General features: G+C 40.9%; 1 protein-coding gene and 1 long non-coding RNA gene across 7 annotated transcripts; one reads left to right on the top strand and one right to left on the bottom strand.

The window, feature by feature from the left end:
• Positions 1-36,369: 36,369 nt before the first annotated feature.
• On the bottom strand, positions 36,370-102,431 carry LOC134481584 (uncharacterized). Its single transcript, XR_015636117.1, has 5 exons — positions 102,331-102,431; positions 81,214-81,291; positions 75,939-76,010; positions 41,030-41,152; positions 36,370-39,209 (listed from the first exon to the last, which is right to left on the bottom strand). It is a non-coding gene; the product is annotated as an uncharacterized LOC134481584 (long non-coding RNA).
• Positions 102,432-102,525: 94 nt separating this feature from the next.
• Positions 102,526-119,166, top strand: Gorab (golgin, RAB6-interacting). Of its 6 annotated transcripts, none has more exons than XM_087580948.1 (6): positions 104,930-105,054; positions 105,905-106,010; positions 107,837-108,198; positions 110,669-110,770; positions 112,806-112,946; positions 117,438-119,166. In XM_087580948.1, exons 4-6 carry the CDS (start codon positions 110,715-110,717, stop codon positions 117,880-117,882), a joined length of 642 nt encoding a protein of 213 aa, XP_087437074.1. In that variant the 5' UTR covers positions 104,930-105,054; positions 105,905-106,010; positions 107,837-108,198; positions 110,669-110,714; the 3' UTR covers positions 117,883-119,166.
• Positions 119,167-144,179: the final 25,013 nt, after the last annotated feature.

The raw sequence follows: 144,179 nt of genomic DNA, 5'->3' as shown, positions 1-144,179 counted from the left end.
ACACTTGCATTTCTCCCATTTTCCGTCACCCAGTTTGCCAAAAGAGACATACTCTCCACAGAAGTCATGCCCTGGCAACCCAGAAGATTGTCACCTTGAGGCTTTGAAGTCCTGTCCACCTTTTCAGCAGCACTGGACACTGGACACTTTATCCTCAATTCTACGCAGGAGCCTAGCTCTGCGCTGGCAGGAATGGCCTTTCACCTAGAAAGTGCCTTTTCAGAGTTAATGGCAGTAAAATGCCTCTTTGGTTTCAGTAAGGAATGCTTGAAGGTGAGGGTGAGGATAGCATTTTTTTCCCCTTTTACCACATGGATTTTGTGTTTTATGGCCTTCAAAAATGAAGCAATCTTTATCTTAAAAGCAAATATTTCTCCTGCTTTTAAAAAATGCTAGCATTTGAAAACCAATATATATTGGCAAACAACGTGGGAAATGGACACACAGAACATTTAATAATGATTGAATTCATAAAGCATTTTTCCTTTGTTTTTATGTGACAGCTGGATGAATTTCAACTTCCTGCTCACCACACGGGTCCTGCACTTCCAATGGTGGGATTCGTGTTTCCTTTCTTCTCCTCTCTCCCTCCTTGCCTCCTCCTGCTTTGAGAACACACAAATGCTTTCGATTACACAATAGCTGCAAACTTTCTATCTCCCACTTCCATGGTTACACATCACAAACAGAGGGGCGGCCGCTATACTCCATTCACACCGTGGTGGATGTGGATCTTTGGGAGGGCTTTCATATGGGCGTAGAGGGGAAAGACTGTAGAAAGGGGAAGTGGATTGTGCACGACGAGAGTGTTGTCTTCATCAAGCAACTTAGATAGTGAGAAGACCTCTACTCTAGATGAGGCAAAAGTGAGGCCGAGGTCCAGTACCCACACAGCTCCCGCAGGATTCACTGAGTCCTGTCAGAAATTAATGCACAGGAGGCAAAACCACCAACATACTAAGCAAGTATAGACAGCATGCACATTAGCACTCCATGCGGCGTGCACACTCTCTCTTCTCCTCCTCTGATGAAGAATTTTCTTTTAAAGCTAAATTTCTGTGGGCTGGAGAGATGACTCACCGGTTAAGAGCACTGACTGCTCTTCCAGAGGTCCTGAGTTAAATTCCCAGCAACCACATGGTGGCTCACAACCATCTGTAATGGGATCTGATGCCCTCTTCTGGCACACAAGTGTATATGCAGACAGGGCACTTACCTACATAAAATAAATAAATCTTAAAAACAAACAAAAAACATAAATTCTAATTTTGCTTCCATGCTCCGGTAAATTGCCTAGAAGCAGAAATAAGACAAAACATTGACAAATAGTCATTGAACACCTACAATGTGCCAAGAACTGTTCTTTAATTATGAGTCATCTCGTGAATGAAACTGACAAATGTCCCTGTTGGAGGGGGAAAGAGGGATTGCTTTGCCCTCGTAGGCTTTTAGAAGGTCATAGGTGTTATGGGACAGACAGGGAAGGAAGAAGCAGCGGACAGCACTGGATAGTGTGGGGAGTTGTGATATTAAATAGGGTGCCCGAAAGAGGCAATGTCAAAAAGGGCATTTTTGAGTTTAAGGAGAAAGGGAGGGCAGTGATGTTCCCCAAAGAAAAAGAAACAAAACAAAGCTATACTGAATAATGATCTAATTCGGCCTGCTCCTGGGCAATTTTTAAAATTTCATTCATCTCTGCTCCCAGACCCCATGGGAGAGAGACCTCACCGCCTTGTCAGGTGGGCACTCCTGAGGCTGCAGACAGAAGAGACCACCAACACTGCCCACCCTGCCCACATCCCTGGCCCAAGAGGAAACTGTATAAGGCCTCTGGGTTCCCGTGGAGGAGGGCCCAAGAGCAGCAGGACCGCTGCGTCTGAGACACCGCCAGAACCTGAAGGGATCTACCGGATAAAAAGTTCTCTGCACCCAAATCCCATGGGAGGGAGAGCTAAACCTTCAGAGAGGCAGACACACCTGGGAAACCAGAAGAGACTGCACTCTGCACACATCTCGGATGCCAGAGGAAAACACCAAACGCCATCTGGAACCCTGGTGCACAGAAGCTCCCAGAAAAGGCAGCGCAGATCTTCCTGGTTGCTGCCGCCCCAGAGAGCTCGGGGGCAGCACCCCGCGAGCGAACCTGAGCCTCGGGACCACAGATAAGACCAACTTTTCTGCTGCAAGTGACCTGCCTGGTGAACTCAAGACACAGGCCCACAGGAACAGCTGAAGACCTGTAGAGAGGAAAAACTACTCGCCCGAAAGCAGAACACTCTGTCCCCATAACTGACTGAAAGAAAACAGGAAAACAGGTCTACAGCACTCCTGAAACACAGGCTTATAGGACAGTCTAGCCACTGTCAGGAATAGCAGAACAAAGTAACACTAGAGATAATCTGATGGCGAGAGGCAAGCACAGGAACCCAAGCAACAGAAACCAAGACTACATGGAACCATCGGAGCCCAATTCTCCCATCAAAACAAACATGGAATATCCAAACACACCAGAAAAGCAAGATCTAGTTTCAAAATCATATTTGATCATGATGCTGGAGGACTTCAAGAAAGACGTGAAGAACTCCCTTAGAGAACAAGTAGAAGCCTACAGAGAGGAATCACAAAAATGCCTGAAAGAATTCCAGGAAAACAAAATTAAACAAGTAGAAGCCCATACAGAGGAGTCACAAAAATCCATGAAAGAATTCCAGGAAAACACAATCAAACAGTTGAAGGAATTAAAAATGGAAATAGAAGCAATCAAGAAAGAACACATGGAAACAACCCTGGATATAGAAAACCAAAAGAAGAGACAAGGAGCTGTAGATACAAGCTTCACCAACAGAATACAGGAGATGGAAGAGAGAATCTCAGGACCAGAAAATTCCATAGAAATCATTGACTCAACTGTCAAAGATAATGTAAAGCGGAAAAAGCTACTGGTCCAAAACATACAGGAAATCCAGGACTCAATGAGAAGATCAAACCTAAGGATAATAGGTATAGAAGAGAGTGAAGACTCCCAGCTCAAAGGACCAGTAAATATCTTCAACAAAATCATAGAAGAAAACTTCCCTAACCTAAAAAAAGAGATACCCATAGGCATACAAGAAGCCTACAGAACTCCAAATAGATTGGACCAGAAAAGAAACACCTCCAGTCACATAATAGTCAAAACACCAAACGCACAAAATAAAGAAAGAATATTAAAAGCAGTAAGGGAAAAAGGTCAAGTAACATATAAAGGCAGACCTATCAGAATCACACCAGACTTTTCGCCAGAAACTATGAAGGCCAGAAGATCCTGGACTGATGTCATACAGACCCTAAGAGAACACAAATGCCAGCCCAGGTTACTGGATCCTGCAAAACTCTCAATTAACATAGATGGAGAAACCAAGATATTCCATGACAAAACCAAATTTACACAATATCTTTCTACAAATCCAGCACTACAAAGGATAATAAATGGTAAAGCCCAACATAAGGAGGCAAGCTATACCCTAGAAGAAGCAAGAAACTAATCGTCTTGGCAACAAAACAAAGAGAAGAAAAGCACACAAACATAACCTCACATCCAAATATGAATATGACAGGAAGCAATAATCACTATTCCTTAATATCTCTCAACATCAATGGCCTCAACTCCCCAATAAAAAGACATAGATTAACAAACTGGATACGCAACGAGGACCCTGCATTCTGCTGCCTACAGGAAACACACCTCAGAGACAAAGACAGACACTACCTCAGAGTGAAAGGCTGGAAAACAACTTTCCAAGCAAACGGTCGGAAGAAGCAAGCTGGAGTAGCCATTCTAATATCAGAGAAAATCAATTTTCAACTAAAAGTCATCAAAAAAGATAAGGAAGGACACTTTATATTCATCAAAGGAAAAAATCCACAAAGATGAACTCTCAATCCTAAATATCTATGCCCCAAATACAAGGGCACCTACATACGTAAAAGAAACCTTACTAAAGCTCAAAACACACATTGCACCTCACACAATAATAGTAGGAGATTTCAACACCCCACTCTCATCAATGGACAGATCATGGAAACAGAAATTAAACAGAGATGTAGACAGACTAAGAGAAGTCATGGGGTTGGGGATTTAGCTCAGTGGTAGAGCGCTTGCCTAGGAAGTGCAAGGCCCTGGGTTTGGTTCCCAGCTCCGCAAAAAAAAAAAAAAAAAAAAAAAAAAAAACAAAAAAAACAAAAAAGAGAAGTCATGAGCCAAATGGACTTAACAGATATTGACAGAACATTCTATCCTAAAGCAAAAGGATATACCTTCTTCTCAGATCCTCATGGTACTTTCTCCAAAATTGACCATATAATTGGTCAAAAAACGGGCCTCAACAGGTACAGAAAGATAGGAATAATCCCATGCGGGCTATCAGACCACCACGACCTAAAACTGGTCTTCAATAACAATAAGGGAAGAATGCCCACATATACGTGGAAATTGAACAATGCTCTACTCAATGATAACCTGGTCAAGGAAGAAATAAAGAAAGAAATTAAAGACTTTTTAGAATTTAATGAAAATGAAGGGACAACATACCCAAACTTATGGGACACAATGAAAGCTGTGCTAAGAGGAAAACTCATAGCGCTGAGTGCCTGCAGAAAGAAACAGGAAAGAGCATATGTCAGCAGCTTGACAGCACACCTAAAAGCTCTAGAACAAAAAGAAGCAAATACACCCAGGAGGAGTAGAAGGCAGGAAATAATCAAACTCAGAGCTGAAATCAACCAAGTAGAAACAAAAAGGACCATAGAAAGAATCAACAGAACCAAAAGTTGGTTCTTTGAGAAAATCAACAAGATAGATAAACCCTTAGCCAGACTAACGAGAGGACACAGAGAGTGTGTCCAAATTAACAAAATCAGAAATGAAAAGGGAGACATAACTACAGATTCAGAGGAAATTCAAAAAATCATCAGATCTTACTATAAAAGCCTATATTCAACAAAACTTGAAAATCTACAGGAAATGGACAATTTCCTAGACAGATACCAGGTACAGAAGTTAAATCAGGAACAGATAAACCAGTTAAACAACCCCATAACTCCTAAGGAAATAGAAGCAGTCGTTAAAGGTCTCCCAACCAAAAAGAGCCCAGGTCCAGACGGGTTTAGTGCAGAATTCTATCAGACCTTCATAGAAGACCTCATACCAATATTATCCAAACTATTCCACAAAATTGAAACAGATGGAGCACTACCGAATTCCTTCTATGAAGCCACAATTACTCTTATACCTAAACCACACAAAGACCCAACAAAGAAAGAGAACTTCAGACCAATTTCCCTTATGAATATCGACGCAAAAATACTCAATAAAATTCTGGCAAACCGAATCCAAGAGCACATCAAAACAATCATCCACCATGATCAAGTAGGCTTCATCCCAGGCATGCAGGGATGGTTTAATATACAGAAAACCATCAACGTGATCCATTATATAAACAAACTGAAAGAACAAAACCACATGATCATTTCATTAGATGCTGAGAAAGCATTTGACAAAATTCAACACCCCTTCATGATAAAAGTCCTGGAAAGAATAGGAATTCAAGGCCCATACCTAAACATAGTAAAAGCCATATACAGCAAACCAGTTGCTAACATTAAACTAAATGGAGAGAAACTTGAAGCAATCCCACTAAAATCAGGGACTAGATAAGGCTTCCCACTCTCTCACTACTTATTCAATATAGTTCTTGAAGTTCTAGTCAGAGCAATCAGACAACAAAAGGAGGTCAAGAGGATACAGATCGGAAAAGAAGTCAAAATATCACTATTTGCAGATGATATGATAGTATATTTATGTGATCCCAAAAGTTCCACCAGAGAACTAGTAAAGCTGATAAACAACTTCAGCAAAGTGGCTGGGTATAAAATTAACTCAAATAAATCAGCAGCCTTCCTCTACACAAAAGAGAAACAAGCCGAGAAAGAAATTAGGGAAACGACACCCTTCATAATAGACCCAAATAATATAAAGTATCTCGGTGTGACTTTAACCAAGCAAGGAAAAGATGTGTACAGTAAGAACTTCAAGACACTGGACAAAGAAATTGAAGAAGACCTCAGAAGATGGGAAGATCTCCCATGCTCATGGATTGGCAGGAATAATATAGTAAAAATGGCCATTTTACCAAAAGCGATCTACAGATTCAATGCAATCCCCATCAAAATACCAATCCAGTTCTTCAAAGAGTTAGACAGAACAATTTGCAAATTCATCTGGAATAACAAAAAACCCAGGATCGCTAAAACTATCCTCAACAATAAAGGACTTCAGGGGGAATCACTATCCCTGAACTCAAGCAGTATTACAGAGCAATAGTGATAAAAACTGCATGGTATTGGTACAGAGACAGACAGATAGACCAATGGAATAGAACTGAAGACCCAGAAATGAACCCACACACCTATGGTCACTTGATTTTTGACAAAGAAGCCAAAACCATCCAATGGAAAAAAGATAGCATTTTCAGCAAATGGTGCTGGTTCAACTGGAGGTCAACATGTAGAAGAACGCAGATCGATCCAAGCTGATCACCCTGTACAAAGCTTAAGTCCAAGTGGATCAAGGACCTCCACATCAAACCAGACACACTCAAACTAATAGAAGAAAAACTAGGGAAGCATCTGGAACACATGGGCACTGGAAAAAATTTCCTGAACAAAACACCAATGGCTTATGCTCTAAGATTAAGAATCGACAAATGGGATCTCATAAAACTGCAAAGCTTCTGTAAGGCAAAGGACACTGTGGTTAGGACAAAACGGCAACCAAAAGATTGGGAAAAGATCTTTACCAATCCTACAACAGATAGAGGCCTTATATCCAAAATATACAAAGAACTGAAGAAGTTAGACCGCAGGGAGACAAATAACCCTATTAAAAAATGGGGTTCAGAGCTAAACAAACAATTCACAGCTGAGGAATGCCGAATGGCTGAGAAACACCTAAAGAAATGTTCAACATCTTTAGTCATAAGGGAAATGCAAATCAAAACAACCCTGAGATTTCACCTCACACCAGTGAGAATGGCTTAGATCAAAAACTCGGGTGACAGCAGATGCTGGAGAGGATGTGGAGAAAGAGGAACACTCCTCCATTGTTGGTGGGGTTGCAGACTGATACAACCATTCTGGAAATCAGTCTGGAGGTTCCTCAGAAAATTGGACATTGAACTGCCTGAGGATCCAGCTATACCACTCTTGGGCATATACCCAAAAGATGCCTCAACATATAAAAAAGACACATGCTCCACTATGTTCATAGCAGCCTTATTTATAATAGTCAGAAGCTGGAAAGAACCCAGATGCCCTTCAACAGAGGAATGGATACAGAAAATGTGGTACATCTACACAATGGAATATTACTCAGCTCTCAAAGACAATGACTTTATGAAATTCGTAGGCAAATGGTTGGAACTGGAAAATATCATCCTGAGTGAGCTAACCCAATCACAGAAAGACACACATGGTATGCACTCATTGATAAGTGGCTATTAGCCCAAATGCTTGAATTACCCTAGATGCCTAGAACAAATGAAACTCAAGACGGATGATCAAAATGGGAATGCTTCACTCCTTCTTTAAAAGGGGAACAAGAATACCCTTGGCAGGGAATAGAGAGGCAAAGATTAAAACAGAGACTGAAGGAACACCTTCAGAGCCTGCCCCACATGTGGCCAATACATATACAGCCACCCATTTAGACAAGATGGATGAAGCAAAGAAGTGCAGGCCGACAGGAGCCGGATGTAGATCTCTCCTGAGAGCCACAGCCAGAATACAGCAAATACAGAGGTGAATGCCAGCAGCAAACCACTGAACTGAGAATAGGACCCCCGTTGAAGGAATCAGAGAAAGAACTGGAAGAGCTTGAAGGGGCTTGAGACCCCATATGTACAACAATACCAAGCAACCAGAGCTTCCAGGGACTAAGCCACTACCTAAAGACTATACATGGACTGACCTTGGACTCTGACCTCATAGGTAGCAATGAATATCCTAGTAAGAGCACCAGTGGAAGGGGAAGCCCTGGGTCCTGCTAAGACTGAACCACCAGTGAACTAGACTGTTGCGGGGAGGGCGGCAATGGGGAGAGGTTAGGGAGGGGAACACCCATAAGGAAGGGGAGGGGGGAGGGGGATGTTTGCCCGGAAACAACCGGGAAAGGGAATAACACTCGAAATGTATATTAGAAATACTCAAGTTAATAAAAAAAAAAGTAAAAAAAAAAGAATAGAGAATAAACCAAAAATAAAAAAAATTTCATCCAGCATATGCTTCTAAACGATTATTATTTATACCTTCCCAGTACATTGAACACAATTACTTTATTAAGTTTCTACTGTAGAACATGAAGTTTTGACTCCTGGGACCCACAGGATGGAAAAGTAAAACTGATACCCACAAGTTCTCCTTTGACCTCCACGCATGGGCCAAGACATGCATGTGCACACACAAATTAATTAGTTATTTAATTAAAATGGTTAGAAAAGAAAAAAAAAAGACATGTTGATGTTATCACCTGTCTATTGCCATTCAACCAAGGTTATCTTGATAACCCTACCCCACCCCACCCCCAGCCTGAAAAGCTTAATAAGACATTCCCCATGGACATTAGAGAGCAAGAATTGCATTCTAGCTGTTCCAAGGCAACTTTGGGCAGTGTAAGTTCTATAAAACTCATGTGGGCTGTCTCCTGGATAAAACTAATATAAATGATATAATATATAATTTGACCATTTAATAATTCAGAAATATCAACATTGGTTCACAAAACATGGTTTTGAATGTGAGGAGCTATAAGCAGCACTGGAAATATTAAAATAATTAAGACTGTGCTTTGGCGAATGCATGGTTTGATGGTGAAGACACACATGAAGACGTCCATCTGTGACAGCAAGTGGGAAGTAAGATCTCTGTTCTGTTGGAGGATCAATGTGAAGGACTCCATAATAGTCTGTGAATGTGTAATGTGTAAATGGCGAATGTGTAAAAAGAAGAGTACACTCCCCAGGGTGAGGGACAGTGTAGAAAAAAACATGTGATGTTCAGGCAGACAACTTCTGTCAAACCAGAAACCCTTCAAATAAGAGTGGTAGCCAAGACATGATGGTAAGAAAGGATCATGGGGGGGGGGTCCTCAGAAGACTAATTCAAACCCTCTGACTTCTTAGGGATCCACAAGAGACGCTAAGTGAGAAGTGAGGTGCGTGGTCCACAGAAGAGTAAGAGTTCTTTGATTGAAAATAACCAAACTGAACTCAACTAAAAAGTAATTTAAAGGGGAAAAGTTTTGGAAATGTATATAGTTAAGGAAAAATACTCCAAGCCCATCCTTAAAGACACAGACACAGAAACAGACACAGACACAGACACAGACACAGTCACAGACACAGACACAGACACAGACACAGACACAGACACACAGACACAGACACAGACACAGAGACACAGACACAGACACAGACACAGACACAGACACAGAGACACAGACACAGACACAGACACAGAGACACAGACACAGACAAAGACACAGACAGACAGACAGACAGACACATAGACACACACAAATAGACACACAAATATTTAAAAATCTTAAAATTTATCTCTGAAAGACCACAGGAACAGTGGCAGGGGAGAAGAAAGCATGGAAGAAAGGAAAGAAGGAAGGGAGGAAGAAAGGAAGGAAGGAAAGAAAGAAAGAAAGAAGAAGAGAGGCAGAGAGGGAGGGAGAAAAAGAGAAAGAGAACTGTTAATTAAGAGTAAATGTAGAAATCTTCTATTGCCTAAATACAAAGAATTATGGGAAGATGTGATAGAAAAGAACTATGGAGATTAGTTGGGGGAATTGCTACATTGAACATATGTTTTATTTGCCAATACTGTACACTACTTATTTTATACATAACATGGTTGTGGTGGGACAAAATGTTTACTTATCATAAATCATAGGGATTAGGTCTATTTCCAAACATGGCTGTGAAGCAGGCAAAGCATGAATCTATTTTAGGGTTGAAAGAAATCCCTTGTAAAAATAAAGCTATATGGAATGTGTCAGTCTGCTTATGCTATGTCTATTTTGTTTACCAGAAGAGATGCAATCTCAGTCAAAGCTTCCATTTATTGACTGAGTAAACTGAAAAATAAAAATAAGCCTCCGGTTCATATAATTATGTTTATAAAGACATATTTCTGCATACACATGACATGTTGATATACAAGCCTATGCCTCTATATGTGCATGTCCATATGTGACAAACATTATTTTCAGGATCCATTGTTTCCTTTAGATATATTCTTTATTTTGGACCCACAGTGTTAACCATTTAGGCCTTGGGAGGTAGCACCAATATTGATGGCATTAAGCTGAATAAACCACATGCTCTTAGCCTTCCATATCTCCAGCCCCTCCCTAATCACTTCTACAAGAGTTTCCATTCTGAGGGCTTTGTGACCCTTTCACCCTCTTGTCCCGGTCAATGTCCCTTCTCCCTACAATCCCTTTCCACATTCACAGTTTTGTTTTGTTTTGTTTTGTGACCCACTGAGCTTAACCAAGGCTGTCTCTGTAGTCATGGATTTGAACCCCTCTATAAGAGCCTGGTGGCCTCACTCATGAAAATTGGGACTGAAGACAATGACCGCCCCTCCTCCAGAATCCAGCAGTAACCAACAGTCCAACAGGGAGAGTCCCCAGGCTATGACTGTCTTGTCCTAGTGAGAGGACCACTGCAGCTGAGAGATCATGGTCTCGGGGGCTCAGTGACTGTGATGTGCTTGGAAAGGAGCGTTCATGCTCTTTCTTCCTATCTTCCGTCTCCTATATTCTTCCCCCCATTCTGTAATGCTTTCTGAGCCTTACTGAAGGTGGTATAAATGTCCTTTTTAGGGCTGGGCTCCTAACGATCTCTTGTTCTCGTTGAGAAGCCACATTCGCCTTTTCTGGAAAAGGCATCTCTGATTAAGGCTGAGATTATCAATTGTCTATAGGCATAATTACTAATATTTACAAGGCAATTTGGGATCATGTCAATTTAGCTAAACAACAGTATAAGTTCTATCCTTGGACTGATGACCTCCACACCAGAGGTCTTATCTATGTTTACAGTATGTTTACAGATTCTGTCCTGTTCTTTTGGGAAGGGTTGGGATTGATTCTGTGAGGCACCTAGGAAGAGAACAAAGATATAGTTATGAATATAAATAAATATAGGTAGATAGATAGATAGATAGACAGAAAGACAGACAAACAGGCACATCCATGCACGCATACACACACACACACACACACACACACACACACACACACACAGCCAGAATACCTCTGAGTATATCTGCCATTTCTCCAAATACCATGTCTGGTAGCATAAATCTAAACTCTCATAATACCTATGTTCTAGTCCCTGGGGTTAGGGAATATTATCTTCTATGTCAAAACAAAGGTTGCATATCAACCTTTGTGGGTGTGATAGCTTAAATAATTTGGAGTGGTAATTTATTCTGAATTACTCAAATGTAATCAAGAAGTTGTTATGGGATGGGAAGCAGAAGAGCCTGAATGGGAGATGGTATCTCAAACGGATGAAAATATTTGAAGCTATTATGCTTCCGATGTTGAGGATGTAGACAGTAGCTCTAAGATCAAGGACAGACACTGACAACCTCTAAGAGGAGGGAACAAAGAACCAGTGTCACATTGACTTTAGTCCAATCAAAATAAACTTTAAAAAATCCTGAACTATAAAGGAGAGAGAGAGAGAGAGAGAGAGAGAGAGAGAGAGAGAGAGAGAGAGAGAGAAGAATCAGAGCATGTTTGTGGTCCTTGTTACAATGACAACAGGAAACTTATATGTTGCATTTGCAAAGTAGCATTTTTAGGGGAATTAATAAAAATCCAACTAAAATAAAAATAAGCATGTGACTTTGTTGCCAACGTGTTATTAGTACCAGCTGTTGTAACAATGAAGTGATTTGGCTGAGAACAGTGTCAAGGGACAAGCACTGAAGAAGTGGAATGAACGTGATCATTCATATTTCAGACCACGGGAAACAAGAGGTAGTAAATGATAAAATTGTCAGGAAAGGTCTACTGGAAGATGCTTTGTTTTGTCCTGCTGCTCTCTAATTGGATTCAGTAATTCGTTTTCACAGTGTATTGGGGAACGGCAAGGGTTTCTCTTTATTCGTCTTTCATTGCCTCCTTCCATTATCACATTGTTTCCATGGGGAGGGCAGGTATTTTAAAAATGGGGTCTGTGAAGTTGATAGAGTAGTGTATGTGTGTATTGCCAGCAATCAGGACCAAAGACAAGGGTATGCATTCAAGTTTAAATAAAGTTTAAGTAAAGTAACTCTGGGCTACATAGTGAGATTTGGTTTTGTTTTTAAACAAAGAGTTGGTGTGGATGAGACAAGTAACTTAATGGCAAAGTATTTGCTAGAATGAATAAGATCACAGGCTTATTCCCTGGTGCCAAATGGATTGATGATTAATTGACTGATCGATTGATTCAGCAAACCTAAGTACACATACGAGGTATATAGAAAGTAAGGACGATGTGCTCAATTTTTATTCTTTATGCTTAACAATGATAGAAGTTTTGCCTTTAAAAAATATTACTTGGGAAGAAGCCAGCCTGTCAATCAACTGTCTTACCTATCATACAAATATCCAAAAGGATGTGCCAAGACAGAAAGCAACAAGAAACTTACCAAAACTTGATGGTGTCGGCTTCACTGGGGGAAAGGAATATTTCCAACAGTCACAGAAGCTAACCCATAGGCTGCATATAGGGTAAAGAGCCTATCGACTGAAGGCCTTATTCCTAGGTTGGTAGGCTTGAAAGGGGACATGATGTAGAGCAGTTGGAGGAAAGTATAGATCTAGAAAAAAAGTTGTACCAAGTAGCTCTAAATTTCTCTTCACATAGGCAAAAGATCAAGGAGGCAGAAATAAGGTTCTGAAGTAAAGGAGACACGATATATCTATTATCTGGCCTCACTTACATGGCTTTATCAATGCATCATGAAAGATAGCTGCTAGGAGTTTTGGATCTGGACACATAGGTACTGTACATGGGTGTGTGCACGGGACTGCTGATACCAGCAGAGGCCAGAAGTGTACAGTTTCTGGAGCTGAAGTTATAGGCAGTTGTGGCCTCCCTGCTGTGAGTGCTGGGAACCAAACCTGCTTTGGCAGTGCGACCTCTTAGGCCGTTAGGCCATCCCTCTAGTTGCACATTTCTTACTTTTGCCAGATCATAATGGAGAAGAGATAAATGAAATCATATATATATATATATATATATGTGTGTGTGTGTGTGTGTGTGTGTGTGTGTGTGTATCAGCAGAGTCTGTGTTACACAGAAATAATTCTGAAAGTCCAATTAGATTCACAAAACAGAGAACCAAGGAATGGGCAGCTGGAGAGAGAGAGAAATAAATGGGGGAGTTCCAAAGGGTCTCCTGTAAATAGTCAGAAGACACTGTGATCAGCACAGGCATGGAAGAGACTGTCAAAGCTTGGGAAAGAGCCACCTGGGGTGTTTAGCAGTAATAGTACCCGGAATGTTCGTAAGGCCAGATGGGCTCTACATCTTGCTATTTCCTCTACTGGAAAATGTCACACTTCCCAGTGAATCGGGAAGAATCACCAGCAGCGTCTTGCCCCAGTAGTGTGGACATGTGAAATAATTATACCAGGTCAAATAATATTCTTCTTCAATAAAACACTCTTAGAAGTGATCTTCAAAAAGATCAAACTGTTTTTTGGGTTACTTAACTGCATCCCAGAAGAAAGCTCTTGAATATTTATAGGAATATAAAAATAACCAGTGCCCCAAAACGTCAAATTCACAGTGTCTGGCACCCAATCAAAAATTAAAGTGCATGCAGCAAGCAGGAAAACACACTCCATAATAAGGAAAGGCGATCTATTGAAATCAACACAGAGCTGACACAGATGTTTGAATTAGCAGACAAGGATATAAAAACAGTTATTGTAACTGTACTCCATGTGTTCAAAAAGTTATGTAGAAACATAAAAGAGAATTTTTAAGACCAAACCAGATTTCTAGGGATGAAAAAGAAGTGCCTGAGACAAAAAAAGGAAAAAAATTTGAATGATGACAGCAGATAGGTCATAGCAAAGGAATTATGATAGCAGACAGGTCCTTGCAGAGGAAGAAGAAGGATAGATAAGTGGATTTGAAAACAGACAAATACAAACTGTTCAAGACAAAGCATACAGGGATGAAATAACTAAGAGAATAAATGAAACAGCATCAGTGACTGTGGATCTCCTTCAATCAAATAAATACAGATGTATCTAAAAATGAAAGGCCACAAAAAATCGGCATTTGAATAAATGATGGCTATTTGAAAAATCGTTAATTGTGTCAACCCATAGATCTAATATAATCGCAATTAACTCCAAAGAGGAGAAACGTATATGTTTCTACCAAAAAAAAAATCTTGGCGAAGATTTTTAACTATTAGTTCTATATCTTTGTATCTAATGAATTCTAGAGCTATTTGCATTGTTTATGTTTGAGTAACTTTGAGTAACTTGTGTGATTTAAGAAGTTAGTTTATTTCTTGTAAGTTGTTGACTGACAAATTCTAAAAACATTTAAAACAGAAAAAGTATCAATTCTACTATCTTTTAGAAAATTAAGGGATAGAAAATGCTTTTCAACTTATATTTGATTTTAGAATATAGTATAAGAAAATGAATCTACATACATGTAGATAAGTGATTTTCTAAAGAGACTAAGCAGCTCTGTAGAGAGGTTATGATGTTGAAACACTCATGCTGTCACCCTTGGGAATGCAAACATGAAGGGTGGCTCTGGTCCACAAGTCGTACCATATGCTTACATTCAAAAAGAATCATAGCCCTAAAAGAAATTCTAAAACCACTGAACTTCTTTCCAGAAAAAAAATGGACAGATATTTGTGACCTTGGTTGAGGCAAAGATTTATTAGAATATTAAAGCCATGATTTATAAAGCAGAACTCAAACAGACAATAAATTTTATTTCATTAGAATGAAATATTTCTGCTCTTTGAAACGTGCCTCTAAGATCATGAAAAGACTGTCCACAGCCTGGGAAAAGTTCTTGCAAGCCACAGATCTCATGTGTAACTTATATTATGAAGAATTTTTAAACTCAGTCTAGGAAAACAAATTATACAATAAAAGGTGAAAAGAGGTTTGAGTAAGAGTTCATTCAAGACACCCATTTGCTAAATATGCAACTAAAAGATGCTGAGACCAACTAGTCATTACAGAAGTGCAAGGAAAAAGCACCTTCAGTGTGTCTACCATCAAGATTCTTTGCGTTAGTCTGACTGGATAAGAGCTGGTAAGGATGCAGGGCAAGGGCTGCTGCTGAGTGGAAATCACACTGGGGCAAGATTTTTAGGAGGTGATTAGCTGGTTCTAAAAAATTAAATATCCATGTGGGGCACTGACTGGGTAATCCATTCCTCTATCAAAATGAAAGTATTGATCCATAAAGAGCTGTATACAAGTATTCTCAATGGCTTTTTCAGAATAGTGAAAACCAGAAAACAACCTGAAGGCCACCAACTAATAAAACCCAACAGGAGGTAAAGAGACAGTGTGTTTTAGCTGTTCTAGGGGATCATATTCAGAATACAAATATGATGATAATTATATATCTTAAAATAGTAAGCATATACTTTTCTCATTGAACGAGGAAAGACAAATATCTATTTACCTAAAGGACAAGAAAAGACAAATAAGAGGCTTGTAATTCTATCAATATGAAAAATTTTAAAGCACAAACTACTCTTTACTAATGGGAAAAGATTAATAACTGCAAAGAAAGGGATATGACCAGAGACCAGATGTCCAGAAACCAGAAAGGTGAAAGAGGATGTTTGTGGGTGACAGGCATACTCAGCCCATTCATTATGTCGATGGATACATACATAAATACATATATACATACATACATACATACACACATACACACATACACACATACATGCACACAACTTGTATATGTACATGCACACATGCATGCATACACACATGCATACATGCCACATATCCACACACACATAGACACATATAACATACACACACACATAGACACACATAACATACACATGTATACCATTATACATACATACAAACACATGCACACACATCACATACATTCACACACACACTCACACATGTACACTACCTACATGTCATAACTTGTTAGTTTGCATACTAAGATATAAGTGACCTAGTGTGTGTCAATTACACCTCAGTAAAGTTATTTAAGAATAATTTACATCTTTCAGTTTTGCTTAACTTTTCCATACCTAAAATTGATGTTTGATTAAATTCATTTCATCTCTAATTTCTCTCATGAGATTACATTTTTGTTTAAAATTCGAAAGTCAATGATTCTGGCTCTGAGGGACAGTAGTGGCGCTAGTTAGCTAGTGTGTGTAACACTCAGCTTTTATTCTCATAAACTTTCCATCTTATGTTAAGCCAAGAGCTATGCAGCAATCAGCAGAAATTATGGTGTGTATATCTTTTCCTTGCAGCATAAAAGTTATCATATCAATCAACTGTGTAAGGAGCCAAGTATTTTCATTCACTCATCATATAAGCAAGGGATAATTATTGACTATCAAGTATACACTAGTACTGTATTAATGAGTAGACATCATGCTCAGTAATTATATCTTGTAAACCCTTTGTGTGTGTGTATGTGCGCGTGTGCATGTGTGTGTGTGTGTGTATTAATTACAAATTATTCATGTAAGAATTGGAGTTGCCCAGTTTTACATTGCCAGTAACACATGAAATCTTCCATATAGTGTTTTACCTCATGTATATGATAAAATTTAAAATAGTTCCTCATGCTACAGTTCTCTATGATTCTTTAGTTTAGGCATAAAAAGCACTTTTTGAGTTGTGTGTTGTTTACATACAGACACACACATACACACAGACACATACACAAACACACACACATACACACACACAGAGTGGGGGGAGAGAGAGAGGTATTTCTTCAAGGATGTTACAACTTTTGTTCAGTCAACTCATTCTATTTGTTAGGACTACTTTGATTCATTTTATTTTTTATTGTATATTTTCTTTACTTACATTTCAAATGTTATCACCTTTCCCAATTTCCTCATTGGAATCCCCCTATCTCCTCCCTGCTCCTCCGGCCTCTATGAAAGTATTCCCCCACCAGCTCCCCCACTCCCTCCCATCTCCCCACCCTGGCATTCCCCTAATTGGGAGCATTGAGCATTCGCAGGGCCAAGGGCCTTTCCTCTCATTGATGCCCAATAAGGCCATCCTCTGCTACATATGCAGCTGGAGCCATGGGTCCCTCCAAGTGTATTCTTTGGTTGGTGGTTTTGTCTCTGGGAGTTCTGGGGGGGGTCTGCTCGGTTGATACTGTTCTTCCTATGGGGTTGAAAACTCCTTCAGTTCCTTCAGTCCTCTAACTCTTCAACTGAGGGCCCCGTTTTCAGTCCAATGGTTAGTTGAGAGCATCTGACTATGTATTTCTCAGGCTCTAGCAGAGCCTCTCAGGAGACAGCTATATCAGGCTCTGGTCAGCATTCACTTCTTGGCATCCACAATATTGTCTGGGTTTAGTGACAATATATGGGATGGATCCCTGTGTGGGCCATCTCTGGATGACCATTCCCTCAGTCTCTGCTCCACACGTTGTCTCTGTGCGTCCTTCTGTGAATATTTTTGTTCTCTAATCTAAGAAGGACTGAAGCATCCACTCTTTGGTCTTCCAACTTCTTGAGGTACCTGTGGTCTGTGGATTGTATCTTGGGTATTCCGAGCTTTTGGGCTATAATATCCACTTATCAGTGAATGCCTACCATGTGTGGTTTTTGTGATTGTGTTACCTTCCTCAGGATGATATTTTCCAGTTCCATCCATTTGCCTAAGAATTTCATGAAATCATTGGTTTTAATGGCTTAGTAGTACTCCATTGTGTAAACGTAACACATTTTCTGTATCCATTTTTCTGTTGAAGGACATCTGGGTTCTTTCCAACTTCTGGCTATTATAAATAACACTGCTATGAACATAGTGGAGCATGTGTCCTTGTTATATTTTGAAGCATCTTTTGGGTATATTCCCAGAAGTTGTATAGATGGGTCCTCAGGTAGTACTATGTCTAATTTTCTGAGGAGCATCCAGACTAATTTCCAGAGTGGTTGTACCAGCTTGCAATCCTACCAACAATGGAGGAGTGTTCCTCTTTCTCCACATCCTTGCTAGTATCTGTTACCACCTGAGTTTTTTATCTTAGCCATTCTGATTGGTGTAAGGTGGAAACTTGTGTTGTTTTTATTTGCATTTCCCTGATGACTAAGGACGTTGAACACTTCTTTAGGTGTTTCTTGGCCATTCAATATTCTTCAGTTGAGAATTCTTTGTTTAGCTCTGTCCCACATTTTTAAATAGAGTTACTTGATGCTCTGGAGTCTAACTTCTTGAGTTCTTTGTATATATTGGATATTAGTCCTCTATCAGATGTAGGATTGCTAAAGATCATTTCCCAATCTATTGGTTGCTGTTTTGTCCTATGGACAATGTCCCTTGTCCTACAGAAGCTTTGACATTTTATGAGGTTCCATTGGTTGATTCTTGATCTTAGAGCATATGCCATTGGTGTTCTGTTCGGGAAAAAAGTTTTCCCTCTGCCTATGTGTTCGAGGCTCTTCCTCACTTTCTCTCCCATTAGTTTCAGTTTATTAGGATTTATGTGGAGGTCCTTGATCCACTTGGACTTGAGCATTGTACAAGGTGATAAGAATGGGTTGATTTGGGGTTGGGGATTTAGCTCAGTGGTAGAGCGCTTGCCTAGGAAGCGCAAGGCCCTGGGTTCGGTCCCCAGCTCCGAAAAAAAGGAAAAAAAAAGGAAAAAAAATACACAAGAATGGGTTGATTTGCATTCTTCTACATGCTCACTGTCAGTTGAACCAGTACCATTTGTTGAAAATGCTGTCTTTTTTTCCCCCACTGAATAGTTTTAGCTCCTTTGTCAAAGATCAAGTGACCGTAGGTGTGTGGGTTCGTTTCTGGGTCTTCAAATCTATTTCATTGATCCTCCTGCCTGTCTCTGTACCAATATCGTACAGTTTTTTTTTTTATCACAATTGCTCTGTAATATAGCTTGAGGTTGGGGATTTTTACTCCCCCAGCAGTTCTTTCATTGTTGAGAATAGTTTTTGTCATCCTGTGTTCTGGAAAAGCAAGAAAGTAATCTTCTTGCAACAAACCCAAAAGAAGATAACCATAGAAACATAATTCTACCTCTAACAACATAAATAATAAGAAACAGTCACTAGTCCTTAATAGCTCTTCACATCAATGGACTCAATCCCCCAATAAAAAGACATAGACCAACAGACTGGATATGTAAACAGGACCCAGCATTTTGCTGCATGCAGGAAATACATCTCAGTGACAAAGACAAACACTACCTCAGAGTAAAAAGCTAGAAAACAATTTTCCAAGCAAATGGTTCCAAGAAACAATCTGGAGTAGCCATTCTAATATCGAATAAAAGTGACTGTCAACCAAAAGTTATGAGAAAGGATAAGGAAGGGCACTTCATACTCATCAAAGGAAAAATCCACCAAGAGGAACTCTCAATTCTGGATATGTATGCTCCAAATGCAAGGGCACCTACATTCATAAAAGAAACCTTACTAAAGCATACATTGCATCATATACAATAATAGTCAGAAACTTCAACACCCCACTCTCAGCAATGGACAGATCATAGAAACAGAAACTAAACAGAGACACAGAGAAACTAACAGAAGTTATGAACCAAATGGATTTGACAGATATTCTATAGATATTGGACATTTCATCCTAAACCAAAAAACCTTCTTCTCAGCATCCTATCAGATCACCATGGACTATTGCTGCTCTTTAATAACAAAAGCAGCAGAAAGACCACATACACACGGAAGCCGAACAATGCTCTCTACTCAATCATAACCTGGTCAAGGAAGAAATAAAGACTTTTTAGAATTTAATGAAAATGAAGACACAATATACCCACACTTATGGGACACAATGAAAGCAGTGCTAAGAGGAAAACTCATAGCTCTGAGTTCCTCCAAAAAGAAACTGGGGAGAGCATACATTAGCAGCATGACAGCACACGTGAAAGCTCTAGAACAAAAAGAAGCAAATACACTCAAGAGGAGTAGAAGACGGGAAATAATCAAACTCGGGGCTGAAATCAGCCAAGTAGAAAAAAAAGAACTATACAAAGAATCAACAAAACCAGAAACTGGTTCTTTAAAAAAATCAATAAGATAGATAAACCCTTAGCCAGACTAACCAGGGGGCACAGAGCGTGTATCCAAATTAATAAAAGCAGAAATGAAAAGGAAGAAATAACAACAGAAACTAAGGAAATTCAAAAAATCATCAGATCCTACTACATAAACCTATACTCAGCAAAACTGGAAAATCTGGTGGAAATGGACAATTTTCTAGACAGATACCAGGTACCAAAGTTAAATCAGCATCAGATAAAACATCTAAACAGTCCCATAACCCCTAAAGAAGTAGAAGCAGTTATTAAAAGTCTCCCAACCAAATGGTTTTAGTGCAGGACCAGATGGTTTTAGTGCAGAATTCTATCAGACCTTCATAGAAGACCTCATACCAATTCTGTCCAAACTATTCCACAAAATAGAAACAGACAGAGCACTACCCAATTGGTTCTATGAAGCCACAATTACTCCTATACCTAAACCACACAAAGACCCAACAAAGAAAGAGAACTTCAGACCCATCTCCTTTATGAACATTGATGCAAAAATACTCCATAAAATTCTTGAAAATTGAATCCAAAAACATATCAAAATGATCATCCATCATGATCAAGTAGGTTTCACCCCATGGATGCTGGGGATGGTTCAATATATGAAAATCCATCAACGTTATCCACTATATAAACAACCTCAAAGGAAAAAAGAAACATGATCATTTCATTAGATGCTGAGAAAGCATTTGACAAAATTCAACACCCCTTCATGATAAAAGTCTTGGAAAGATCAGGAATTCATGCCCATACCTAAACATAATAAAAGCAATATACAGCAACTAGTAGCCAACATCAAACTTCATGGGGAAATCCCACTAAAATCAGGGACTAGACAAGGCTGCCCACTCTCTCCCTACCTATTCAATATAGTACTTGAAGTCCTAGACAGAGCAATTAGACAACAAAAAGCGGTCATAGAGATACAAATTTGAAAGGAAGAGGTAAAAACATCACTATTTGCAGATGATATGATAGTATACTTCAGTAACCCCAAAAATTCCACCAGTGAACTCTAAACCTGATAAACAACTTCAGCAAAATGGCTGGATATAGAATTAACTCAAAAAGATCAGTAGACTTCCTCAAAGGATAAAAAGGCTGAGAAGGAAATTAAGGAAATGACATCCTTCACAATAGTCACAAACACCATTCACAATAGTTACAAACAATGTAAAATACCTTGGTGTGACTCTAACCAAGCAAGTGAAAGATTTGTATGATGAGAACTTCAAGTCTCTGAAGAAAGAAATCAAAGAAGATCTCAGAAGATGAAAAGATCTCCCATGCTCATGGATTGGTGGGATTAATATAGTGAAAATGGCCATTTCGCCAAAAGCAAATTCAAGGCAATCCTCATCAAAATTCCAACTCAATTCTTCATAGAGCTAGAAAGAGCAACTTGCAAATTCCTTCACTTGATACTCTATAGTTTCAAGGTCCATTCAAGCTTCCAAACCCTGCCCCCCTCTGACATGAAGTTCCTGGGATATAGAGTAAGTTGTTGAGCAAAGCCTTACCAACTTGAAGATGTATTTCAAAGGGTTTGGGATACATGAATTAAAATTTGTTTTTCTTCCTGTTATGTAATTGGTTGAAAGTTTGAATTTCCATAAGACTCCTTTCATTAGCAAATGGGTAATTGCCAAAGGCAGATGAATGGCATGTTGTATAGTGTATGAGAGTGTTTCTAAAATAACATTGTAATGATATGAGGTGTAGGTATTTTTTTCAAAGTAAAGTGGGACTGGATGGAAAGAGGCCATGCACCTTGCAGTAAGGTGAGACATCAGTTATGCCCCATGGGCTGTTCAAAGAGCCATAGCAACTGTGAAGAAGGAGGAGCTGGAATGGAGCCACATCACATATGCCTTGATTTCATTCATGGAGCAAACTGAGCACAGAGCACATGGTCTCTTGCTTTGATGAAGGATCAGAGGGAAGCCCATGGATGCTAGAAATAGGAACGTGCAAAATGCTTTTAGGGGACCATGTGTCAAGATCTCCAGATGATGGCTAACTCTTCTCTCCCTCAGATCAAAAGCCATCAAGAAAGTTTCACTGGGGTAGATGGTTTGTAAGGAGACAAATGGGATCCAAGAACAGTGGGATATGAGAGATGTCATAGGCTTTACAATCTGCACATGTCTATGTGTGTTCTTTCCACCATTGCTACTCTCAGAAAGCCTGCCCCTTCTCTTTCTGCACAATCCAAGCCCAGCAGCACTTCATGACCTTGCTCAGTTCCAAATGGCTCTAATTTCCACAGTCCAATGGAAAAATCATCAGTCTTGGTTATGATAACTTATTGATAGAGTGTAACTTCTACTCTTCATTTAACTAATAGTGGATGTTGTGTATGATAATGTTTTATAGATAATTTTATTCCTCTAAGTAGCTTGAGTTGTGAAACTACGCTGAAACCGATTACATTTCTCCTGCCTAGCATAGTACTTAGGATATAGCACATGACATGATCATCTTCCTTATATCACTGAGCATATTGAATTTTGAGATGTACACTTCCAAGAAATGGAGTTCCCAGATTATTTAGAAAATATAATATTCATAGCCAGTACTTAATGTCCAATTGCTAAGGGTCCACACAAAGAGAGGCTACTAAATGAGATTAGAGTAAATCTCCCCATCTTAGATGTGATTTTTTTTCTTATCCTTCCTATTTTTCTTGAGCACACCATTTATTCACCTACTTTCCTTCCTTTGCTAGGGACAGAGATCAATTAGAACTAGATTGTGCAAAGTGGGAGGTCTTCAATTCTAATTCTTCATTCACAAATGCTTGAACAGTATTGTTCAAGTTGAAATGAGAGATTCAAAACTGAGAGCCACGGAGCCTTCATTCCAAGATTCAATCCCACAAGATTTCTTCTGTGTGCTTACCTGACTTCATTCTGCAAGCACATTCCCTCCATGTGTCTGCTACCAGACACAGGTTCATAACGTCCTGTCTTGGAACATAAGTGAATATGGTGGCTTTGAGAATGAATTATGAGCATTTCTTAGGTCGTGGACCAATCTTTGTCCAGTCACTGTAACCAATGAGATGGGATACTCTGATAATACAGATTTAATCTTGCAGCTAGAGGAAAATGGTTTTGATATGGGGGAAGAATAAAATGAATGGTTCATATTCCAAGGAAAACAATAACCCTCATAATTGACTAACTGTTTTATGACAGGGAACAGGGCTCGACCTGGAGACATGCAGAATAAAGTGGAATGGGGGCTTCAAATGTTCAAAGAAAAGTATGTTCACTCACATAAGCCTGCCGGGAATATTGTTCTCCTCACTTGCTTGATGCCATCTTCATTTTGAAGGCCAAAAAAGTTTCCTAAGGCTTTCTGAGGCAAGTGACTCTCCTGGTGATCCTGGAACTCCTGGAATTCAAGTCTACTAGGGAAGATGTGTTAATTTTGTTGACAATAGTTGTCATGATGGTTACAAAAAGAATAAAAGTAATAAAAAGAATGCTTGGCCATGCTAATTTTTAAGCAATATTCTAAAGACACATTTTAGAAAATTCGACTTGTGTTCCGAGAGCTGCTCTTCTCGGTAGTCATGCCTCAGATACAGTCTAGAGCCCTGTTACCCATACTTGCCTTTATTTCTTGCATAGAATCTCTAGCACAGACCCAGTCGATCCACATCACCATGCCTGACCTCATAATTTCCCAGCCTTGAAGTGTGTGTTCAGATTGAAAAGATAAAAAGGAACTTGTCTGTTGAGGGTGATTCTACCTGATGATGTCTCTGTGAATGGGTTACTTTGGCTTCAAACTTTTTTTGAAATCAGTTTGCAGAAGCTCCCCTTCCCTCTCAGAGCTAGCCAGAGACTTCTCAGATGCCCCAACTTGGTTAGTTTCTGAGCAAGATTAATATCTATCCATGCCCATATTTTTGCTTCTATGTCTGTGAGCCTTAGACAGATAAGACTATAAGACCATCGCCCCATTTATAAAACAGTGATCCATCTTTAGGCCTCTCCCACGTTCTAAAGAGCAGCCTACGGTGGCAAGCATGTAAATGGTCCCATTTTTCTTTATTATTCAAGGTTAATGAAAGGAATGTCTCATTTTAAAAAAGCGTTCATGATCAGTAGTTTTCAGGAATCAGAAATAAGAAGTAGATGCTAGTGAGTGTCCCACCACATCAACCAAACTATTTCTGAGCATCCTCCCCTCCCTTTAATGATGGCTATATGGCTTATTAGGTAATTTAATATTCTCAAAGCAAACATGTTTGTGTACTGGAAAGTCACGTTAAAGGCAAGAAATCACCAGAACTTGTGCTTCTTTGTGGTCGATAGTCTTTACACCACCATCTCAGCCAAGCACAACAGTTCATACACATGCAGAGGGAATTCTGGCTTCCTTTCAACATGTATGTCTATGCTCAGTATGCTCTTTAATGGCTCGTGTCTTTTATTCGGTCCTTTGAGTACTTGCCAGTGTATGTTGCTGTAGTTTGGTTATTTTTGCATTTCTATTTAATGTGCTACACACTAGTGTCCTATACATGTGGAACACATTTTGTTTACTTATTCGGATTTGATGGATGTTTTAAATATTTTCAATCATAACTAATTCCACTGTAAACAATTTTATAAGCACACTTTGCCCACTGAAATGATATATTTGTGGTTTCTGTTGGTGTACACTGAGTTGCTAGGTTATGGGAAACATATAGGTTCATCTTTAATGCATCACATCAAGCAATTTTCTGAATTGACTGTTCCTATTCATTCCTGTTAACATTGAGTAGAATTCTATTCCTTTCACAGCCCTTTAGCTTGTTCTTGTGAATGGGTAGTAAGATCATCTGAAAGTTTTCTTTCTATTCCTTGGAAGAAGTATCTGGGTAACATTGAGCAACTTCCGATATCTTTCTTAGCCATTTGCATCTTCTTTTTTCGATATCTTTCCTCAAATCTTCTGTGTATTTTAGTTGAGTTGCCTATCTTTGTGTTCTTATTTTGTAGGTGCTTTCTATGTATTCTAAATATGAACCTCTAGAGAGAATATGTCCTGCAAAGCTCTTCGCTTACTTTGTAGATTCTCCTTTCATTCTCTAATTGGCATCTCTTGATAGACAGAATTCCTCATTTCAACCATGGTTCGGATGATTAAATTTATAATACATTCTCAATATGACATACATTTTAAAATTTATTTTTATTTTAAGTGTGTGTGTGTGTGTGCGCGCGTGTGTGTGTGCGCGCGCGCGTGGGCATGCACGCGCATGCTGTACATGTGAATGCAGGTAACCGTGGAAGGCAGAAACGTTGGCTCCTCTAGATCCAGAGAGGCACTTGTTAGCTACCTGACATGGGTTCTGGGACTCAAAATCAGGTTCCCCGAAAGGACAGAAAACACGCTTAACTAATGAGCCATCTGTCCACCCTGTAGGTTAAAACTGTACCTGAGTTTTAAATCCAAAGGCTTCCTGCGCTTCATCAAAATGATAACATTTTTATCATGCTAAGCAATAAACGCCTCATTTTCCCATACAACAAGGTATAACTTTGCCCATCTTAAAAAATTCCCATTCCTACTAACCACATATCATTTTGTTCTTGCTTCCTTCACTCAACGTCATATTGAGATTCATCCATGACAGGGCATGGGACTGTAGTTTTGAAAGACCCCCAGACTTGGGGAGACTCTCGCTCCAGTCACGGATTGGGGTACCCCCAGGAAACACGAGAGAAGCCGGTCTTGATGTAATCAACAAGAGGCGGTTTTATTTACGAGATCTCGGGCTGACACGTATCCCACACAGGAGATTGAGTCAAGCCCCGAGCCTCTCTAGGCAGGAGCTTATAGAGGGAAAACCAGGGGTTTCGTGTGAATACACATAATTGGCTAATACAAAGGGTGCACAGTTACTTTTGGCACGGAGTTACATCAACAAAGCATACGTGTAATCTAGCATCTCAGCAATGAGGGCAGGGCAACTCATCTCACTGCAGCAGGGGGATGACCCATCCTCAGGGAGTGAAGGAAGGGGATGGGGTGGCTCCAGATGGCCAGTGTCCTTGGGAGTTGATAGTCGGGCCAGTGAGCCCTATCTCAAATTCTCTCAGGCATGTCTGGACTTTGTTCATGACTAACTTTTAGAAATTTTAACCCTTCAGTTTCATTACCTGACATTGCCATTTAACTCTGCATTACATGGAAAGCAGTTCATCTGTTCATTCTGTCATAATGAACATTATTCTTTTGTAAGGCTTAGGAGCTCTCATCAGAAGAGATGCATCTGAAGGGCTAAGAAGTACTTCAGAAACTGAAATGTCCTATGAGAGTTTTTCATGACAGGATTAGGCATAGCATCATTATAGCCTACAGTCAACCCTAGAAGAACACTGTTGACATAGAGGAGGAGACTTGCCATTGCAGGGCACTTGGAAAGGTATTACATAGTATAAAGCACCATTAAAACCTGAATAGACCTTTTTCAAAGGATGACCTTCACGTCTACATGACGCCCCCGGAGTGATAGTTAACGTTTTCTTTGCTGTTCATTGTTGAACCAATAAAGTCTGTGAACCGTGTTTAAAAAAAAAAACTGAATAGATACTAGGGTCAATAATAGTGTATTTCTTCCTATAAGCACTACTTCCTATACCGAGATTCCTATAAATAACCAAAGATCAACCCCTGATCCGCATCTGTAAAACTCTCCCCTGCTACCTGAGCAAAGGACTGTCCAACGTCTAACTGGACTAGATGTTAGCTGGATGTTAACACTGGCTATTGGGAATGTTCTGGAGATATCTTGAGGAAACTACACAATGATTACTCCTGCTTAGCCTGTCTCCTGAAAAAGCAGCCTAAGCCAGGGTTGTTTTAAGAAACTTTGTATCAGATGTTTTGTTATCAAAAACTCCAATGAAACCTGGACAACCTTGCAACCATTTCCACCTATCAACAAAAGGTTCGCAGGCATCCCCTGGCAGAGGGAGGGTGTGGCTGTTGCAAAAGAGAAAAGGCTGCGATTGGTACAAAAACAACCTTTTATTTGTATGAAAGGTCTACTGTTGCTGGTGGAAGAACAGCCCTTTATTTGTATGAAGAGTCTACTGTGATTGGTGCAAACACTCCTTCTCTGGTGGTATAAACAGGCTGTTTGGCTCACTTGGGGAGTTGGCTAAAAGACACCCTCCTTGCTAACCCCTTTGGTGTCATGGCATTGGGCTTAATAAAAGGCTTTGCTCTGTAATCTTTTCCAGAATACTTTGCATCACACAATCCGAACTGAGAAAACAGAAAACAAACAGAACAGCATCTACTGCTTCGCAGCTGAAGAGGCAGCTAATAAGTTTGAGAGATTTGAGGTAGTGACCAAGGCTGAACAGGAAGGATAGAAGGAGAAAAGACAGATATCTAAGACTAATGAATTGTAGAAGGCAGTAGAGATCACCCAGTATGACCTAAGATTGATTCCCAAGACCTGGTAGGAAGAACAGACTGGACTCTTGTAAGTTATCCTTTTTCCATAGCATGGGAATTGTACCTCTAGCCTGTCATGAGCCAAGGAAAGCCACAATCTTGGCTCTGACGGAAGCTGTAACACAGCTTCAAACGCCTACACAAGGCGTGGCACTGCTACCTGAGGCCCACACTAGAGCTGTAACCTTAAAGCACACTTAGTGCTGCTGCTCCTGCCTCTGCCATTGTAGCTTACTGATGCCAAGTGCCACGGGGTACAAAAGTCGCCAAAGACTGGAACTTGAACTTCTCCTTGCCTTGCCATATATTATCCTCAGAGCGATAAAGGCTCCTTATGGAGCTGAATGGTAACAGTGTGATGCCAGGTGAGGTAAGTCCAGGAAATTCCTAACTGATGGGTAAAGACTTTCAGCTGGTACACTCCCAGTGACTAGGGATCGTGATGCATCTACTGCAAAAATCTTCTGATATGGTATGTTTTCCAAGAATGTTAGTTTTTTAAGATTTTATTTTTAATTATATGTATGCATGTGTCTCTGTGTCAGGGCATGGACAAGTAAGTGGAATTGCCCACAGAGGCCAGAGGAGGGTTATGAGTCATCTGGAGCAGCAGGTACAGATGATTGTGAGCTACTCAATGTGGGTACTCAAAAACAAACTCATATCTTTTTTTAAAGCAATATACGTTCTTACCCCTGAGCAAGTGCTCAGCTCTCCCCACCATTTTCAACAAGAATATTTCACTTTAAAGCTGAAGTGTCCCAGTCGCACATGTGCAAGAAACTCTTGTAAGTCACTGCATTGTATAACAATAATACCTTGTAAGACTGAAAAAGAAAGAATAAATGAATTTGAAAGTTTCACCAAGAGGAAACAGTAGATGTTTGAAGAGAGAGGTGTTAAGTCTGATTAAAATGTAATACGGTGATCATGTGCATCATAATATCATGTACCCTATCACCATGTTCAATTTCTCTGTTTTTATACATCAGTTTCTATGTCGGTTTTTTGTACCAACACCAGGTTGTTTTTGTCACTTTGGCTCTGTTGTACAGTTTGAGGTAGGGTAAAGTGATACCTCTGGCTGTGTTCTTTTTGCTTGGGATTGCTTTGGATATTCATGGTCACGTGTTGCCATGTGAATTTTGAGATTACTTTCTCTACTTCTGTGAGAATGTCATTGGTATTTGATGGAGAGTCCATTGAATATGTAGCTTACTTTGAATATGTAGATTACTTGAATATATAGATTACTTTGGGTAGTATGGTCATTCTCACAATATTGACTCTGCCTAGACCATGAACATGGAAAACCTTTCCATATTCTAATGCCTCCTTCAATTTCTTTTTTGATAACTTAAAGTTTTCCTAGTAGAAGTTTTCCATCCTCCTTTACTAGACATTTAAAATTTATCCTGAATAGGCTATTTTTCCTAATAATTTTCCCAGCAAGTTCAGTACTGTTTTATGTAAAAGGTACTAATTTTTGTATGTTGATGTTATAGCCTACAACACCTGAAGATGTTTTAACCAATCTCAGGGTTTTCTGTTGGTATCCTTTGGGACTTTTAAAACATAAAACCATGTTGTAATCTGTAAATAGGAACACTGTAATGTTTTCTTTCACCAATTTTATCCCCTTTATATCATTCTCTTGTCTTGTTGTACTACTTAAGACTTTAACTACTGTGTTGAATAAGAGTGGGCACATTTTCTCCTTCTGGATTTTAGAGAAAAAGCCTCTAAGTTGTTCTCACTGAGTGTTGCTGCCCACAGAGGACAGAGGAGGTTTGTCGTATATTGCTTTTATTGTGTTGAACTGTGTGTGATGTCTATTCTTTATAGACATGTCTATTCTTTATAGGCCTTTTTGTCATGAAGATGTGTGTGTGTGTGTGTGTGTGTGTGTGAGAGAGAGAGAGAGAGAGAGAGAGAGAGAGAGAGAGAGAGATTGAAAATAAATTTAATTTAAATGAAAGCAAAGCCCACACCAATACAGTTGTCATTTCTCCTTTCATTTTTCCATAGTTACTATTATGTGTGATGACTTTTAAAAAAGAGCAGCTCTGGAGAGATGGACGGAGGAGCAAAGTGGTTGCTGCGTTTAAGCATCGAAGAGATCCCATCTCAAACAAGGTGGAAGGCAAGGGCCAGGACCTGCAGATGTTCTCTGACTTCCATCGTGTGCTCTAGCACACATACTCATCATACACACAAAGATTAAAATATAAATAAATAAAATTATGATAAAATGTGTTCATAATCCATTACATCATAAATATTTCCACCATCTGTCATAGTGCTGGTGACATTCATTTCAATAACGTAATACTCACTAAAAGAAACGCCATTATGATTTACAATTATATAAAAAATACATTATGTAAAAATACAATAACTATGAGGCATACGTTTTTTTCTCCAGCTGAGTAGTGTCTTACTCTAAATTTCTAAAAATTTAATGTTGGTGACCAAATTAGTCTCCATTCTCCTAATTTTCTACCAACCATGCATGAGCGCTCTAGTTCTGGCTACTTCTGCAATTTCTTCTGTGTGCTGAGGATGGAACCCACAATCTTGTATTTATAAGCATTCAGTCAACCACTAAGCCGCATCCACAACCCAGGAGACTTTTATCCGTATTAATATGGGAAGTTTATCTGCAGTGTGTTGGGGTTTGGTTCTAATGTTTTGAATGAATCCGGCTCCCACAATCAGGAGTCTGCATGTCCAAAGGCTGAAGGTCCTTGTTTTTTTGATCGATCAATAAAGAGTCAAAAACAGCCTATGACAGGGCAGAAGCAGGGTCTTTAGATTTGCAAAGGCTAGGAACAGAGTGGGGGTGGGGAGAGGGGAAGGAGAAGGAGAGAGAGAGGAGAGGGAGAGGGGAAGGAGAAGAAGAGAGAGGAGAGGGAGAGGAGAGGGAGAGCGGAGGGGAGGGTTGGGTTGGGGAGGGGAAAGCGCAGAGATCACCTAAAGACCTTCCGACATGTGAGAATCAGGGAAGGTAGCCACACAGGTCACTTCTCCAATTGTGTTTGGGTAAGTAGAGATGAAATATAGATTTAAAAGATGTTAACTCAGGAGTACCAGGGGAAAGTGTTGCTAGCAGCCAGAAGGATTATTAGAAATGCCCAGCCATTAAGCTAGACACGGCATATTAATTGGCGTGCGTGCATGTGTCTTTCATTCGCTAGACCAGATAACTCTTGGGTGGATGTGCGCATGCAACCCCTAAGGATAGAGCGGGTTAACTACCGCTACAGTGGTGTAATTAGTTGAAGAAAATAAAGAGGGGAAGCAGTCACCTCAGCTGCTACCTAGTTGCAAATGCTTGGATTAATTTCAGACTGTGAATGAGCTAAGCTCTCCTATGAGATTGTCAGCTACAGGAATTGACAGGACAGTCAGGAATGTATAGTTCTTGGTCTAACTCTTTGATCATTATCAAAACTGTATCTTAAAGAAGAGTCTCATCCGTTACAGTTCTCCCTTGAAGAAGCATCTAGGGTTATTTCAGTTGTTCTTACATGGAAGAGCTCCCTTCCCCTGCTATGTACCTCAGAACTTTCTATCCCTCAGCTCCCAAAGCTGGGATTGCATAAGTCTGTGACACCATACCCAACCCAGAACCAAGGTTCTTACTATAACCCAGATGACAATAAGTATAAATAAGGTGACCAGCATTCAGAATCTCAAGAACTCAACCTTGGAGAATTTGTTAGTGTCGTTTAAAGGTGTTTGTACTGTAAGGACACAGCTCCTTAAACCTCACGATTTTCCTAAGGTTCTCTTATAAGAGCTCCAGATAGGCATACACAGTAGGGTAGTGAGTAGGGTCCTGGCAGCGTCCTTCCAAGGCAGTCTGCAGTTGTCTTGGCTGCATGTGTTGAGTTCTATGGGCAAAAATGTCCCTGAAAGTGTCCAGCCTTGGAGCATGAAATCTAGAATACCCGATCAAGGACAGAAAGTTCTTTCTTATCCTAAGTTGGGTTCTGTTGTTAAGCTCCACTGGAGCAGTGCTTATGGCCAGAGGCAATTTCTGCTTTCCTCATTGGCCAGTCTCTTTATGGAAAACATGGTCTCGCTTTTGAATTTGACTCAGAGCCACTGATAAAATATCACTTTTCCTCTCCTATTTCCCACACCCGAAGACCACATGGACAGTTATCTATTATTTTCACTTCTGATTTCTTTCAGATGGAGAAAGAATATAAGTATATGGTGACTCAACTCACATGTAGAATTTTACAGTTATGTGACTGGTGTTTCAGTTCTATTTTTTTTTGTTATAACACTTTGAGAATTTAATAACAATATTTTAGCCAGTCATAATTGTCAAGGATATGCAAAGTCGTAGAGAAAGTGGTGGTTTCTGTAGATCTTTAACCCACTTCACAGGATGGTAGGTTTCAATTTGGACCTCCAGCACTCTTGAAGTCTCGGTCCCTGAGTAGTCATGGAGGCTATGGAATCTACACCAGATGAAGGCTGTTGGGAAGTCTTTTAAATGACTGAGGTGTGACTTGGAAGGAGGTTGTTTTGGTTTTTTTGTATTTTTCACTCTCAGGCCTTAGGTGGGAGATTTTGCTTCAGCATGTGATCCTGTGCTGCTATGTGACTGCAGGCCCAAACAATCATGTGTCCAACCTACATGAAATTCCCACAGTTGATTATCTCCAGTGTTTGTTTTAATGACAGACTGTTAACACATATTATTTACCTGAATCGTGTAAAGAAACAGATATTTAATGACTATAAGCAAGTGTTTAAGGAGCAAAAACACTTGTTAAAAGTGCAATTCAGTCTGTGAGATACAAGGTATGCAGGCACACTGGACACCGCCTTGTTAACTGTTGGCTTTGGTAAGGTGTTGGGTACCAGTGGAGTTGGCAGAAAACTTGGAGAATTTGTTGGTGTCGTTTAAAGGTGTTTGTTCTGTATTTAGAAGCAATAGCATGAGGAGGGGAGGGGAAGGGTTGGGGGATGTTGGCCTGGAAATGGGGAAAGGGAATAACATTTGAAATGTAAATAAGAAATACCCAATTTAATAAAGATGGGGAAAAAAGGAAGCAATAGCATGACATTTTTTCAAGAGAAATTTTATTTAAGGAAAAAATGCTCACAAATGTTCTATATTCAACACTCAGACAACATTGCCTAAACTCACCGAAAATGAATATGTGATTATGACATACGGTACATCTCTCCGAAACTACTGTAATTCTTTCCTTAAACTATCTTTTGTGTGGTATTAGCATAATCCAGCTTTACTTAGTTGCCAAATACCAGGCATTACTATTATGACTATTATTTATTTATTATCAATATCCTTAAAGTATGTTCCATAAATAACGCAGTTTCATAAATGACAATATAGTTGTGTATTTTACATTCATTCATTTACTCATTATTGTTAATAAATCTGGGTTTTTTGGACAATTTCTTAAATGCATATAAACGATTTATTCTGGTTACTCTCTCCCCAAATAATTTTCTCCATCCCACCTCTCCCGTCTGCTTTCTTTCTAAGCTCTTTCCCATATTGTTGACTTTGTGTTTGGTTTTGTGTCGCACAGGGTTTAGCTAGGACCACCTGTGTGAGCATAGGTTTGGAACTAACTATGCTTTTAAACCTGGCGGGCTTTATTTGTTGCTACACAACTGGATACTATGTATCCACCCTTAGAATCTGTGAGTTGCCAATAGTTCAGTGGTAAGTGTTAGGGCCCCATGACGCCCCCTCCCCATCCATAGCTGACCATTGGGTGGGCCCAATTTGCACAAGCTCAGTACCACTAGGTGAGGCTGCTGTGAGCATATGATTGGCATGGCTTTGTCATACTTAAAAGATTGAGTTTCTCAGACCTTCCCAGTTTTCCAGCCATTGTATTAATTTAGCCCCATCTTCTGCAAAATTCCTTTAGTTTTTAGGAGGTGGTGTCGACGTCATGTTTTGGAATTAGAAGTCAACCATCCTTCACTTTCAGAATCTTCTATAGCCATGGATCTCTGAAATTCACCCCTCTTCATTGCAAACTGTGGCATATTTGATAGAGTCTGAGAGCAGTCTTTGTAGTGTGAGTATGGATATTTAGAAGACAGTTTGATGATGTCAATTCGGCTAGGCAGTAAGAGTTCTGCACTTCCCCAGGGGCTTAAGACTTCCTCAGCCATGGGCTCTTAATTGGGTTTACAATGCTAGATTTGTATTTCCTCTTGTGAAACAGGAGTGGCTGGTTACCCTCATAATGGTCTTGGCGCTATTGTTCCAATATTATCATGCCTGGAAGGTTGGTGTTTTCAGTCATAGAACACAACTGGGCAAGACCTATGCTGCCTATACGCCCACAGTAGCTTTCTAGCATTGTGAAAGCAAGCCATCAAGGGGAAGCTTCGGACTCTGTTCCAGTTTGGTTCTCTGTATATTGCATCCTAGTTGTGTGATGTCTTTGGCAATAGAGTCTCATTAACTACCTCTGTGAACAACCGAGAGGAATGGCAAGACACAATGTAGTGGGGGGGGGGGGTCTCTGGGGCCTCACTAACCCGAATCTCCTATGGAGGTATCATACAGCTGCTACTGGGGGATTCTATTTAGTTACCCATCACCTCTAAGACACACATTTTCTAGCCTTATGGTATATCTTCCTTTGCATTCTCTTTTATGTTCTTGAGTTGGGAGACCAAATAGCTTTCTGTGTAGGTTTTTTTTATAACCCTGTTGTCCTAACAAAATCTCCTCACTTCTGTCCCCTATCACCCCATTCCTGCACCCTCAGTTTGAACTTTTTCACCTTCAGTATTTTCCACATTCCACACCCATTTTATTTACGGTCTTTGTCCCTGGACGTGTACTCTTAATACAACTCCGATCATTTTAGAGAGCATAGTCTGTTTTATTTAATGTAGTTATTGATATATTTCAATTTATGTTTAATTATTGTCCTGCTTGCTTGTTAGTCTTCCTGTTGGTTTCTTTTCCTCCCTACTTTTGCTCTTGAGTTACTCTTAGTGATTTACATTCCAATTCGCCAATTCTATTTTCAGTTATGTCTAATTGGCTGTTAAACTACATCTAATTCTTAAAATTCAGTTATTAAAGTGTAGTTTCATAATTATACTCAGTTTTAAATTCTATTTCTCACTACAAATTCTTGACCTTAGTCTACATTTTCTTTATAACATAAATTATACCAAATTCATCAATCCATGTCTAATAATCCTATGTAATGTGGCTTTCATGCATCTGCCCCCTTGGGGTGTTCTCTCTCTTCTCTAAGTCAGTTTTTCCTGGAATGCCTGACAATATTTTATTAGATGTTAAATATTAATATGTTGGAATATTGAAAGATGACTTGAAATTTTTGTTGATGCTAACTTCTTTTGCAGAATATTTATTTTGCTTGTAGTGAATTATTAGAACATGGAGATTTATTTTAAAAAATAAATTTATTTTAAAAAATAAAATAACTATGAACTAAATTGATCTGATAATTTGTTTAAATTTGTATAAAGGTTAATTCTGCTTATTATAGACCTAAGAGGTCTCAAACATAAGCTAGGTATTTTTCCAACTTCTTCAGACATACAAAGACTCCAATAGCAAATTTTGACTACCCCCCAACACTATTTCTCAATTTTTGGGCTTACTTGGCTGAAAATATCTTAATTGGATACATAACATTAAAGTCCAGGTTCATCTTATTGAGGATTTTGAACTCTCAATTTCTGGTTTGCCTTATACTTCTAAACTGGGATAAAAATGATTTTTATAAATTTAGCTGGCATTTCAGGTTGTGTTTACTGAGTAGACTTCTAAAAGCATAATTTCTTGAATAAAACTGTATACATTTTAAAGCTTTGCAAACACTCTCCCCTGTTGTATCTCTAGAAATACTTTCTTATTTATAGTTTAATAACAAGGCTTAGTTTTAAGTGAATACCTATAACTTTTAATATAAGAAGAAACAGAAAAATATTTTTATTCTTGTAAAGATTTTTACCCACCCAGTCATAAAATTTTATTAGTGGAATTTTTACTTTATCCTTCACACACAGCAAAAGGCTTCTCTTGGGCTTGATTCAAGATATATTAGATTACATCCACAAAAATCTATTCGTTCCTAGGAAACATATTTCAATTTGTATATAAACCATGAGTTCCTGTGAAATTCATAGTATAATCTTAAACGTGGTTGCTTCAATGATCACTGACACAGAGTTGTGGTAGGGAAGCCTGATGGGGGGGAAGAGTAACACAGAAGTACAGAATTTTGCAAATGACTTGGCATTTCAAATGCATGTAAGTGGCATGTCAGGGGCTGTCCATTTTCTATCCCACCGTGAGCAAAGAATCCTTTGAATATTTTTTTTCATAATAGTCCATATATGACTTGGTTCTAGCCTATAAAGGTAGAATAAAACTCAGGCTTTTCATTTTGGAATGACAGGAGAAAAAATTATGTCTCACCACCTCTAAGAACAACAGCCATAAGAAAATAAAAACGGTTTAATGATGATTACACCAAGGAGAATGATTTCAAATTAGCAGACACCTTTTCTGAACTGCTGAAAGGAGAAAGAGAAAGAAATAATAAAGCTACAAAAACCCAGTTTATTTTATCAAAATTAAAACTACTTCCTCCTCTCCACTTCAGAGTAACCTTGCGTTGGAACAGTTTGAGGATTATATTGCTCTAATCCCTCTGCAGTCAATTCCACAGCGGGAGGTGCTTACTGCAGACCAAATTATAGGGCTAAGAATGTTCACAATTCAGTGAACCGATTGGCCGACTACCCCTCAGGGCTTTCGAGTCAAATATTTACTCATCTAAATGGGAGCAAAGAAAAGAAAATGGTTCATAAAGAGAGTCCCAAAGCATGTATTATTAAAATAACAGATGGAAATGTTGTATTTTTTTTTAAATGTTCTTTCAGTGGATTCTTTTGAAGTGTGTTTTGGTAGGAAAAGCTAAGCCAAACGTGGAGGAGAGAGAGGGAGGGAGGGGGGAAGGCTTTATTTTCAAATGTTGATGTCAGCACAGTATAAAGATAGCACTCCTTAAAAATGGCAAATCACTAAATGCCCCGTAGCATAAAGTGTTTGCGAGGTCTCTACTTCGTGTAAAAGTCCCAGAGGAGAATAAAGCTGAAACAGGCTTTGTCCTCACCACTCAGTTGTTATGTGGTGCAGTGCCTCACAAATCCTGGCCTTTTCAAAGGATACACACATGCAAGGCCTCCCGGTTGAATCCTTTCATGATTCCCCAAACGACTAAAACTTGAGTCAAGACAAATTATCTCAAAAAAAAGCCACTGGCTTCATTGTTTTAGTACATGTATTGTTACTTTTCTGTCACTCCGATAAACACCACAGTTAGAGGTAACTGATAAAAGGAAGCGTATATTTGAGAGGATGGTTCCGGAGGGAGATCCTGTGCTGGGGTGGATAGCATGGCCGCAGGAATGTCAGATCAGGGAGCTTAGAGCTCACTTCTCATTGACACAAAGGAAACAGAGCAAAGGAGAAGGGGGAGCCCGGACATAAACTTTCAAAGCCCACCCCTCAAAGGATTTGCCTCCTACAGCAAGGTTTCATCTAAAAATTCCATAACCACCCCAGACAGCATCACCAACTGGGGTTGAAGTGTGCAAACACCTGAGCCAGTGGCGGGCACTTCTCACTCCAACCACCACATTCAGTTTTATGTCACTAAAATATTATTCTGGCTCAAAGGTTCAAGCAATGGTTACTTTGTCTCCATTTGTTCTGGGAGACAGAATGTCATAGAGGGGAGCATCCTTGACAGGCAAAAGGGAGGGAGAAAGAGAACAAGAGGAGGCAAAAGAGAGGGTCTGCTAACAGGATATAATCCCCCAAGGGCACACATGGAAAGCTCCAGTCCCCTCAACTGGATACCACCCACCACTCATGGTTTCTATTAGCCCAGCAAACTGTTACCCTACAAAAGAAGTAATCTATTGATGAAATCAGACCCCTCCTGATCTACTAATTTCCCTAAAGCTCATTATCTAGCAAATAACATTTTGGCACAAGATCTTTGTGGGATATTTTTGATCCAAACCATAATATTTATGCTGGCCTGGGTTTAGTAGGAAGTGGATAAGATTATGGGTTTCATGCCACATGGGCAATACTGATGGGCCATCAAGCCAGAGTTTTTAAGGGGAAAAAAGGAGAGAAAGAGAGAAAGAGAGGGAGAGAGAGAGAGAGAATACAAGGAATAAAGACAAATGAAAAAACATAACCTGTTTTATATTCCTGTCCCCATGACAGAATAAACAGTTTAGAATTCTTTCTGTTGTCTTTCCAGGGGCAAAAAACATCCAGTTCTAGGCAATCAATTTGAAGTTATCCATGGTCAGTCCAAATTCTCCAATGCTTAGCTCTCAGGACTTGGTGGGGTGCCCTGCTGTTCTCGATGAAGCTCTAGACTTGTCATGTGATAATGTGATTTATTGCATGGCGACTGGCAGCTACTCGGGCCAAAGAAAGAGTGTTCACAAGAGCAAACTATTTTGCCCTTGTAGCCAGACATGGTCTTTATTTGTGACAGAGAGGCGAATATAAATTCTGCTTTAGTCTGTTATGAAAAGGAGACTACCTAGGAAAGGATAATTAGAATGCAAGATATTCATGACGCTTTGGATACTGAAATGTAGACTACTGATAGCCATGCATGGCGGCTGCTCTACTCAGCAGCAAGAATTATGAGAATTTTCTGTTGGCCTCTAAACACTGAAAACCAGCATCAGCCACTGGACAAAGCGAAATATATCCAGAAGTCTATGAGTTCTAAAATGTCAGGATGAACAAGCAGAGGACAAGTTCTATGGACACAAGGAAGATAGAACAAACAAACAAACAAACAAACCAACACCAGCAACCCACTGTACTAACCAGTTGGGCTCTCTCAAGTAGGGCAAGAAAATGTCACAGCATCTGCTCAGAGAACGGAGTCAGAGAGCCACAGAATCTCCAGGTTTCAGCCATCAGCAGAAAGGTTTATAGAAGAACCATTTTTCTGTGCCTCCTTTGATCACAGGGCCCCGACTTTGAAAGGTTCTACCCGTCTTGTGGTTTTCTGGTGGTGAGCCAGTATATTCTAGGTGAAACACTTCACTTCTTTCAGGACAGCCTTTCCACTGTAGTTCCCAGCTCCATGACTCCCCTCTTCATGTTTAAATTAGATTCGAAGGACATTGTTGACTTCAGCATGAATCTTGCATGGGAGGGTTTGCAAACAGGAGGCTCGGCTCTTCACTTCTTGCATGGGTAATCCTATGGAAGTCCTTGAGAAGTCACAGTCGCTGAGGAGGCAGAAGGGAGAGTCACAGTAAATGTTCATTGTGGTGATTTGAATAAGAGTGTTTCCCATATGGTCCTGTGTCTGAATGCTTTATCCCCAGTGGATGGAGTTGTTTGGGGAAAATTGGGAAGTGAGACCTTGTGGGAGGAGGTATGTCACTGGGAATGGGCTTTGAGGTTTAAAACCCATGTTAATGTTATCTATCTATCTATCTATCTATCTATCTATCTATCTATCTATCCATCCATCCATTTATAATCAATCTATCTCTATATATCTATTTATCTCCTGCTTATGACTTATCTCAACTACTGCTCCAGCATCATGCTTGACTGCCTGCTACTAACACTGGCATGATGGTTCTGTACTGAACCTTTGAAGTTGTAGGCCTCAGTAAACTGTTTCTTCTGTAACTTGTCTTGCTCATGGTGTCTCTTCACCTAAATACTAGGAAAGTACCTTAGACTACCAGGGAAGTACAGCGATAGGAATCAGTGGCAGGGTGTATACCTAGTAGATTCAATGCCCTATGTTGAATCCCTATTCTCTCCAAGGCAGGTCTGATGAGTAGCGACTGACTAGCTTAACCTAGCTAACTTTCTCAAGATATTGAAGGCACTGTCAGTCCTTTGTGATAGACTTTTCTCTACTCTGAGATTCTAGAACTGGTCTTGGGCCCCATGCTCTCTAACCACAAGGTCTTCCAATACGTTTTGATCTCACTATTTCTCTGAACGTGACCTCTCTGCAATCATCGGATCACTTTCACACGGGTAATTTTATAAAAATTTATATTTACAGAGTAACTATTATAAAATGAAATGTTCTTGCTTTTGATGTGGTTTACATTAACTAATGTGGCTAGAGACACCGATAGGCTTGCTCACTCACAAACACACAAAGTGAGTGGTAAATATATTTAGCCATTACAAACTCTGTCAAAGGAATTATTGATAGAACAAGATTTCTGCTGGGCAACGTGTAGAGTGGTTAAGTATGAGAGGGTTGAAAGAAGACTAAAATGCTTCCTACCCAAAATAGTGTCTTGTACTTTAGAAACCGAATTATATTAAGACACTAGTCTATGATTGATCAGAATAATTATAAGCTGAAACAGATATCAGGTTCATCAGGTCCACATTTATAAACTGGTGTGAGAACTCTACCATAAGTCTTAGAATAGCTAAGGGTCATCATAATATTATGTTATTAACTAATTAATAATACATTCACAGAATCTGTGTTTAAAAGAGTGCAAAAATAAAATCGTGGTTGGCCACAACACTTTTGGCATCAGGTATATGGAATTAGATCCCAGATGTACTACTGACTGGCTGTGTGGCCTCGAGGAAGTTATTTTCCTCCTTTGGATCTTAATTTCCTCATCTATAAAATGAAAGCTTATGGGCTCTTAGGAATGGTAAAGCACGGAAGAGGGGAGGAGGAATTGGGAAGGTTCTGGGGCTGATGAAGAAGAGAGAATCAAAGAGGAGATGCAGGTAACTCCCGCTATACAAGGAGAATACACTGAGGTCAGTATGAACAGCAACAACAAAAAGTAACACATAATAGTCACATGGGAACTAACATTAAAACATCAACCTGACCTTTGTATACTAAATCCAATTCTTGTGCCAGAGGGGGGAAAATGCTACCAAACCAGAGAACTATATTAAGATTATCAAACATGATTACAATACATATATCACACAAGCCCCACACACTTAATGAATTTTATACATTTTTTCACTTTTATGTGTGTAGCTATGGAATGAATGACTGTGTGGAGGAAATGTAATATATAAAATTTTGGTTCCTCACTAAGGGAGGAGACCAATAAAGGTACATGCGAAGAACATTGTGCCTTCAGGACGCTGGCTGATCCTGTATGCAGGTCTTCAAATTCTTTTGTCATAACAGCCAAGGGACGAAGGTAAGATTTGCCTGCAAAACAAGAGGTAGATGTTGTGTTATGTGACCGAGATTCCTTATAGTTGAAATGGATACCAACAGAGCTAAGAAACAACTGGTTGGAGTATTCTAGTATCAGTAACTCATATTCCAGTAAACACAAGCTATTCCAGCAATTATCACTGGTGGGGTATGGACCTAGTATATCCAATGCCCTATATTCAACAACCACAATCTCCAAGGCTCTGCAGATGAGTAGTGACCACCTAATCTAACTTTGTCAAGATAGAGCTGGTACAAAAATATAACGGCTATTTTCTCAAGTTGGATGACACAAAGCTAAGGATGTAGCTTGGTAATAGAGCACTTTCCCACCATTACACACACACTAAAAAAATAATAAATTTTAAAAATTAAATGAGATGGCAGCAAACACTTAAAGTTTACTTGAGCATTTCGGAAACATTGCTATAATATAACGGAGACTTGCTGGGCAGGTGAGGAGACAACTTAATAAACAGAACAGAGCTCATGCTCTGAGATAAAGAATTGATAAATGGGACCTCATGAAACTGGAAAGCCTCTGTAAGGCAAATGACATAGTCAATAAGACAAATCGGCAACCTACAGTTTGGGGAAAAAAATCTTCACTAACCCCACATCAGATAGAGGGCTAATATCCCAAATATATAAAGAACTCAAGATGCTAACCACCAAAAAAAATAAACAACCCAATCAAAAATGGGCATAGAATTAAACTGAGAATCACAACAGAGGAATCTCGAATGGCTGAGAAGCGCCTAAAGAAATGTTCGAAGTCCTTAGTGATCAGAGAAATGCAAATCAAAATGATCCTGGGATTCCGCCTTCCACCAATTAGAATGGCTAAGATCGAAACCTCAGGGGACAATGCATGTTGGGGAGGATGTGGAGAAAGAGGACCAGTCCTCCATTGCTGGTAGGATTGCAAACTGGTACAACCATTCTGGAAGTAAATGTGGAGGTTCCTCAGAAATTTGGGAATAAACCTACCCAAAGACCTAGCAACACCACTCTTGGGAATAAACCCAAAAGATGCCCCACCATGCCAAAGGGGCACATGTTCCACCATGTTCATAGTGGCCTTATTTGTGATAGCCAGAAGCTGGAAACAACCCACAACAGAAGAATGGATACAGAAACTGTGTTTGTTTATATGATGGAATATTACCCAGTTAAGAATGAGGACATCCTGAGTTTTGCAGGCAAATGGAAGGAACTAGAAAGTATCATCCTAAGTGTATAACTCAGACCCAAAAGACATTCATGATATGTATTCACTGATAAATGGATATTAGCCAAAAAAAATAATAAAGTACAGAATATCCAGTTCACAGAACTCAAAAGGTCAACAAGCTGAAGGGCCCAAGTAAGGATGTCTCAGTCCCACTTGGGAGGGAGAAGAAAGCAACCACAAGTGGGGAGGGAGGGAGGGACAGTGGAGGGAAAGGGGATGGGGTGGGGGGAGAGGAGAACATGATCTGGTATTGGGTGGGGGAAAGGACTGAAGCCTTTAGGGCCAGCAGAAAGAGGAAGGAGGAAGGAGGTTGGGAGGACCCTCTAGAATGTACCGGAGACCTGGGAAGTGAGAGACTCTCAGGACTCAAAGGGTGGGGGGGACCCTAGATGAAATGCCCTACTGTAGGGAGAGGGAGCTTGTTGAGCCGACCTCCAGCAGAAAGACGGCATCAAGGGAGGGATGGAGTTGCTATCCCACAGTCAAAACTCTGACCCATATTTCTTCCTGTCTGAAAAAAAATGCAGGGATGGAAATGGAGAAGAGCCTGAGGAAAAGAAGGTCCAGTGACAGGCCCAAAGTGGGATCCAGCTCAAGAGGAGGCCCCAAGACCTGACACCATTACTGAGGCTATGGGGCGCTCACAAAATGGGACCTATCATGACTGCCCTCCAAAGCTAAACAAGCAGTGAAAGAGTCAGATGTAAATATATGCACTTAACCATGAACAGAAGCTGCTGGCCCCTCTGGTTGAATTAGGGAAAAGCTGGAGGAAGCTGAGGAGGAGGGCAACCCTGTAGGAGGACCAGCAGTCTCAATTAACCTGAGCCCCTGATATCTCTCAGACACTGGATCACCAACCAGACAGCATTCAACAGTGGAGATGAGGTCCTCAACACACATACAGCAGAGGACTCCCGGGTCTGGGTTCAGTCAGAGAAGATGCACCTAACCCTGAAGAGACTGGAGGCCCCAGGAAGTTTAGAGGACTGGTGGGGTGGGTGGGGTGGGGACATCTTCGTGGAGACAGGGGTGGGAGGGGGGAGAAGAAGGAGGTTAGGGGTGTGGAACAGTCAGAGGGTGGACTGGGAGGGGAATAAAATCTGGAGTGTAAAAATAAATAAATAAATCGATAAATAATTTTTTAAAAACACAGAAAAAAGAATAAGGACGAGTGTAAAGAGGTGGGGAGACAGGTGGAGAGGAGGGAAGGAAGAAAGGGAAGGTGACAGAGACACAGTGAAGGCAGCTCAAACCTGGTTGTCCTGGTGTGTTAGTTTTTGTCCCACTTGATACAAGCGAGGTCGTTTAGGAAGAGGGGCCCTCAGCTGAGAAACTGCTTCCCTGAGATTGGCATTAGGCAAGTCTGTTGAGAATGTTTTTAAAGGTAATAACTAATGTGGGTGCCCAGCTCACTGTGGGTGGCACTGTCCCTGTGCATGTGGTCCGGGTTATGTAAGAAAGCAGGCTGAGTTATCTTTCAAACAAGTAAACAGCATTTGTTCATGGCCTCTGGTTCCAGGTTCCTGCATTGAGTTCCTGCCCTGGCTTTTTGCCCTGACTTTCCCTGATGATAGATTATAACTGTAAGCTAAAATAAATTCTTTTCTTCCCAAGTTGCTTTTGGTCATAGTACTTAATCACAGCAATAAACACCTGAGACAGGCAGTTACATCCTGATTTTACATTTTAAAAACACCAAGAGTAGCTCCTGGGTTAGAACTCACGGCTGTGTGTCTGGTGCTTGGCTCAGTGGAAGCAATACAGCACACTGGCTATGAGCTCAGCTTGGGGTTTGCCTTCTTCTTGTTCTGTGACCTCAAACAAATCACTTATCCTGACTAATCCTCAGCTATTTTTACTCTTCTATATAAGAGAATTAGCATATAGAAATATATACTGCACAGGCCTTTTTTAAAAGATTGGATCTAATAATAAATCCCAGAATGTCACTCACTCTTGGCAACCACCATTTTTATCAAGTTGCTTAAATGCCCCAGTTCATCACTTTAAATGTGTATTACCTTGAGGCGGGACAGGAAAGTGGGAAACTGGGGGCATAGAAGAAAGAAAATGTAGCCCTTAATTCAGGAACCCACTTGAAACCTCTTGCCAGCAAATAAACAAGAATTCTAGCACAATTACCAACTTCTTAAAGCCATTCTCCCTTCAGGGGTCAATCCAGGATTTTCTAGGAATCTCACCAGAAACCGCAGTTATAGGGAATGACCTGTCCTAAACCCATTGTGTTACCTTAGTGGTTTCTGAACCTTGTAAGATTATGCCTTGGTCCAAGGCATCTCCAGAAACACCCTATAATCTCAGATTATATTTCAGATTACAATATCAAAAGAAGAAGACAAAGCTATCTTTTGAGATGTGGCCACAGAACCATCCATATGGTGTGTGTGTGTGTGTATGTGTGTGTGTGTGTGTGTGTGTGTGTGTGTATCTTGACAATATGATTTTGAGAGAAAACAAGGGAGTGAGGGAGGAGGCTTGTGAGGGATCAGAGAGCAAAAGGGGGAGGGGTAAATGATGAAATCAGAGTATAATTTCAAAAATAAAATATTATAAAAAAATCTTGTAAGAAGAGATACCACAGAAAGGGGATTGCTCTTTTAAAATGGTGTATGTGCCTAATGCCAAGGCAATTAATTATAATTCTCCTTTGAGGAGACCAGACCTACACTTGGGTACCTCAATTTCTGCAATCCTCCCATAAGAACCACACTCCTATTCTTGCTTATGTCTTTCTGCACCTTTTCTAGAGAAGTTCCCATTCACGGTTAGGGTATATCCTAATTTCTCCTTAAGTGCCTCTTTTAAATCTTGTAACCTTCATCCTACATCAAAACAAACCTATTAAACCCCCAATCTGCTTCAAAAACTGTCTCATCATGACTTTGTTTTTCTACGACAAAGCCACAAATACAAGTTTGGCCTAGCTGAGATAGGTGTGGGTGTGTCTGGTAACTCGCTGCCAGCAATGTGATGTGTCCTCGGAGAAGCACTTGTGGAGGGATAGCTGGAATCTCTGCCTCCCATGCTAGCTAAGATCTCTGTGCTTTCATAAAGCCTCACACAAACTGCATATGACTATTTGTCCTTTCCATTCACGTCGGTTACACACAACAGACTTTTACCTTTTGCTGATGGAACAAGTGAAACAAAGGAAAATAAAATAGTTATCCTGGGATTCTAAGATGAACCCTAATCAGCATAATTTCCCCAAAGCCTAGTCTTCGGTTTGGCCAAACAAACTACGGTTGCCATGGGTTTATCGGTGAGTCAACACTGAAGATACTTAGAACTGTTTTCAAACAACCCTGGTATACATTTCATTTTTGTTTTGCACAGAAGAATGAACTGACAGGGAACTGGAAAGAGAGGGAAAGATGGTGAAATAAAGTAGAAGTTTTGCGTTTAAAAATGGAGCTGAGGGGTTGGGGATTTAGCTCAATGGTAGAGCGCTTGCCTAGCAAGCACAAGGCCCTGGGTTCGGTCCCCAGCTCCGGAAAAAAAAATGGAGCTGATTTGATTCACGGACTTAATGTTAAGGTTTTCTGTAAACAGAGAAGAAAGTAATAGACCCATTGTGTATTACAATTGTGCATTGTAATCTGTGTACAATTTGGTTTCAAAGAACCTAAACGCATCTTTAATGAAAATAAGAAAATCTGAGTGTAGAACAGAAAGGAAGCTGAGTGAGGAGCAGGGAAGCCAGCCATGGTGACAGGTGTCTACAATCCCAGCATTCGGGAGGCTGAGGCAGGGCACCCCCGGGATACCCTGATTAACATAATGAGACCCTATCTCATACCAACAGACAAAACCCCTAGAGATAAAAGTAATAAAAAAAGAGATGAAGAAAGTTCAAAAGAACTCCATTGACTTGCTTCACAAATAAGACCTGAGCTCAATGCCCAGAACCCAAGTTAAAACGCATGGTCTTGGTGGTAAATGCTTGTAATCCCAGTGCTGGGGTGGAAGGAAAACGTGGCTCCAATGGAATTGGCCAGCCAATCTCACCTGTGTGCCATCACGATGGGGAGCAGCACTGTCCCCAAAAAGAACAAGGCAGGCAGCACCTGAGGAAGAATGGCTCAAAGCTGTCCTCTGGGCCCTACCTATACATGTGTGTAGAATAATTATGAGAAAATAACAGTAGAGCGTTTAAAGTTCAAAATAATATTCGGCTTCGCTGGCAATGGGTAAAGTGTCACCTTAGTGGTGGTGTTTTTTTTATCAGTCAGGGGCAGAGCAGTTGGCAGTCTTTAGTTCACCCTAGTTTAAAGCCTCGCTTGGTGGTCAAAGCTGGTTTGTGCCTAGAACATATAAAAATCAAATTCAGGCAGTGCAACAAGGGCGGAGGAAGGCAGAGACCTGTAGCCTGCCCTACCACCCACAGACATGCCCTCCAGCACAGGGCACAGGGGTGTCATGGAGACCCACTTGCTGCCATGCTGAGCATCAGGACCGAGGATGTCACCCAAGGGCCTGCAGGCTGCGTGGCCAACCTGGAGTGGGAGCCACTATAATATGCTAGAATGGGATGGACAGATGGAAAGAAGGAGAAGTGGAGCAACTTGAGCTTTATGAAGAGAGATGGAACTGGAGCCTAGAAGGTAGAAGAAGCAGCTTGTTGTGCATGGCCAGCTCTGCCACCTGGGGCCATAGTGAATTCTCAGCCCAAGCTGCGGGAGGCCATGTCTGGGTCTGTGCCTATGCAGTACCAGGGGTTGGTGTCCATGTTTCTGGCTCATATTACCACCAAAGAACACACAGGGCAGCTACCACATAGATGGCCAGGGGCTGTGGAGGCAGGAGCTAGCCCCCAAGAGCTAATGATGCCTCCAGCTAATGGCCTAGTTGGAGCAGGGTAGACGCGAGTGGATGGAGAGACGAGCAGGACCGGGGTGCACAATGTGATATTCATAAAAAAATCAGTAAAGTGTTAAAAAATAATATATGTATATATTATCAAAACTTAAGAAACTTATTTCAGGCTAACGTTACTGGTAATGCAATTACTTCAGAAAAATCTCAAAATACAGCCTTAAATCCCATTTTCTCCACTCTCAAACGTGACAGATGGGGACAGACCAGCTTCCCATGGCCTTAGAAAAATGAATACTTAAATTTGTTTGGAACTTTTCAAAATCCATGTGCCCTCAAGCCTTTTGGAGTATACTTATAGAATAAATCAGTAGATTATATGTTTTGGTGTGGTACATGATAGAACATTGGCTATCCTCATGATTCATGGTAGGCTGATAAATGTTAGTCAGACAATGATCACTCAAAGATGCCTATTTCCTAACCCCCAAAGTCTGAGGAAATAAGACGTTATAGGATCTTTACAGGTGTGACAAAATGAAAGATGCCGAAGTCTGGATATTGTCCTGGTTTATCAGGTTGGTCCCTCTGTCATCCAGAAGTCCTTTTAAGGAGAGATACATAGGTTAAAAGGGAACTTAAAGATGCTGTGCCACTAAGTTTGGCGGAGTAAAGCACTGTGCACAAGAAAAGGAATGTAGGTGATCTCCAAGTGCTGGGGAAAGCTGAGAAAGTGTTGCCTCCCTAGAACCTCTATGCCCAGCCCTACCAAAACCTCAGTATTAGGTCAGTGAGAGCCTTGCTGAACTTCTGGCCTGCAGAAATGTGAGATAATAAATTTGTGTTTCCAAAGCACTGCATCAATGGTAGTAGCCTATTGCATAAAAGTAGGGAAATTAATGATAATCCTAGACATATTTTCTGAGCAATTCATGTTTCCTGTAGAAAATTAGACATTATTAAAGGAAGTCTTTTAGTAATATCAGAATAAAACTGATTGCTCTGACCATGACAGATGGATCTCTGACTTTACTTCCAGTTGTTAAACAAAATGAAACACTAGAAACTTGAAAGGGAGAAATAAAACAAAAATAAGAACAAAGCAAAATGAAATAATAACAACAAAACTTCTTTTCAGAAACAGGACTACTCTAAGAATAAAAGAAAGTGAGGTGAGGTCTATAAACCACCACTCCCCTCTCCTCTTTGAGACAATAGCTCACCATGAAGCCATTCTATCCTCAAATCCATGATTCTGGTCCTCACGCCTGAGCGCGCACTACTGTCTTTATGCCACCCCCAAGTTTTGAGAGCACACTTGAAATTCCAATTGCTTAGCGTGTGAAAATATTTTGAACGCCTAGACGATGCACTAGAGACCCAAGAAGTATAGCACCTCACCCACAAGACTGGATTAGATGGGGGAGCCCCAAAGTCAGCCCTCCACTGTGTTTAGAAATGAGCTCAAATTAATCTAATTTTTAACCAACCTATTTGGTACCCTCCAAAAAAAATCAATACTTTTAAAATGTGGAAAATAATAAATAGACCCAATAACAACCTTTTCAATGCTGAGCAGCTAAAAACATATGAAGTTTTGTAAAAAGCCAGGACATCCAACCTATGAGGAACAGAAGGAACAGAAGCATGTAGAAATGTTCACACACTCATCCAAATTGGACTGTGAGTTAAAAAATAAAAAAGAAAGAAACCCTATGCCTAAGGCTAGAACGTATAGATTGTAAAGAATCAAATTGAAGTCACGCTGATCACATTGATGTCTGGGATTTCACTGGACAGGAATAACAGCAGATTAGATTTAATAGAAGAAAAGAATCAGAAACTTAAAAGATCACAAGGGAAGAAAGAAAAACTAATAAAAGTCTTGTTAATGTGTTCAAGAATGAATGATAGAAAACAGGCCTTGAGGAAAGACTAAAATGTCTACTGGCTGTGTTCAAGTTGTTAGTTAGCGTTATATTTAAATTGTTGTGTGGTTTTGATGAAAACCCAACACTTATCTATTCTCCTACAAGCCTTAATATGTAATTCCTTGGAGGGACTGTAAAACATGCTGAGTTCTACAGTAAGCTTGACAAAAGAAAGTCAGAGTCACGCACACTAACGCACTAGGCACTACATTCTAAGAAGAGGGCTTTCTGATTCTTCAGTTCTCAGAGATGACACTGTTGAAAAGCATTGTTCATGACTATGGGTATGTTCCTTATGCACATTATAAGCATATTTAATATTCTTCCCAGAGCCACAACAAAGAACAGAAGATTGTACATTGCACCCTAACACTAGAGCAGAACAAAGACATTGGAGGTTAATAACATGGATATGACGTCTTATCATTCATAAACTATTCACATGTTAATTACACAAATCCTTGCAAGGTACGTTGAAAACAGGGGTCAGATTTCTAAAGATTTATGTTTCTATTTTAAAGCTGCATGCAAAAAAGAAAAATCACCGTATTTCTTTATCCTGACTAGATAAAGTTGGAAGTACCACAGCAAGTGTTTCTCCAAGGCTTCCTCAATGTAACTCTCTTTACAGATTCCATATCATGGTAGTGGTAAAAGCTGCTGGTAATTGCTTGCAAAGGTCATCTTTAATTATTAAGTTGACATAAAATCTAATCAGCTGGGAAGGGGGTATCCTACGTTTTTTGGTAGATCAGGTTGACCTATAGGCATGCCCTTGGGGAGATGGTCTTGATTTGGGAAGACCCAGCCCACTGTGGGCAGCACCATTCCCTGAGTTTGGATCTCAGGCTATGAGAGAGTAGTCAGAGAAATTGAGTGAGGTACCTAGCATGCATACATTCATTCTCTTTCTGATGAGTACTGCGGATGTAGCTAATGGCTTCTAGTTCCAGTCACCCTGATTTCCCCACAGTCGTATATGGTAACCTGGAACTGTAAACCAAATAATCTCTTTTACCACTCAACTTGTTTTGACAGGGTGCTCTATTATAGCAGACACAAAGGAAATGGGTAATGCGTACACTGCTTTAAAAAAACTGACTAATGAAAAGTTAATGTATTTCTTTGGTTCTAAGATGATTAATCTGCATAAGAACTATTAATTTAGTACAAGCCTTTATTTGTAAAATGAAATGAAACATAAAAGTAAGATGAAAATATGATGCCTACATTATATTTTTAAATGCTGCAAGAAAACCCATCAGTGAAGCTTTGACTACTCATGAGTGCTTTATAAAAACATTAGCAAGGTAAAACATATTAACAATAATTTGTAAACTGGCATTACTCTTTGAAAAGATGCACTTAGAAGCTCTGTTTTGAAGCAACTTTGAATATGGTTTTCCAGAAATTGCAAATACTTCTGAGTAAAACTGGAACTCCATTTATTTGTCATTGTCCCACTTCTGCAGGATAACTACACCAAATTTGTCTCCTTCAATGTCAGCTGTATTTGGTAGCTACCGAAGTTTTTATTTTAATAATAATCTTGATACAAAGAAGTTCGGTGTTTTACATTGAATATAAGACGATGCACTGCGGGCCGCTCTTTAGAAATGCAGACAACTATCACCAGTCAACCTTTCCTACCTCGTCTTTCCATAGAAAGTTAAATGATGAAGACATGCTCAAGTGGAGGAGTCTTGAGCCCAGTGGCTAGGTGTTGGCGGGAAGACGGAAGTTCTGAGGCAAGACTAGAGTGTCAGGGTCTCCCTGAGGTAGCCTAAGCATCTTCCCGTCTTAACTCCCAAATGCTGCCATTGCAGCCTGAGCCCAGCTCAAAAGCTACCCCAAGGTTGAGGAAATACTGTGTGAAATTAAAGAGTGTGTTTACTTGTGTTTCCTGGTTTGAGATAAAAATAAAGTTGATTCAGTCTCCCAATTCTAAAGAATACTATTCTCTCCTCCCTGGCTTCGAGAAGTGGGGAGCATGTCAGGTGATCTTTGCTGGACTGTTTTAGCTGTGAGGTTCCAGGTCATTAAGACACTGAAAGATCCTGCTCAGGCATGCTGGCCCCCACGATGCTCGGAGAATTCGTATCGTTGCTAAGCCTGCTTTAGGAGACGGAACCCGAAAGCTGTTGGTTTTAGGAGTTGGTGAGACGGTCTTTCGACGACAAGCTTCAATATCTAAAGTAGACACGGCTTCCAATGAGCAGGACGGCAGCTCCACTTCTAATAAGTTAATCCAATGGTTTTTGTCATGAGCAAAACAAGAAATCATGTTTTTAATCACGCTAAAAGGTCTCTGCATCTTGTTAACATCTGGAGTTCAATCACTTCTGTGCTAAAAACCGGGGAATGCTTCAGCAGGGCATAAATCTTGCCCCTCGTCGTACATGTGATCCAGATGCCGGGGGAGAATTAACGTTCGTTTGTAACACATCTGGTGTCGGCAGCTTTGAGCAAACTCTAATAGAAAGGGTACGGAACTAACATGGCATTACCCCTTCCCTCAGGCCAGAGGTTCTAGACCGAAGGTAAAAGCCTGCAGGTGTCCCCTGAGGCTTCGCAATAAACTGCATTAATCAGCCCTGGCACTGTGTTAAGTGTGGGGTGTTTTAAATTTTCCACCCCAACTTCACAACCCAGTAAGTCTACATTCCAACCGTCGGGAGCTTGACAACTCTTTAGCTCGGCCACCATCTTGAAACGCAGAACAACAATAGAGCCAGAGTTTGTACTATGCCACACGATGTGGGAAAAGGCAAGGAACAATGCTTAACTGTGAGTGTAAGGAATGGTTTGGCGTCATCAGTGGGAGACTACAGGGGAGGTAAAGATTTGATCTTAAATCCCAGCAGTGGTGTGTGCATATAGACTTGAGGGTATTTTCTCACAAAGGTCTCACAAAAGAGAACCAAATCAGATAGGTTTTTGTTTTTGTAATAAAAGATCAAGTCCAGATTTCTTAGAATAACATTGTTTCATTTTCCAACCTCACTTATCCTTACTATAGTTAAGTTCTAAGCTATAGCAAATATTATGGTTTTTAAAACTGGATTCAAAAATTTGTGTGATTCAAAAACTCTTTAAAGTTTTTGCCTGGAGGGCTGGAGAGATGGCTCAGCGTTTAAGAGCACTGACTGCTCTTCCAGAGGTCCTGAGTTCAAATCCTAGCAACCACATGGTAGCTCACAACTATTTGTTATAGGATTGGATGCTCTCCTCTGGTGTGAAAGAAGACAGGGACTGTGTACTCATATAAATAAAATAAATAAATCTTTTTTTTAAAAAAAGTTTTTAAAAGAATTTTTGCCTGTGCCACTCTATCTGCTAGAAATTCTTCCTTCAACCTTCCATCTTCCCCCTAACTCCCAGACACTTGGCTCAAGACTCCTCCATAGACTTGCACAGGTCTTCGTCGTTGCACTTATCTCCTTAGCTGACTGATCCTACTCTGTGAGAATCTCGGAGAGAAAGGATACTGATTAGAAAGCATGATGGCCCATACCTCTGATCCTAGTACCAGGCTGAGGCAGTAAGAGTACCAGTATGTGGCCAGAACCTCACATATGAAGCCCAGGTCATCCTGGCCATGGAGTAAGACTTCCCCAAAGAAAGAAAAATCAGTAGGAAATGAAAAGAAAACATAGTGACTGTTGAAGACATCTAATAGTCTTAAGAACTAGTTTGGGCTGGTGAGGTAAAGCTATTTGCTGCCAAACTTAATGGATTGAATTAGATACCCAGAATCCCACATGATTCAAGGAAAAGTCTCACTCCTGCTGTTGGTTCTCTGACCTCCAAATACATGCAACATAGCATCTCTGCCCTCTGTATACCATGTGCATGTATGTGCATGCATGCACACATACACACATGTATGTACATACATATGAAGAAAGATGTAATTAAGGACACATTTGACATTGTTACAGGTAGCCTCCAGCTAAATTACATTTCAATAAGAAAATTAACTGTGCTCATCAAATGATAAGGCACATATTTGTTACCTGTAGATAGATAGTTTGTGATGAGATTTTAAAGAATAAACCTCTGACTATAAATGCATCTGAATGGTGGTGTTATGTCTATCTGGGAACAAGACCCAGGTCACAGAAGTATGAAGCACCAGCAGAGGATCCTGGCCACCAGAGGAAAGCCAAGCTTGCAAGCTGTGCCACTCACAAGGCGTTAGCTCACATCGTCACAGAGGAACATGGTGGGTGAGTTCTTCTAGCCTGTGCGCATTCTTTGTGTCATTAGTGTGGTGTGTGTGGCAGAATGTTAGGAGAGAAGTAAGCCTAGGATGTGGCTCTGCTAATCATGTGTTGAGTTGGTTCTGTGTGACTAGAACTAGAGTCTCAGAAAAGGCCACCTTCCAATTTAGACTTGAAGACTGGTATGCCACGAGATAAACCATACAGAATAGAAGTGCCGCGTGAGAACTGACAAATGCGCAGAATGTCGTCTGAAGAAAGGAATTGCTTAAGTGATGTCTCGAAGAGACACAGTTCAAATAGTAGGGAGACCCTACAACTTCAGTTTGGATTTGGATACCGCTCACGCACATTCTCCTCTCTCTCTCTCTCTCTCTCTCTCTCTCTCTCTCTCTCTCTCTCTCTCTCTCTCTGTCTCTCTCTCTCTCTCTCTCTTTCTCTCTCTCTCTCTCTCTCTCTCTGATTCATGCATACCTACATACATGTGCTCTTTCTTCTGTCTATGATCTAATGGTCAAAATGGAAATCAAAGAAGAGGCAAAAAAGAATAATAGATGTATCAATCTAAAATAAATAAACACAACATGAATTAGCGGTCTGGTAGGAAAGAGTTCTAAGTAACTTAGTGACCTCTTATGAGAAACAGCTGACACCGAGAAAGACCCATTCAATTCAGGTTTAATGAATGATGACTAATAGAAAATCAGTAAAATGTTAAAAAGAATATATACATATATTCATATATATATATATATATATATATATATATATATCACACTCAGGACCCATGAGTCTTCATAAGAAAGATCAGCTTAGAGGAAGTGCAATGACACAGGGTGTGCTTTGATCACCAACACACACACACACACACACACACACACACACACACACACACCCCACTACTACTATACCATTTTGTTTTTGAAAAAAAAAAAAGGAAAACCTTTATTGTACAGTCAACCAGCAACAGAAGGCCAGGCACTATGAGCTCAAACCTGCTTTCTTCGTAGGTTGGTAATGGATGGTTTACCTAAAAGCAGATAAAGACATTGCTTATTGATTGTACAGCATAACTTCTCACAGATCATGGAATTCTCTAGAGCAGTAGCTATATTTTGCAATGGAAATTCTGAACTTGTATTTCCTCTGCTTTCTTTCTTTCTTTCTTTCTTTCTTTCTTTCTTCCTTCCTTCCTTCCTTTCTTTCTTTCTTTCTTTCTTTCTTTTTTTTTCTTTTTTTTCCTTTTTTTCGGAGCTGGGGACCGAACCCAGGGCCTTGTGCTCGCTAGGCAAGCGCTCTACCACTGAGCTAAATCCCCAACCCCTCTTTCTTTCTTTCCTTCTTTCTTTTGCTTTTCTTTTTTCCAAGGTAAGGTCTCACTACGTAGCTTACCATGGCCATGATCTTGTTCCTGCCTCTGCTTCCTCAATGCTTAGATTGTAAGCATGCATTGAACCTTCATATAAGTCTTCAAATGCATTTTTGAAAACCAGTTTCAAACTATAAAAAAAATTAGTGACAAGTCTGGAAGCTCTCCCTGGAACACGAGTTGCAGGCTATTTCATTTAAAGACTTTATGTCTAGGTGAATCAAGCCAATTGTAGCATTAACCCAAGCAAGTTAACATGCGTCTTCCAACTTTTAGGCAATGATATTAAAAGTGAGGCAAAATCTTAAGCTGGTAAATCAAAAGAGGATATGAACACCCGGTTGATGCAAAAATGGCAGATATAAAATAATAATAAAGACAGAAAGAGGGGAGACAAAATCAAGGTGAGTCACTTAAACACAGAGGTGAACTTACATGTAAAAGGAAGAGGCACTTGGCTAGCAAGATTTATATAGCGCATCTTTGAAAGAGTTGTTATAGCTGTTGATAAGAAACAAACAATGAATATAAAAGCACACCATGTGGTAAGAATAGCTTAGTTGGTTCAGAGCCCTGGATTCCATTGGAGAACCACCTGAACTTAAGTACTGTGACACACACCAGTCATTATTGCACTTGGGAGGTAAAGAGAAGAGAATCAGAAGTTCAGTGCCAGCCCATGTTGCATAGTGAATTGAAGCCAGCCTTGAGACCCTGTTTCAAAAGAAAAAATAAAGACACAGAATTCTAAAACAGGAGGATGAGGTAATAGCTCACTGAGTTAAGACCAGTTCTTGAACAAACATCAATACATGAGCTAAATTCTCAGAATCAACATTAAAGAAGAAAGGAAATGCAGACATAAGTACCTAGAGATTGGTTGCTGTAAACCAGTCTAGGAATAGGTTCTCATTATGAGACCCTGTCTCAGAGTAATGAGGTAGGAGGGGCTAGAGCAGGATACTTCTGCACGTGTGCACATCTGCATAGATAAACCTCTCTTTCCCTCTCTGTATGCCACTCTACACACACACACACACATGCACACAGAGAGAGAGAGAGAGAGAGAGAGAGAGAGAGAGAGAGAGAAATGGAATTTATATAGCTAGTGTGGTATGAGATGAGAAACAATCCAATCTATATTTGAGAATTTTATACATTTATACAATTTATTTATTTGTTTTGAATGCTTGTTCATAGGCATTTAGAATGATTTTGAGATGCTATGGACCCTTTAGAAGGTAGAGTTTATCTGGCAGACACATGTTACTGGAAACAGGTCCTTGAAATTTGAAGTCTATACCTGGTACCTGGTTCTCCATTTCCTAGTCCTTTTTTGATCATATAAACAAATTTTGCTGTGTGTTCAAAATAAGCCACTATGTTGTGCATACCCTTCTGAACCCTCATACCCTCATGAAATGATAAAGTACATATGATCAAATGTATAAGCAATAAAAGCAAAAACGGGTGAAATAAATTATTATACTATTGTCCCGCGCTACGTCTCGCCAGCAGGAACGACGCGGCACACACAGGATCCTACTACAGAAAAGCTTTAATGCGTCTTGAGAGGGAGAGTATAAGCTTACAATGCGGAGACGGAGAGTGAGGAATAACCGTCCCTTATATAGGAAACTATCCTCGCCTAGGACGTGTCACTCTCTGACTGGTCGCTGCCAATTATGCCAGATGACGTACCAAAACGTACGTGTCCCTTTGAGTAGGGACGTTACCAGGCGCCTGCGTATTGCCCTTTTTACTAGGTGCGTTCTGCCGGATGCCGGTGCCATCTTGTAATGGAGTTTGTGAGGACAGCTCCTCACATATGTGAGGACAGCTCCTCGGACAGCTCCTCACATCTCTGTGAGGACAGCTCCTCGAACAGCTCCTCACATACTATATCCCGCACATATGAACAAAGTATGTATGTGTCACTTTAAAATATTTCAGTATTTTAATCACAAATACACATTCTTTTAAGCCAGTAATTTCACTCAGAAATATAGTCTATGGACATATTCAATATATATGTGGTTATGTTCATATATATATGATTATAGATAAATATATGATTATTCAATGTGATTTCCTACAAATTTGCTTATAAAGAGAAAGTATGGTGATCACCTAAATATTGATTCATACAGTAGTATTTATATAACTTGTTACATAGACATGGTGTAGTTTATTATGAACAGGAAATAAAGAAAAAAAATATTTTATATAGAGATAGGAGATGATCTCCATGGCAATCAACATTGATCACCAGTTTGACAAGATCTAGAATCTCACTGAAGCAAATTCCCTAGCCATAACTATTAGGGGTTTCCTAAATTTAGATAAACCGCGGTAGAAAGTCCTACCCTTTAGCACACCATTCTGTGGTTTGTAGTCTTAAATTGTATGAAAAGAAGGGAGATAGCTGAACCCAGGCATCCACTGCTCTCTGTCTCCCGATCGTGGAAACAGTGCCATGAAGCCCCTGCCACCTCCACTTCCCAATCCATCATGCAGTGTAGTTCTGAACAGTGAACCAAAACAGAGTCTTTTCCCCTTCAATTGCTTTGAAAGTGTATTTTTTCACAGCAACAGGACAGACATTTTGTTAGGCTGTGGCTGTGGTCAACCTGACCATTGCCTGGTTTGAACACCTTTGCAACTGGTTTGGGAGAAGGATGTGATAAGATGGGGGCTAGAAACATGCTTGGATGCTATAAACAGAGAACAATGGGCTGTTCTGGAACACCAGAAAAACAGAACTGTGGGCAATGAAGGCCCAGCTCATGAAGTTTCAGAGTGGAACAGGACTCTTAGCGGGAACTGACCTACAGACCAAAATGTGTGTGTGTGTGTATGTATGTATATATATATATATATATATATATATATATATATATATATATATATATATATATACTAGCAAAGAATCTGCCCATGTGTTGAGAACTTGGATGGAATGTAATTTAGAGGTCTACAGAGAAATAAAGCAGGACAAAAAAATGTAGACAGGAAGATGTGAAGATTGCTGGGGTGAAGGTTTCTGAGCAAGTTTGAAGCGTCAGACAAGGAGAATGCAGACGGTAGAGCAGCTATGATTGTTAGGGAGGCTGCACTGTCAAAGAGAAACCTGGCAGTTGGCACCAAGCAACAGGGAAGGTGTCTGAGGGCAAGAACGCATCCACTGGAGGCTCCATCTTGTGAAAATGCAAATTCCTTTGTACGGGGAAAGCTTAAACTAAGAGATTGAAGGAGCTCCAAGACTGAGGCCACTCCCTGCTTAAAGCCCCCTTATATAGGCAAGGGTTTCCAAAGTTAGGATAGGGAGAAAGCTTCAGCTGTGGTCTAAAGGGGCTAGGGTTTGTCCGAAGCTGACAGAACTTGGCAGTGTCATCCATGTGAACATGCTTTTGCAGATGTGAATGACAGATGATTGGGGTTGGGGAGCGGTGGAGGATTGTTCTAGAGAACTCTTAAGGCCAGGAAATGTGTAGCAAACTCAGAGTCCCTGCAAAGGGCTGTGAAAGGCCACTGTACAAGGCTGTTAAAATGAAGCTTAGGTTTCAATGGAGACCTCAGAATGTTAGAAAATGCCAGAACCAGGAAATGTCTGCCAAGGGGAGCTGTAGGCAGGGAGTGGAGTTAGCTGAATAGAGTACTTGCTGCAAGTGACAGAATTGAAGCGGTTGTGTTACCTAAGCTCTTTGGAACTAAGACTGGTTTGTAACAGGCCCCAGATGCCTGACGTGGATTTGGTGTTTTCTGTGAGGCTTTGTTTTTTTCCTTAGTCTGATCTCTTTTTGCTACAACCTTATTCTTTCCCTTTGGATTGAGAATGCCTATTTGGTGTCATTGTGTGTTGGAAACACATAGCATTTAGTTATAATGTAGGGGAAAATAGTTAAGACAGCACTGAGACTATTAAACTACAAGGTCTTTTGAAGATGGACTAGATGCATTTTGCATTGTAAGACAGCGATACTGCTGTGGCACAAGAGGAAGAGAACAGTTGTGACTAGTTAATGTCAACGTTAATGTGGCAAGTTTACAGGAGGCAGACTTGTGATAGTTAATTTGGATTGTCAGTTTGATAGTATATAATCATTTTGGAACAAATATTTGCACAAGTGGGAAGACTTACTCTAAGTATATGAAACGTCATTGCATGGCCTAGCATCTCAGAGTTCATAATAAAGAGAAAGCAAGCGTCACATGTGAAGACAATACAACAGACCCTTAAGGCTGCTAGTGTCTTCCCTGCCATGATGAACTGCACTGCAGTCTATTCCACTTGGCGGTCACCACACATGAATCAGGAAGGGCAGTTCAACCCAGAAGAAACCACAAGGCTCACCAACTGGCAAGAAGTCACAGGAACCTCACGAGAAGTTCTATAGCAAGTTTCTCTCTATGGATTCACCACAAGGGGAACTCAGCAGCACAATGTAAGGTAAACCAGTACATGGGTGTCATTAGTAAAGAATGACCAGGCAGAGCAAAGCAAACCACTGCTTGAGCTCCCACTGTCTGCGGGGTAATATCTATATTCCTTCTGAATACCATGTGTCCTTTCATGTGTGTGTGTGTGTGTAATGCCTATTAACCCAGTACTTTTATAGGACTCCTGAGTGTGAGAATGGAATGAGTGGGTCTCTGATTCTTGTGCCTGCTCCTGGGACTCTTTCTCTTATTGGGTTCCTGTGTCCGACTTTCATACAATAGTTTTGCTTCATCTGATTATTTTTTAATTTTGTCATGTTTGGTTACTATATCTTAGAGACATAATTTTTTTAAATGTGAAACAGAAAAAGAGAGGAGCTGGAAAGGAAGGGAGGTAGGGAAGGAGCTGGGAGCAGTACAGGGCAGGACAACTATAATTAGGATGTATTATATGAGAAAAGATCTATTTTGAATAAAAGAATAAAAGGAAAACTATTAAATTTATTGGGTATAACTTACAAGTATATGAGGAAAAATAGTCAATAGATTGACCGATGAAGTTTCAGTGGCATGAGACTAGAGTGTCCCGCACATGCTTTGTTTGTTCAAATGACCCTACGATCATCCCTTTGACTATATTCTTTCCTGCACAGAATGTTGCTCATCCTGAGTTTTTGCATCTCAAAGTTCAATCCATCTTTAAACCATCCCGGGAATCATTGCTTTTTTTCTGTGTTCCTTCTAATAAAGGACAGCAAAATAGATTAAGCTCATACAGCCCTATCAGAAAATGAAGGACTCCAAATACATGTCCATTGGTCACTTTAAGATCTTATGCCATTTAATCCAAGTCTACAATGTGAGCCTATGCCAGTAACGAATGTCAAAACAGGTCCGAGAACATTAGAGAACACCCCCCACCCCATACCAAGCATTGTACAATAGGAGTTAGAGATGCAAACTTGGATCTCAGATTCTAAAGATTTCTCTGCCAGCTAAACACTGTCATACTTGATGGAACATCTGCCACTTTTCATTAGAGCTCAAACTTCTGAAATCACCTAGTTTGACACTTGTGATTTACAAAGGAGGAAAAGAAAACAGGAAAGGTTAACGGCTTTGTAAACTAGTTTGTTAATGCCAGTGGGGTTGGAGAGAGGTCTGTAAAAACATATGTATGTAATTAGGGCAAAGGATGTAAGGTCAGCCAGCTATTTCACACCTTTAAAATAGATCTTGGAATTAACAAGATAATTGATAGTCTTTGAAATGAGAACGCCGGCTCATACCTCAGAGACTCAATCATAGAAAGCCAAACCATCTGAGAATGAATGACCATTTATGAAAAGAGTGACTGCCCAGGACATTTATATGCATACGCTATTGTCATTAATGCTTTGCCGAGCATCTTCCTGTCCTAAAGACAAAATGAGTTTTTGGCATTTCGATACAAAGGCCATGTGCCTGACAATAAAACCAGGAGGCTTCCAGAGCTCACTTACTTGTCTCCTCACTCTAGTATCTGGCTCCCATCCCACAGCCTCTACCACACTGGCTCAGGAAGTAGGCAATTTCCTGCCCTGGCGGAGCCGGATATTAAGGCTTCTTTGTTCCTTATCTCTGAGAAATAACACCTCTCTGTAACACTGCGAAGGTGGACTGGCTTGTGCACAGAGTCACCTAAATGACTCTCTGCTATTCTTTAGCCTCAGTGTTCTCTGAGGCCAAGCAATTCACCCACAGCCTAATTATAATAAGCTATGGGGTAATACATAGCCCACTGGTTTATTATTGTTTATAGAGTGCCATATAATAGAATGAAGGAGTTTCTTTTTTCTCCCAGCGAAATAAAATGCTAGAAGAACTTCTTTGCCTTCTCACCAATTTGACCAAAACACACATATTTGTATTTGTAGAATTCATCCTTTTTCACAGAGCCTTGTAAATGCACTCATTTATATCAGTGCAGATTAAACTGAGTTATGTAGGCTGTGTAACATGGGCAATGTGTTCCCTTTGGGGCCAATACATGGAGAGATAACAACTGCTGACAAGTCCGTGGTGCATCCCAGCGTACAGAGAGACACGTGACTTATCGATCTGTACAATAGGCCTTGTTCTCTGCTTGACTGACGGTTGGTAATCACATCTGCACATCCGCAACTTGTCCAGCAGCAGGTTTCTTCCATTTGGTTGGAATTTTCTTAATGCAATATTTCTATTCAACACTTCAAAGCCTTTTCAAAACAGTTCACTTTTCATTCAATGCATGCCCTACATTCCAACTTCTTCTGTTTGGAACGCTGATACCAAGGCAAGCTAAAAACAGCAGTTATGATGACCACGAATAGAAAATAAAGTTTGGAAGTAAGCAAGAAAAACTGTAGGGAACATAGTCTGCCCTTTTTCACTAGCAAGGTTAAAGAAACCAAAATATTCCAGACCTAAAAGTTCTTGGAGATCATTTCATCTTGACAGATCATTTTAAATATGTGGTAACTATGCTTAGGGTGATGACCAGGGATGAAGAATTAACGAACAAGTTAATGAAATAATAATTACCTAGAGATAGGGTCCAAACTGTATGGGTGGATAGAAGTCTATGAACTCACCCAGAAGCAATAGAACAGAGTTTAATGAGTGGGCTTTAAAAAGAAAAATATTGAAAAGCAAAACACACACAAACATACACACACACACACACACACACACACACACACACACACAAACATACACATAAAACCAAAATAGTGAAACAATAAAATATAAATAACCTAGAAATCTGCAAGTTGTGAACCAACTTTGTGGTCCCTTAAAGTTTAGACACTGAATGGCAAAGATAAGGAAGATACTAGAGGTGAGCCTACTTTAACGCTTGCCAGAGAACCTACATTGCAGTAAGCTCAGAGAAGGAAGCTATTTGTCATGTCTGGAGTTTAGAAACATCGGATAAATGTTCACCAAAGAAATACCTTCTGACCTAAACGTTAAAGATGATTGTCAGGTAGAATTAAACAGATCCATCAGAAAATCTCTCAAAAGTCAAGGACTCGGCGTAGATACAATATTCTCTTGTTGGGGCAGAAATAGGTCCCGTCCGGCATGAAAGACACTCTGTACAATATATAATATTTTCAGTAGTTTTTGTAAGCCTCCTCCCCGTACCCAGACATTCCATCCGTATGCATCTGCACATGAGAATGGACATACACAAACACACATGAATGTGCATGCACACACACACACACACACACACACACACACACACACACACACACACACACCACATATGTCCCATTACTATGTGTGGGCAGATGTCCTCAGTGCCTTGTTTACAACACTCAACTAATTTTGAGTATTAGGAAATAAGCACCCAGTTTATGTAGCCATAGGAACAGAGAGAACTTTAAGTGCTAGACGTGGCTAATTTAACTGACTGAAAAGCTGCAGACACTTGTCTAGCACCCACGTTTTAGGATGGGGTGTAAATGCAGACAGAGCAACAGTAGAACATTTTCCTGGACTTTTCGAGTTTGTAATAGAAATTGGCTGGTATCCTTTGCAGTTTTGCCTTTAATGTGAATGGAAACACATACTTTCCTGTACATTTACTGCATGTGAGGAAAAAAAAAAGACTGTCTGGCTTTGAGGCAGGCACAGACCACCCCACTCTCTCACTAAGAGGAAATTCAAGAGAGAATTTAAAATGAAAACTCTGGCTTGTTCATCACACAGGAAATCATCCAATCCTACCAGACTAGCTGCAAACTAAGCGATTTGAGGTGTTCAGTAAGTGGCTGGTGTTTGATTATCGCTCAGTTGTTAGCATTGTGAGAGTAATGACTCTTCCACGAAAACACTGTTGGTCCTGAAAAATGTTCCTGATCACTCAATAAACTTGGGAGTCTTTTGGGAAACCATTAAAATGTAAGGGTTCTTTGATCCAGCACACACCCACACAGCAGCCAAATAGTAGTGACTGAGTGTCCGGGACAGAATGGATATGACATTCATTTTTTATAGCTCTTCAATGATACTGAAACTGAGGGTGGTGTGTGTCAGGGATTCTGGCATAATTCTACAGCCAGGATATGAAAAGTAGTGAGAAATGATGGGGGGAAGTGATGTGAGCAGTGTGTGGAAAGACATTTAATTTGAGAGTGGACCCCATTTCCTTAGACTTGAACTTGATATGCCTGTAATTCCCCACACTTCATGGCCTGCTCAACTGGGTGACCTTAATGAGACCGTGGAAGATGCCACGGAAGACGCTTTAAGTTCTTACAATGATTCCTGAGGGTGCCATTTCTATTAGAGCTGAAGAGACTCCAGAGAATTTCCCAACACCAAAAGCTTCATGTGATCAAAGGAGCTGACTCTACATTTGAAAGGGGGATCTGACAGGTGGGAACCACAGAACTGAAGTGCTAAGGACTGATGATACAGCAAAAGCACTGATCTACAAGAAACTTATACAGAGACTTCTAAAAGACAGAGTTCTAGCGGGATTTAAAGGAAGATTTAGGGGCAGCGGTGGGAGGGGTGTGTATTAGCATAGGAAGATAGAGTCAAGGAAACAAGGCCCTATTCCTCCATGAATGATCTTTCTTTCATTTTGGCATGCTTCCTCTCAGGAGAATCTTGAAGCTTTAGAATTAGGAGGGCTACTCCAGATCAACTATCTCGACCCCATCACTGTATGTTTGGAGAAACTGAGACACCAAAAGTAGTGCTTGATTCAAGGCTAAGCCAGTAACTTGTTAATCAGAATTAGAGATCGCTCCTTTGACTTTTCTAGCTGATGATGGAAGACTGAATCTCATCCTGGATCCTACAGTAAACAGCTATTGTGTACTAGAGTTTATAAACTCACCAAGACCAGTTTTTCTCATCTGGTCTGCTTCAGAGTTCTTCCGGTAAAAACGAAGGTTTGGTGTGTGTGTTCACAGGAAAAGGCAAACAGTACTAACCATAAATAAAGTGTCCCTACCAGATGTTGTCTCTTTGGAGTTTGGAGACAGCTAAGGACTCTGTGTCTTTCTCAGGTTCTAGCATAGACAAGACATAAATACCAATAAAATAAAATGAAAAAGTCTTTGTTTTCATAAACTCAGAATAACCCAATTGTGTACAGCAGAGAAACCACCCAGTGCAGTTACTTCCAAGAAGTCTGTGCTATGTTCTCAAAACAATAAATGAACTCTTTGGGGAAAACAATACCCAACTGCAGTACAATCTAAAGCCTGTGTCCAGCAAGAATTTAGTGACCTAAGGCTGATGGGAATAAATATTTCCTCCACTATAAAAACCAACAAACAATGTCTAAACATTATATAATTCTTCCTTATTTTCCTATTTTACTTAGTAAAATCTATTGGAACTATTCTGTATCAACAAAACAGATTTTAAAAATGTACAGGACCACCCAGCCAGTCTAGTGAACCATTCAATATAATGTCCATTTATTTAAAAATAAAAAAAGCACTCTCGGCAATCATGAACTAACTCATTAATTAAGTTCCTCAGTGAAATTGTTATCCAGTTTAAGCTGAGAAGGCTGATGTTCTAAATATAGACATGTAACTGGGCACTGTGTCAATTGCTTTCTATCTTTAAGTGGAAGAACATATACCAGAAACCTAGTTTTATAAACTGTCAGTTTGAAGATGTATTCTTGCTATGTCTCTTTTAATATCTTTGTGGCTAGCCAGGATACCAAATGATAGGAATGTTTGTGCCTTTTTTAAAAAAAAAAATTGTGGGTATTTGTCATCAAGCTTATAAAAAATGACACATTCTCTCAGCTCAGAAATAGCAAGAATTGAATTACGAGGCTTTGGAGGGCGTGGAGTTCAACCATCCTGGTACCAGTGCGGTGAAGAAATTGCCAGTCTGATGCTGGTGCTAAGCCTGCAGCACAGTGATATTAATTTTTAACATTCCGAGACCAAATTCTTCCAGGTAAAATGGCACCATTGCTAAGAAAATAAGATACCTGAGGGAAATGAGGTCGTTCCTCAATTTGTTTCCCCTTAGTAACAATTCCGAGTCCATGTGTTTTAAAGTACAGATGCCTTCTGTCTCTCATCGGGACAATTTCATGGGCTTAAATCGAAGGCAACGAGCACCTTCCTATTGTAAAAACAGGAAAATGTTCTCAGAGACACAGGGAGTCATGAGAGCAATGCTTTGACTTATTCGCACATTTTTTTTGCCTTTTCTGGAGCGTTGGGGATAGAACCCAGGACCTCACACATACTAGACAAGTATTCTATACCAAAGGCATGTCCTTGATTCGCTGCACACAAATAATTTAATGTATGAAGCTGTGGTTATGGGTTGCTCTTTCCTAACTCAGAACGAGAGTAACATTTTAATATCTGCTTGAGAAGTTTTATTCCTTTAATACTCACAAGAGAAATTTCTTACAAGAATAAAATATTTCTACTGGATCGAACACACATTTACACGGCGTGGTCCAGACAGACTGCAGCAGAGAACCCCTTACCAATCAGCTTCCTATCCGGAGAGAAAGAGCAAATGAAAAGTACAGATGCATGGCTTTATATCTCCAAGATTCCGTGAGGTTCTCTTCTAGGCACATGGTTGGGGATATGGCTCCATTAGCAGAATACTTGTCAAGCCAAGCCCTGGATTCCATCCCCAGCACCACATAAAACCAAGAACAGTGATGTATGCCTTTAATATTAGCACTTGGGAGGTAGAGTTAGGATGATCAGAAGTACAAGATTATCCTCTGATACATAATGATTTTGAGAGCAGTCTGGCATATATAAGACTTAAAGAAACAAGTCTACACAAAGCGGATCAAGAGAAGAAAATGGTCCCAGAAGTAACAGGTCAGTGTGAAACCCATGGAAAACTGTGAAATAAGAGATCAATTACTTCATCTAAAGGCACTATGGACTCACACGGCAAACTGTAGGTTCGGGAGTCTGATAAATCGGGATTTGAAAAATTGATTGGTTTTACTACTAACTTGTAGAATGACTTGGACAAGTTGCTCTTTGTTCCCGGAACTTTATTTCTTCATATGTAACATGTGGATATCATTGACTATCTCAGAGAAATGCTGTAAGGATTAAGGAGCACGTGACTGGGAATGCATAAGCCAGGCCATGCCACACAGCAGGAGCTGGGATGATGACTACTCTCGGGGTCAGAGACTAGACTGCAAGCTTTAAAAATGGCTCCTAGAACTGAATAAGCATCTCCCCTAGTATAAAGCATTTAGTACAAAGCAAACAGCACCACATCAGAAGTCCATAAACCCACTCAAAAGCATCTGTTTTTCTTTTTCTCTTCTAATTATAAACTAAATTAAAGAATGAAATAAAAGGTTTAGTTGCAATTAGGAGTGATTTTATGAAGTCTGAAATTCAATGTGCAAGACTCTGGATTTGAGTCCTCGCACCAAAAATAGCCACAATAAGAAGAAAACCCGATAGTGAAGACAGGCATCTCCTAAAAAGAACTGAAGTCCACTAGACTTCAGAACGGCAGTACATAATGAACAGTAACACCCGGAATAGGTTCAAGATTCCTCCTACCGAGACAGGTATCGTGGCTCCTACCTGTGATGGCCACTCCTTGAAGGATAAAACAAGGGATCCTGAGTTCTTGGGCTTCCCAGCCCTGTATAGTGAGATCCTGTCTCTAAAACACGGAGACAAATAACCCCTTCATGTATACGTGACTGGGCTGGACAGGTGAAGAGTGACGTAGAAGCTGTTGTTGTCCTCATGCAGTCACTGCCCAGTGTATCACTAAACAGCTGCCCAACGGTTTGGAAACTAGATTATAAATTTGAAGCGTTCATGAACCTCATCTGTCGTTCTATTCCCAAAGAGAATATAAAAATATATTTTGTATTCTAACGTTTTAGTTTATGTTAGGCTTCTGAGAAACTATTCTGTTTCCACTTTTCAGGTTATAGGGCAATAGAACCTCGGAATAGAATATTCATTGTTTGCCCGGAAACTGGGAAAGTGAATAACACTCGAAATGTATATAAGAAATACTCAAGTTAATAAAAAAAAGATAATAGAAAAAAAAGAATATTCATTGTTTGAATAAAACATGTCCAAAATTACATTCTTATATTTAGAAAAAGTAGACAAGAAAAAAAATTCCCTAAATGCAATAGAAAAATTATTTTGATATAATCATAGCCGGTAAGGGAATCTAGAAAGAAAGGAGGCGGCACAGAAAAATAATGATAATCTCTCCCTTGCCTCCTTTACCTCAGGTCGTCCCTTTATCCAGGGATGGCATACAATATTTTCCAAAGAAATATATGGTTTTTCTTTATCAATAAAATGCAAAGGTTACTAAAAAGTTGAGAAATACTAAGGAAACTCACCAGTCTGCAAATCATTTACACAGCACCAGGGACAACACAGTCTCCCTGTTGCTGAAGATGGATTGAAACCTTTAATCTCCCTCGGGTCAATAGAGACTCAGATCTGGTTTGAAGTGCTGGGGTTCTACTTGTACCAGAGGTTTCTCTGGAGTGACTGTGTCAGACCCTTTCGGTTATCCCTTCTCTTAGACAAAATTACTTTGCGTAAATGAACAAGATCCCTGAATACAGATTTGCTTCTCTACAGAACTATTGATATTGTGTTCACTTCAAAAGGAAAAATTGAGACTGTGTGTGGTGTCTCCTATAATTCTACCAGTTGGGAGGCTGTGAAGCAGGAGGAGTGCAAGGGTAACCTGGGCTATAATAAATCCCTGTATCAAAACAAGCCAACAAACAAACAAATGCAGACAAAAATAAAATAAGGAAAAATGTTGAGGAGATAAGGGTTTTGGGGGTGTTGTTTTTGTCGATTTGTTTGTTTGTCTCTTTGCTTGAGACAAGGTCTTACTCTGTAGCACAGGCTAACCCAGAACTTACTATGACGAGACTATGTTGAGTGCTGGATTACAAGTACGAGTCACCATGCCTTCTGCTGTCTTTCTCTTCGTCATTTTACACAAGCTTATGGAGACTTTTGACACCATCTTCTTTCAACCTTTCACATATGTGGGTCTTGTACTGATCCAACTTTGCCAGAAGAATAAAGTAATTTCTACTTAAACTAAGAATGCTATGAAGTCGTATGCTGTCCACTGGGTTTTTATTTCTTTACATCCCTTGGCTATCTGTTCAATGTTTTTATACTTGTTTCTTCAAGTAGCTCCTCATTATAATGTATTTGTTGCTTTTTTAAAAATCACACAAAAGAGAAAAAGGACTTTTCTTTAGGCAATATAGATCAATTCAAAATGATCTGCATAGCTCTAAAAAACTATATAAATGGTAAGTCTTGAAGTCTTAGCTGCTACCAGATTTCTGATCAGTTCAACAGAGTTTATCCTTAATAACAAGTCACAGTTATGGACCCCAAATAATAAAAGTATCCATGGATGCTCAAATCATTATCACTACAACCACTGCTGTTCATAAGAAGAACACACAAAGGCTGTGGGTGATTGCTGAAAATATTGGATGTGACTAACTGTAGAACTCGGTTGATGATATCATTCAAATAAAAATAATGTCATGACCAAATGGGTGGTAGATGTCATATGCCAGATAACAGTGGAAGCTGTATGCAGCATTATATAACAGAAGTGCTTTATGGCTTACTAAACATGTTAAATCCCCATGAGTAAAGGATGCATGGACAATATTGGGGTGGGGAGTAGCTTGGTCTCAAAGCACTTATCCAGCACGTACAAAACCCCAGGATCCAGCCTTAGTACTGGAAAAATGGAAATAAAGCCTATGTTTACTGCCATGAATAGAGGTTCTCCACATATGTATCCAAACTGAGGCACAGAGAAGAGCAGCTATTCTTCAGATATGACACTAGACAACACAGCTGGTGTCCTCCAATGACAGTTCAAAAGACGCTAGAAAGCCATTGGAGGGAAACGAAACGTTTGCATCATGTACGGAATCTGGAGCCACCCTCTCCTCGTGTATTTAGGTGGCTGAATCCAAACTGCATTAAACAACTGAGGAATAAGTGATGACAGAGAGAGGTGACATTAAGTCCAGAGATACCTTCTACAGAACTGCTTGCATGCCCTTAGGTTATTGGAACACACTTGCAGTATCTGTGAGACTGGCCCTTGAGAACTTTCAGTCATTTCAGTCTCCTAACAATTGAAATAGGCTTCCCTGTGTTTCAAACATCCACCTATCACGGGCTTCAGATGAAGGAAGAAATTATTACTAGACCCTTTACTGGCTGCTTTTCTGGGCCAACTTGACACAAGCTAGAGTCATCAGAGAGGAAGGAACCTCAGTTGAGGAAATGCCTCCATGAGATCCAGTTGTAAGGTATTTGCTCAATTCGTGATCAGTGGGAGAGGGAACAGCCTATTGTGGGGGGTCCTATCCCTGGGCTGATGGTTCTGGGTTCTATAAGAGAGCAGGCTGAGAAAGCCAGGAGAAGTGAGCAAGTAAGCAGCACTCCATGGCTGCTGCCTCCAGATTCCAGCTCTGCTTGAGTTCCTGTCCTGACTTCCTCCAGTGATGAACTCTGATCTGGAAGTGTAAGCAGAATAAACACCACCACCGCTCCCCCAGTTTGCTTTCTGGTCCTGGTGTTTTCATTGTGTGTAGCAATAGAAACCCTAACTAAGACAGGCCTGAGCAGCCAATGCTACTCCTGGATAGCACAGTGTTTTGAAAAGACTGGGTAACCAGGAAAGTGTGGTAGCACCAGCAAGTGGCAAGGTTTCAGCCTGCACTTAACTAATTGCTTAAGAATAAGGACTTCAGAGAGAGACTCAGATTTAACGGTAATTTTTACAATTTTTGAAACCTAAAGAATCTTTTCTTTAAAACATTTTAAACTCCGGGACCCAAAACTTTTGAAATGTGAAAAACAAAACGAAATAAAACAAAACATTGGTTTGTGCATGACCAGTAAAGGTAACTGAATTGGAGAGCATTTTCAGGACTTGGACGTAGGTCTCAGTGTCTCCTGAGACATTTGGATGTCTGTCCTGGTGTCTACTGATGATGTAACTAGGACATGTATTATTTTCCCTTGTCCTTTACTTCTTTTTTTTATGAATTTGTTTTACTTTTAAATACCTACTACACCTGAAACACTGATAGTCATATAAGTCAGGGATGATATCTGTTTACTCTAAGAGATGCATACTCTAGGAATTTGCCTATGCTAACTGATTGCATACAAGTATTTTAACCTCAAAAGGAAATAAAGCTATTGACCTGTAATGCAATTTCTCATGCACAAAGGCAAGATCTGGTACAACGACTTTTTCTTTTTCTGAAAAGGAGGATAGTGACTTTCATGAGACTAAGGGATTGACAAACACCAATGTTTTAGAGTCTTGGATTTAATGCTAGATGAACAAGTGTCTGTTAATTCAAAATACTTAATGGGAACAATGCCTGATGAAATCCAAAGAAAGCACAGAGATTTTAGGGGTTTTTTTTAATACCTAGCTCTTAGGATAGCTGACCATATATTTAGCATTCAGGCATAACTGTCTTATTGTTTAAGGGAAGGAGACACAGAGAAAAGTCTTAGAATGAGTAAGAAGAGGCATCTTAAGTATTTTTAAAATTAAGGGCGCTCATAACTAAACGTAATTGCTACTGTAAAGTTAAGTAAACTGACACTCTAAATAAATGTGGAACTAACTGTAGCTTTTAAATTGCTTTCACCGAAACTAACCCTGTAAACCTAGTTGATCTAGCTTAGAATATCATCACAAGTGCACACATGCACATTATAGGCACAAGAGCATATGAAATCAAACCCCTGGGTGCACTCATCCTTTTCTGACCAGCTCTAGAAGAGGAGAACATGAGATCTATTTTTAAAAAAGGTTAAAATCTGTGTGGATGAGTTATTATAGAAGACTATTTTTAAAGCCAGATCAATAAAGGCAATTTGATGAAGTAAACTTTGCCTGTCAGTTCTCAAGCAGGACAGATATTTGTCCCATTTGAAGTACTGAATATATCATTTAAACCTCCTTGGAACTGCGCAGTAAGGATGACTTTACTCAAACTCATACCCCTAGAGCCCACAACACAGATGACACTGGATGAATTTGTTTGTTGAATGAGTGAAATGAGTCTGAAGTTTTCACACATGTTTAGGAGTTTAGCAGTTGACGTGAGTCTCACTGCTATCGTTACCCACCTTATTCCAGATTCAGCTATTAATGCCTGGGCCCTGATCGATTCCCAGAGAAGATAAGCATTAGACACAGGAGACTAGTTTCTCTGGAGCCTGGTCAGAACAGGCCCTAGCTGACTATGATAAAAACACTCACCAAAAGCAACTTGGAGGAGGAGGCTTTATTGGACTTACATGCCCCGATCACAGTCCGCCACTGAGGGAACTTAGGGTAAGAACTTAGGCAGGAGCAGAGGCAGGAACCATGGAGGAACGCTTGCTGCCCTGGCTTGCTCAGTTACCTTTCTTGTCCAGCCCAGCAACAGCAGCCCAGGGACAGCACTGTCCATAGTGGGCTGGATCCTCCCATATCCTTCAGCAATCAAGAAAATGCCCACAGGTGTACTCATGGGGTAATCTGACAGAGGCGATTCCTCAACCGAAAAAATTCCTTCTTCCCAGGCCTGCTAGGCTTGTGTCAAACTGACCAAAACTAATCGTGACAGAGGTGAGCAGTGAAACGGACACCAAGGTGAAGAAGAGAGGAAAGGCATTATGAATGGAAAAGGCTTGCCCGTATCCACATTTGTTATCTGTACAGGCATACGTCTGCTCTCCCCTAGATGTCCGAACAGAGAATTCTCTTATATATACACACAAGCTGGGTAAAGTGAGGTGGATAAGGCAGCATCCAATGCAAAGTCTGTTCACGAATGACAGATTTTCAATAACCTGGCCCTAACCCGCAGTTAATAAAGGCAGTTCTGGGGGCTGAGGATTTAGCTCAGTGGTAGAGCGCTTGCCTAGGAAGCGCAAGGCCCTGGGTTCGGTCCCCAGCTCCGAAAAAAAGAACCAAAAAAAAAAAAATAATAAATAAATAAAGGCAGTTCTGTGTTTGAAAAGTACCTGGTCCGGATCTGCGTCTCATTTTGTCGTGCTGAATGAATGAGGTCAGCGGCGGAGGAAGCAATGACCAACCTGTCTCCATTAAAACAGAATCCTCCCTCCACTCTTATGCGTATTGGCTTCAAAAAAAGAAGCTCCAAGAGAAGGAACCACATTATGATGCTGCGGCGACCTTGTCTGTTTAGCCAGGGAAACCACTGGCTGGTCCTGTCATCACACAGTTCACTTTCTAGAGTTCGCAACCAAGGCAAAATGAGGGCAAAACCTCCTCTCTCTGTTTTTTTTTTTTCCTTCTCTCTCCTCTTCCCTACTAAACATAGGATAGGTACTAAGGCCTTCCCTCTCACAGAGAGCATTCCCTCAGCATTCTCACAAGCCCCCTTTGTTTCCTGCCCTCTGCCCCATCTATATGCAGCAGCCGCAGCCGCCCAGATGTTCCCTATCAAAGCCTGAGCCGTGCCAGCAAACTTTGGCAAGCGTAAGAGTGCTCTGCGTACTGGCCCTCCAGAAATACCTTTCCCCCCTCTGATTTCTGCAAATATTTTTAAATGTTAATGGGTTCCACTCACCCACAACCTAGGGGGAGGTTACAGAACAGGGCTCTGTGTGTCCAGCAAATTAGCAGCCGGGGATACTGCTTGGCGCCTGGGTTCTGTCCCACCCTGAGGCATTGGCTGGGGTTCGCCAACCTTCAGTGTTTAAGGTCAGTTTGCCAGCACATTGCCTTCTAGTGACAGAGGTTAGGTAGGTGGTTGACAGGAAAGTTCCAGTGAGCCACAAAGAAATACGTAGCCTTATCTTACTCTGAAGAGAGTTTGAGGCATCGCTGAAAACACTGAAATGTTTCTCGCCCCTTGTACTTCCTTCGTACCCTGTCTTTCTTTTCATACCTTTTTCTGTCTCAGTAAATAGATACAGAATAATTTGACCCCTGCTCTGATAATTTAGCAAGTTCCTTTGAAGCCTTGGTAGATACTTTAATAAAAATGAAGTGTGGGTTTTATTTGTTGAGTTTGGGAAGACGACGTATATTTGAAGGGGAAAGGAAAAGGGTGCTGGTTCATGTTTGCCCAGGAGAGACATACTAATCGCCTCCCTTGCATAGTGTCACCTGTTTTCACTTCTGGCTTGAGACCAGATAAATAATAATTTAAAGTCACTTGCTATGGGTCAAATACTTGTATCCTCCAGAATTCATACATTAAAAACCAAATCCTTAGAGTGACAGAGTTTGGAAAGGGTATTTGGGGAAATAGTTTTCGAGCTCTGAACTGGTATAGGATTTCCCTCTCTTCCTCCTCCTCCTCCCCCTCCTCCCCCTCTTCTCACCCCCTTTCTTCTCTTTATTTTCAGCCATCCATAAATCAGAAAGAGGACCCTCACCAAATATCCAAACTGGCCTTGATCTTCATCCTCCACAGTGGTGAGAAACAAATGTTTATTCCTTAAGCAGTGGAGGATACAAACGACCACACTTCGACACACACACCCCCCAAGTCCCCCAATGTACACTTCCATTCTCTGCTTCCACTTGAGGAAACATTTGATTACTGGATGTTCTGATGAGAAAGAAGAGACAGGAAGATCCGGGTGAAATTTGCCTGTGGAGCCAATACAGGACTTCATAGCTCAGGTAACCTGAGTCTCAAAACCAGCCATCCATACACCAGGTCTCTGAGGAGGGAAACCTCATCTTACCATCCACATCATGAGATTTTACTATTCTGTAGTTTCCCACTCCTACAACTTCCCTATTAAATATTTTGATTAATCATTACATTTCCCTAAGAGCCAATCAATTCTTCAATGGCAAGTACCAACAATTATCTTTCAGATCCTTTCACTTCCTAGTCTCAAAGTTTATCCCTGCCATTAAAAGCAAGCAAGCAAACAACAACCAAAAGAGCTGGTTGTAGACTGTTGTATTTGAGTCCTGTACACTTTTTTTTTAAATGTTTGTTTATTTATTATATATTCAGTCCTCCGGTCCTCTGCCTGTGTGTATGCCTGCACCCCAGGAGAGTGCACCAGATTTCATTACAAATGGTTATAAGCCACCACCATCTGGTTGCGGGGAATTGAACTCAGAACCTCTGGAAGAGCAGCCCTGAGCCTCTGAGCCATCTCTCCAGCCCACCTCCTGCACACTCTTAATCAAGTGCCCACAGTGAAAGGGCAGGCAAAAACTGAAGGTGCAATCTGGAATAAATCCTGCCTGACCTTTCCTTCTCCACTCCCAAATGTAAGCAAACCTTTGCAAGGTTGTACTATTTACTGACACTAGTACTTGTAAACTCAGCTCTAACCAGCAAGTTGGGAGGAAATCCAGAGTCAGCTCTTGACACTTTTGCTGAGATACCCTGAGATAAAGACTGGATTCTAACTTTATGCTTAGGCATGGAGACTGGGTTTTCTCAATTCTCTTCTTTCTCAAACAAGATTATCTATACTTAGCACGTCAAAACTTCTGCTATAATTATAACATTGAAATTAAGAAGGATTTCTACTATGGGTTACTTTTAAGATAGCTGTAAATAAGTTTAAGAGGAAAGTTGATAATTTGAAAGCACAATCAAGCCTCATGGCATAAATCTTTTAACAAATGGCAAATTAGCTTTGTAAAAAAAAAACAAATATTTATGTCATTGTTAAACCATTTGGACTTTTTGAATGTTGCAAAGCCTAATACACAGAATTAAACTTTGCCAGTCTCTGTGGTTTGACTCACTCTGAGTATAAACTACTAAAGCTCCAGTACAGGAACTTTCTGGATATCAGAACAGTAAAACGAACTAGCTAGTACATACATGTGACCATATTAAATACACTGTACAGAAAGTTTCTCCCAAAATGAAACTTAGAACTCTACATGACACAGCTATACCACTTTGGAGTATCTACTTGAAGCATTCCACAAAGATATTTGAATGTCCCTGTCTATTGCAAAACAATTTACAATAGTTTGGGTGCCTGTCAGTAGACCAGTAATGAGAAAGAAAATGTGGTATGCATCCACATTGGAGTTTATTCACCCATAAAGTAAAATTGAGTTATGGCATTTGCTGCGTGGAGACAGAAATCACCACGTTAAGTGAAATAAACTAGGGGCTGAAAGACAAATATCGCAAGTTTTACCTCAGTTGTAGATCCTGGATTTACTTTTTCTCATGTTTAACTCTTTTAGAATTTTCTTACCATGTATTTTGATCACATTTGCCTCTTACTCACTTAGCCCATATCCACCCCTGTTGTACCCACTCCACCATGTGTCCTCTTTTTAAAACCCATGGAGTACAGTTGGTGTTGCCCTTATACTCTTGGATGTGTGTGACCTTCCATTGGAGGGTTGCTAACCCACCAAGGGCTGCACCCTTAGAGAGAACCGACTCTCCCTCTCCCAGAAGTTATCAATTGCTAATGACCTATTATGGGACTTCATACCCACCATGCCTCTCCATGGTAGAGTTTTGTCTGAATGTCTATGAGTCTTGCACATGCTGTCTCACCTGCTGTGAATTCGTAGGAGCAACTGTTCTTCTGTATCCACAAACCACCATTTCCTCCTAGTTATCTACCACCTCTGATCTTCTAATCCTTCTGCCCCTTCTCCTTCAGTGATCCTTTAGGAGGGAAGAAAATATAGAAATCACACTTACGGGTAAGCGTTCTTCAGTCTCTCATTCTCTGCGGCTTGACCAGTTGTAGGTCTCTGTGTTTGTTGCCATCTACTGCAAGAAAAAAAAAACAACTAAACACCATTTATGGTGTAATGGGAGGTCAGCAGCAGGAGGTTTACCACTATGCCCATGTAATGAAGAGTAAGGGGTTCTTCTCTAGAGCTTATGGCCTGTCTAATCACAGATTCTTGCTTCTGGTAACAGTGTCAGGAGTGTGTTTCATCTTGTGTAATAGACCTTAAATTCAATCAGAGAGTGGTTGGGTAACCACATAACCCTTGCAGCATCGTTGCTGGTAATTGTAACCACCAGGTTCACAGCTGGGTAAAATCGATGATTACTTTGCTCCCCATTGTAGCACGAATGGCACCTTCTAACCCTATGAAACCTAGCCAATAGGGATGGAGCTTCCAGTTAAGTAGCAACTTGATTTCTCCATGTTTTATGGCAATAGATTCTAATGTAATGTTTCAAAGCATATGGGACCTCAGTGGCAAACGATTCTAAAATATATAACCAATTCTAGAGATTAGGCTTTTTACTTATTAGCCTGTGGTGCCTAGTAGAGACATCATTCTGTTATGGATAACTTCACTTAAACTCTTTGTGTCTATGTAGATATTTTAGGAGTATTGTACAGTAGAAGGTTTCCATATGACTTTTTTGAAATGCCTATAGCATTAGCTATCCCTCCTCATATTACTTACTTTATCCTGCCTTCCTACTCACCTGTATCCCATCTAAACCTTACTATTCCATTCCATTCCCCCTCTCTATCATTGATTCCAAGTTACATTACAGAGTTATAGTAATAAAAGCAGCCTGGTGCTTGTATAAAAGCAGAAATGTTGATCAGCAGGAGAGAACTGAGAATCCACATATAAGCACACACTCCTACAGATACTTGAGTTTTTACAAAAGGCCAACAATACACACTAGAGAAAAGATATCACCTTGAGCAAACGATTCTGGTCATACTGACTAGTTAAATGTGGAAGAATGTAACTCTATCTTTATCTTCCACCCCACATAACTTCAGATGGATTAAGGATCTCAATATAAGACTCGACACCCCAAATCTGAGACAGGAAGAAAGTAGGAAACATGCTTAAACTCATTGGCATGGAAAAATTAGCATAATTGCAAATCACACTCATCGAGAATAATGATTCATAAACCAGGCTTCAGAAAACCCAAAGGCTTCTGCCTAGTTAAAAGACACCATCATTTAAGTGTAGAGGCAGCCAATGGATTGGCAACCACTGCCTCTCTCTGCAGATGGGGCATAACTCTTGTCAAGCAAGGTACCCTGAAGTTATATAGCAACATCCATAAATATTTAGGTTCTATTTGCTACTCTCTTCATTGGTCATCTCATGTTGGCCATGGATCCCAGCTGGTACTGCCATCCTCTGACAGTTTCCATGATTATGCAACACACGTTGAAAACAGTGCCTTCCATAAATCCTGCTTAGTGATCGTTGCTATCAAATTCTCTCTTACATGTTAATGCCTTCCTAACCATAGGTATCCCATAATTTAAGGCAAAGATCTAGGTGCATAAGACATCACCTGTGGCACACATTTAGCTACCCACTTATGCATTTCAAATCAAACCAAAGGCAGTTAACCTGGACAGCATAGTATGGCTATTCTGGCTGTTGAGTTGTATTAGTCAGCTGGTACGTTTTTGGTTTCTTAACTAATTTTTTTTTAAAAAATTAAAATATAATTACACTCGCCCTCCTTCCCTTTCTTCCTTCCAGTTCCTCTCATACACCTCCTCTCTTTGCTTCTTATTGTTAATAGGCAAATATATTGAATAGCCGATTACAAGGCCCATCCATGGGGAAGACTATGTCTGTCATCTATGTTAGCATATCTATTGGTGTTGTACTTCTACAGGTCCTGTTTAGGCAGCAAAATTGAGGCTTCATGAGTAAAGCTTCCCAGTAATTTCTAGGAGATACAATTGCACTGAAGCTCCTCTGGTCTTTTGTCTCTTACAATCTTTCTGGGTCCTCATCTATGATATACCCTAAGCTTTAGATGCAGGAGTTGTTCTCTAAACATAGCCACTGGCACCCTAACACCCCTTATTATCTGCATCTTGAACAATTGAGGTGAAGTTTCTTTGATGAAGGGTGAGAACATTTACCTATGGGTATAGAATTAATATTTAGAATGAAGTTAAAAATTATGCTTGCCCAGTACAGTGGTTGTGGGAGGTTCTTTTCTAGGATCCATGACTTCACTAACTCTGGGTAGTTGGCTAGTTTTCCAATACAAGGTATAATTTCCCTTGTGTTGTATAGGCTTTAAGTCAAATTAAAGAGTTGTTGGTTACTACTGAGGTAAGTCACTAATGCACCCGAAGCCGTTCATTGTCTTTACAGCTTGGTATGACTTTTGGTGGATCTCTTCTTTAGAAGTGTGCATGACACTTTGCAATATTAAGAAAGCTGGTCCACAGAGGAGGTTTTCAGATCAGATTCAATTCGGATCAGGTCAGATCCACATCCATGTCTGAAGCACATGGTGTCTTCAGCAGTAGGGGCTTTCCCAGTGCTGTAGCTCCAATGGTAAAGTGCTTGTCTAGCTTCCACTCCTCATGAAAGTAAAACTCTCTAAACATGTTGAGGATATTCCTTAAGGAATTTCATTATATGATCTTTACTACCTCTCAGTTGAAAGTTTTCCTGTGACTTTTAAAAATATTCCGTAAAGAATATTAGCATTGCACATCATTTTCCCCCTCAGCTAGGACTTTGTTTTACACATAAACAACAAAAATGAGCTTATCACATTGTGTGTGTATGTGTGTGTGTGTGTGTACACATACATCTGCATGTAATAATAATAAAGTAAAAGAGGCTATTAATTTGAGAGTTAGGGAACATGGGAGGGGTTTAAGGGAGGGTAGCTAGAAGGGGCTTGGGAAGGGGAAGGGAGAGGGAAAGTGATGTAATTTTATTTAAATTAAAAACACATTTAAAATATTGTCCCAGAGTTCTGGGAACACTGTTTCTGTGTATTATTCTCACCTTCTGTTCTGTGTTATGTTTCTTATTCTTATTCTTATTTTACTTTAAGTAAGAGATTTTTACTTCCATATATAATTATATATGCATATATGTATACAATCATATATATATATATATATATATATAGAGAGAGAGAGAGAGAGAGAGCAAGACAGAGAGTGAGACAGAGAGGGAGCGAGGGAGAGAGGGAGATGAGAAAGAGAGACAGAAAGACAGAGAGAGAGGGAGAGACAGAGAGAGATAGAGAAAAGGAGGTGGAGAGAGAGAGAGAGAGAGAGAGAGAGAGAGAGAGAGAGAGAACTCACATACTCATGTAAATGTGCACAAGGCATTTTAAATTCTCTCTGGACCAGGAAGAAATGTGAGGAGTAGGGATTTATGGTTTCTGGACAGGTGATTTTTATTTTTTTTTTTTGGTTCTTTTTTTCGGAGCTGGGGTCCGAACCCAGGGCCTTGCGCTTCCTAGGTAAGCGCTCTACCACTGAGCTAAATCCCCAGCCCCACAGGTGATTTTTATTAACTGAAGGTAAGGGTGTTGTTTAGCCACGTTAATATTTAATCTCCACTTCATTAAAATAATCCAAAAATTATATCTTTTAGAATGGTTCTAAGCTTAAAATGTCCACCCTTTACTATCATCTAAATTATCAATGACAGTTTCACTGTGTCCCTCATTCACATATTCAATGGCCATAAAAACTATAAAATATCCTAAATTATTGGCTAAGTACAACTTAGATAAGGCTTCTTTATAAAAGGACTTGAGAATATATTAATTAAGAGAACACATTTTATTTTTTTATTGGATACTTATATTTACATTTCAAATGCCATCCCCTTTCCCAGTTTCCTGTCCATAACCACCTATTCCATTCCGCCTCCCCCTTCTCCTATGAGGGTGTTCCCCCACCCAACCACCCACCCTTTCCTGCTTCCCCACCCTGACATTCACCTACACTGGGGGGGGGGTCTAGCTTTGGCAAGACCAATGGCTTCTCCTCCCATTGGTGCCCAACAAGGCCATCCTCTGCTACATATGCAGCTGGAGCCATGGGTCTGTCCATGTGTAGTCTTTGGGTGGTGGTTTAGTCCCTGGGAGCTCTAGTTGGTTGGAATTGTTGTTCTTATGGGGTTGCAAGCCCCTCAGAAGAGATCAAATTTTCAATCAGCCCATCAGGTTAACCTAAGTTACTGTTATGTGTTATGGAAACTTGGGTCAAGTCCTTCATCTCTTGGTTCCTCAGAACCCAGTGTAGGTAAAACCCTGGGAACGGGGTCTTTGAAGGATATCATTGACAGCTCATTCAGAGCAGAATGCTGGTTGAAACAATCTTTTATAAGGCACAAGTAGCATCAATAAAAATCACTTTAATCCTTTATTCATTGTGTTAAGCCAATCATTTAAAGGTGACATAAGTTGGTGACTGGGCATTTACAAAATTTCTTCAAGTGCTATAAAGACTAAACCCTTCAAAACCACCAGGGGCTGAACATGCAGTTAAGTCACACAGCACTTGCTTAGCTTGGGTTTGATCTCAAGAACTACAAAAATACACACTCATGGACACATACACATTCTCACGTGGTCTGAGTATACTAGTTCATCTGAGAGAAATTATTAGCACATCACTGGCTTTGATAATTATGGCTTATACCAGGACCAATTTCCTGAGGCTATCCCAATCTGGATATATGAAATAAATGTTTTCTAGGTGCAACACTAATATTTGTGAATCAAACTCTATTCCTTCTACAAAATCTGAGAACAGAACACGAGCTTTAATAGTATTGACTGGGGTCACAATGTGGTTCCCTGAATCTACACAAAGAATTAACGTGGAAATCCTGATTCGTGATGTAAGTACTTTTAGAAAATCTGTTTTATTCAGAAAATTTAAATCCAGGTTTTTTTTATTTTGTTCTGTAAATTTTATGAAGGCATTTTTCCAAAAGCATTAAATATTTGATTTTACTTGTTAAGATTTGCAGGAATTGCTTTAAATTTAAAATAAGAAAAAAAATCACAGCTATAGTAACACATTTTCCCCCTTTCATTAAGAGTGAAAAAAAAAAGAATTTTAAGAGCTTTTCCATAAAAATGCTCTAAAATATTCCATTAAAATTAAAAGGCAACTGCCATTTCACACATGGTCAGATTTAACTATTCAAAGTTATTTTAGGTATATCAGTCTCTAAAGACCAAAAATTACCTGAGAGTCCAGCTGTGTTCAAAGGAAACGCTGAGCTCCAGGACTCTGCCTCCTGTTCCACAGATCTGATACAAAAAGCTATTGGGATAGAGAAAACAATAAAATTCTGTGAACCAAATTAGTATTGTCCCTCCCCCAAATCTTCCCTTGACTGTAGATTTTAAAGGCAAACAGTCATCTTCATACACTAAGAGACTTTTAAAACATATGATTCGAGTAAAGACCTTGAAACAAAAGCCAGGTTCCAACGCTCATCATGTGATCCTCTGAATGTTGATTTTAAGGCTCAGAGTAGCTACCCATATTCCATTACGGTCAATTATACACATATTTAATTAGCCATGCAAACAGATAGTCAAACAACCATTTACTTTTTCGAATATCAGGACATATGAGCTTTCATCCTAAGTGTGTTTCTCAGACATGTACAACTGAACTACTTAAACCTGTACAATGTCTCAGTAGATTCCTCAGCAGGGTCTAAGTCCCCACCCCCAAGTCTAATACAGTTATTTTCCTTACTACTGATGCCCTTCGAATTTTATTTTTTGATGTAAAATGTGGTCAGTAAAGGAAATCTGAGGACTAAAAGATTTTTAAGTACATAAAAATCTTTATAAGTGCTGTCATCAAATTTAAAAATAAAAGGATCCACCGACGCACTCTTGAGTCTTACTCCTGAGCTGGTTTTAGACTCTGATGCAGCTTTTGGAGTGTTTCTGCTTTGCAGTCCAGGGAAAAGTCAGGAAAGCTCTGTGCACTTAGCGTATAACTCTGACTCTAATTCCTTATGCTCTTTAACCTGAGAAAATCACTTGATTTCAAAAAGCCTTTATGTTTTGTCAGCTCTCACCCACAGCCACCACTGAACAACAATTCAATGATCTATTATACAAATACAGTGTAAATAACGGGTAAGGATAGAACCACAGCAATGCTAGATTATGTCATGGCTGATCTTTAGAATGACCCGAGTCAGACGGTGTTTAGCCTCTTCTTTGCAACGACTTCTAACTAAATGAGCAACGACGCTATCTTAGATGAATACACTCTTCAAATCCATACACATCCTCACAACTTCTGTGCAAGTCAGCAGCCACCAGCTTCTCTTCCACCTAACTTAGGAAGGGGCCATTCCCAATCCACTTACCTACTCATTTACTGTGAGCTCAGGTTTGTAGATTGGAAAGTTGCCATACATTTATGAGAGCCTACGGGATATTAGGTGTCTGTCATCTCTCTCTTACTCCCTCTACTGCACCAAATGCCCTGACAAAGTTACCACACCTGGACACGGCATTCCCTGCAGAGCACCTTGTTAACCAGAATTATGGAAAACCTGGACCAAGTTCAGAGAAGAACTACTAAAATAGTTAGGTGACTGAGGGGACCAATTTATTAGGAACTCAGAAATGTTTGGTTAAGAGGTAATTATCCTACAAAAGGTGTGGTGACGCTGGCATTAAAAACTTAATTCCAAGCCATACTCAGCAACAGGACTCTGTGCTCAGAAACACTTTGGGGGCGGGGATGAGGCTTGCTCTTGTTGGTTCTCCAACCACACTGTACATGAGGTTTGGGTGGTTCACACCTAAGGGAAACAAGCGTTACAAACAAGCACAAAAGAGCTCACCTAAGAAGACACTGGGATGCTTCTCTTCTCGGGAAGACTTTCCAAAGGTCATAGACGGGAAGGGCCATCCCTTTACTCAGCAGGCATTTATTTGTTCCACATCTAAAACATTCTAATCAATGGAAACTAAGAGCTGCCAAAGAAGTCCCCCGTGTGCATTAGAACACAGGCAAGACTGAGCGTTCCCAGCTAGCCAAAGATGGGTCAGGTATAAGAGCCAAGGAGACTGCTAATGCTGGTGATCTCACAAATGAATGCTGTGGATTCCTTTGAATCCACCATGAAGAGCTCATACGGCTGCACTGCGTTCAAAACCATGTCCATTCTCATGCCTTTGTATTCTTCATAATGAAACGACTGTCAAAGGTATCTTATTACTATATTTTTCATACGAAATTTAAAACCTTCACTGGTCTGTTGCTTTGTCAATGCATATCTTATTCTAAGCCATCTTGAAATGATTTTCCCTGTACGTCGATAGTTTGAACTGCAGCACATCGTTTTGTAAACATCACCACAGCAGAACTCTTGTGAAGCTGATCTGACGTGTTCTGTGGAAATTTTTTTTAACTCGTAATTTATATTTAAATAATTTCAACCTGCGTTACTTCTAAGCTGGCACTCCAGTTTCACTCTTTAAGAAGCTCATTTGCATTTATCTCGTCATTTGGAATTTCCTGTTAGCTGTCCGAGATAAAATAACTCAGCTTAATCCTCATCCTGTCTCCCTTCGTCTGATATCATGCCAGCAAAAATCAGATTTTATCATTCAACCCCAAATGAAAACATTTTATAAAACCAAAAGGTGATGTTAGTAGACTAACCGTCACAATTCACTTTTATCATTATTGATAAGTCAGTGTAGATGCTTTTCTTATAAATGCCCAATGCTGTGGGTTTCTGCAACCATATTTGTAATTTGCCAAGACATTCGGGAAGTCACAGACACACATCTAGCCAATTTCTGTTCCAAACAAATCAGAGATGTGCACTGTCATTCCTTTATAGCAGGAAAATTCCAAAATGCAGAGCTAAGATTGGGCAACGAAGTCAAAACGTTTTCCTTGGTCTCTTCTTTTCCCCTCATCTTACAGAGTCGTGACTGTGAAAACATCCTGAGTCCGAAATAGAGGTAATGTGGTGCCGGGTCAGCCACAGCCATTTCCAAGCCAAAGGGGAATTGACAGATGCCCCCTTTACAAGTCTAGTGTTTGTAAATATCCAGTGAAATGGCTTCATTCCATCAATTATTTCTGGAGGAAGCTGGCAGGATAGCATGGTAGTTAAATTGAGAACTGATGGAAACTGTTAAACAGGGGAGTTATTTTGCCTAGCAGCTCTAGTTAGTGATTTTTATATGTTTTCATTTTTAAAAAAAAATGCTTGAAATACTCGTGCCATTAAATGGAACTGCCGCTTCATTTGGAAAAAACATTTTCAATGCGTTCCAGTGAAGACGGCGAATGGGAAAGAAAAGGGAAACTCAGTTTTCTAGTATCTTCTTAGAGTTAGGATGATTTCCTTATACTGTGAACGATGAGCTCTGAAGTCAAAGGATTAGAAGCATAGAGCATATGCCAAGGCCTAAACATCACATTGTCGAAACTCAGAATGTCAACATGCTATGCTTTCTTCATAGTAAACGTGTTCTCTGCCAAAAACTGTGCCTGGATACTCTCTCTTTGGCTCTTCCAGAAATCACCAGCATTCTTTGTTCCATTCACCCATCCTCCATCCACCCTCCATCCCTCCATCCATCCCTCCATCCCTCCATCCCTCCATCCACCCTCCATCCATCCATCCTCCATCCCTCCATCCCTCTATCCATTCATCCATCCCTCCATCCCTCCATCCTCCCTCCATCCTCCATCCATCCCTCCCTCCCTCCATCCATCCCTCCATCCTCCATCCATCCCTCCATCCCTCCATCCTCCCTCCATCCTCCATCCATCCCTCCATCCATCCCTCCCTCCATCCCTCCCTCCATCCCTCCCTCCATCCCTCCCTCCATCCCTCCCTCCATCCCTCCCTCCATCCATCCCTCCATCCCTCCTCCATCCATCCCTCCATCCATCCCTCCCTCCATCCCTCCCTCCATCCCTCCCACCTCCATCCATCCCTCCATCCCTCCCTCCATTCATCCTCCATCCATCCCTCCATCCCTCCCTCCATCCCTCCCTCCATCCCTCCATCCATCCCTCCATCCATCCCTCCATCCCTCCCTCCATCCCTCCATCCCTCCATCCCTCCCTCCATCCCTCCCTCCATCCATCCCTCCATCCCTCCCTCCATCCCTCCCTCCATCCATCCCTCCATCCCTCCCTCCATCCATCCTCCATCCCTCCATCCATCCCTCCATCCCTCCCTCCATCCATCCCTCCATCCCTCCATCCATCCCTCCCTCCATCCATCCCTCCATCCCTCCATCCCTCCATCCTCCATCCCTCCATCCATCCCTCCATCCCTCCCTCCCTCCATCCCTCCCTCCATCCCTCCATCCCTCCCTCCATCCCTCCATCCTCCATCCATCCCTCCATCCCTCCCTCCATCCCTCCCTCCATCCCTCCATCCTCCATCCATCCCTCCATCCCTCCCTCCCTCCATCCATCCATCCTCCATCCATCCCTCCATCCCTCCATCCCTCCCTCCATCCCTCCATCCCTCCATCCCTCCCTCCATCCCTCCCTCCATCCATCCCTCCATCCCTCCTCCATCCCTCCCTCCATCCATCCATCCCTCCATCCCTCCTCCATCCCTCCCTCCATCCATCCCTCCCTCCATCCATCCCTCCATCCCTCCCTCCATCCCTCCCTCCATCCCTCCCTCCATCCATCCCTCCATCCCTCCCTCCATCCATCCCTCCATCCCTCCCTCCATCCCTCCCTCCATCCATCCCTCCATCCCTCCATCCATCCATCCATCCCTCCATCCCTCCCTCCATCCATCCCTCCATCCCTCCATCCATCCCTCCATCCATCCCTCCATCCCTCCATCCCTCCATCCCTCCATCCCTCCCTCCCTCCATCCTCCATCCCTCCATCCATCCCTCCCTCCATCCCTCCATCCTCCATCCATCCCTCCATCCCTCCCTCCCTCCATCCATCCCTCCATCCATCCCTCCATCCCTCCATCCCTCCATCCCTCCATCCCTCCCTCCATCCCTCCCTCCATCCATCCATCCTCCATCCCTCCATCCATCCCTCCATCCATCCATCCATCCCTCCCTCCATCCATCCATCCCTCCATCCATCCATCCATCCCTCCCTCCATCCATCCATCCCTCCATACATCCCTCCCTCCATCCATCCCTCCATCCATCCATCCTCCATCCCTCCATCCATCCCTCCATCCATCCCTCCATCCATCCCTCCCTCCATCCATCCCTCCATCCATCCTCCATCCATCCCTCCATCCATCCCTCCATCCCTCCATCCCTCCATCCATCCCTCCCTCCATCCCTCCATCCCTCCCTCCCTCCATCCCTCCCTCCATCCCTCCATCCATCCTCCATCCACCCTCTCCCTCCATCCCTCCATCCCTCCATCCATCCCTCCATCCCTCCCTCCATCCATCATCCATCCACCCTCCATCCGTCCTCCATCCATCCTCCATCCATCCCTCCATCCATCCATCCACCCTCCATCCATCCCTCCATCCATCCCTCCATCTATCCCTCCCTCCATCCCTCCATCCATCCCTCCATCTATCCCTCCCTCCATCCCTCCATCCATCCCTCCATCCATCCCTCCCTCCATCCCTCCATCCCTCCATCCATCCCTCCCTCCATCCCTCCATCCCTCCATCCATCCCTCCATCCATCCCTCCATCCATCCCTCCATCCCTCCCTCCCTCCATCCCTCCATCACTCCCTCCATCCATCCCTCCATCCATCCCTCCCTCCATCCATCCATCCCTCCCTCCATCCATCCCTCCCTCCATCCCTCCATCCCTCCATCCATCAATCCATCCATCCCTCCATCCCTCCCTCCCTCCATCCCTCCATCCCTCCATCCATCCCTCCATCCTCCATCCCTCCATCCCTCCATCCCTCCCTCCCTCCATCCATCCCTCCATCCCTCCATCCATCCATCCCTCCATCACTCCCTCCCTCCATCTATCCCTCCATCCCTCCCTCCATCCATCCTCCATCCACCCTCCATCCATCCTCCATCCATCCTCCATCCCTCCCTCCCTCCATCCCTCCCTCCATCCCTCCATCCACCCTCCATCTATCCATCCATATTAAGGTAGCATCTTAGACATTGTTCCAGATATTCATAATGCAATAATAAATAAGGCATCTTTTTTCATGTACCGTTCACCCCAGCCTAATGATCGTGCATGAGGACAGATAAAAATTCTAAGACTGTGAATTCAAACTTGAAAGCTGATAGAAAGAACTATGAATGTTTCCCAAAGGAAAGCAAACAAGGTGTTAACTTGCTTGTAGCTTGCCATGTGTGTATGCATGTATGTAAATTGTGTGTGCGTGCCCCTGTAAGCAGAAGGCTCGATCACTTTCTACATTTAAAAATGGTTGTTGTTTTGTTTCTTTGAGATGATGTCTCTTGCTGAATATCTGCAGCTGACAAACTTGGCTAGATTGGTTGACCCGCAAGCTTCAGGGATCCTCCTGTCTGTATAGCCCCAGAACTGGAATTAGAGACAGGTTCTGCCATGATCAGCTTTTTAAAATGGGTTCTGAACATAGAACGTGGGTCTTCATGTTTAGACAGCAAGCAGCTTACTGAGTTATACATCTCCCCAGACCCAGAATTTTATTTTTCAATAACTTTGATAGATAACCAACATATTTCCCAATACCAATGACATGAATGCAAATATTAATAAAAAGGGAAATGGTTAGGCCATCTGTAACAGTCTAGGGAGTGGATTAAGAGATATTGACAAAAAAAGAACAATTTTAAAAAATCAAGCCAAAAAAAAAATGCCAAGATGAAGTGAGACAAGGAGAGTTAAAGAATAAAAAGTGTTTTATCTTCAAAACTATTTCCTATTTCTTTTAGTTATAATACACACACACACACACACACACACACACACACACACAGAGAGAGAGAGAGAGAGAGAGAGAGAGAGGACGGAGGGAGAGGGAGAGGGAGAGGGAGAGGGAGAGGGAGAGGGACAGGGGGAGGGAGAGGGAGAGGGAGAGGGAGAGAGAGAACAAGACCCATCTCATAACAAAAAAAAATCATTCAATTAAATGTTTGCCATAGCTCCTTGGAAGCTAAGAAATCTCATAAACAGAATGGCAGGACAGTTAACCTCACAGTTCCAAGCTTATAGCATCTGAATGTGAGTAGGAGTGCCTAAAGGTCTGCAGGATGTGCAAACTGCAGCAACTAATTTTATCTCTTTGCAATTCAGATTCTCCCACTGTAAAACAGAAATAATACCTGAACCCCCTCTATAGGTGTGCTGACAAGCCCACATTAATGCAGCTAAATCATTGAGGAGATGAGATCAACCAAGATGTCCATCAGTGGTTGAATGGATCACAAAAATGTGGTACATATACCCAATAGAATTTTATTCAGCCATAAATAACAATGAAAATTTCAGAAAAAAAAGTTTGGATCTAAAGAAAATAGTAAGGTGAGTTGGACTCAGAGATACCCTCTTCCTATCTCCCTCTTCTCCCCACCGTGTGTGTGTGTGTGTGTGTGTGTGTGTGTGTGTGTGTGTGTCTGTGTGTGTATACATGTAAGGCATGAAACTAAAAGAGGTCTATAAGAGAGTAAATCAAAGAAAGAAGGATAATTGCACACACGTGATACGGATGTGTAAAGAGTAGTAATGGGGATAATAGGACCCAAACTGTGGCAGGGGATAAGAGAGAAACAGAGAAGGATCAATAAAAAACAAATTAAATATGAAAATGTCATAATGCGACCCGCCCTCGGATCCCGGCCCGCAGCAGATCTCTGCTCCCAGACCCGGTGAGAGAGAGACCCAACCGCCTGGTCAGGTGGGCACTCCTGAGGCTGCAGAGCGGAAGAGACCACCAACACTGCTCACCCCTGCCCACATCCCTGGCCCAAGAGGAAACTGTATAAGGCCTCTGGGCTCCCGTGGGGGAGGGCCCAGGAGCAGCAGGACCCCTGCCTGAGACACCGCGGGAACCTGAAAGAAACAGACCTGATAAACAGTTCTCTGCACCCAAATCCCGTGGGAGGGAGAGCTAAACCTTCAGAGAGGCAGACAAGCCTGGGAAACCAGAAGAGACTGCTCCCTGCACACACATCTCGGACGCCAGAGGAAAAAGCCAAAGACCATCTGGAACCCTGGTGCACTGAAGCTCCCGGAAGGGGCGGCACAGGTCTTCCTGGTTGCTGCCGCTGCAGAGAGCCCCTGGGCAGCACCCCACGAGCGAACTTGAGCCTCAGGACCACAGGTAAGACCAAATTTTCTGCTGCAAAATGCTGCCTGGTGAACTCAAGACACAGGCCCACAGGAACAGCTGAAGACCTGTAGAGAGGAAAAACTACACACCCGAAAGCAGAACACTCTGTCCCCATAACTGACTGAAAGAGAGGAAAACAGGTCTACAACACTCCTGACACACAGGCTTATAGGACAGTCTAGCCACTGTCAGAAATAGCAGAACAAAGTAACACTAGAGATAATCTGATGGCGAGAGGCAAGCGCAGGAACCCAAGCAACAGAAACCAAGACTACATGGCACCATCGGAGCCCAATTCTCCCATCAAAACAAACATGGAATATCCAAACACACCAGAAAAGCAAGATCTAGTTTCAAAATCATTTTTGATCATGATGCTGGAGGACTTCAAGAAAGACATGAAGAACTCCCTTAGAGAACAAGTAGAAGCCTACAGAGAGGAATCGCAAAAATCCCTGAAAGAATTCCAGGAAAACATAAATAAACAAGTAGAAGCCCATAGAGAGGAGACACAAAAATCCCTGAAAGAATTCCAAGAAAACATAAATAAACAAGTAGAAGCCCATAGAGAGGAGACACAAAAATCCCTGAAAGAATTCCAGGAAAACACAATCAAACAGTTGAAGGAATTAAAAATGGAAATAGAAGCAATCAAGAAAGAACACATGGAAACAACCCTGGATATAGAAAACCAAAAGAAGAGACAAGGAGCTGTAGATACAAGCTTCACCAACAGAATACAAGAGATGGAAGAGAGAATCTCAGGAGCAGAAGATTCCATAGAAATCATTGACTCAACTGTCAAAGATAATGTAAAGCGGAAAAAGCTACTGGTCCAAAACATACAGGAAATCCAGGACTCAATGAGAAGATCAAACCTAAGGATAATAGGTATAGAAGAGAGTGAAGACTCCCAGCTCAAAGGACCAGTAAATATCTTCAACAAAATCATAGAAGAAAACTTCCCTCACCTAAAAAAAGAGATACCCATAGACATACAAGAAGCCTACAGAACTCCAAATAGATTGGACCAGAAAAGAAACACCTCCCGTCACATAATTGTCAAAACACCAAACGCACAAAATAAAGAAAGAATATTAAAAGCAGTAAGGGAAAAAGGTCAAGTAACATATAAAGGGAGACCTATCAGAATCACACCAGACTTCTCGCCAGAAACTATGAAGGCCAGAAGATCCTGGACTGATGTCATACAGACCCTAAGAGAACACAAATGCCAGCCCAGGTTACTGTATCCAGCAAAACTCTCAATTAACATTGATGGAGAAACCAAGATATTCCATGACAAAACCAAATTTACACAATATCTTTCTACAAATCCAGCACTACAAAGGATAATAAATGGTAAAGCCCAACATAAGGAGGCAAGATATACCCTAGAAGAAGCAAGAAACTAATCGTCTTGGAAACAAAACAAAGAGAATGAAAGCACACAAACATAACCTCACATCCAAATATGAATATAAAGGGAAGCAATAATCACTATTCCTTAATATCTCTCAATATCAATGGCCTCAACTCCCCAATAAAAAGACATAGATTAACAAACTGGATACGCAACGAGGACCCTGCATTCTGCTGCCTACAGGAAACACACCTCAGAGACAAAGACAGACACTACCTCAGAGTGAAAGGCTGGAAAACAACTTTCCAAGCAAATGGTCAGAAGAAGCAAGCTGGAGTAGCCATTCTAATATCAAATAAAATCAATTTCCAACTAAAAGTCATCAAAAAAGATAAGGAAGGACACTTCATATTCATCAAAGGAAAAATCCACCAAGATGAACTCTCAATCCTAAATATCTATGCCCCAAATACAAGGGCACCTACATACGTAAAAGAAACCTTACTAAAGCTCAAAACACACATTGCACCTCACACAATAATAGTGGGAGATTTCAACACCCCACTCTCATCAATGGACAGATCATGGAAACAGAAATTAAACAGTGATGTCGATAGACTAAGAGAAGTCATGAGCCAAATGGACTTAACGGATATTTATAGAACATTCTATCCTAAAGCAAAAGGATATACCTTCTTCTCAGCTCCTCATGGTACTTTCTCCAAAATTGACCATATAATTGGTCAAAAAACGGGCCTCAACAGGTACAGAAAGATAGAAATAATCCCATGCGTGCTATCGGAACACCACGGCCTAAAACTGGTCTTCAATAACAATAAGGGAAGAATGCCCACATATACGTGGAAATTGAACAATGCTCTACTCAATGATAACCTGGTCAAGGAAGAAATAAAGAAAGAAATTAAAAACTTTTTAGAATTTAATGAAAATGAAGATACAACATACTCAAATTTATGGGACACAATGAAAGCTGTGCTAAGAGGAAAACTCATAGCGCTGAGTGCCTGCAGAAAGAAACAGGAAAGAGCATATGTCAGCAGCTTGACAGCACACCTAAAAGCTCTAGAACAAAAAGAAGCAAATACACCCAGGAGGAGTAGAAGGCAGGAAATAATCAAACTCAGAGCTGAAATCAACCAAGTAGAAACAAAAAGGACCATAGAAAGAATCAACAGAACCAAAAGTTGGTTCTTTGAGAAAATCAACAAGATAGATAAACCCTTAGCCAGACTAACGAGAGGACACAGAGAGTGCGTCCAAATTAACAAAATCAGAAATGAAAAGGGAGACATAACTACAGATTCGGAGGAAATTAAAAAAATCATCAGATCTTACTATAAAAACCTATATTCAACAAAATTTGAAAATCTTCAGGAAATGGACAATTTCCTAGACAGATACCAGGTATCGAAGTTAAATCAGGAACAGATAAACCAGTTAAACAACCCCATAACTCCTAAGGAAATAGAAGCAGTCATTAAAGGTCTCCCAACCAAAAAGAGCCCAGGTCCAGACGGGTTTAGTGCAGAATTCTATCAAACCTTCATAGAAGACCTCATACCAATATTATCCAAACTATTCCACAAAATTGAAACAGATGGAGCCCTACCGAATTCCTTCTACGAAGCCACAATTACTCTTATACCTAAACCACACAAAGACACAACAAAGAAAGAGAACTTCAGACCAATTTCCCTTATGAATATCGACGCAAAAATACTCAATAAAATTCTGGCAAACCGAATTCAAGAGCACATCAAAACAATCATCCACCATGATCAAGTAGGCTTCATCCCAGGCATGCAGGGATGGTTTAATATACGGAAAACCATCAACGTGATCCATTATATAAACAAACTGAAAGAACAGAACCACATGATCATTTCATTAGATGCTGAGAAAGCATTTGACAAAATTCAACACCCCTTCATGATAAAAGTCCTGGAAAGAATAGGAATTCAAGGCCCATACCTAAACATAGTAAAAGCCATATACAGCAAACCAGTTGCTAACATTAAACTAAATGGAGAGAAACTTGAAGCAATCCCACTAAAATCAGGGACTAGACAAGGCTGCCCACTCTCTCCCTACTTATTCAATATAGTTCTTGAAGTTCTAGCCAGAGCAATCAGACAACAAAAGGAGATCAAGGGGATACAGATCGGAAAAGAAGAGGTCAAAATATCACTATTTGCAGATGACATGATAGTATATTTAAGTGATCCCAAAAGTTCCACCAGAGAACTACTAAAGCTGATAAACAACTTCAGCAAAGTGGCTGGGTATAAAATTAACTCAAATAAATCAGTTGCCTTCCTCTATACAAAAGAGAAACAAGCCGAGAAAGAAATTAGGGAAACGACACCCTTCATAATAGACCCAAATAATATAAAGTACCTCGGTGTGACTTTAACCAAGCAAGTAAAAGATCTGTACAATAAGAACTTCAAGACACTGAGGAAAGAAATTGAAGAAGACCTCAGAAGATGGAAAGATCTCCCATGCTCATGGATTGGCAGGATTAATATAGTAAAAATGGCCATTTTACCAAAAGCAATCTACAGATTCAATGCAATCCCCATCAAAATACCAATCCAATTCTTCAAAGAGTTAGACAGAACAATTTGCAAATTCATCTGGAATAACAAAAAACCCAGGATAGCTAAAGCTATCCTCAACAATAAAAGGACTTCAGGGGGAATCACTATCCCTGAATTCAAGCAGTATTACAGAGCAATAGTGATAAAAACTGCATGGTATTGGTACAGAGACAGACAGATAGACCAATGGAATAGAATTGAAGACCCAGAAATGAACCCACACACCTATGGTCACTTGATTTTTGACAAAGGAGCCAAAACCATGCAATGGAAAAAAGATAGCATTTTCAGCAAATGGTGCTGGTTCAACTGGAGGTCAACATGTAGAAGAATGCAGATCGATCCATGCTTATCACCCTGTACAAAGCTTAAGTCCAAGTGGATCAAGGACCTCCACATCAAACCAGACACACTCAAACTAATAGAAGAAAAACTAGGGAAGCATCTGGAACACATAGGCACTGGAAAAAATTTCCTGAACAAAACACCAATGGCTTATGCTCTAAGATCAAGAATCGACAAATGGGATCTCATAAAACTGCAAAGCTTCTGTAAGGCAAAGGACACTGTGGTTAGGACAAAACGGCAACCAACAGATTGGGAAAAGATCTTTACCAATCCTACAACAGATAGAGGCCTTATATCCAAAATATACAAAGAACTCAAGAAGTTAGACCGCAGGGAAACAAATAACCCTATTAAAAAATGGGGTTCAGAGCTAAACAAAGAATTCACAGCTGAGGAATGCCGAATGGCTGAGAAACACCTAAAGAAATGTTCAATATCTTTAGTCATAAGGGAAATGCAAATCAAAACAACCCTGAGATTTCACCTCACACCAGTGAGAATGGCTAAGATCAAAAACTCAGGTGACAGCAGATGCTGGCGAGGATGTGGAGAAAGAGGAACACTCTCCATTGTTGGTGGGATTGCAGACTGGTAAAACCATTCTGGAAATCAGTCTGGAGGTTCCTCAGAAAATTGGACATTGAACTGCCTGAGGATTCAGCTATACCTCTCTTGGGCATATACCCAAAAGATGCCTCAACATATCAAAGAGACACGTGCTCCACTATGTTCATCGCAGCCTTATTTATAATAGCCAGAAAATGGAAAGAACCCAGATGCCCTTCAACAGAGGAATGGATACAGAAAATGTGGTACATCTACACAATGGAATATTACTCAGCTATCAAATACAACGAGTTTATGAAATTCGTAGGCAAATGGTTGGAACTGGAAAATATCATCCTGAGTGAGCTAACCCAATCACAGAAAGACATACATGGTATGCACTCATTGATAAGTGGCTATTAGCCCAAATGCTTGAATTACCCTAGATCCCTAGAACAAACGAAACTCAAGACGGATGATCAAAATGTGAATGCTTCACTCCTTCTTTAAATGAGGAAAAAGAATACCCTTGGCAGGGAAGGGAGAGGCAAAGATTAAAACAGAGACTGAAGGAACACCCATTCAGAGCCTGCCCCACATGTGGCCCATACATATACAGCCACCCAATTAGACAAGATAGATGAAGCAAAGAAGTGCAGACCGACAGGAGCTGGATGTGGATCGCTCCTGAGAGACACAGCCAGAATACAGCAAATACAGAGGTGAATGCCAGCAGCAAACCACTGAACTGAGAATAGAACCCCCGTTGAAGGAATCAGAGAAAGAACTGGAAGAGCTTGAAGGGGCTCGAGACCCCATATGTACAACAATGCCAAGCAACCAGAGCTTCCAGGGACTAAGCCACTACCTAAAGACTATACATGGACTGACCCTGGACTCTGACCTCATAGGTAGCAATGCATATCCTAGTAAGAGCACCAGTGGAAGGGGAAGCCCTGGGTCCTGCTAAGACTGAACCCCCAGTGAACTAGTCTATGGGGGGAGGGCGGCAATGGGGGGAGGGTTGGGAGGGGAACACCCATAAGGAAGGGGAGGTGGGAGGGGAATGTTTGCCCGGAAACCGGGAAAGGGAATAACACTCGAAATGTATATAAGAAATACTCAAGTTAATAAAAAAAAAAGCAAAAAAAAAAAAGAAAATGTCATAATGCTTACTACTTTGCATAACAACAAAAATAAAAGAAAATAAAATAAAATAAATAAAATAAATATAAAATAAAATAAAAATAAAAGTGCTGACAACTGTATTTTCAACTAACAGGCAAAAGGAACTGAGCTGACACTCTCCCTCCCCTTCCAAAACACCCAAGGCAAAACAAACAAGACTACATAAAAGGGTAATTATTAATGACACAAACTATATGACATGACAGAGAGAAGGGAAAAGAATGTGGCAGGTCCTATGACCAACACAGCTCCCTGTTGTAAGAATGTTCTAAGTTCGCAGCATGGAGCATGTAGTGTCCACCAAATCCCAGAGAGCCACCTGCTTGGGAAGGTGGAGTTCAGAATGGAAGAGAGAGTTAGAATGTGTAGCAAAGTATCAGAAAGTAGAGGGAGACCCAAAAGAACTCCAGGAGTCACCAATGGGCTCTTCTAAGTGTTCACAGAGTGGTGGCAGACACCAGCAAGTGAGATTATGTGAGGTCAAAGACAGAACTCTGCAGCAGACTCAGAGTACAGCCCACAGTATTCACAACAGCCTGTCTCCATCAGCCAGTACACAGGATTTATGAATTTACAGGGCTGTGGGGGGAGATTTCTCTCCTCACTGGTGGGAAATAATTCATCTTTGCCAACTATTTCTCTCATCAGAATATAGTCTAAAAACAATACTAAAAGAGACAAAAGCTCTTTCCAAGTAAATTAGCTGGATCTTACAACAAAGGTCAAAAAATATTTATATGAACATAAAAATAGCAAGTACCTAATAAGGCGAGGCTGACAGGCATTCAGGGTGGCAGGAAATAAAGATCTTGATGAGAAAAAAAATACTAACTACCTAACAGTACTCAGAACTAACACATTGTTAGAATCAGCAAACAATGACATTAATTTTGTCACTGTTGTTCAATAAGTTTAAGAGACATTAAAAATACAAAATGAATTCACTGAGCATCTACAAATGAAAATTACAATGTCTATAAGTTTTTAAATGCCATATGTGGGAGTAATGTTATATTAAAGACAATAGTGAATATGATGAAAGACACAGAGATGCAACAAAGCGAGTTCTACAAAGTGAGGCAAAGGAAGAAGAATGGTAGACAATTAAAGCAGCATTTAGTATCTCCAGGAATGCTCAAAGGGGTATAGCATGTGTGTAACAGAAATCGAGGAAAGAGAAAAGAGAGAACAAACTTAAAAGTTCAAGAACTAGAAATTTTTAAATTTGATAATAACATCACAACAGCCAAGCATCTCAAAGAGACACAGCCACGAAATTATCTGGAAACTATGACAAGCAACATCATCTTCAAACTGATCAAAACTGGTGAGAGAGAGAGAGAGAGAGAGAGAGAGAGAGAGAGAGAGAGAGAGAGAGAGAGAGAGAGAGAGATATTAAAGTTAGAGAAAGGCATGCCATGCATGAAAGAAAAAAGAGGAACGTGATGGAGCTTTGCACGAGAAATGATACAAGTTGGAAGAACATAGAGCAATATCTATGCTTTACTCAAAAAGCAAAGATGTCGTTCTAGAATATTAAACACACAGGTACCATTCAAAAATAAAAGCAATAATTATTTTACACAGACTCAAGCTTAAAGAATTCATTACACTTGCAGAAGAAAAATAACATTTGCTGGAAATATGGATATGCATCAAGAAATGAAAGGTACAAATAGTTATCTCTACAGAGGTCTTTGGTTAAAATATAAAATGTCCTCCACATGCTTGCTTGTTTTGGTCTCAGCTGGTGGTACTATTTTGGAAGGTTCTGGAAAGCTTTAAGATATGGCCAATTAGAGGAAGTAGGTGTACCTTGAAGGTTATATCTGTCTCTAGTTTCTGTCTTCCTCCCTGCTACCTATCTGATGCGAGTTGAAGAACATCTTCTATCACACAATCTCACCTCCTTTATGTTCTGCACATGGAGTCATGCAGCCATGGGAGGAGTTCTCCGAAATCATAAGCACAAATAAATCATTTCTCCTTTCAGTTGTTCACGTGACTGTGCAAACATGATTTATTCAATGACCAATCAATAGGACTTTCTTGTTTAAATTTTCTTTAAATGATATTTGATAGTTCTAACAAAGTTAACAATGCCATATGGGAATTATGGTATAGGTATCATGAAATGTGATAAAATAACATGAAGGTTAAATGGGAGATGGGACTCTCTACATTGATAAGGCTTTCATACTACATGTGACATTATAGGACAGACAGACAATGATGAGTAAATGTGGGCTACGATCTTAAAAACTAACCCTAGTGAAGGTAATAAAACAAAGAGTATGCAAATAAGTTAAGAAAGGAGAGATAATTTTCCTAAGGGAAAGGCACACTGGGCTACGATCTTAAAAACTAACCCTAGTGAAGGTAATAAAACAAAGAGTATGCAAATAAGTTAAGAAAAGAGAGATAATTTTCCTAAGGGAAAGGCACACTATATTCACTGAATAGAATAGTGAGGGTGTATGATTGCATGTCAAACAACTGAAGTTGAGATAATTAGCATGGAGAGGTCATTCCACCCAATCCTATGATATAGCATAGTAAGCCAGTTAGAAAGATCAGGACCCATACATAATCTGTCTAGTCCTCTCCAGGGATGCTCTCCTAGACACCCAGAGAAGACGTCTGTCAGTTCAAACAAGTGGATAATGGAGATTGTCCATCCCAGACGGAATCCAATAGGCTAGTTGATCCCACTTTTATTTTATTACATCCACCAGAAATGCAAGAAAGGGAACAAAAGGCAAACAGACCATAGGAGAATCAAGGCGTTAGTTGCATATATAATTAGTGCATTTGGCTGTTATAGCAAAACATTGCATATTGAATAGATTTTACAAACACACAGTTTATATTTCGCCATCTGGGAGCTTGAAGCATTCAAGCTCCGTGCTCCCCCTGCCTATGGTGATGGGATGCTTTCTACTTCTGACAAGCTGCTCTCTTGGTGTATTATCATAGTGAGGGGGACACAGGGTCTCTCATGCTATTCCATATGGACATGAATCCCATTCACCAGGGTTATAAAAGCTCTTTTAACCTAGCAATCCCCCTAAAGAAGTCACCTCTTCATTCTAGCTTGCTGGATTTTCCAGAATACCACCATTCAGACCGTAGCGTCTATAGATACAGGATAATTGAAGGATTTTTAAGTAAATAAAACTAATTATAATGCATTATGCTATTGATTAGAGATATATTGGACAGAAGTATAAGGACCATACGCTGAAAACTGTGAAGTTTGCTAAAGTAGTCTGTTAAGACTTGGAAGGTTTGAAGTGGCAACTTCTCAGATACAGTCATGTTTTGGATACCTGTTCCATTTGTTGGCACTAATTTAAAAGGGTCCTGAATCTTCAGGAAGTAGGAACTAGTCCATACAAAAGGGTCACTGGGGCACAGATCTTTGAAGATACACCCAGTCTCTGGTTAGTGTCATGCTCTCTGTTTCCTGATCCTCTATGATATACTAGCCTCTGTCTATGATAGGACATTTGATCACACTGTGAACCCCAAGATGGTAGCCTGGAAAAAATTGCCTCTAGTTGTGGTACCGTTCAAACTTAGCACATACCTTTAATCAAAGGGCTTTCTGCTTCATGTAAACAAGATTGAATAATGTCAACCATAGGTCAAGAGATAGACCAAGCAACCAGTTGGCAGGAAGAGCGTACAGATGAAATAAAAATAGAGAGTGAGAGGAGGCTAGGAGGATAGACAGCGGGATGCACCAGAAGTAGAAAGGGGGAACATTCAATTGTTTTGTTTTGTTTTAAGATATTGTGGAGTGGGAGAATTGTTTGTTTGTTTGTCCTTCTGAGATATTAGTTGTGGAGGAGTCAACTGGGTGACTTCCCTGTCTTTCTGAGCTAGCAGATTTTCATCCCAGCATCTGGCTCCTGAGTCTTCAACTGGTAAAATTGAGCAATTGGGATTTTGTTTTTAAACCAACATCTGCCGTATACTGCAGCCACTGTAAACTAAGCTACTTTGCCATGCCTTCTATTTCACCTTGGAACACTGACTGCTCTCAGAAACTGAGAGGCAAAAGCAGCCTTACTCTTCCATTCTATCTATCTGGAGTGAAGAAGGTGCCTAACATCGGACCTTAAAAAATAATAAAGGCCCTTCTGATTTTCCTCAACTAGTTAAAATGCGTTTATTAACTAAAAAGTTCAAAGCTGCAAGAAGAATAAAAAAATATTTCATATTTTCAGCACCATAGAAATTCATTCTAGAAAGAAATCTCAAGTGCATTAAATGTGAAAATGTTATAAATGAACATTAAACTTAGAAAGGTTTGTTCTTTTAATACATAATTGGTTTTTAGCAGCTGCTAGTCTGTTTTACGCTGGGTAAATAAGAGGTTAAAGTTTATATCGTGGAACTCTTATCAAACTGGGGGATAGAAAATAAAAATGTAAAATACAAACCGCCTAGATATTACACTCAGTGCTGTATAAGTCATAAAAGTGCAGGAAATAGGAGGCTGGTATTTAGATAGTGTGGTCGTATAAAGCCTATGTGGACTTGAGGACCATAACTTAAGCAGGAAGGATCAATGGACAAGGTGAAGAGAACAGCTTAAGGAACGGTGACTGGGAAAGCTCTGGCTAGGCCGGCAGAGAGGAGGGAGAAGCCCTGGGCATTCTAAAGGTCCGAGCAAATCCATCCGATTGGAGTTTAAGGACAGTGAAGAAAGACAGCTTACTCTAGAAGGAGGAGGAGGAGGCCAATGACGTAGGATCATAGAGGATCTGGGATTTTATTCCAAGTGAAGTCGGAAATTATTTCCCAAGTTATGAATGTTACCTTGTGTGGGAGGATGTGTGCGGGCGTGTATACAACGCCATGGGGATGGAAATCTGAGCACCACTCTGTACGAACTTCTTTCATTCACCCTCATGTGGGTTACCAGGAATTGAATGCACGATGCCAGTTTCCACAGCTCGTACCTCAATCGCCTGAGCCGGCCGGGCAGCTCAGTTTTATAAATGCACTAGACACACAATTCTATTTTTAAAAAAATATCAGTTATTTTTATTGTTTTACACTGGGTCTCACATCACAGCCAGGGTGGTCTCTAATTCACGGTGTAACCCAGACTGGATTCAAACTCATGCCACAGCCTCTTGAGTGCTGGAATTATAGGAATGGAGCACCACATCTGGCTCTAGATTTTTGGTTTTAAAAAAACACCAATCATCTAGTGAAGAATCAACCGGGGAAAAATATTACAGTCCAAATTGTCACATATGATACCTTTTTATAAACACACAAACATGCTGAAATATATATATATATATACAAATATATATATATTTAAATACAAAAATGTACATTATGGAACTTAAAAGAATATAAAAAGAAAATACTACAAAATATAGCTACTCAAGACTGAGTTTCTTACAGATAACTGAAAACAAACTAGTTAAGAGCCTGAACATATAGAGATTAGAAAAACACAGCCTACTGCTCTGGCAAATAAGGAAGCCTTCTGTGTGTGGGGGAAACAATAACACGCCTGGTGTATATGGTATAGGATCCAGATTTTTACACAAATGGGGAAATTTTTCCCTTTAAATATAGTTGGCTTAACATGACTGAGATTTCCAGCAAAACTCTTCTAGAGATATTCCCTCAACTCAGAACAAAATTCTCCTACAGAACAAGGACTTTTGGAACTGAGTTTCCACCAGTATATCCTACAGCATTGTAAAAGTGGGCTCCTTGAGGAAGGGCCAACAGAACAAGGAAAAGGAGATTTGGAATGTTACAAATGGGAAAGTATAACTTTATACAGATGGATTTTATTGGCTTTTATTATCTCTTGCTGGTGCCTTGATTTGCATTCATAAGCAAGGCAGAACCTTTTAAAATGCCATCATTATTGACTCTATTAAGATTAGTGATAATTCTTGAAACTCATAGAAAATGAATGAATAAAATGTAACAGAGAGCACACACATTGGTTTAAGATTGCTGTTGGGTCACTAGTAAACGGTTATTGTGTGCAGAGGGTAAGCTGAATCGGCTACCAGATTGTGACAGATTGCTACACTTTATCCTGTAGTCAGCGTATACCTGTTTACATATTTAGTCTATGTTCAAAACTTGAACAAAACTAATCCTTTTAGATGGTTATTTTTACCTTTTAAATATAGTGAGAATAAACTCATCTTTAAGATAAGCATGTGTGGCATCCTTGAATTTGGGAAAAACCCATTGAATTTCAAAGTTTAAAGATTATAAGAAAGATGTCGAACCTTTTTCTGATACTTATCTAAACTGAACTGCTCATTCCAATCATTGGTGTCATATTTTACGGTATGCTGTTTTATTTCAACTTGATTAAAAACATTGACTCCTAGGCTGGAAATTAATACACTTTTAAATTTTCAATGTAGCCAATGTAATGTTTTTGGGTTTTAGTAAAAATAATGAAAATAGAAACGATTAGTCGGTTTAAAAAAAACGCTGACTTAGGCATACATTGACAAGTTTTGCAGCTTTTAATTTTTCTAAACTCTACTTAAAACGTTGAAATGGAAGCTCAAGAAGACAGCTTTAGACCAAAAATAGTCATCACTTAGGACTTGAGTGTGGTGTGGTGATGCGGCACTTCTTTCTATAGTCCCAGCACTTGGCAGGAGGATTTGTGAATTGGAGACCAGCAAAATCTCTTGGTATAAGGGTTAGGTACTGAGTCTCATTCATCAAAGAAATAAGAAAATGAAATCTGCTAGATAACTACTGTCTGGCAGAGAACTGGCCATTGATTATACCTCACCCCTACTCCATGTTTCTCCATGACTTAGAATCTACAAGCCAAGGATGCTCCGGTACAGCCCACCTCCCAGGCAACACTGACTCCGCCCAGCTGGTCAGACAGGACCCGCCCTCTTTAGGCCTCCTCTGCCAAAGCCTCCCTGTCAGTTTGCATCAGCCCTTCTTCTCATTCCCATAGTCCCCATCTTGCCAAAATTTATGGAAAAGGAAGAACTGGAACGTGTAGCAGAGGCCCAGGAGTGGAGACGAAGGCGGTGGTGGTGCGGTCCGTCGAGATGGTTCTTCAGGCATCGCTCGGACAGCTCCAGGGGCGCAGGCCCCCGAATGACGAGAGGGTCCTAGCGCCACAGTTCAGCGCTCTGATTGGCTGTTCGCCGCATCCACTGAAGGAACCCGGATGTGCCTGTGGAGTTGTGTTGGCAATCTGCGCGCCGGGATTTGGGCACTCTTTGGGTGCCTAGGGCTAGGCGGATGGCTCAGGGTTGGGCTGGCTTCTCTGAAGAAGAGCTGAGGAGACTAAAGCAGAATAAAGGTAAGGTGTATATCCGTGTGGGTGTGGAGTCTCGAGTCTGAAGGACAGGAGGCCTTCCTAGTGGGTGAGGGGGCGTGGGGGCTGGAGCTGCAAGTGGAAGGACAGGAATCGTGGGGCTCCCAGGTGGCTGTTTTAGCTGCAGAGGCCCCGAGGGTTTCTCTTTTAACATCCGCTTTCTGATGATTTAATATACCCCTGTTTAAAGAATTGAGGCTAGGGAGAGAAAGCGAAGCCAACACCAGAATGGCTCGTCAGGGAGGACTGTAGCACAAATCAATGGTTGCAGACTTGGCGTCAGGGTGACTGAAGAGTAGCACTGCATATATATACAGCATCATAATTGCGAACTTATAAAAAGTTATTGCGAAAGGGATCATGAGAGTGAATAAGCGTGAAAGAGGTGGTAATTTATGATACATCTGTATTACGTTTACTTCTGGCTACCGGATGAATTTGCACATCTTTCCAGTTTTGGGGAATCGCAAACCAAAAGGGTTTTTGAGAGGTTAAGATTTGAAGTGCGTGTATGTGTTTGTGTGCACGAGCACAGTGCACTCACATGTTTGTCTTTACTGCCTTGAGAGACAGCCAAAATCTAGTGCTCTCCCCAGGGCTTTATGGAATAATTATAGATCAATATATGGCCTTGCTACAACGCTACTTCTGATTCATTAAATTTTCTGGTACTTGGTAGGAAACGATGTAAAAACGCTCTTGACCTGTGATTGAAACTTCACAAAGATGTCTGTGCTAATCTTGGTAGTGCCCATCACTTCTGTGAGAATTTTCTGCCACTATTAACGTTATAAAAAGTATATTTTATTTAAGGATGAAATTAAATAAATTCTTCCATGTCTGTAGTTTGTGAGAAATTTGGATAGGGCTCAGGTACACTGTAATTTTTAGCCTAGATATGAGAATTATTTAGGGCTGACAGGTGCAAAAGGAGGTAAGTCGCTAACATGAGGTCACTGTGCCTTATATACATTTGGGGGAAATAGGGTTGGTCTAGGGATCTTTTAAAACTCTCATGAAATTATCATATCAGATGTGTCCCAACTGATTCTGTCCAGCTGGGTGGTTTCAGGTTCTTTTGTTCTGTGAATCATTCTTCATTCACATACCTGTGTCTAAAGTACAGGCATCTAGATCTGATCTGACTCCGTTCTCAGCATCTGCTTTTGAATTAGGTGTGTGGTCCAGGGGCTTCTTCCGTCCTTGCCAACAGGGATGCTCACCTGTCATGAAATATAACTTCTGCATCAGAGGTGTTAAGATGAGCAGGACATCTTTGCCTTTAGAGACCTTGTAGATTAATGAGACAGACCGTGAAATACTGTGGGGGTAGATATTGACCAAGTGTTAGCCACAGAGCAAGTTCATGCTGAGGATTTAATGAACTCTGGGAATATTTCATGGAGGTTAAATGTTGTCTTTAACTTGCCAGGGTTTAATGTAGGGCTCCCATATGTTTGTTATCTTAAAAAAAGTATATTTTAACTATTTCTTTAATTTGGATATGGTTAGAAGTTGATAAGAACCTAAACTTCAAGGCCTGTCCCTTGGTCATGAAACACTAGACTGCGTTTAAAATCACCCATATGACATCTGAGAACAGAAGTATCTTCCCACCTTTATGTAGCCTTAGTGGAACACTGTGATCAGCACAAAAATACCAAGTCTTCTACCTTGGGCTTCCCATTCCTAAAGCTGCAGAAATCACGTCCTCCTTGCAGCTGTTAAGAATACAGTTAAATAATCTAGGAAGATGGGATCCATTGCCAGCAAAAATAAGTACAGGGTGCTTTTGAAACACTTGAATGCATATGCAGTCAAGAATGTTCTTAGCCACTTTGTTTATAATATTCAGAAGTTAGAAATAAACCAGTTGTTTACTAGCAAGCGAGAGGATACATAATACAGTTGATGGGACTGTATTAATCATTAGCTACATTCATTAATAATGAGTTTTATTTTTAAAAGGAACAGGTTTGCGGCTGAGTAGATAATGGCATAGTATAGTTTATATAGGAACAAAATTAGGTAAAATAGGCGTCCTTTAAGACTATCTGAAGACTATCAAAGAAGTGAAATAAAATTGTGATTGATAGAGAGGCGAGGGTGTGTGATGGGGAGGGAGAAATACATACAGCAGCACTGGTAATTAAGAAATTAGGCTAACAGTTTTAATAAAAGCAGTAAAGAAAACCTTGGAAACATAGCCAGTTGTTTAAAATAATGAAGGTTTATTTTTCAGTCTAGTGTCATGTAACATGGGTTGCCAGGTGAAACTGATACACAGTCATCCCATATCATCTTTTGATGCTGTCACACGGCAGTTATTTTTGGCAGGAAGAAGAGAAGATTGGAACTAGAACATTGGTAATTAAATGCTTTCTCTGGCAAATAACTTTGATAAAAAGTAAGTCAAATCATTTTATGGAACGGAAACATTTGTTATATAATGAAATGTTGTCACAGGGAGACGGGGTATGTCAACTATAGTCATCGACATCTTAAACTGAATTATTTTCACTCACACAGATTAGAAGAGTGTATGGCATACATATACCCCAATAAGTATGATGTATGTATACACACATGATCTGTGGCTGATTTCATATGTAAAGAAATGGAAGAATGCAATACAAGTATGCTGTCAGTTTTAAGATAAATATTTATTTCTATGTGCCCTTTATTATTCCTTTCTACTCATTTATTTTATGGTGTGAGCCCTTTGGCCATAGCATGGGTGTGGCAGTCAGAGGCTGTCTTTTAGGAGTCACTTCCCTCGTTCTACCCTGTGAGTCCTAGGAGTCAGCACTCAGGTCTTCAGGCTTGGTGACAAGTGCATGTACCTGCTCAACCGTCTTACCCACTGCCTTTATTCTTGATAGTACGAGTCCCGTTCATCTCTTTGTTTTATTTAGTAATTTCCTTGCTATTCTTAACAGTTTATATAATAATTTTTAAAAAAATTTTTACCAAATTTTAGGGGATAGGAATTTGATTAGAATTGCATTGAATCTTTAGATCAGTTTGGAGATATTTAGTATCATCATGGAAGGGTGCATGTGTGTCCATTTATTTGCCGTGTAACAAATTTTAGAATTTTTTCCCATATAAATTTTGAATGTTTTCTGTTGTTAGATTTTTTCTTCCGTAGAGTTATGACCATTTCTGGCATTGAAATTAATTATCATGGTATCTTTAATTATCATTTCTCTTATAGTATGTGTGAATATAAAAGAAATAGTAGATGTTTCAAAGAAAAGGAATATGAATGTATGCCAACCATCAACAAGAAGCAGAGCATTAGAAATCAGAAGCACAGTGAGGTACCACCTTATGCCCTCTTGTTTGCCAAAGTTAAAACATTAAACAAAACAATACCATGCATTAAAATGGATTCTTACACATTGCTGGACAAAATGTGTTTGGAAAGCAGTTTAACATCTAGTGTTACATGTTGTCACCCAGTACTTTGGGGGTAATATCCAAGGCAAAATTTAACAGCCAGGTTCACAGAGGTAAAATCTAAAACCAGCTTCAGTGTCTCTCAGGGAAGAAGATGGGGAACTTGGGCTTGTCACTCTGAGGATGTGTCTCAGCCCTGGAAATGAGTGACTGTGACAGTGTCAATAAGTGTGACACTGGGGAAGAAATACTTGCTCTTGCAGTACACTTTGGGTGAAATTAATACTTTTTAAAATTATTTGTAGACTCATAAGAAAATGATCAACATGACTGGGGTCAGAGAGAAGGATATAATTATCAGACACACAGATCACTGACATGTAGACACACACACACACACACACACACACACACACACACACACACACGAGAAACATTCCCCAGGAACTGATCGTAGCAGTTACGAGTCTCACTGATCTTCCAGAGGGCGTGGGTTCAGGTCCCAGCACCTACTTGGCAGCTCACGCCCTTAAGTAAACTGCAGTTCCTTGGGATCTAATGTTCCGTTCTGCCCTCTGAGGTCACGGCATGTGCATGCTGTATATAGATGCAAGCAAAACACTAATATTCATAAAATCTCTTTTTAAGGTATTTAACTTTTCAGGGTTTTTCCCTCCTTGCTTTTGATGATCCAGTTTTAAAGTGTTACTAGTAACGATAATCATCAGTCATGTTTACAAAATAACACGCTTGTTGGCCTCTGATGTCTTTTGCTTTCTGGTTCAGAAAATTGGACCTAGGGTGCCATGATGTTTCTTCCCCTCTGTATCGTCAGCCTGGCTTTTAGTTGGAACATGCCAGTGCAGATTAAGAGTCACTTTCCACTATAGTGTAATCTAGGTTTTGATGGTTGTTACGGTCCCTATGTTTAAAACCACAGCCATTCTTATAAACCTGCTGCTGGAGCCAGAGTTAAGTGGTTGAGCACTTGCCTGGCATGTGCAAGGTCTGGGTTCAGTCCAACACCACAAAATAAATAGAGTAAGTAAGTAAATAAATAAAAATAGAAATAATTTTTAAGTGCCTGTTTTTAATTGTGAAAATCAGTGTCTGGTTGTTTTGACCTAAATTGCTTTAATGACAGCAGCTGACTAGAAGTTACTGTGGCTAGTCCTCCTTGTGCTAGATTTACGATCCTCAATTGGCCCTAAGTTTCCAGAACATAGTACTTAAACAGTGTATTCTGTTTTCACATGCCCTGACTTGTTTATTGATTGCTAGTGAAAAATATGTCATTGTAAGCCTTCCATCTATGCTCTGTAAAGAATATAAAGTAAAATATAAAGACACCGTTGAGTTACAAAGGAACTACTAATTACTCAGTTAATGTTTTCAGTTGGAACCCAATCAGCCTCAGTGACATTTTTGATGTTGTAAATAAGAGCAGTAAGCAACAGTAATCTTTATTGTAGAGGAAGGTGCTTTGTATTTTCTGAGAAAGTCCATGTCTTAGTTATTTTTCTGTAAAGATGAACTGAGAACAAGGCTGCGTTTATATCATCTTGATAATATGATATAAAGACTGTTGTACCTGGGAAAATGGCTGACTGTTCTGGGCTTTCAAGATAAAGGATGGGAGGGAGGGGCCCTTAGAATTACAAAAATTTAATGCCACGACTTTATGTTTTTAGAGAAATGATCATTATTTATTATTCAACATGGATGCTTCATTCGATCTTTTATGTAGATCCATTTGAACCTCAGCGCCGTCTCCCTGTGAAAAAAACTCGACAACAGCTTCAGCGAGAAAAAGCCCTTCTAGAGCAGAGCCAAAAGCTTGGCCTTCAAGATGGATCAGCCTCATTGCTTCCAGAGCAGCTGCTCTCTACACCCAAACAGAGAGCTAGCAGTCAAAAGCCACCCCCCTCTTCCCCTGCTGTCCCCAGTCCCCTCACCCTCACCTCTTCCACTGGAGATGGAGAACTACATGGTGGTGAAAGTCAGCTGCAAGAACCAGGACTTGAGAATTCCCACCATGGTTCCAGAAGTGCCGAGATTCAAACTCCAAAGCCAGACTGCAAAGTGGAGAAAAAGAAAATGGAATTGTTAGTAAGTCTATGAGACTTTTCACTTTCCGCCAGGGACTTGGAAAAAATATAGTTTGTTGAGGTTTTTGCTAAAGTCTACCACCTAAACATATTAGGGGCTAAATATTTGTCATTTAGTCTTCCCAACAGCCTTATAATATATGCTTATTGTTTTCACCTTATAGAGGAACCCCTATTTAGGACTTAGAAAAGATACTGTTTTCTTAGCACTAGGCAAGTGCTGCATTCCAGTTAGACTAGCACTTGGGCTAAGGAAGGGGCTGTCAAGTCTTGAGACCAGAGTGACCTACATAGTGAGTACCAGGCTGAGCTGAGCAGTATAGCAAGAGGATTCTCAAATTTACACTCACACTCAAATCACACACACTCACACACACACTCACACACTCACACATACACACACAGACACACACACACTCACACACACAGAGGAGCTGGGAACTGTCTCCCTAAAGCTAGTATACACAGCCAGTAAGTAGTCGAGATATCTTTATATTAGAGTCTATATAGTTTAGTTCTGCCCATATAGAAATGTCTGTTTTTTTTCTGACTTGTGAATTCTTAGTGATGGAAAGAAAAGATGGCATCTGTTTTTGTTTTTCTGAATTTCTTCAAAGTGTCTTATGTTTTTCCCAATATCAGATATATTCCTCATCTCTGCTGGCCCAGCTTTTATGACATGAGAGTCTTGTCTACCAGAGTCTTATGACAGAATTCATTTTAATGAGATATATAAAAATCACATGAATTAAGTTTGTTTGCTTGGTTTTTGTTTTTACAACAGAGCCTCCATATATCTCATGAAGGCTTTGAATTCATGATTGTGATGGACATTTTAGATGCCACGTCAGTAGGAAAATAACTGGATTTTAGATACTTTGGGACATCCTTAGGAGACAGAATTTGAGGACATACTGATTTTAAAGAGTAAGAATCCTGACGTGATAGCTTGGGAAGGGAGAGCTATGCCTACAGTGTTCCATGGTGACAGCTCAGTTTTCTGAGAGACGCAAAGGCTAAAGCACAGTAGAGAAGCAAAAGTAAAGGGGAGCCTGCGTCCTGGTATGGCCAGGACCAGAGCCCAGGGAATACCCTGGTCAAAGGAGTGAGTAGAGAGATGACGGGTATCTGTACAGACTGGGAGAGGAAACCAGGGGATGTGGGCCTGAAGGGCCTGTGGAGTGGAAAATATGAGAAAAGGCCGATGCTGACCCTGGTGGAGGCTGTAGTAAGAGAGAAAAAGGGCAGGGTTAGAAGGGAAAGGAACGGATGGGCTGGACGAACAGCAGCGGGAGGAAGGAAGTGCTGCCATGACCTTTCAGGTGATAGCTTTGGGCCTACTGAAATGTGCACGCACGCACCTTTCCAGACCTGGACACGGTAGGAGATACGCTGCATGTTTTAGGATCTTTCTTTCTGTTCCACTTGCCTGTTGCTCAAACAACTGCTCATTTAAAACTAAGAGTTGGAGATAAGGGACTCATATATTTGTATCACACATGTGTATATAACGATAAAGGCTATCATCTATAAAGTTAAAGGTTAAGGTTAGTATATGTTTTTCATAATCTCACCAGCATTGAGATTTAAAAGAAAAAATTATATCTTTTTCTAACATTCTAGAAAGAAGTTACTATCTTAGTATTTGTTTCCCTGGCATTCATTAATAATAACTTATCAGCCAGATGTTTCCAGTTCTGGCTCCTAAATTGCTTTAAGTTTCTACTGGGAGCCTACAAAGATATGTGTCATTGTTTTGTTTTGTTTTAATTTTATAGTGCTTTCTAACAATGCAGAAGCAGTTACTAAATAATGTTTCCTATGTTTAACATGCCAGCATACATTATAAAACCCATTTCCTAAAAATTAAAACAAAAACAATAAAGGCTATCAACCTGAAGGGGGTCATGGGAGGGGATGGAGGGAGGAAAGGCAAGGACAAAATAATATAATTCTGTTTCAAATAAAAACCTGTTTTAACCTTTTTTTGTAACTTGGAGAATATGAGCAGAATGAAAGAAAATATAAGAAACAAACTAGCTGTTATGTTAAAATGTTGAGGGATTCTAGACTTTCCATGAAGAACATTCTAGAAGGTAAAACATGGCATCAACCGCATACCAATATACTCTGACTTCATTTTCCATATGCTGTTATCCACGCACACATTTCTTTGTACTCCTGAAAGAATGGCACAGTACTTGGGCTTCTAGTTTGTGGGTTCCTAGATTATGCACATATATAGATTTCAAAAGTCCAATTTATGGAAGCCTCTTTACTTCAGACCATGTTCTTTGTTCATATTAGAACAGAATAATGAACTGCAGATGGGTTTCTTTAAAGGGAATTTTTGAAAGAAAATATATGTAATCTGCCTGATTAAATTTTATGCCTAGGAGACAGACTGGTAAGGTGTGGGGTTGGGTAACAGTCTTTTTAATAAATTCACTTTTGTACCTTTTTTTTTTCAGGCAAGAGAAATCTCGTTGGGAAGTCCTCCAACAAGAACAACGACTGATGGAAGAGAAAAATAAGCGTAAGAAAGCCCTTTTGGCTCAAGCCATTGCGGAAAGGTGAGTTACCCGATCAGGGGCTTGTGACCCACAGGCATCTCTGAGGAGCTCGTGTCTATTCTCCTGTGCCTTACCCAATAAACTGATGCTTTCGGTGCAGCTCATACTTTAAGACAAAGTATGCTTTAAATGATGCTGAAATTCTAGCTCTTCCTTTTAGAGAGGATTTTTTTTTTAAAGTAATGAATCACTTGTGTCAGCTGCAAGTGAAATGGCATCAGTGTTAACCATCTGTTCACACCCAGTCACGACAGCACAAGTAGACTCTCAGTGTGCATGCGTGAGCAGCAAATGCAGGTTTTAGTTTGGATGTTAGCATCAGACATGTAAAGGAACAAGTGCGGTATGGGGTGGCCCACACTGTTGGAAACCTTGCTTGTGTTTCATTGGTGACTCACAGCAGCCATCATATACCTTGTGTGAGGTTTGATTTTAATCCCTTCTCATATGCTGTGTCATGCTGGCCCCAACTGCAGCATTCCCCATGGAAGCCATTCTTCCCAGCCTCTGCTACTCTTCCCGGACTTTGCTTGTTACTTCCTATTCTCCTGTGGCCTCAAGGTGTGTCAATTAAGTAGTGATTGAACTGAATGGGAGCAAATATTCAATGATGTTTTGCTTTTAAAGACCTCCAGACAGATATGGTGGAACCTACTTGCCATGCCAGCATTACCAAGACTGAGTTCTAAGTTAGGGTCAGCCTAGGCTGCACAGCCATACAGCGATACCCTGGGTTAAGCTGGTGTTGCTTGAGGCTTGAGTTGATGTAAGGGCAGAAAGGTGTGAGGGAGATACATAGATATCTCAGAGAGAGAAACGTTTGGGAAAGATTTTATTGCCCTTCTAAAACAAATTCTCGTGAAGCATAATAAAGATACAACTCACAGGTTGCTTATATTTCAAGAAAAAGAGCAAAATATGAATTAATAATACCACCTTTCCCTACAAGTGATTATGCTTTCTAAAGGATTCTCTTAGTCTTTACTAAGAGTAGAGACTGTTTATTGGGGAATTTACCAATGAACATAGGTGTGTTGAACTTGTTGTAGCGGTACACACCAGGTGTAAATCTGGCACTCGGGGCTGAAATCGTGAGTGCAAAGCCAGCCTGGGCCACGTCCCCCATCTTAACAAGAATGTATAGATTCCATACTTCTCTGTTGTTGATTTAAGACGGAATAACAGATAGAAACAGCAATGTAGGGACATGCAGGGGATCATATTATTTAATAATGAGTAATGAACTACCTGGCATGAGATCGTGTGGGTTAGTGAGTGTGGACAGAAAGGAGAGATCTGTGCCTCATGTAGGAAGAGTCAAGAGTGCAAGCTGCACTGGGGTGCTCCCCAGACAACATGTGTGAAGTTTTGAAATGAGCGGATTAGTGATTAAAGGTTTGCTTTTCTGTTTATTAGTGTGTGTGTGTGTGTGTGTGTGTGTGTGTGTGTGTGTGTGTGTGTACACATGGGTATGGGAGGGGACAGATAAATGATCAAATCAGGTGTGCTTTTCAACAGAAAAGAGTGTCTGAGTCCATGGGGAATTGTAAGGGCCTGTGTACAGTTTTCCAAGGAAGCAAGATGGGCCTGCAGAGATTGAAAGCATAGGTGTTTTAGACCAGGAAATGTTACATAGTTAGGCTGTGTCTTGATGTCCAGTAAGGGTGGACGATGAAATGGGCTTAGGAAGGAGAGTGGAGTGCTGGGATTTGAAAAGTTGTGCTGGATGCTTCAAAGTGAAGGAATAGTGACTTGTCCTTTTAGTCGTCTTCTGAGAGAACCGTGTAAGTTCACAAATGACCTATAGAAAGATCTTAGTTTGTCCTTTGTTCATGAAAATATTATATACCAATAGAAAGTTTAATAAAACGAGTACAGAGCATTTATTTTGTCTCAATTCTGATTTTTTTCTAATTTTTAAAATGATTGTCATGAACTATAATTATATGCACAATTACCATCCTTTTTCGTTTATAGCATGTCATGGAAATGTGGTCTTAAAGTGTTTTCTCCAACTCCCATTCCTGATTTCCAGATCTAGGAGGACCCAAGCAGAGACCATGAAACTAAAGAGGATCCAGAAGGAGTTACAGGCCTTAGACGACATGGTGTCAGCTGACATTGGAATCCTCAGGAACAGAATTGATCAGGCCAGCCTAGAGTATTCCTATGCACGGTAAGTAGGAGAAGAGGTCTGAGCGCTCTGCCTTAGGTCATCCATGGCTAACCATGCCAGTGTGTTTTATGAATCTTACCAGGAAACCTCATGAGAATGCCGTCCGTAATGTGCCAGCTTCAGTGGCCATCTGTCCTATTAGCTTGACCTTGCTGGAATTCCTGCTATAACACGCCCTGGATTGCTCATCTGCACTTTAGTGCTCCTCATTAACCTGCAGCTCATTAACATCGCAGACCCTGAGGATTTCAGGTCTGTCAAATTAAATATCCGATTAGCTCGCTGCAGAACGATGGGTCTAACACCTCGTCTCTGTTCCTTCCATTACAATGTTGACTCTTTCATATTGCCTTTATGGAATTAGAGCCAAGTTCTGACTTTATTTTTTAATCAAAGTAAAAAAATTAATTTATTTTGAAAAAGCTTTTGAATATAAGCTAGTACATGCTTATATTCCCAGCACTCAAGAGGCTGAAGCAGGAGGATCAATGCAAGTTCAAGGCCAACCTGAGGTACAAAGTGAGACTCTGTCTATGAGTACAAAGGAGAAGTACTGTGGATATTTTCTTTAAAGTCCTCTAGGAACTGTGAAAAACTTTGTTTTTTCCTTCTTTGGTTAGACTTTGTACAAATGGTCTGCTATCGTGTGCTTCCTTGACTTTCAACGGTCCGCATTTTTATAAAGGAAAAGAGCATTGTGGAATATTTTTAAATGAATAAACACATGTAAAGAATTACATGGGCTTTGCAAACAGATAAAAGGGCAAAAAAATGGGCCAATTTCAGGGTTCTCAGTCCTGTAACATCGCTTTAATCATCGCAGTTTGTCTTTTCTTCACAAGGGAATGCTGTGCTAACGACTCAGCTTCGCATCTTTCCCCTAACACGGGAAATCAATCAGAATGCTGCATTAGTCTCGGGAAACCACAGCCGCAGAATGTTTACATAACAATTTAATAAAGCGGAAATGCTTGGTGATAGTTTTAATTCACTGTTTAGTGTTTAGAAGAGGCCTGTGGTTGTCCTGTGACTTGGATAATTGTTGTTTGCTTATGTGCTATAAGACTCTGTGTGTTGCCTTTATTGTTGGACAGCCTAAATTACTGCCATCAGGAGCTGATAACCAGAAGTTCCCAAGTTCTGTTACTGTTCAGGAGGTGACTGGAATTTTGTTACAAGTAAACTCAGCCGTTGCTTTGAGCACATCATCTCTGTAGTTGAGCTGCCAGGGCTCCTTTTCCCACCACTCCAAACTCTCATCTCAATGGTTCATAGTGTCCTATAGTCCTGGGTCAACAGGGAAAGCAAAGCAAGGGAGAGACAGACAGGCAAACAATGCACACACTTTAAATTATTTATTTATTTGAGATTATATCAGTTTTCCATCCCTTTCCTCACACCCTCCAATACACCCTCCTTGCTATTTTTTAAATTCATGGCCTCTTTTTTTCATTAATTGTGTGTGTGTGTGTGTGTGTGTGTGTGTGTGTGTGTGTGTGTGTGTGTGTTCTTTATAAATACAATCTGCTCAGTCTGTGTTTTACTTTTTTTTCTGAGCTGGTTACAGAAAGATGTCTTTTTCACGTTGGATGTTACACAGGAAATGTGGGTTTTAGCTTTCAAAACCAGAGAAGGTAAACCACCAATTTTTGTAGAAACTGCAGAGAATTCTTACACAGTATTTTACACCATGTATTTTATTTCATGTGTTTAATATGCTAAAGACATCATTTGCATGATTTGTTACTGACGTAACTGTATGAATGGATGCTGGTGTGTGAGGCTCTTTTTCAAGGCTAAGCTCTGGAGGTAAATCGGAGGAGCCAGAGTCCTAACTAGAAGTAGGATTGTGTCTGGTTCATTCATAAGATTAATACAGAATTTTCTATATTTGTTCTTTGTGGTTATTGAGGAATTATAAATACTTATTAGTGCTTCCTATTGAAATGATTAATTGCATGTGGAACCACATTTTCTTTAATCCTTAGAGTTACATTTTCACTCATTGCTTCATGAGATTGAAGAAATTCATCTGAGTGGACTGTTGTGCACGCTGACACATCACTTCATGATCAGTTTCCTACTTACTCCAGGCTGTCAGTCTGCATTCTTCAGTTTCCCAGAGCTACTAACACATTACCAGAAGCTGTATGCCATAAAGCCCCTGAAAGTTCTCAGCCTATGTTTCTAATGAAGACTAGAAACCCAAAATAAATGTGCTAACAGGGACATGATTTCTGACACCCTATGGGTCCATTTCTTGTCTTGTCCAGCCTCTGATGGCAGTAGCTATTCCTGAACTTGTGGCCACAGTTATCTGCCCTGTGTCTTCATAGTCAGGTAATCACATCTCTGCCCTTATCAGAGGGTTTATGAGATGGGGATTGGAATCCACTGGGATTCAGAATACCTCCTAAAAGCCCTCAATCACCTCTGTGCTCCTAGAAACTAACTTCTAAAGTTCCACAGATCCAAAATTAATATTTTAAGGAAGCTGCGTTTTAGCTTACAATCATATTTGAATTTGTCTAGCAGCATCAAGATACCTTTCTGTCAATTTTCTCTACTTCCAACATATGCAATAAATTTAAAAACTTGTTCAGGGGTTGGGGATTTAGAGCTCAGTGGTAGAGCACTTGCCTAGCAAGCGCAAGGCCCTGGATTCGGTCCCCAGCTCCGGAAGAAAAAAAAAAAAAAAAAACTTGTTCAGTTTTATTCAGAGAAAACTAAGAATGTTAAGGTGACAGTATTACACATTCTTGAGACATAATACTTTGAACTAAACACTTGGGAACTAAGAGATGATAAGATACACGCTTATCATATTTCTGTTTTCTGGATAGTTTACTTTTTATCATAGATGAGAGTGCGCACTCCCTAGGTGATGGGATAGCAAAGTGTCTCAAGATAGAGGGGGGCATCTCTTAGGTCCTGCTTTTTTTTTTAAACAAAGATCCCTCTGTTCTTAAGAAATTCTAAGAAAGGATAAAAATCATATGTGATCCACACAGACAGAAGAACTTTTCAGAAAGGCCTGTAAACTAAAAGAGGATCAGAACCCGGTGGTATAGAAGGGGTTAAAATTGATTTTTTTTTTTAAACTTCAAAGATACTGAGACCAAGAGACAGTTTCTAAAACCTTTAAATACCATTAAATCACTCTGTGTCCCCTTAAAATAACAGAACAATTCTGTAATTACATTTCCAGTTCAGTGTGCCCTACTGCTTACTGCATAATGACCTTATTCTCCTCCAGAGTACCCTTTCTGCCCAGCTTCAGTATGAGTGACAAGACTCTTAGGCTAATCATGCAGTTTGTGAAACTAACCAATATTTTAAACAATAGTCACTCTGTAGGAGAATATATGTACATGTCTTAGACCAGAAAGACTTTAAATAAATAAACAGAATACAGAATTTTAAGTGATTTATCTGGGGTGAACCCGGATCGGTGGTAACCTAGGGACCTGATTGCAGATGTTAATTTCAATTCTGTATTCATGGACCCAGTCTGTAAATGTCTGCTGACCGGGGAAGCAGAGGTAAAGAGTTGGGGTAGAGAGAACAGAATAATGTCAGAACTCTTCACTTAATGTGAAGACATTCGTAAGCAAGTTATGTTACCAAGTGTAGAAATAAAGAACCTGGGTACCCAATAAAGTTCTTTTACATGAGAAGTTACTGAAAAGCTATGTATTCATTCATATGTTTATTGGGTAACAATAAAGTAAAAGATGTACAAGAAATGAGCACTCTGTAAAATTTAAAACTGTAAATAGCAGACCCCTAAATTTCCTATAACCATAGTTTTAGATAATGTCACTAAATGGTAATGATGGTTTTTATTTGGGTGCTCTGAAGGGAAAATCAGTTTTGGGGGCACTAGGAAAGATTCTTGAACTGTTTATTTACACTGCTAAGTCTCAGGCCACATATCTCTGTGACTCTGTGCTGTCATTGTTTTACATAGTCCCAAGACTGGCTTCAGTAACTACCAGTTACTCTACTCGTTTGATCCTTGCATCACCCCTATTTTCTTCACCTCGTTTTGACTCGTGTGAATCCAACCAACCTTGAATTTTGAGTCACTTGTACTAGAGCTGTCCAGTGCTAGCCTGAGAGCAGGTTCTGGGTTTTGGTGATGTCACACAGGTAACTTGAAATCAACCAGAGTGGCAGTGTTTATACATTATTGCCTGGCAGGTGCCTCAGAGCTGTGCCCTCTGCTTTCCTCCTCGCCCCAGAGCTGACCTGCCATCCAGTGAACTCCCGTGGCCTGCTGTCACTCGGGTACAGTGGAAGCATTGGCAGTTCAAAGAAGGCTGCTGTGACAGTAGCTGTCTGTGCCAGCTGGCCTGGCCTTGGCTGTTGTTAAAGTATCAGTGTCCGCAGGTTCCTCGCCTTTCATTTTGTATTTGGAGTTTGTTTCTGACTCTGAGAAAACTTCCTAAGTGAGAATGGGTAAACTGATCTTTGCTTGTGTCCCTGTAGGAAGCGCTTTGACAGGGCTGAAGCTGAGTACGTTACAGCGAAGCTGGATTTACAGCGCAAAACTGAGACCAAAGAGCAGCTCACGGAGCACCTCTGTACGATCATCCAGCAGAACGAGCTCCGAAAGGCCCAGAAGCTGGAGGAGCTGATGCGGCAGCTGGACGTGCAAGCTGATGATGAGGCCTTGGAGCTGGAGCTGGAGGTCGAACAGTTGCTTCGAGAACAGGAGGCAGAGGCAGCCAGACAAATGGCTCCTGTAGAGAGGCTGAGTCAGCCTGATGGGGAGGGGGTGTCATCAGAATTGACTGAAGAGAACAAAGAGCCTCAAAAGCCAGCTACTTCCCCGGAGACAGACAAGTCAGGCAAATGTTGCAGTAGCAGTCCCCGTAGACTAGACTGCCCAGATCCAGGCGCCCAGAACTTTCCAGCCGCTGTGGCCACGTGAGGGGCCGGTGTTTTGCAGTTAACATATCTCCGCGGTAAATTATAGCTGTGTCTGATAAAACTTCTCTACACGTGTTTGTGTTTGGATCAGTGCTTACTGTTAGTGTGTTAGCATGTCAGATCATTCCAAAGCCACAAGTTGTGACGGTTTCCAATCTAGGGAGTGTTGGTCCCTCGGTGTTCCTTCAGGCCTCGTTACTAGGTTAGAAGTGACTCAAGAGAGGGAAGTGCTTGTGACCTAAGTTTGACTGTCAACACTACAAAACTAGTACAGTGGTAGGAGAAACTATATGACAGCGGGAGCAGGTACTCTCGGAAGCAGGTGACAGGCTTCTCAGCCCTTGGCCAAACTTAACTTGTGAGAGAACATTGACTGTGTGGCCCTCTATGCAGTCACATACAGAGAGAGGGGAAGAGAAAAACAGGTTAAATTACCTCTCTGGATACTACAAGAGTGCAAGAGTCACTAGGCACAACCTAGAAATCCCAGCTTATGTAAGGAACTAGACAACTTAAGCCAACATTATTTTCCCTTTAATTTGCAGTAAATGGTTTCTTTCTCACACCTGAATTTTGGTTAGTTGATACACATCCATAAACAAACCGTGTATGTGTAACTTTACTTTTACTGTATTCTGTTCTCCTTAATCAATGTATTGACAGGTAAAGCGTAGACAATGAAAGTGTTTCTAAAGTGACTGTGAAAATTGCAAGTCTTATTGCAACTTGATCATCCAACAATGGTGTGCTCCCTCTCTAAAGCTCTGTAACACAAGCGTTTATATGTTGGGTATTGATTCTGCTGTCACAAAGCACTGAAATCCTTAAAGTACTCACTTTCTTATCACTTTCATAGTTTGCTAATCACCTGTTCCTGAAAACTTGACTGGTGTATTGTGCTAGATTTGAATGTGTATAAATACTTTAGTTTTGCCACAAATATACAGATATTACCTTAACTTGTGATTGAATTGTCAGAAATTACAAAAAAATGAAAAATATGCTTTATTCATAAAAATGAGCTGTTTTTAAAGGAGATAAAGACGGTTGTTTCTACACAATACACTGTAGAAAAGCTAGGGACATCCTATTTTTACATTATTGTTTAAGACATCTTCTGATAGTAAGGATGCCTTGTATTTTTCAATGACCTGAGCTACAAGTATAATTTTCCATTACTAAAGTGTTGTTTTTTTATTTATGAATGAGACACTACGAATTTAAAACTTCATTGCCAAATACAGTCTTATTTTTCTAAGGAATAAACAAGTCTGATATGTTTACAGTATGGTCTTTCATTTACCTTAAAAATGTTTCACACCATTTAATCCATGTTAAAAAGTACGTGTGTGGATCACAGAATCATGGAGAATCACAGAAGAAATGTACTGTCTACCACACCTAGCACACTTGTATACCTCTGTTACAGTTTCTGTCTATCTCAACCCATAAAGTTCATCACTGTTCCCATCTACTAACAATTTAGTTTTCTAACTCAGCATCCCTCCGTGTGTGTGTGTGTGTGTGTGTGTGTGTGTGTGTGTGTGTGTGTGTGTGTTGATGCTTTCAAATGTGTGCTATAAAAGTACCACTGAAGCCATTACTTTGACAAAGCATTGTCTCACCAGCTTTCCTCGGGTGGTATCTGAATGCTCAGGTGATGATATAAGAGACAGAATTATATTGCAACAGTTTTATGCAAAGGCAGCTGTAGCCCATGTGTGTGAGGCTGCAGAGCAAATGGGTGGGACTGGAGGGACCTGATATGAGGACCATATGCACTGATTTCCCCAGGATAGCCCTGGGACACGTCCTTTAAAATACCCCATCAGCCTCAGTCTATAAAGTCACCAGTACATTTTTGTGAAGGAAATTAGCCCCAAATTACTAATTGTCATCCTGCTTGTCCCTGATAAAAGGTAGTGTTTACCAGATGGCTGTAAGCTGCACTTACTGTAGAACATAACCCTATTTTGAATTTGAATTTAAAGAGTTCTTAAAAACTTGATTCCCTGCAACTGTTTTTGTTTGTCTTTTAAACTGGAGCTCTTTCTATGGGCTTCAGTGAAGCAGGGTTCCTTTAAGAATGGCTCTCATTGTATTGAAAATAACCTTTTATTTTCCCCCCGAAATTTTCACCTCTGCATAATTTTGCTGAATTACAGTGCTTACAGGTGGTAAATATGTTCTCAGAAGAGCACAGCTGGTTTGCAAGTCATGATAAAAGTTTCTGATTGTGATTCCAAGAGCAGACCTCATGGCTGGATGGGCTTTTGACTTAGAGTAGAGACTCAGCTCTACCCCCCCCACACCCCCTATTCTTTGTTTGGAGTTAGCAGTGTAGTTCTCTGCAGGAGCTTTTCTGTCTGTTCAGACACTTCCTCCTTCATAGCATTGCCACAAAACGGACTCAAGTTATTCTGACCCAGGCCATTCCCAGTGACCTTTATAAATGATGTTTGGGGTTTTGTGTTTCTACGGAGCCAAGTCAGCATTTTTAAAAAGCCCTGATAGATAGAACTCAGTCTGTTAGACACAACCCGAGGCCACTCTGGTCCAGGGTAATTATACCTCCTCTCAGCAGAGATCTACCCCAGGCCTGACTTGTGCTGCTCTCTGGAGAGATGAAGTGGAGTGTGCTGGGCCCCAGGCTACCTTCACCGTAATGTTAGACTACTTTTGCAAGGTCCTAATCCCAAGCAGCTGCCTTCAAAACGCCATGTCATCTTTGCAGTTGATCAAGCAGCTGCATGTAGCTACTCATACAGATGTGTGTGATCTATGCCCCTCTTCCCTAATCGTACAGTCTAATTAACAGGGTATGATTAACATCTGTATACACAGTATCTGCAAGGAAAGCAAAGTAAGTGGCTAGAACATTGGGCACAGATAATTCTTGTGATTTTTAGATATCCCATCCAGTTGTTTGGGCATTGTGACTAAGAACTACTACATTATTTTACTTCACATTTAACACTAAAATAGTACAAAATACCCTGTTAAACAATGAGTCAGATTGGAAGTTTGTTTTTTTTAAAGTCTAGTTGCCAAAGTAATTAAGACTACAAAGAAGTACAAAGAAGTGGGGGTGGCCAGGTGTCCTATATTTAGTTAGACAAACCATTAGGGTAACCAGAACAAATCCTCATCAACTACTGGAAGAAGTAAGGACAGTGTCAGGATAAAAAGTCGATGGCATCATATCTTCCTGGAAGGGAAATGACATGAGCACAGGAGCTCACTACAGTTGTAGATGGTGCTGTCAAACCAAGGGGCGTTGACTGCATAAGCCAGGACAAGAAATGGAACCGTGAGAAGTGAAGGTGAGTCAACAAGAGGCTTGTTGGAAGATCACACACACATCTGAGAGTTCTCTCCAAGCCAAACGACTCCAGGAGCCTAAAATAGAGATAGAATTAAGTAATAATGTGACAGGGATAACATTTCTCAGTGATTGGAGAATGCCTAAAGGGGTACATCACTAGGCCAAAGGTTCATCATATAAGGGGTGAAGTAACCCTTCCAGGTCTGGTGCACTGTCATTATGGGGAGAAGAAGGAAATGAGTAATAGGAGTTAGAAAAGTCCTTGCGTGAGCTATGACTTCAGACATTGGGTAATAATGCCATGTGTACAGTACATGTGGCCGTTAGTTTCATCCAGCTTTCTGATGCTGCACCAGAAGCTTCGCTTAAAGACTTTTATTTACTTAGCCAAGCGAAAGCGAAGCACTTCAGTCACAGACTTGAAAATCGATATAGAGAACTGTAGTCTGCTACGTTTATGATTAGTTGCTTGGGTTTGGGTTTTATTGTTGGGGGAAGCTGAAGACCATAAGAGTCGTTTTCCATATGTTGGCTTGCTTACTTCATGTGCAGTTCCTCCACTCAGAAGTGGCCTTAGTGTCACTGAGATCTGCAAACGTCTTTGAGCCTTTTAGACTAAGCTTTCTCTGCCCTACCTCAGTACCACTTATAGAAGACAGGAAGGCCCCTGCATCGAGTGGCCAACTAAATTCCACCTTATGTTGGGGACAGGTCTATAACCAAGGTAAGAGGTGAGAAACTCAGAAACCATAAGGTAGAGGAAGGAAGCTTCAGCTGAAGGGAACTCGAGTACCTTGTAGATGGAAGTTGAAAGCTTCCCTCACGGTACTCTGAGTTTTCACACCTCAGAAGATGAGAAAAGTGTGGCTGAAACTAGTTTCTGTACGCCTTGATGTCTCTTGAGGCACAGGACAAAGCCATGTCAGAGCAGTGGCTTTCCAGGGCTCAGATCCTTTTTGGTGATGGCTTTCATTCTTAAAATCAGTTTGTAGGAAAAGAACGGAGGACAGTGTAGGGAAATCCAAACTTTCCATCTAAGGCCTCAGTGACTTGGAGGGTTGAAGGAGTGGCGAGGGAGTGGCGAGTGAGGGGAGCATTTGGACAGGTTTTACCATGTGGCTCTGGCTAGCCTAAAACTTGCTATGTCTACCAGGCTAGCCATGAATTTGGTCTGCCTGATTCAACCTTCTAATAACTGGGATTGCAAGCAAGAAGCAGCATACTGGGCTACTCGTCTATAATTTTAATCTATGAACTAAGCAAGCAGTTGACAGGTGGATAGGAAATACAAAATTTACCAACATGTAAAGATACAGGAGACATGGAGTATGACAGCCAAGAGGACAGGTAGTTGATGGTGGAATACTTTAGGCAGAGAAGGGAAAGTAGAGTATAATTTTAGAAGGAGAGTAAATCATTTTCAGTAAAACTAAGTCTTAGAAGAGCGGACGGTGGCTTGGAAAGAGGCTTCTCTGTATTTGACATGATGCTAGACTGCTATTCTTCCTGTAACATCGAGTTGGCAATGAAATTCTAGAAAGGACATTACAGCCATTTGTGTTCATCTTTGGATGGAATTTGGTTGGGTAGATAAGAAAAAGGGAAAAAAACAAAACAAAACAAAACTCTCCCTGGACTTGATGGAGGAGGTAGAGAGGCAGTCTAGAAGTTTTGACTCTGAGGCAGCTTGTAGGGGTCCAGAGCTTGTTGAGACATCCATTTTCTGAGAACCTGCTCTTGAAGAAACTTACATATCATTAGGTCGCGCCATCATGAGAATCTGGAGAAGTACACCATGCAGATAAACTTAGGACCAAGCTCAAACTGCTGCTCCAAGTGAATTCAGGCTACTTTGCCAGAATTGCATCACGTTCTGTGTTTTCTGGGGTCTGATTCCTATGGCTGCTTCCTTGGTTTTGAGCCAGGTTCTTGCTGGGTATCCCAAGCTTTCCTTGAACCTACGATTCTCCCAATTCCATCAGTTCTGAACTTCTGTCATCGTCCCCAGCTCCAGCCTATGTTATCTGCCCAGGCTATTATCTGAAGCTGCCAGTCAGTGCCTGTTACCCAGTCCTTGGGAATACTATTATCACAGCCACCATAACTGTGGGATTCTTCCAGCTCTGCTCTCTTTTAGCCGCCTCTATAACTGAGGGCCATGGAGAATTTTAGGCTCCTCCCTCACCTCAGCCCATTTAGTCTGTATGTACCAGACAGTTTCTCTGTCAATAATACTTGGTATAAGGATCTCTAAGGCTTGCCACCTTCTGGATTGCAACTAAGAAATAATTGATTTAATACTTCAAAACCCCACACTCAAAAGCTTAGGAAGAGGAAGGGGTAAAAGAACCCCGGAGTTCCCTGGAGACCACATGGTTTCTAACCCTCTGGCTTTGCCTTAAAATTGCCTCTTGTATCCCGGCCAGGGGAATTTTTATCTTACGTGGGCAGGAGAAAAAAAAATTGGCTCAAATGGATCAAATAGTCTTCCAAATCTTTTTTGTCTGAAGCCTGAAGCTGAGCTTTTTAAACTCCAAAGCCAAGAATTTGTCTTCTTTTGTTCTCTGATTCTGCTGTGACAACACTCCCTTGAGGCACAGAATGACTCATGGTCTAACTGCCCAGATTTTGGGGGTGGGGGGGAGGGTAAAGGGTAACAGGAAATCACAGGGAAAACACATTGGTTAATACATCAAAATATTAGTCTGCTACACTGTGATTTCTCTTTCCCATTCTCTGCTCAACGGAGACAAACCTGTCTTCTCCCTTGCTTACATTGTGTGTTAGATAGGTTTCCTTGGAAGTGACAGATAGAAATCAGCTTAGTTCTTTTTCCCCTTCTGGGGGAACTGAAATGCAGGCCCTGGGGGAACAGATGAGAGAGACTAGAGTACTGGACAGACTTCCAGTTAGAGAAAACACTAACGAAAGGAAATGTCCTTACGAGCTGTACTTTCTCTGGTCTCCACTCATTTCCCACACGTTGACTATGTGTCCCTGCTTACTACTGTTCACTTCCTTCTGGGAAGGGCCTAAATCGTGGTCCTCTGGACTTGCCTGACACTGAAATCTCAGGCTATGCTGTTTGAATTTCAAGGGAAGGGCTTCTGAGTGGGCCAGGGTGGCCAATGGGCATCAGCTGAATCTGAAAAGACAAATGTCTCAGGTTCCAAAGTGTCTGTGCCCCCAGAGGAATAGACAAAGCCTGGGAAAGTGGAGACTGGGTAGACGACCCCTCGACTGTCTGTTTGACCATCCCCTAGGTAGAAGTGAGTTCACCTTACTAATCAAGCTTGGTAATTAACTCACACCTACCGTGCAGAAGTCGTGCTTCCCTGCTCCTAGTGATTTGTGGACCTGCCTGGTCCAATGGACTGTCAGTAAGTTGTGTGCATGACTTCAGCTCCTCTTCCTCACAAAGGCAAACAGAGACCTGCAGAATTGAAGCTTAAAAAAAAAAGAAAAAGAAAAAGAGAATTGAGTTATCTGATGAATCAATGGGTGCGGATGAAGGCAAAGAGTTCATTGAATTAGTTCAAGCAATCGCTTGTCTCTAGAAGATGAGAGAACTGCCTGGTATTTTCATCACTTGCTTTAAGCATGGTTGGGGCAAAATGTCTGATGAAAGCAATCTTGTTACTTTTGGCTCACAGTTGGAGGGTACAATGCTGTCTGTCTCATGGTGTGTGGAAATGTAGCTGCAAGACCTTCAGACGGCGAGCTGGTCATTGCATTCCAAAGCCAGGAAGCAGAGCGCAAGGAGTAGAGGGCCAGTGTTCCCCTCATGTCCTCCTTTTGAATCAATCGGAGACCTTAGCATGGTGCTCTCATGGTAACTCCTCACTGGCAAGCTCACGGGCCTGTCTCCCAGTTGATCCTGGAACCTGTCGGATTGACAATATTAGCCACACACACACTTGGTGTTGATTAAGTCCCCAGGAAGATCTCTAGCTATGTTGAAGACTTCACAGCCTGATGAAAATCAAAATGACCTCAGCTCTTTACTCCCTTCAACAGCCATTTAGCAACCATCCCTGGATCTGGCCTACAGTCTTTTCTTTCAATTATCACATAAAACATTTTAAATGTATTAATTTAGCAGATCATTAGATTCCACCAAACACAAAATGGAACCCAAAAGCCTGGCTTCCTCCCTGGCTTGTTATAGCCTGCTGTCCTGACCAATATATTTGATAAAGACATTGCTTTATGACTTTCTTTTGTCCTGTGACTATAAAATTTTATGTAACCGCTCCCAGATCAAGACATATTCAGGAAAGCCTGAATTCTGTTTCTACTGTATGGTCACTCATATGTCTCTCAGAAAAAACATAATCCCTTTCTCTGAGTGAGGCAGGAGTATTGCCTAGGCTAGCCTGAGCTACATACTGTGACCCTGTCTCATAAAAACAAACAAAAAAAGTAAAGATAATAAAAATAATAAAAGGGGAGTAAGTACACAGGAGTTATGATTGGGGGTGGGGGGGGAGAGTCCACGCTCCTTCATTTGTATATGTGAGTGCATTGAATTTTCTCTGGGCAGGGAAAGAGTTAAGTGGTTCATGGGCTTCTGACATGATATAAAACAGTACGATTTGGGCTTTTCCATTTTAGGTGACATAGTTTAAGTTGATGAATATTTTGATTTGTGCCAGTCTCTGGCAGTTTTAAATGCTATCCCTGCAGGAGTCAGAAGTCCCGTCATAATCACAACAATATGCTTGTCAGTCAAAGGCACCGGAAGATTGTTTAGGTGCAAGGAAAGCATTTTCCCCTGAAAGGAAACAGGGCAACTGAAATCACCTACTTTTCAAGACATTGAAGTCAAAACTGTTACCAGTTTCATGGTGTGAAAATCCAGATCTCAGCACCCTCCTGGTTAGACTCCAGTATGTCCTGGGGCTATCTATCAAAAAAAAAAAAGGCAACTAGTTACAGTCTGAAGTTCAGAAGAAATTAGTCTAAAGGCAAGCACAGCCATCAAGGTTGATTTCCCCATCATTATTTGCAGGTCGGGATTTCAGCAGGGAATGCATAATGAATACCCCCTCAGTCTCTGCAGCCAGTGCACCTTTGGGATGGATTTTCATTGCAAGCTAAAATCAGAGAATTCCTGCAATTACACGAGATCTGGGCAGAAGAAAGGGATACCCCTGCCCCCACCCCATCCCTCCTGAGCAGATTGAGCAAATAATGCTTGGTAGAGTTGACCTCAAGGTTAGCACATAGGAACTGTTAGCATTATGACGGGCAAAATTTAAAAAAAAAAAACCCACATAGAATTGGGCTCATTAGGCAAAGGGGAAAAGTCAGAAACCACTGTGGGAGAAAGAAAGGAAGAAATGAGAGGCCCAGAAGAATGGGTTTCAAAATTGGAAGCAGCCCAAGATTATTCAGATCTTTGAGTATGTTCATGTCAGGACCTTCATTTTTCAATGTTAGTGTGGCCTTAACGATTCCAGCTGCTCAACAAATTTGCCCAGTAACTGTCCCCCAACAGAGGAGCCCAACAGACCCGCCATGCTCCCTCAACTTTTATTGCATCTGTAGGAGGTTTTGCATGGAAATGAACTAGTTAAATAAAAAGTTACTATGACAGAAAGTACACCTTTCACCTTCCCCCACCAAAGAATTCCATATACCCCATGCTGATATCAAAAGAGTCTCCTCATGGGAACAGGCAATGTGGAAGGCAGAGGGGAGCAAAGATCTGGGATTCAGAGTCCACTGGGAGCATCAGACAAATATGAAACAATGACTTCATGTACTAGATAAATTTCTCACATTCTTCAACAGGCTTTATTGACCCAATACTTATGTAGCCAGTTATATGAACACCACGCCTGCTCAAAGAAGACTCTGCACTTGTATTAAAACATATAACCAGAATGAGGAGTCTAATCGTGCACTAGACATTCTGTTCAGAAATTTACAAGCATTTTTATTAGTTGGTGTCTCTTAAAGACATCTAAAGATAGGTCCATGATTGTCCTCTATTTCAAAGAATGTGGTGACTTTGAATGGGGGGGTGGATTTCATAAAGCAATAGTTGATTATTTACTGTCAAGGGTTTAAGTCCAACCTTGCATACTCCAATGATCTGAGCTGCTTTCATAGTCCAGGTACACCACAGTGTGATCCAGACCTCCCTGTTTGCCTCTGCCTCTAGATGATCTACTAAAAGAGTCTTTCTTTCCATTCATGCCATTTCTACACACTGTCCCTTAATGGGGCCACCCCTCTGTCTCTGTACTTTATGTGCTTGGTGGCTCAGTGTCTCTTCTCTCTTGTCCTAGTTACAGCTGTCTTTCAGACTCTATGCCTTCATGGGGATTTCATGGGACCTCTCAGTCCTTTGTCAGATTGCTCAATTGGCACTTAACCTAGATGTCACTTCCTATTCTATCTCTCAGGAAGGATTTCCTTAGACTCTAATCACCACATTATCTAATGGAAAGTTTACAAGCTTTGGAATCAGATGGGACTTGCTTTAAAATCCAGGCTCTTCTACTAAGCCACAGTACTTTAACATCATTGAGGTTTTATTTCACTTGGGTATAAACTGGAAGTGATATATAGTTTGAGAGTCCTTGGGACCATGAAAGTTACATATCCAGAATTCCTGGTCCTTAAAACTACAAAGTAAACCAGGCAGGGTGGGTCTTTGTGTTTACTGTTTTATGCCATACCTATAAGAGTTCCTAGAATAGGAGCTACTCAGTAAGAGTTCACTGAATGCATTGATGATTTGATGCGTAGGAAATATTTTTCTCTCTGTGTGTCTCTGTCTCTCTTTGTCTGACTGTGTTTCTCTCTCTCTCTCTCTCATATATATATATATGTTGATCCAGTTGTCTACAAATGCTGCTGCTCACCAAGGGAGCAAGCTCACAGTGACAACATAGTCTCAGGGAAAACAACAAACGAACACTCCTGGGTGGTTGCTTTAAGCTGTGTGAACGATGAAACTCAAAGTCAAAGGCGAAGCAGCAGTAAAGACAACATTGGCGGGGGAAGGAAGAAAGAAAGGGAGGAAAGATAGGAGGAGGAGAAGGAAGGAAGGTAGAGAAGTAAAAGGTACAGATAGGAAAGGAGGGAGAAGGGGAAGAAGCAAGGAAAGCTGCGAATGCAGCCCTGGTGCCATGAGGTTTCGTGTCTCGTGTTTGTTCCCAGGCCTCCCGTGACCATTCTGGCTCAGGCTGCACATGGCCTCGATGTCAGAAATCCCTTAAGAATAGTGGTATTTGAAGTCAGAGATATCAGGGCAGGCTCTCTGTCTCAGAGATCATGCCAAACAGCCAAGTCATGGTGTCTTCAGTGTCTCTCTCCGTTCTTCAAATTAGGAGACTTGATCTGAGAAAATGAAACAGTTCTTTCGCTCCTTGCCCTGTGTGTGTGCTTGCGTGTGTGTGTGAGTGTGTGTGTGTGTGTGCACACGCGTGCGCACTCGCGCACATGTCCAGATGTGGGGGAGGGGGATATATGTTGAATGTGTGGGAATGTTTTCTCTGCTCTTTATGCTTGTGTGTACATGCCCCTACTACAGATGCACGTGTAGAGGCCCCAGTTTAGTACTGAGTGTCTTCTTAGATTATTCTCCTCATTTGGGCAGAGGGAGGTGCGGGGTCTCTCACTGAACCTGGGGAGCTCACCGTTTCAGCTAAACTAGCTGGCCAGCAAATTCCAGGGATCCCCCTGTCTCCCAGGCCCATCTGCTTAACACTGGGTTAAAGGAGTGATACTGTGCTTGGCTTGGTTTTTCTTAGGGGTGCGGGGGATCCAAACTCAAGTATTCATGCCTTCATAGCAAGCCCTTCAGCCATTGAACTATCTCCCCTGTCTCTGATACCTTTGAGTCTAACAAGGGGATTGGGGGTTCTAAAAATGGGTTTATCCGGAGGAGAGGCTGTGTTACTATAAACCACAGACTATTTGGAGTAGTGGGGACAGGCTTTCCCCCTTGACGTAATAGAAACCACATGCACCATTACAGACTGCTAGCACTCCATTGAGATGGGTACACATTGCTTTGAAGGAAAGGAAGCCATTTCCACCCACATCTCTCCTGATTTATGCACGGGCCTCAGAAGGTCCAGACAGGTTGGAAAAGATTTGGTAACTGGAGAAGTGACAAGGGTGAGAAAGGCTATTTTGTGAAAGACTGCAAACTCGACTCTGACGTTAAACCCTTGCCTTGGGCAACGTGCACATTGCTGAGTTTAAATCACATTCATAGTTCAAGTCAGATTGAGGGTGAAAGGCGACATGGCTCTTAGAATTAGGAGTGGGCTGTTTTGGTAAAAACATTGTCTAACTTACCCAAACATAAATCAGCCCTAATGAGGTACCTGTGATTACCAGCAGGCTTGATGGACCTCATTTTCGCTCCCAGCATTCTTATTCTTTCCCTATTTGTGTTTTGTCCAACCAGAGAGGCAGAAGTCAATGAGGATTTTCCTTTAAATCTTGTAATCATCTCAAAAGAAAATGGAGGAGCCTCGAAGGACACAGGTGCAGGCCAAAGGATGCAGACGACTGCAAAACTATTAAAAAATGCCTCGGAAACAGAACTGGAGGGCAGAGGCAGGAGGCTGCTCCACAAATAGCAGGGAGCAGTTGTCCCAGGTTTCAGCATGAATCCCAAGAATCCGGATCAGCTGTCACCTGACTTCTGACTCCTCAGCCCTCTGCACCATCCAGCCTCCAGGAAGACACATGCATGGACATGTCTCTTCTGTTGTTTCTTCTTGCTCCAGCCCGTGAATCTCTTGGGTTCAGTGTATTCTGCTCCCTCATCCTTCAAGGCAACTCTTGTCTATGTCATACATGCTTTACTAGAAAGATTTATCCATTCCGCAGACTCAGGAGACAGTATATACTAGAAATGGTGACTCTTGCCAGTCAGATTGAGTTCTCATTAAACAACAGATTTTGATATTGGTATATATATGTTTGTTTGTTTTACTTCTCAGGTTTTGAGACAGGCTTTCACTATATTCTGGCTAGCCTGGAATTGACTGCATAGACCAAGCTGCCCTTGAACTCATAGGTATGAGTCAACACGCCTAGCTGACACTGGTGTCCAGATCCTGTCATTCTACTTTACTGTACTTGATAAATGGTTTCAGCCTCCCATTACTGCTCTTTCCAGAAAGAAACTGAATATCAGACCCAGAGCATCAAGGCACAATGGCCATTGCTCCCTCTTGCCAATAGTGTAAACTGATCAGAGAGATTTGATCCCGTGAGTACCTCAGTCTAGTGGTTGGTTCTCCCCACCCCCCATCGTTTATCTGTTTTTGAAGTTGGTTTGTTGGGAAGTTTGATGGGAAACTTTTCTTATGTTTTTGTTTATCAAGCACCACCACACGCTCACATTTTCAGTTGCTACACATGTCCTGAGTTGTTTCTTGACTTCCGAGATGTTCCCTTTTTGGAAACATCAGGATGTGGGTCCTGCTCTGTGATTGAAACTGTGGACCCTCCTACTCTCATCAGTAATCAGGAAACAGAAGATGGCCTGATCTTGGGGGACTGATTTGGTTTGTAATACATAGTTTACATAATGCATCAAAGGCCCCATGGGTTTTACTAAACAAATGGCAGCTTCCCCTTTGTCAGACTTGAGCCAATCTCTCCACAAGTCTCTGTTCATCCTAAACGATCCCATTTAGAAGCCAGATTTACACGCACAAAGTGTTCCCAAGCTGTATCTGGCAACAAGGATGGTCTTCGGCTGTTACACCAGCTCCCAAAGAGGATTCGGCATCTTTCAAAATGAAGAACATGTTTCAGGAAGTTGAAGTCACCATTCCAAGATGGCGCAGCTCTAGCATAGAGCACTGGAGGTAGAGCTCCCACCTCTCTAATTCTAATGTCTTCTTGCTGCATCCAATGATAGTTATATCAGTAAGCATGACGCTTGCTAGCTTGGTGAAACCTCGGCATGCCCAGGTGCCACTCTTGTTGGACAATCCTGACAGCTAGTGAATTAAGCCTGGCTAATCAATCCTATAGCTATCTCTACTGTATGTTTGAGGAACCGAGTCTGCTGTCTCCTTCGGTGGGCTTTCTGTTCTTGTTTCTTACTTGCACACGTTACTGTTTTCTGAACTGACAAATGGCTAGGTCTAGCCCATTGAGCGAGCATTGTGGAGTATTTCAGAAATTTCTCATTCTGGGGCTGGAGAGATGGCTCAGCGGTTAAGAGCACCTGACTGCTCTTCCAGAGGTCATGAGTTCAATTCCCAGCAACCACATGGTGGCTCACAACCATCTGTAAAGAGATCCAATGCCCTCTTCTGGTGTATCTGAAGACAGCTACAGTGTACTTATATATAATAAATAAATAAATCTTTAAAAAAAAAAAGAAATTTCTCATTCTTGTCCTGAGAGCATTTACAGTATTCTCTGCTCGCTGTTTTGAAGAAGTCACTATCTTGAAGGTTTTATTTAGTGTGTGCATGCGTGTGGAGCCATGTGCATGGCATGATGCACATGTGGAAGTCAGAGGAAAACTTGTGGGAATTGGTTCTCCTCTACCATGTGGGGTCTGGAGATGGCGTTTAGACTTAGTGGCAGCGGCCTTGACCCACTGGGCTATTTCAGTGGCCCACAATGACTGTTTTGTTTTTAAACTACAGTCATTCAGTTGTACAGTAGATCTTCTGAAGTTCTTTCTCCTCATTAGATGAGATTTGATATCCTTTAAGTAACTTCATTTTAACCGCAATCTTCTCTTGGCTGCTATTCGTTCAATTTTTTTTTCTTTTTTAAAGATTTATCTATATGAGTACACTGTAGCTGTCTTCACACACACCAGAAGAGGGCATCACATCCCATTACAGATGGTTGTGAGCCACCATGTGGTTGCTGGGATTTGAACTCAGGACCTCTGGAAAATCAGTCAGTGCTCTTAACCACTGAGCCATCTCTCCAGACCCTCATTCAATCTTTTGATGTTCCAAGCAAACCTGAGATCACAGTAGATATGTCTTTCTGTCTTTAGTTTATTTCATTTAATACAATGTCCTCCGGGATAATAAACCTTGTGGCGAGTTCCCTTCTTGTATAAGCTCAGCAATATTCTTTTGTGTAGATGCTCCACGTTTCTCTATTTACCAGGGTGAACACTGGGTGACTGGTTGGTGAACTTTAGTGATCTTCAGGTCTCCCCATCTCCAGTGCTGGGATTAAAAGTGTGTGCCATCATGCCTGGCTTTTTTGTTTTGTTGTTCTTATATGGGTACTGGGGATTAAGCTCTCCTTCCAGGCAAGCGCTTTACTGACTAAGCCATCTCCCCAGGGCCAACACCTACATTTTAGAATTTGGCTCTGGTTTAATTTGCTCTTCAGAATTTCTAGATCCTTCTCTCAATGCTTCCCCTCCTAAATCTATAAATTTAAAACATTCCAAGAGATCCCTCCCAGATTTATTTTTGTGCACATCCTCACATCATCGTGCACCTCTGGCTGTACTTATTCCTGCTATCCTCCTCTCTAGCTTCTCAGCCATTTTATTGATGATCCCTCATTGCAGCCACAGAGGCCTGTGGCTCGACTTCCATCCACTGGTCTTGCGGGGGTACCCACATCCACCAGGCCTGTAGAGGAACTGTTTTGACACTTGGACACCCGGTAAGATGGACACTGTTACCAGCATCTCAGAGTTTTCTGTCTTTTGTTCCTTGGTCCCCAGCAGGGTCTCTGATGAGCATATTCCTCTCAACGTTACCCCGTTGAGTGACCAGTTTCTCAGAAGACTTCCTGCTGCCCTGCTTCTTGGCTGAGGTGCTGAGGTGAAGAAGTAACCGCTGTGATTTTACTTAGGAGGCCGGTGGAGTGAAGAGTAAAGGAATGGACAGGAATCTGGTGTTGGCCTCTGCTTGGCAACTGTAAGGAAGAGACCTGCTAGCCAGGGAGTGTTTCTAGTAGGTAGAAGCCTTTGCAGGCAGCAAGATGACGCTTCCGCTAAGTTTCTCTACAGGTGGAGGGAGAAAGGAAAATGTGTCTGACAAATCCCACTTTTACTTATTCTGATTGGTAGGCAATTACCTCTGAAGGCATTAATTCTGCAGCTTTCTGGATTGCACCGTATCTGTGGTTCTGGAGCCTTAGCTAACTGAGTGTCCTATGAGCAGTATGCCGGCCACATTTCTCCCAGTCTGATGGTAGAAGGCAGACGATCCCTGACTGGTGAGTGTCAGCTGAGAGGGGGACCTTCCAGTGACAAGCAAGAGGCTGTTTGTCCCTGAGCCACCAAGCCAAGCTGGGTTGGCGGGTAATGGCAAAACAGGAAGGATTCCTGGAACCCTTGGGAGATGTTAAGAATGGGTGGGAGCACCTCTGGCCACCCCCATCTCCTTTTCTACCTCGAGTCTCCTGGTCACCTGCAATTCTGTATCTCAGCACAAGCCTGCTACTTTGAAATGGGGCTACACGGACAGACTCTGCTAAGTGCTGACAAAGTGTAAGGTATTAATCAGTTATGAAACCACATACTCATATCCTTTCTGAGAGCTAAAGCAGTAAAGTAAACAGTTTAATAGTCTTTCTAAGAGACCTGCTATGTGCTTTACAATTAAGCACCTGACATCTTTTATCAAGACCAAAATAACACACTGAACATTGCTAACATAAAACGCTTTTCCATGTTTAAAACTCTTTAGACTCCATCCGAGAGGAAAGTGGATGTCTCCGTGTAAATAAGGTGAAGTGAAATCAACTCGCCCTGTGAAGTGTGCCTGTTTAGCTCCTACCACGGACGGGAAAGCAGGTTGTGTTTGTTTAGACCTTTTAAAGGTTGTTTCACTGCTCCGATTTTTAAGCTTACCATGGTTACAGCCCAAGACATTTTCAATATAACTTGCTGATGGGCTAAGAAAGGCTTGATCTGAGTCTGTTGGGGGGAAAGAGCTTTCCTCTTCCCTATTTAAAAATCAAAATTACCTCCCAACTAAGGAAGTTATCAAGGCTGAGTGTGGCAGAACTGATAGCCATCCAAGTTGTGAGGGACTCTGGGGCAGGGAGGTGCATTTGAGGCCAGCATGAGCTGAATGCCAAACCCAAAGTAGATAGGCAGGCAGATGGATGGACGGATGGACAGACAGATGGGCAGACAAGGGGTGGGGATTAAAAGAGGAGGAAATTGCCAATATCAGGAGGCCAGCTGCTTTGTCAGGACGTTGCTCCCTCTATGTTGTCCTCTGACTTCGGAAATGAGATACTTTGTTTTGTGTTTTAGTTGGTTTTTAGTTTTCTTTTTGAATTTAGATTATTTACTGTAGTACGCCATTCATGACATTGCATCTCCTCCTTTGGCCTGCGGGGATGGTCAAGTTAGGTCAGCTGGGGTTGAGAATGGGAAAGCCCAACAGCTCTTTGGGCAAAAGAAGCAGGGAGAGAGAGTAGGCAAGAATAATGGTGTTGATGATTTGCTGTGCACTTTGGAATTTCAAACAGGACCTCCAGACTGAGTATTCAGAGAAGGGGTACATCACCCGAAACCTGGACACTTCAAGTTTAAAGCATACTTGTTGGGGGGAAAACCCTTTCTCCTCGCTTTCCTCTTTAGAAACTGACTTCTCCTTTCTATCCAATATGAACAAAATAACAAAATTATAACTCCTCCAATAATCACAGTAACTTAATGATATCCTTTGATGCACAATAGACTATATGGGAAGATGATACTTAACACAACGGGCCAAGAAAACCAACTTCCCAATGGGAAAGCAGCTTGTTGGTATTTGTGCAAACTATTTCTGACTTGGGTTTATATTTAAAAAGGGATTTGGCAAAATAACTACATACTTCTGCATTTCTCCCATCTGTCCTATCCAAGTCCTCCTCATCTTAAACCAGCTTCAGAGAAAAATGGCAGAACATTTAATGATGTCCCTAAAATCGGTCGATAAGGAGAGTAGAGCTAACCTTTCTGGAGTCTCGATTCCTAATGCATTGCCACTAGGCAATGAAGGAAGCCAGAGAGGCTGAGATGGCGTGGACACAGCATGGAGAGAGAAAGAGGCTGTGGCCTAGCATTATTCTGATGATGCAACACAGTCTGGAGTGCTAGCCCTCCTTGGGGAATAAGACAGCCTCCAATAGGAAAACATCTTCTACAGAGGAAACTCAAGGACAGCTTCCTATCGCTTCCTTCTCAATTTTCTTAAATTATCTTCAGTCATAAGGAAAGATTATTATCTAGTGAGAGGCCAGGGAACCTAGCAGTTGACACTGGACGTCCACACACTCTAAGATTCATTCTCATCTTCAAGATTTTTGCCTGGTTCTCCAAATTAAGAATAAGAAAACGATGGGCTTATAAAGGTAGTGTTTGGTATCTTGTCAAAGGTTCCAACAAGAATTATCAGATTGGACTCTACATCCTCTTCGTGATGAATACTATGGTACCTGGTGTGCTGGGCCCTTTAGCCCTCAGGACTGTCTTACCCTTTGGAAAGCATTGGCTACTGATGGATCACTGGCAATTCTGATAATCATTTTAAATGTGCCATGGTTACCATGGAAGACATTTTTCTTATAACTTACTGATAGGCCGAGAAGGGCTTCCTCTGGGCTAAAAAAGAGTTGTTTTGCCAAAAGTACTTTCTTTTGGGGGACAGAAAGAAGACAGACTATAGACATGAGTGAGTAAATGATTTCTCTTTATCCTGAGTTGGGAAAAAACTTGGGCCAAGACCTCCCGTACAGCATCTGGAGGAGAGAGGCATTGGTCATTGGAGCTCCTGCCTGAAATCCATCCAGTACTTATTCCTGAGCCACCCTTGGGTGGCTTTCCTCAGACAACCTCACCAATAAACTTTTGTAAACATGTCTCTGCTTCAGAGTCTACCTGAAACAGAGTCTACCTGGAAACCTGATGTATGAGAGCCATCAATGTCAGAACACAGAAAAACAAAGAAAGCAAAATAAAAACATAGTTTCAATATGATGGTAGCATTCCACAGAGGAATATCTAGAAGGGTGGTAGAACCCACCATAGGCTTTGCTCCTCTTTACTACTAAAATGAATGCCGAGTCTTTTTCAAATATTCTATACCCGTCCTCCTTTATAATACGTTTAAACATACTTTTTAAAAAGCTTTAGAAAAAGTGACTTATTCCTGGCTACCCGGTTATTTGCCAGAGTAGTGATCAGTGCTAAATATGAGATACTTTAAAACACAGCCAAGGTCAAGTCTAACTTTTAACTTGATTTCTTTTTTTTTTTAATGACTTAGTGATGTATACCATGTGCAAAGGAGTAGTTAAATCAGAAATACTTGGTTATAACCCAGTTTCAGAATTCCAGAAGTAACTCTCGTCTTTGATTTAAAAAGTGGGAGGGGGGAATGTTTGATATAAATGTAAACATGTTTGTCCTATACAATAACTGTCTACTTGATTCTGGTTATTTTAAGCAAGCTGCGTCTTTTAGTCGTTTACTTGAAATGACAATAGTTCACACAGACTCAGTCAATGCAAGCCAAAGTTGGTTCAGTGGTTAAGAGCATTCACTGTTCTGTCGGGGGAGCTGGGTTCAGTTCTCAGTGCCTGTGAAGAAGCTTACAACTATCTGTAACTCCCAATCCAGGGAACCGAGTGCCCTCTTCTGGTTCCCAGGGCACAACGCATGCATGTGATACACAGTGCAGACAAAGCTTGCCTGCCCATCAAATACAAGTAAAATGTCTTGAAAATCAGTGAATTTTCTCCATAGTAATATGATAATATAATTGGTGATAGTATAAATTCAAATTTTAGCGCAGACCTGCGATGTGACGTTCTTTAAAAGGAACACATTTTAGGAGCCTGCTGGAGGTCTAGTTCTTCCCTCGAGTCAGCTTGGCTTATAAACGGATCTCTAAACCTGAAAGGAGATTTAATTGTTCAGTTGACGCTTAGGATCTACTGTCTCCATCTACCTCCTAAGCAGGGTCCTGCACTGCCAGCTGAAGGACCATGGGCTTTTGTTTCCAGCCATGGATTAGCATCGCGGCATTTCGTGGAGCGGGGAAAGGACATTCCAACTCTAACGCGCTGGATGTGTTGAGACGGCATGGTTATGTAACGCCATATTTTTTAATACAACTGACAGTCTGTCTTGAGATTTAAGTGTTTTTTGACAGTTTTTATGCACCTGTTAATTCAAAGCTCTTAACATATGCCAGTTAAAAAGAGCCAGGCACTAAAACATCTAGCAAGAGATGCTAAATGCAGCTCAACTGCACTCTCAGGCAGGCAGGCTGACAGAAACAATTCCCTCCTTCAGGATGGAAGTCAGCTGTAGTCTCCAGAACCAATCCGATGGAGGTGGGGTGGTGGATAACGTCATTCGAGTTCTCAAGGAACAGATATCAAAGCCTTCAGCGTCGTCGCTCCCTCTGGACGGTGTTCTGTCCTCTTCAGACCGAGACCGCTGAATCTGGAAAGCTGTTTGGGCTCGTTGTGAGCATTCACAGTGTTACTGATGCGAGCTTAGACCCAACTTCACTGAACTCAACTCTGTCCCCTGTTCCACACCCACCCTCTATCCCCTTCTGGGTATAAATCAGCAGAACCGAGGGCAAATGCCTAACCTCTTTTTTAATGCTGACATTATAGTTTTCGTGGAATAAACCAATGTCCTCACTTACAGTACAAACAGCGCTCTAAAGACACAACTAATTCTCATCAAGCTTAAACAAGAAAAATTAAGGGACACTCAGTTGAAAGCCAGCTATGCACCAAGAAGGAGGTGCTCTGGCCGCTCATGGGAAGTAACCTTCAGGGAAAGCCACAGATCAGGGTAGGGAGGCCCACCAACCTTTGCTTTTGTTCTTCTCTGAGCCCGCATGAAGATAGAGGCAGGATTTCTACCTTCCTATTGCAAGGCTTGAGGTAAGTTCTGCCCAGCAGAAGTATAACACAGGGTCGCACATGGAAGCCACAAAGGTAATGAGAGAATTTTGATTGCTGCATTTAAACACGTCAAAAGAACCTTAATAGTGTATTTAGTTCGCATCAGAACTGTCAGAAATGTTAGCAAAATATTGGCCTTTCACTGGTTAATGCATAAATGAGGTATTTCACATTCTTCTGTGTTGCAACTCAGAGTATATTTTGCACACCTCAGCAGAGAAAACGCCCAATAGACAAGTATAGCAGGTACAGGTGGTATGTGTTTTTATTTGGCGTTTGCAGACAGTGTCTCACTGTGTAATTCTGGCTGGCCTCGATCTTCCTGTCTCAGTGCAAGTGCAGTTCTAATATATCATCTTGAAAATATGCTGACAAAAATAACATTTAATGACCATGGAGAATCTCACTTGCACCAGATAGTGGCCAGGGACCCTGGAGAGAATCCAGAAACTTGTCCCCTCTATGATTATAACATTTTTATTCAAATGTTCCTTTTAGCTTCATTATAACAGTTATCTGATTCAAAGACTTGGGAGAGAAAAAGAAACTCACCAACATGTAGAATGAAGAAGCGAGATAGAAAATTGAGTTTTACATCATCTGAGTATCTAGTAGAGTTTTCGTGACTTGGAGGTCCCAGAAGATTCTGTCCTTTCTGACCAGGAGCTCAAAACAATAGGCCCAGTGGTTAAGTTTTCAGTTAAATAGACCTGGGTTTGAGTTTCCTACTTATGATTTATGTAGTAACATTTTTTATTTTACTACTGAGGACCCATTGCCTCATTTTGAAACAGGTTATTACCTAAAATCATTAGGGGAAACAAAACAAATACATTTAACTATAGCTTGCAATCAAATATTGCAAGAATATATCATTGTTGTTATTAAAGCACTGGAAAGCGTCTGAATATCTGGTGTTTGGATGAATGTAAGAGTCTATATAGCATTTAAGATACTGTTCATCATCTCTCCTACAACATATACAATTACACGATTATCTGAGTTGTGCAGTTATAGCAAAACAAGGTCGTCAGTTATTAAAAAATTACTGTCTCCGTTCTTAAAAGATCTGCAACAAAATGATCCACTGGAAAATAATTATTGTTGGTCATTGGGGAAAGAAGAGAACCCTTTCTGAATATTGACTGGGGCTTTTGTTTCAATGTGCCTAGAAATTTTTATACTTTAAAAGCTGTTGATAGGGCATTCAGTTAGGCATAATAAATTTGTGATAGAGGAAGGCCAGGGTCACATGGGTGATACATCCTGTGTGACTCTGACACTGTACAACTTTAAAGCTCTAAGCTTTAGTGCACACTATTTCTACTACATGAAAATGACCGGATTTGACTTTATCACGAGTCTGGAAATTTCAACCAATAGCAGGGTCTGACAGAGTAGCTCGATCAACCAATCAAAACCAACAAACACTTTACAAATGTCATGGCTGCTTGACTGTGGATAGAGGGCGCGCCCTCCAATGCCCACTAGACACTGGCCAAAAGGGACAAGCATACCTCATCAATGTCCATCTCACAATCTGCCTGGACTTTGTCATCTTACAATGCCACTGAAAGTTGCAGCCTTCCAGGGGGACTCAATTCTTTTGTTAAAAAACAAAACAAAACAAACAAAGGAAAACTCCCAGAACACTCCCCATTCTAGAAATGGAGATGCACTCACGCACTCAGTGAAATATGTGTTTGACCAGTCTTAGAGAAGATGCTGGAAAGCTGCACAAATGCTCTCAAATCAAGAGTTGCAACTACCCAAGACATGGGAGACACCTAACTACTCCCTGATCCAGAGTGACCTTCCTCTTGTGTTTAGCAGGGCACAATTCAGTTAAAGGGTTTTTTTGTTTGTTTTGTTTTGTTTTTCTGGGTACAGGAGAGAGAACAGAATAGAACCACACCAAGTAGAACGCTCCCCTTTAACGACCATCACTGTTGGCACCAGTAGTAATCTCAGAATGTGTCTGTTGTAGAAGGAAACCAAAGTCTGGCTGCTGGGCATCTGTGTGTCATCGAGCCTGCTTCTTGTCACCTTGTGGAGAAAGGGTCTGCACTCTAATGCCATGGCTTTCTGAGCAGTTGAAATCTCCCAGTGCTTTGATAAGAAGGCAAGGGGGAAACAATCCGGTCCCAAGTGCATCTCTACCCCTTATCTGAAAGCTATTCAGTTTATTTCAAAAAGTTTCTGAGCCTTTGCCTAGCATGTGTGGTGTTCTGGACTCAGATAAATCACTCAATAAATATACGTGTGTGTATGTGTGACTGTATATGTGTGCACACACATACATATACCTATATCATGTATATACACATATTTGTGTATATAATATATTATATGTATGTTTAAAATATATGTTATATATGTCTCTCATATTTCCTGTGACCTCTCATTTCAGAAGGGCTCTTTTCATAAACTGTGTATAATTGCTCCTGCTATTCAAAGATGACAGTGGGAAATTACATCCCAGTGGTGGGTTTTCTCTTTGGCAACAGTGTACACAGTTCCACAGATGATTTGAGTGTGTTAAGCCTTCATTTACAAAATATAAAAAGTTCAGCAGAGCCCATGAGGACAGCATTAAAGAAATCCCTATAGACGAGCACTTCAGACATTCATTACCATACAAGCCATCAGTGGATTAAATCTAACAAGTCAAATGCTTGCAGACCGAGGCCACAGGCTACTTAGACTATGCAAAATAATTCAGAATCCAAACTGTCCCTGGCCCTGCTCACAGGCTGACTTCTTTTATTGCTGTCGCAACAAACTGAATTAAAAGGCAAAGTGGTCCCCTACCTCCTCAAAACAGAGTGCTAGGAAACGAGCTAAAAAGTCATTAGACATTCGAAGTTTTAGTATTTAATTTGGCTAGAACCCCTAGGAAGTGATCTAGAAGAAAGTATTTTTTCACTGTAGTAAGTTGGGGAAGGCAAGATTTAGGGCGTTGCTTTCCATTATTTTAATGAAGAAAAATAACGCATCTTTTTCAGGAAGAAGTTGCAAAATACAGCTCCAGAAATAAAAACTACGTGCATATATCCACATGAATCTCTGAGCCCGATGCCAAGCCCCGCCCGGAGGCCATGTGAATTTTTCTCTTGTGCGTTCGTCAGCCTGAGTCCAAGCCATCTTAGTCTTGCCCCACTTCTGTCTGGTTTTGGTTAGTTGCTTCTTGGCATTGCTTCCGCTGGAGCTGAGGGCGTCTGCTCTTTTATTTTCTTCTCCCACGTTCTCATCCCTCTTCTTTTTCTTTTCATCCCTTTAAAAATTTCTCTTTTGGTGTTCTTTATCCAGAGTCCCATAATGACTCAGGGTGGGAGTGGGGGGAGGAAGGAGGCAAAATGAGATTAAACAGCCTCCCACGCCCACGCTGTCCATCTCCCTCAGATATTCACACAAAATGTAAAGAGCAGGCTCCCAGGAACAGCCCCAGATGGTTCTGGAGTGCAAATGCACAGCTGCTGGTCCACTCCTCTGGAAGAATCCATAGGCCCTCCCCCAGCCTTCGCCCATGAACAGACCCCCACTCCAGCCTGCCACCCCCGCACTGCCATTTTGTGTGAAGGGTTTCCTTCACGACAATCCTTCTGCTTGCTTTTAAAAATCAGCAATTTGAAATCCAGAGAGTCGAAGTTATTGTATCCATTTATTTTTAGAACTGCTGTCTTTTATTGGAACGTTCGAGTTGTGGAAAATCACGTGGCCACAGATAGACCTAAAAAGAAGAGATGTTTCTCTGCCCTTGAATTTAAGCAAACAAGTTTTGTACATATATGGAATATGTTCTAAAGATCACCACACCGTTATCTCCATCTCTTTTTAGACTGGGCTTTTGCTATGGATGTCATCTGGAGTTGCTTCCGTCAATGTGTGATCACCCTTTGGAAGGGTCACTTAGCATCAGGACGCACATGCTTCAGATTAACATGTGTGTGGGGGTGTGTGGCAAAGTCACTCCCCCCCCAATAAACTGACAGTTAGTTAAACTTGAATCAGCCTTACAGTTTAATGGTACAGTAGAAACGGAACCGTTTCTAGCTCACACACATTCTTTTTTGGAAAAATTGCTAGTGAAACGGGGAGCCCACCCTTTCTTCAGATAACACTTCAAGTGAGAGATTCTTCCCTCTCTCCCTATGGGTTAGGCTAGAGTTTTCTCTGAGCTATGGGAACAGCCTTTTGCTGGTGGTATGTGTAAGATTTATAAGCAAAACCAACATCTCCACTGTGTACAAAAATTTCTAAAAACTGTTGTGGGGCTTGTGAGATGCACAACTGTGATTGGGTAGCTTGCCTGATGGATGCCTTGTGATTCATTCCTAGTTCCCACTCCACTGACTCCCCCCACCTTCACCCCCCAAAAACACCTAAAAGTTCTCAGTAACTAAAAGGAATTAACACAAGCAAGTGCAAAGACTGATGGGAGAGAAAATCCTCTCTAGAGTCTAAGATGAGAGCTGTGAACTGGAATTACTTGGCTCGGCTCCATGCAGGAAGAAATTGTCCAAGCCTTCTTTTGAGGTTGAAGTCTGGGAAATGTCACCCTAAATCGCTTCACAGTCGTTTCACTGAGGACTCTTAAATGTCCCGCGTCACACCATTGACAGACAGGCAAGCTCAGCAGAGATGAACACAGCTGATGGCTGTACCTAACACTGGATTAAAGGTGAAAGCATTAGGACATGTTTCAATATTCAGACATTCAAAGACTAGAAAGAGCAATAGTTCAGAGAGCTGGTGCATTTATCTATTTAATTAGAGTATTTGTCACTTTTTTGATGGCTTTGTAATTCCTGTTCTCTCAGAAGAAAACGTTTGATACATAATAACTGTTGCTGGGCATTGGGCTTTCCTTTTCTCTTTCCTTTCTTTCATTCTTTCTTTGAGCTGAATGTCTGTTTCTTTTAACTTTCATTTGCAAGTTTTAAAATAATGAGGTTTTTAAAAATACACAAAATGTATCATCAAGTCATGTTGCAGTAATGTGTCCTCAGTGTAATATAGTAATACATGTATGTACACACACTTAAAAACCACCAACAAAAACCTAGTTAGGCCAGATTTCCTCTTCTGACTTGAGTTATTTGATACCTTATTTCAGAATCACTCAACAGTAAGGCAAATAGCTCCTTCAAGAATAAAACTGTAAAAATATACAACTTCTCTTCGTAGCTCTAAATAATTTTCCTTCTGTTCGTTGAGATACTGCAACTGCGGTTTTTAGTTATATGTAGAGTTAAGGCGTTGTTCTGGTCCAGAATATTCTCTCTGTTGTCTTGGCAATCATGTAAATACTACAGAAGAGTTAATGGATTCACAAAAGAGAGTCCAGCTTTAATGTCCAAATTATAATAAAGATGTTATCAGAAACAAAAATTTTGTCCACAAATATGTGATTAATAATCTCAAGTGAATGAATCTAAAATCAAGGTGATGAGGATAAATGTTTTGTGTTTTAGTAGTTTATTTGAGTTATATAAATTAAGAATTGGAGGATTGAGGAAATGTATTTACAAGGAGAACAACACATGCTTGGTGTTTTTAAATGGATTTTTAATGACTTCTGAAATGTTTTCTAAATTGTAGGAAAGAAATGTTTAAACCGTTTGATGAAAGTTGATTTTTAAAGGTACATAGTACACGTCACATAGACCTTTCCTTTGAGCCTATACACCCTCAGAAATGTTCCTGCTATGTAATATAACTGCAGACCCATGGAGACAGACTTGTCACACCCAGTCCTCTTGTTGCAGAAGTTCATTTTGCTGGCACAATTCTACTTGTTCTCTTGGTGTGTGTGTGTGTGTGTGTGTGTGTGTGTGTGTGTGTGTGTGTGTGTGTACGCACTTTGTAGCTCATACATATATGAGGTAACATTCATTTTTAAGATACTCAATGTCATAATTGTGGCATTTTTAGGTTGGAAACTGTCAGCATTTCAAGACAGTTCTCTTAATTTTTATGTATGAAGAACTATGCATGTGTAAATAAAATTGGGATGATATGGGACAATCAAGTTATAAATCACAACGTTTGCAGAAAACTCTTGAAAC

Source organism: Rattus norvegicus, chromosome 13 (genome assembly GCF_021556685.1).
Source record: "Rattus norvegicus strain SHRSP/BbbUtx chromosome 13, alternate assembly SHRSP_T2T, whole genome shotgun sequence".
NCBI lineage: Eukaryota > Metazoa > Chordata > Mammalia > Rodentia > Muridae > Rattus > Rattus norvegicus.
Note: the sequence above shows the minus strand (reverse complement) of the source record. Positions and strands in the feature narration are given on the sequence as shown.

Coding starts and splice junctions, on each gene's coding strand:
- Gorab (XM_087580944.1), top strand. Junction 110,771..112,805: donor GCTCAAGCCATTGCGGAAAG/GTGAGTTACCCG, acceptor CCTGATTTCCAG/ATCTAGGAGGACCCAAGCAG. Junction 112,947..117,437: donor CTAGAGTATTCCTATGCACG/GTAAGTAGGAGA, acceptor GTGTCCCTGTAG/GAAGCGCTTTGACAGGGCTG.